Genomic DNA, 133,567 nt, shown 5'->3' with positions numbered 1-133,567 from the left:
CCCTATGGCCAAGCAGTTCCCCCCACCCGGGTATACACCCAAGAGAGTGAGAGCTTATGTCCACTAGAGGACACAGACAAAAACACACACAGTGCTGGCTCGGCCAGCAGCTGGACAGCCACTTCCCACTCTTTGACATGCGTCCGTATCTGTGTCTCTGAGAACGTTCCTAAAAAAGTACATATTACTGGTAACCCAGAAAAGAACCAAAAAGTTGTGCTTTTGTTTTGAGGTTGGCTTGTTATTTCAGGATAGCCTTGCCTCACTGACCTGTGACAGGCATAGGAGTTCCACAAACCTAAATCCTACGGATTAAGTGAAATCATGATTTTCAAATAAAATCTAAATAGGAACTGTAATTCTTAAGTTCTCATGTCTCATGACTTTTTGCGTCTCTCTGATGTTGAGCACTCAAGTCCCTTCCCAGCCCAAGCCGCACAGCGTTTTTGGTCAAGATCACACCAGGTGCCACTGTCGCCGCAGCCCTGGACACAGGACTCGCTTTTTACCTGGATGGGGGCCCTGCATGATGTGACAGGTTCCCACCGGTGGACAGCATGATGTCAACTCTGCTGCCCCAAACCTTACCCTTTCCTCGTGGGACCATAGGCTTCATCGTCGCCCTCACTGACCGAGACACCTAGACTTCTCTCTTCGGTGGCTGTGACATCAGCGTCTCGGCTTCCCTTCCCTTCTTCACTGCGAGCTCCTGCAATCTGCTGGGGGACACAGGACCACTGCCATCCTCCTCCTCACTGTTGTCAGAGCACTATGAAACGGCACAGCCAAGCCAGGCTACCAGGCTAGGAGAGTCTGTTCGTTTTCAAGTGCCTCTGTCACTGTCTCACCCCCACCTCCGAGGTACCAAGGGCCCCGTCCTAGTGCCTTCCCCGAGATCACTGAAGCGTCCTCTAGGAGAAGCCTCAGCACCATGTTCCCTGCACCCATAGCGCCCTATGGGAGCTTGCCTTCCAATAGAACTGTGGAACGCTGGGAACAGGAGAGACATTCCATAGCAGTGGGGCCATCCACCTGGGCTCACACACGCACACAGACCCACACAAATGCATACAGTACATATAAACTATATCTGTGGCATTAAATTGTCATGGGGAGTATTAGGGGAAAAAAATGTCTAAAAAGGCTCCTTGGAGGGAGATGATAATGAATAAAAGGCTGAGAAACTGCTGATGAAAGAAACCAAACTAAAAAAAGCTACATACTATGCAATTCAGTTTGACATTCAAAAAAGGCAAAACGAGAGATGGAGAACAGATGAGTGGTTTCGGAGCAGGGCGCTGGCTATGAAGGGGCAGCACCAGGGATTTTGAGGAAGATGGAACATTCTGTATCTTGACTGTGGTGCCTGTTCACAGCTCTATGTGTTGGTCAACTTAAAGAAATATACTTACACTAAAAATTGACATAATTTATATCTCAAAAAACCTAACCATGAAATAAAAAAGGACAGTTCAGTGATTCCCACTACAGTGCCAAGAACAGCTATGTGTTTAAAATCATGTTCCTTGAGGTATTTTCTCTGGAATCCTCTTCCCAAAAGATTTTGGAAAAGGAGATATTTGTGCAACATCAGAATCCTTTGGGGGGTTTGCAAAACTAGACTGCTCAACCCCTCTCCCTAGAGATCACAGTTCAGCATGCCAGGGCTGGGCAGGCATCTCCCTCCTGCTGAGGACCTGGTGGCGCTGAGCTTCATGCCCACCCACCCTTCGGGAAGCCAAGCCACCAGCTCGAGTGGCAGGCAGTGTTGCTGCTGACACAACAGGCGTTGCCCCCTCCTGCCCACCAGGAGACTGGGAAATGTGCCGAGGATGGTGCCGGTACCAGGGAGGAGCCCACGGCTCTGGAGCTTTGCAGACATCCCGTTCCTGGGCCCCTGCTGAGGTTCTGGGAGTGACATCCTCCTGGGTAGAGAGGGAGATAGGTGAGGACACAGCACCTCGCCCACCGTCTGGGCCCTGCAGGCCAGTTACCACATGACCACCTGCAACAGCTTCCATCTCAGCCTTGACCCCTCATTGCACTAGAGACAGATCATCACCTGATACGGCACCCAAGAGTCAAGGGGAGGCTACCTGAGCCCATTTGGGGGATGTTCTGTTCCGTGACCTGTGCAGGACTGAGACCCTGCCACCTGTTCACTGCTGTGTCCCCAACACTTGGCACCCTGTTTGGGGCATGGAGGTGCAGGTACTTACCCAGTGGTTCTCCACCAGGTGACAGTCCCCAGGGGACTCTGGCCGCATCTGGAGGCGTTTTTGGTTGTCATGATGGGGGAGGCCAGGGATGCGGCTCAGCCGCTACAGCAAGCGGGGTGGCCCAGCACAGAATCACCTGGCCCCAAACGTGGAGACCTCATGCCTGGTGGAGAAGCCCCACCCCAAGCAAGCAGCCAGGCTTGGGGACTGAGAAGCTCTAGGGGCCTAGGCAGCAGCAGGGCTGGTTTCCCCTAAAAGATCTTGTGTCTAGGGCTCGGCCTAGGCTGAGGATGCGTGTGCGTACCACGAGAGCAGGACTGTCGGGTGGACCTCAGGTCTGCTTCTCAGGTCCGCCTCTAGGGCCCCTCGTGGGTGTCCTGGGTGACCCGCTGCCTCCTTCCGAGTCCACTCCCCGAGAAGCACCTGTTCATCCCAGGGCAGGGCAGAGCTGCCAGCCCTCCCTCCCCCAAGTTTCCTGAAAGGCGGCCTTCCATCACTCATGGATTTTCAAGTCAAAGTGGGGGGAAAGGTCTGAAAACTTTACCCAAGTGGCGTATCTTTCTTTGTTGTTTTCACCTTGCTGGCTGGGGTCACGCAGCATGCAGTGACTCTATGTGCCCACTAGAGGTCGGGCTACAAAGGGACCCGGTCACAGGGACCCCGGACTGGAGGGGAGCTCGCTCCCCAGGGCCGCCAATGCGGCCTCCTGCCGCAGGGAAGGGCAAGCACGGTGCCTTCAGGGATGGGGGTGATGCAACGGCCCGGATGGGGGAGGGGACCTAGCCCCAACCCTTCTCAGGGCTCCAGGCCCAGCTGGATGGGAACATGAGGTACTTTTACTTCCTACATAAAATATTTGAATTTTTCACAAGAATATTACTTTTGTAAACAGGTTAATACATAAATGAGCTCCTCAGCTGTATGCCCAGCCGCTGAGCACATCCCCTGCCCTATCTATCCTGCCCTTCTGTTCTCAGAAACAGCAACTTACTTAGACTTCAGACTAAGAAAACCCACTTCGGCCCTGCCCTCAGGGCTGCCTTGCTGGGGAGGGGGACACATGTCCGCTGGGTCAAAGGGAGGGATCCAGGGACCCACGGTTGTCTGGGTTCCCCGGGGGTCACTCACCACTCCGTTCCATAACTGGGAAAATCAAAATTTTGTCAAGATCAAGTGTGAAAAGCGCAGGCCCCTGGGGAGGCCCCCCACCCATGCCCCAGTCCCCTCCCTCGGCCCGCAGCCCCCTCCCACGATCGTCCCCTGCCCACAACCATAGGCCATGTTGCTTAGGGCTCCAGCCTCCATCTGAACCACACCCCAAAAGAAACAAATTACAAAGCACACAACAAGATTTCAGAAGCTGCTTTATGGAGAAACAACCCCGCATGGTTGTCGTGTCCAGGTCACAAGCCGAGGCCCAGGCTCGCAGCAGCTGCTTCCTCGGGTCCCGGCCCTGCCTCAGCCGCACCCGGCAAGCCCGAACGGATGCCTGAGAGCGACCACAACTCCTTCCATCTCAACTGTTGTCTTTCTCACTCAGGGGGTGGGGTTTCAAGATCAAACAGGATGAATGTTTTTCTTCTCCAAGCGGGCTATATGACCTCAAACAACAACCAAAAGTACTGAATTAAGCTAAAAAAGCAAAATGTTCTGATCCCTTCATATGTTCTGGCTGGTCTCCCGGCGAGCACAGAAAGGACCCAGAAGAGGGGCTGCCTTTCTGTCCGAGCCTCAGGTGTCACTGCTGGTCACCTTGGCCCCATGGATGGCTGGCCTGCAGGCCACCGAGCTGTAAATGACACCGCTCTGAATGGTTCCCATGCACAGCATCAGGCAAACTGATGGCATTGTGGCTTTCTTCTCTCTCTAAATTGTTCTGAGAACATACAAATTACACTTCAGATCTTCTCCCAAAAGTAAAGACAGAGAAGTTAGCCTACGTTAACACTGGGATGGACCATGAATTGGGTCATCTTATCCTCAAGGCAGGTGAGGGTTATATGAGAACATTCCCGTAGGCATTCTTGAAAGTATCCAAAAGGACACGGCTACTGAGTCACAGTCAGGTGCTACAAGTCTACACTCAAGACACCGTGGTCACAAGGAACTTAGGAAATTCCCCGAATGACAAAGGGCTGAGCAGGTTTCTGATCCTCTTCAGCTCAGCTCACAAGCACTGAAGTGACCTCACAGCAGCAGCTGTGCAACCTGGGCAACCCGCAAACTGCAACCAGCCCTGAAGGTGTCGGGCAGAGAGGGCAGCTGGCTAAGGGAGGGGTCTGGCCATCTGGAAACAACACAGTAAGAAAGTCTGGCAGAATGCAGGGGACACGGGTTCGAGCCCTGGTCTGGGAAGATCCCACATGCCACGGAGCAACTAGGCCCCTGAGCCACAACTACTGAGCCTGCGCGTCTGGAGCCTGTGCTCCGCAACAAGAAAGGCCGCGATAGTGAGAGGCCCGCGCACCGCGATGAAGAGTGGCCCCCGCTCGCCGCAGCTAGAGAAAGCCCTCGCACAGAAACGAAGACCCAACACAGCCTTAAATAAATAAATAAATAATTTAAAAAAAAAAAAAAAAAGAAAGTCTGGCAGGACAACTGCACCCCTGCGCTTGTTCTGCCGGAAGCGGGAATGCAGCTAGTTAGACCGCTGTGCACTCCCCCGCCCTCCGCATTGGCCAGGGACGCAGGCACCTGGCACTGAGCAGCCTGGTGTTGGGGCAGGAGGGGGCAAGGGGCGGAGCAGGGCAGCTGTGGCCATGAGCACCAGCCACAGTGAGCTGGACTGTATTGGAGCAGGGGCCAGGCCCACGTCCCACGGCCCAAAAGTAAGGTCATTTCCCACAGCCTCACACCAAAAAACGCTCAGCCCCAACAGGGAAAATCGCCAGTGACCCGTGTTTGAAATCTCCAATCACATCATTTCCGATCGACTAGCGGAGCGTGGAGCCCGCCCAGGTACTCAGAGGTGCACCTGAGCTTCCTTCCCCAACCTCACGACAGCAAAGTGGCGGTGAAGGCGGTGCCAACCATGGGAAACATCCAAAGACCCTCCGAGATCCACCCACCACCCCCAGCTCAAGCCCCACGTGGACGCTGCCAGCCCCTAACCTGGGTCGAGTGCACCACTGGAACCTGCTTTTTCAAAAGCCTGGTTGCCTTTAGGCCTCGGACAACGACGTCAGCCTTTTTGAATCCTCGCCTACAAGTTAACCAGTTGGAAGTTCCCCTCCTGAGCCGGTTGACCATCTGCCAGGAAGGGGAGCGGCCAGTGCCGGGTTTGCACACAGAACCGCCGCTGTCCCTACACCTCACCTACTGACACCAAGAGCTGGCTGAGCACGGGTCAGACTGGGAGACCTCTGCACGACCGGCTGTGCGGATGGCAAGCCCTCACCCTTCATTGCCGCTGACCTGCCTGGCGTCACCCAGGCCACTGCCAGCTAGACAGACCCCACCCACAGGCCTGGGGGCCCCGCCTGACACCAGAGACAGAGGCCAAAGTGAACGCAGCCAAGAGAGCAGGGTTATTTTAGTCACTGTTAGTGGAAACCATGCGTAGGCCAGACACTAGAGGCAGAACAGCATTTAGTTTGAGACTGGTTTTTAATCAGAAGTGCTCATCTTCGATCTGTGTGCGCTTTACAACGCTGGGGGCCTCAGACGGAGACGGTCCCTTAGCTCTGGGTAAAATACGCATTTTCTTGATTTTATTTAAACAATGATGAAACCTAGAGAGGAACAGCCTAGCCCAGCTGTCCTCCGTTTTCACGGTCCTCAAGGCTTTGTGGCCAGTTGTCACCGCTGGAGACGGCCACGCTTGGCACGAGAGAAGAACAGCCGCGTTGTGAGAGGGAGGGAGGAGCCTCAAGCTCTAAGGCTCAGTCCTTCGAGAGACGCAGGAGCTGGGACCACATCCCCACCCAACCCCGGGTCCTGCTGGAAGGGTCTGGGAGGTCGGCCTCCGTGCCTCGGACGAGACGGCCGACAGCGCCCGGCGTGCCCAGGGCAGCCCCACGGAGCCTCCGGGGAGGCCCAGTCTGCGTTTCAAGGCCATGCCCAGAGCTTGCTGCTTCTGTGATTCTGGGAGCAAAGGAAGGCCAGAGTCGCCAAATGTGCTGAAGCGGGGGTGGTGGGGGGTTGTTATTTTAGAAAAGGGCCAGTCAGGGAGAACGCTATCACGAGACACAGGCCACGTTTCATGGGACACCTCAGGTTGGTCTCTACATGAAGGCACCACAAAGCTGCCCCTTCCCTGGGGCCCCCGCCCCCAGTGTGAGGGCTCAGCGGAGTCCAGCCGACAAGGACGAGCAACTGGGAAGGAACAGAGTCCGTGCACCCCGGGAAGCCACACGCCCTGGTAGGCAGTGCAGCCTGGATGGAGGGCTGAACAGAACTCCAGCAGGTCTGTGCACAGGCACATGGGGCTCCACTCTTCAGGAGACAGCAAGATCAGCGCTCACAGGGGTCCCCAAATGCAGGGGTCAACATGACACAGGGACAATGCCAGCAGAAGGGTCAGCGCCGAGGGTTTGCATGCTGGAGGCTCCCCAAGGGTCCTGGTCTCCAAAGTGCGTTCCCTACGTGCAGCGTCCAGAAAGCCCCCCCACCCCCCCGCAAAGGGACGTCACGCTCACCTGGCACAACCCCTTCTGCTGCTTCGCCCCTCTCAAGAGCGGCACCTGTGTAAACCAAGCAGGAGGAACAGACGCAGGTCATCTCAGAGGGTGCCCTGTCCTGGTTCTGAGACCAGCGGCTGCAGCTCAGGGTCCGACACCAGTGAGTGCGGGGCAGGGGCAGGGCGTGAACTAAGTGAATGCCTGTCTGAAGTGCTGCAGTGAAGGTCTAGGTTCTAAAGCCTGAGAGAGGCCGGGCAGGCACACGGCACCGCAGGGATCGGGGTCGGGTGGTGCTCGCAGGGCCTCCGAGCTGCTGGAAGGCCTGCAGTGGCGTTCCCTAGTGACCCGTATCATTGGCCCCATTTCACTGATTTGGAAACTGAGATCAGGGTGAAATGCCTTTGTCCAAAATCCAAGCAAGTCGGTAGAGAAGTGGGTCCCAAGCCCGACTCCCTGGAGCTCATATTCCACACACAGTGCCCCCACCCGCCCAGGGTGCGTCGAAGTCACCAAGGCCCTCTGGCTCACCTCCTGCAGAGGGGACGGTGGAGCCCACACACCTCACCCATGACCCCTTCCATCGGCTGGAGGCAACAGACTCTGTTGCGTTGTGAACCTCCCTGGAGGAGGATTTTGTTTTCCCTAGAAAATGGCCAATTTCTGCAGTTCAGTCACCTACATGCCCTGCAGCCCATCCTCTAAGTCGGTTGGTTCTGGTTCTGTTGTTTGTTTCAGACATGCTCAGCTTTCCCCTTGCTCCTGGCAGATATGTGGGCGCCCGCGGAAAGCGTCTGGGGAGGCCGCGCCGAGGCTCCTACAAGGAGGTGGGTGTTCCGGTCAGAGGCCGCGTCTCCTGAGCGCACGCCGCTGCCCTCCCAGCCCGGGCCGCCCACCGCGGGGGAGCGGGCCCTCAGGAGGCGAGGGACTGGATGTTCTTGAGCATTTCCTCGAAGGCCTGCGGGGACGGGGCGTCCGCATTCCGGAAGGCAGCCTGGACCCTGCTGTACAGGCTGAAGGACTTCAGCTCCAGCCAGATGAACCCAAAGCGATCCTCGTCGAACAGGACGAAGACCCCGGGGGTGCGCTCGGGGCTGGTGAAGCCGTGGCCGGCGATGAGGCCCGTGCCGTAGAAACTGAACAAGGACAAGAGGGAAAGCGCGGGGAGAGGGGATGAGCGGGGCCTCGAAGGCACGTGCTGGCCCAAGCCCATCACCCGTGGTCCTGGACATTCTGGAACATTCTCCCTTCCACCTCCAGGCCACTTCCACCATCTGCCAGCAGCTCTGCACAGAGGTGGGGCCCTGCGCCTTCGGGGAGGCCGGCGTTCACCCCACACAGTCGGGTTCACCCCGCCGACCACTGCTCTCTCTCTACCAGCTCACCCAACGAAAGGACGAGGGTCCCAGGCAGCCCCACCTCGTATCTCTATCCAAAAGTACATGTCTTTATGATGCCGACCCAGGTAACAGAAATCTCAATCCCTGGGACAGTTAGGTCCACGTATGAACAACTCAAATGTAATCAATAATGATTTATCGGCATGCAACTGACATTAATCAGAAGCAGAACTTTCAAATACCCATTACAGCCAAGTTTTGAGACTCAGGCTGTAATATGTTTCTTTGTTTCTTGCAAAGAACAGGTGACGAGGAGTTAGGGGCTGGCCTGAACCTCCCAATGCGCGGAATGGTGCCTGGGACGCCCACCTCCGCCCACCGTGCTGAGGCTCCGCCTGGCGGGAGGGGGACAGCAGCCCTGCGCCTGAGGGCCCGTGGCTCAGAGAGTTTCGGGAGCTGGGGGGCACCAAGCTTAGACACACAGAGACGTGTGCTGCGCAGGCACTGTGGCAGTGCCAGAGAACGCATGTGCCCCTCCTGGCCAAGCCCCTGATGTTTAGCACCGGGTGGAGGACCATCCCGTGACACAGCCAGGGGCTGGGCCAGAGCTTCCAGGCCGGCGCTGCCAGAGGGCTCTGAGCTGGCCCTGAGATGCTGAAAGTTGTCAAGCTTCCCAGGGATAACAAAGCCTTTTCCTTTATGACCTTTCAAAAATTCATACATTCACTATGTGTACATCTCCCTCCAGAAAACCCAAATTCAGCCTCTTTTATCACCACTGTATTACCATGGAGAAAATGTAATGAATTTTTTCCATCAAGTCCACGCAGATGCCTAAATTCCCTTTGGGGAGCTCGGCGTGCGCCCACCTACATGTGAAAAGCCAAGGAGACCACTGCGGGCACAAGGGAGGCAGCAGATGGCCCAGAGGTAAAGAAAGAAACCTTCACACGTAACGTGACAAAGGCAGAGACAAGTCGGCTGTAATAATCTGCAGGAGACTGACAGGTTCCTCCCTCAATGAACCCCGAGGTGACTGTCCATGAGAACTCTCTATGGCAATGGAATGTTCTAGACCTGCACTGTCCAACACACGAGTGGCTACTGAGCACTTGAAATATGACCAGTGTGACCAAGGACCTGAATTTTTCATTTTATTCTCTGTAATTAAACTAAACAGCCCTGGAGTGCAGGGGACTGGGGCAGGGCGTGCATCTCTAAGACAGGACCGTGCAAACAGCACGCCAAGCGAGGAGCTGGCAGCAGCGGGCAGGCTCTGTCCCAGACCGGGGCCCACGGCCTCTGCGGGGAGGCTGTTAGAGCCAGGGAGAAACCACATGAAGAAATGAGGAGGCGGTGAGACCCCAGGACAGGCCTTGCCTGCAAGGTCATCCAGGATGCTCCGAGCAGGCTTTCCAGGGGACGCGCGGGGAGGGACGCCACGGCCGGCTTTCAGCACCGCCCGACGTCTCACCTGTCTGCCTGTCTACCTTTGACCTTAGCGGCTGTGCGGTGAGAGGCGTTGGGGAGGAGGCCCCCTGCCTGGCAGCTGAGGCCCCCAGAGGGGTGAGGGGACAGGAGCCTCACAGTCTGCTCGGCCCGAGCTGGGACCCGGCCCAAGTAGGCAGAGCTTCCCCACCGGTGCAGGGCCCCCAACGCGGGGTCGGCCCCACCCCAGGCCACCTCCCTGCTGGCCAGGCAGAGCCCCGCTCCGGGAAGCCCCGTCCTGCCTGCCCCGCGGGATCCTTACCACATCCTGCAGGTCCGGGGATAGTCCTCGTTCCTCGAGCTCACGCCCACCGGCAGCACAAACGGCTGCCCCTGCCCCGACTGGGCGGGCGGCTCAGCCGCGGCCTCGGCCCCTCCATCCCCGGGCCCCTTGGCCTGCTCGGCAGGTGGCTCCGCGCAGGGCTGGGGGCTCTGCCGGCCGAGGCCCTCGGCGTCCTCGGGCCCACCTTCCTGCTGCTGCTCCTGGCGCACCTGCTCGCGCACCTCCAGGACGATGCGCGAGAGCTCGTTAAAGTCGCGGAGGCTCTCAATGTCGGGCAGGTGGATGCGGTGCCTGAGGTCGATCTCTACCGTCTGCTGCCCAGCAGGGATGTTGGGGTCACCCTGCGGAGCCAGCGGGCGGCGGTCAGCAGGCTCAGAGACCGCAGCCTCCAGCCCCGGTCACACCTCCGGCCGAGGGCGCTCGCTCAGCCTTCCTACTGATTTGGCGGCAACCCCTCACAAGTCAGAAGATCTCAGAAGCCCTTAGAAAGCAGCGCCCAGCGCAGGCAGCCTTCTGTGAAGGACCTCTGAGGACAGGGGACAACAGCACCCATGAGCGACCCTGGGAGGGCCCGCGGGCACATCTGCAACCAGAGACCTCAGGTGGGAGCCGGCCTGCGTGACAGCTGAAGAGGTGCACGGCCCGGAGAGGTCCATGGACCCTCCCCCGTCAGATGGGGGGCAGGCCGGAAACGCCAGCCCAGACTGTCTGCCTGGAACATGAAAGCTCCCCAGCATGAACCTGGGAGAACGCCCAGGCCCCGCGGCCTGGTCCCAGGCCCTCGTCCACAAGGAGCCCGGCCGACGGAGCTGCGAGCAGTGCCCTGTGAGGACCAGGAAGAGGCCTGCTCTGCGCCTCCGCAGAGACTCCCCCAACCCCTGCACAGCGACAGGCGAGCACGTGAATAGCAGCCCCTAGAGCGGGTGACAGAGGGCCTGTCATCCGGGACCCCCACTCAGCTCAGAAATCCTCCCAGTGCGTTCCCGAGCTGCTGAGGCCAGGACGGGCCACGGGGGCCGGAGTGCTAATGCAGAGGGTGTCCACCATGGCCGCACCTCAGGGTCACCCAGGGAGCTCCTGGAGCCCCTCACCCGGCCCACCCCCATTAAATCAGAATCTCCGGGATGGGGCCCCAGCATCAGTGTCTCCTCCGCCTCCCCAGGGATCCAGGGTGTGGCCAGGGCTGAGAGCCGTGTGGTAAGGCTGCCTTGGAAACGTCCAGAATCGCCGGGGGATCTTGTGGAAGGCAGGCCCTGGATCAGCAGGTCTGGGTGGGGCCTGCGTTCCCAGCAAGCTCCCCGGGGAAGCAGTGCCAGGTCCGGGGCCCACACTGAGCAGCCAGGGTGCGGCCCGAGTCACACTACGCCACGCCCATCTGATGGGGTCCACACGGTGCTGGGCCTGCCAGGGCAGCCCCTGGACTCACCGTGATCTTCGTGCCCCTGGCATGCTTCCCGTGGAAGCTGAGCATGACGATCTCCAGGCCGTGGCTGCCATAGGTGCCCTTGAAGAGGCCAGGCCTGATCAGGTCGTCTGGGTGGCTGGGCGGGAGGTAGATGCGGCGGTAGGTCAGGCAGTTGCTGCAGGGGGAGCGGGCAGCATGAGAGCTCGGCCACAGAGCCGCACGGGAGCAGGGGCAGGAGTACAGAGCTCATGCACCTCCGGCCATGCTGCATAGGGCGGGCTGGGCAGGGCGGCCCAGGGCAGCCAGGGTTGGCTCCCCACCAGGCCAGTGGGGAGCAGGGGCACCCCGTCGTTCCTGAGCTACGCTCCCCCCCAACTCACATGTGCACAGCACACCTCACACCTTCTCCATCACCCTGGGGCAGGGACCCCTGAGACTGCAAAGGGGCTAAACAGGGGCCATGGGACAGGGTCCGGAGGCAAGGGCATGGCAGCAAGGAGGCTAAGAGGCCCCACAGGTGGACGTGGGAAAGCAACTATGAGGCTCTAACACACAGGCCAGGCCCGTGACAGCACACGGCTGGTGGGTGATGATAGTCCAACAGACAGAAAACGGACACGGAGGTGGGCCAGGAGACAGGGAGTGTGCTCACAGTACCCTGAGAAAAGGACCATGTTCACAGCACCCACCGGGAGAGAGACCATGTTCACAGTGCCTGAGGGAAGGACCATGTTCACAGCACCCACCGGGAGAGAGACTGTGTTCACAGTGCCTGAGGGAAGGACCATGTTCACAGTACCCAGAGAGAGGGGCTGTGCACACAGCACCCACCGGGAGAGAGACCGTGTTCACAGTACCCAGAGAGAGAGGCTGTGCACACAGCACCCACCGGGAGAGAGACCATGTTCACAGTGCCTGAGGGAAGGACCATGTTCACAGTACCCAGAGAGGGGCTGTGCACACAGCACCCACCGGGAGAGAGACCATGTTCACAGTACCCAGAGAGAGAGGCTGTGCACACAGCACCCACCGGGAGAGAGACCATGTTCACAGTGCCTGAGGGAAGGACCATGTTCACAGTACCCAGAGAGGGGCTGTGCACACAGCACCCACCGGGAGAGAGACCATGTTCACAGTACCCAGAGAGAGGGGCTGTGCACACAGCACCCACCGGTAGAGAGACCATGTTCACAGTGCCTGAGGGAAGGACCATGTTCACAGTACCCAGAGAGGGGCTGTGCACACAGCACCCACCGGGAGAGAAACCGTGTTCACAGTGCCTGAGACAGAGGCTGCTCACACCCAGCGAGGGGCTGCACTTACTCGTACTGACTGGTGTAGATGAACTTCATCAGGATGAGCTCCTGCATGTGCTCGTGGAAAATGTCCTCCAGCGTCCGCCCCCATTCTTCCCTCAGCCACGTGCGGAATTCCTTCAAGAGAACACAGGTCACGAAAACCGCCACAACACTAGGGCTCAGAGAGGCTGTGATGCTGGGTGCATGGGATGAAGACAGAGGTCGGGCAGGACGGAGGGGAGCTGCTGTGTGTTTGGTCTCCCAGCTCCTGGCCTCCCTTCCTGTGGAGGCGTGGCACCAGGGGCTCTGGTCCCTGCTTTCCCCGACTTCAACAGGAAGGAAGCGCGGGGACCGTGGGGGTCCTTCGGGGAGGATGGGGCCGCAGCCCGTGTCGAGAGCGCCTAGGAGGCAGCTGTGCAAGCCTCCCTTCTGTGCCACCCAAACAGGTGGCATCTACACTGAGCCTGGTTCTCAGGTTTCTGGGGGAGTGGGCACAGCAGACCCCCATGCCGGCCGAGTCAGCAGAACTGCTTTCTGCAGCCACCAGTGAGGAACAGGATAGGGACAGGCGGGGCAGAGAGTGTAGGTGGATTTTCCTTTTTAAAACGTGCCTTCACTGGGATTGACACATACACACTACTATATATAAAATAGATAACTAATAAGGACCTACTGTATAGCACAGGGAACTCTACTCAATACTCTGTAATGACCTATATATGGGAAAAGAATTTTTAAAAGTGTGGATATATGCACATGTATAACTGATTCACTTTGTACACCACATTGTAACACCACACTGTAAATCAACTATACTTCAATAAAAAATTTTTTAAATAAAATAAAATAAAATGTGCCTTCAGAGTTATGTTCAGTAAGTATATTTATAAAAAGAAAACTTTTATAAACACCTCATTCGCACAGCCCAATAATTCATTATGGAATCGAACAATGAAGGCTATTTAGTGCTTAACAGTTTCATTCTGTACACTTAACATAACTAATCCACAGCTCTGAGATCCTAACTCAACACAGTGTTTCTAATGAATATATAGAATTAGCTCTACAAACAGAAGCAAAAGGAATTTACAAAAAAAAAGCTACAATCTGTCAATTGCTTTAATATGTTACTGCCCAATCCCTGGCAAAGAAGAGAAATTACTAGTGACTGAAATAAACAACTATTAGAACTACAAGGTCAATATATAAAATTAACTGAATTTTTGTATACTAGCAGCACAAAAGTGGAAAGTAAAAAAAAACTTAAAAATCCTTACAACAGCCTCAAAAGACATAGGACTTAGGAATAAACATTACAAAACATGCGTGATACCTCTACTCCGAAAACCACTAGATGCTGCTGAAAGGCGGGGGAAGAGGCCTACAGAGCAGAGGCACCTGCGAACTGGGAGACTCGGTATTAGGTCAGCAACTGTCTCCAAACTGATCTACAGGCTCAACATCAGGCCGATTGTAACCCCACCATGCTTTCTGTAGAAACTGACAAGCTGATTCTGGAATTCGTTTGGAACATCCAGAGCAATCTTGCAAGAGAACAAGGTTGGAGGATGTACACTAGCGTGCACTGTGACCCACTACAAGACGACAGTAACCAAGATGGTACCTGAGCAAGAGGGCAGAACTAAAGAGAGAGCCTGGAGGGAGTTCCCTGGTGGCCTAGTGGTTACGATTCCAGGCTTTTGCTGCCATGGCCTGGGTTCGATCCCTGGTCGGGGAACTGAGATGCCGCAAGCCGTGCAGCCAAAAAAGAGAGAGAGAGAGAGAGCCTGGCAACACCCACGTGTCTCAGGAGTGGACTTTCGATCACAGCGTCCAAGCCACCCCCCAGAGAAAGAACGTCTTTTACACAAATGGTGCTCGAACAACTGCACAACCACAGGGAGCAAAGGAGCCCCGATCCCCACCTCACACCACACACAGGAACCATTCAAGATGGGTCACGGACCGAAAAGTAAAGTGAAGCTACCAAACTTCTAAAAAGAAGAGAGAGAGAGAGAGAGAGAGAGAGAGACTCTCTTTGCAACTGGAGGGTAAGCAAAGTTTTTTAAGACACAGAAAACAATAACCACTAAGGAAAAAACTTGACAAATTAGACTTCACCCAAATCAAAATCTTCCACTTAAGTGGCTTAACTCATGAAGGATAGGCCCTTAAAAAAAAATCAAATAGAGAAATAACAGATAAAAATGGAAGTAAAAGAATGTAGTGATTTCAGTGTTGCCATGGTGCATAATCAGACTTGAGCTAAATACCATGAAGCTGGCCTGTGAACAGTCATAATCTTATTTACTTTGCATGAGAAGGTCAGTCATTAAGACTACCAAGCAGACCCAATTACTCAGAACAAATGTGCTTACTATGAAATTATCTTACCAGATATGTATCCACAAGGAAAAACACAGGGGCCTAGAACATATAAGACAAGAGTAAGTCCACTATGGACCCAGGGCTCGTCCACCACGGCCAACACCGCCCCATCACTGCTTCACTCTGCACAGCGGCCTAGGAGCTGGGTGCTAACATCTTCCCTGTTCTACAGAGGTTTAGGGCTTGGAAAAGTCAACAGACCTTTCCAGAGCCACCCAGCTAGCAGGTGGCAGAATTAAACCTAACCAAAGGCCACGTGCTAACCGGTCTCATCTCTGCCAGGGCCAATGCCAGGGCTGGCAGGAACGCAGTGAGGCAGGGGGCTCACGTGCCCTGGTGGGCTGTAAACGGGGACCAGCAAACTGACAGCATGTAAAGAGAATTTGGAATATCTTCAGGGCCTTTTACCCAATTCCATTTCTGTACAATCCAAAACCACAACGTTTTTGCAGAGTTCAGGCAGTGGGTCACAGTAATAATGCCCGGCATCTCTCCTGGGCGGCTCTGACCAGGCCTGGCACTAAGTCATTCACCTGCAGCGTCTTACTCAACCCTCCAGAATCACTCGGCACCGCAGGTAACCTCATGGCCCCGTTTTACAGACAAGGGCTGAGGCTCCCAGAGGCTAAGTCACTGAGGCACATGGTCAGGAGGGTAACAGGGGAATATCTGACCACAAACCCCAAGTCCAACTGCAGGACGGTCACACACCTACAGTCATTACATCGCAGCAGATGACAGATGGAACGCTGCATTAAAAATAAAGTTTGCAGGGACTTCCCTGGCGGTCCAGTGGTTAAGATTCCACACTTCCACTGCAGGGGGCACGGGTTCGATCCCTGGTCAGGGAACTAAGATCCTGCGTGCTGCGCAGCATGGCCAAAAAAAAAAAAAAAGTTTGTAAAGAATTCTAATGAGACTGGGAAATGTTTCTGGAATAACGGTTAAGCTAAAAAAAAAAGAAAAACTATCCAAATTAGATAGTTAGACTGCAATTACATCACAAAGGCTGAAGGAAACTTGAAGGGATGATGGAGGACGGGCGCGGAGGCCGCTCCTCGTGGGGCTGTGTCAGCACTCTTCTCCCTCCCGACTCTGAGGATTTCGTAGCTGACGATGACGAGGTATCATTTCAGGCGTGTGGCGAGGAAGGACAGAAGACAAAGGAAAGCAAAATGAAAGCCACTTGTGTGCAACTGGGGAGTCCAGCGCCAGAGCCTTTCCGCAGGGCCGAGCACACCGCAGGCAGGGCCAGGCAGGGCCAGGCCACACGCCCTTCCCTATCTCTGCTCCTCCTCACAGCCCCCCCCCACCCCAGATTTCCAGAAGCCTCAGGCTGCAGGGCCTGGACGGGAGGGGGCAGGGAGGGAAGATGGTGGCTCAGCCACGCCATCATCCAGGAAGAAGAGCAGGCAGCGTCTGCCGCGGGAGCCAGAGAGCAGACGCATGGCCGGGGTCCGGGCGGGCGAAGGCCTGAGCTGCTCTCAAAGGCCCAGGAGGTGAAGCTGCAGTTTGAGCAGCACAGGGAGGGCCCCCAGGAGGGGCACGTAAGGAGCAAGCAGGACACCCCGGTCCTGAGGGGCCAGATCCCGCCGCAGGACGTGGCCGTGGAAGGTGCACAAAGCTGGCAGAAGTCCCAGAACTGGGGACTGGGACGGGGAGCAGGGTGGTTGGCAAAGCCTCAGGATGCAGCTTATGCAGAGCTGGCCCTGGGTGCTGGCGAAGGGACCACAGCCAGCACGGTCTGCAGGGGCTGGGGCGGGCATCTCCACATCGCTCCACGGTACCAAGGACAGCCTTCCGCCTGGGTACGGTGACAAGCAAGGCCCGTGCACCTTCCTACCCTCCTAGGCCACCAGGAGTCCTCCGTTCCCTTGGGAAGCACCCCTGTGGCCCAGAATTTTAGTGACTATCAACCATCAGAGCACAGAGGAGCCCGGAATCCGGGGCTGAGACTTTCACCTCTTCTTCAGAGCTGTCAGGACACACGGCAGTGCCCACCTCACGGCTCCTCCTCTCTCCCTGGAGCCTGAAGCCACGCTCTGGGTCTGAAAGGCTCAGCTAGAGAGTGAAGATGTTTCAGGCTGACACAGGAATCCATGGGAGAACACGTCCCCCAGTCCCCCAGCTCCCCCCTTGGAGGGCGAGAGGGAGGGAGACAGGAGACAGAGCACAAGGAGCCAGCAAAGAGGCCCCGGGCAGCTGAGATGGACAGAGCGACCGTGCCTCAGACAGCAAGCCCCCTGCCCCCATGACTCTAGGATGGATCCCTCGGCACCTCAGGCAGCCCAGCCCCTGCTCTGCCTGCAGACGCGCGGCATCTCCCCACCCCAGCCCGGCAGGAGTCCCAAGTCCACTATTAAATGATTCCGAGGCCTAGAGAGAAAAGAAAGGCTCCCCAGTTCTAGAAGCCAGCGAAAGACTGCTCCTAAAGCCAAAGACAGCACAAAAAATGTTAGACCAAGCCCGTTCATCAATGCAGAAGTCCTAAATAAAACAGGATCAAAGAGCATCCAGGAGCAAAGAGAACTGTACCCCACGATCAAACAAGACCTCTTCTCACGGCTTCGAAGTGGTTAGAAATCTACTAACGTAAGTCATCACGTTACTAGATTAAGGGGAAAAAAATCACCTGATGGTTTCCACAGATGCTCAAAAAAACTGGTAAATTCAACATCATTTCTCAATTAAAACAAACAAAGCCCTCTTAATAAAACACGAATAAACAGCTCCATCCCTAGCATAATAATGTATATCTTGACCCCAAGGCCACCTTGCTGCCTCATGACAGGACCATGTGAACCACACCCACCACTAGACAAGGGTGTTGTCCTCACCACAAGGGGTCAAGGAAGAAGGAAATGTCGTTATTTGCAGATAATCAGTATTATCCTGGAAAACTCAAGGTAATCAACTCAAAGATGCTCATAAATGAAACAGAATTCAGTAAGATGGGTGGGTACAAAATTAATATGCAACAGCTTTTATATATAAAATCACCAGCTGAAAGATACGAGAGCCAAGAGTCCATTTACAACAGCAACAAAAGACCAGATGCTTTACAACAAACGTGCAAGATCTACCTGAAGAAAATCAAATTCAGATGGCAGCACAGGACAAAGATGGCATTTTGAATCGTAGAGAAAATCTGGATAACTCAGCACCAGTGCTGGGGTGACTGAAGGGTACCTGTACTATAGCCAAGGCGGGCTGAAGCTCACTCTACAGAATAAACCCACAGAACCAGCAATAAATGTGGGAAACAAACGCATGAAAATGAAAACACGAGCTCGTCTGTAAGTATAATTTCAAAGTGGGGAAAGGATTTTAAGATGACATCAAACTAAGAAGCTATTAAGGAAGGGGAACTCCCTGGCGGTCCAGTGGTTAGGACTCTGCACTTTCACTACCGAGAGCCCAGGTTTGATCCCTGGTCGGGGAGCTAAGATCCCGCAAGCCACACAGTGTGGCCAAAAAAAAAAAGGAAAAGACAGATACATCTGCAAATATAAAAATTAAAAACTAAATTCCACAAGTGAAAACATACCTCATATCAAACAAAGACAAAAGAATGAAGGAGGAAAAAATATTTCCTCTTATCTTGAAGGGTTCACGTCCTCCCAGGATGAAAGCTCCTACAAATCAATTAGAAACATAACACCACCAAACAGAACCAGGCAAAGGATATGAACACAGATTTCACAGAAAAGGAACCACAGGACACTAACCTTAGCCTCAGACACAAGAGAAATGCAAATTAACCACCAAAGTCAGGATTCCAACAAAGCATTTTATTCTCACCTTAACTTCTAGGTGTTTTTCTAGTTTCCACAAGGAGCATGTTATTACCCTCACAATGAGAAAAAATACCATTCCGTCTCCAAATTGGTGAGGCCACACACGGTAGTTGGCTCACAGGAACTTTCTCTGATCCCAGAGTGTGTATTTCCAGAAATCCATGACACGGCCCTTTTAAGGTCTCAACAGCTGAGGAGGTTCTATTCTTGGAAAATATGTTGTTGACGTGTTTCACTTAAACGTGGACTTGGAGCAGCCACTGATGTGTATGTGGTTGTATGTGAGACCGTGAATGACAGTGTTATTAGGGAAGGAAGCATGTCATTACCAGCATCTTCACATACCATGCGTTTGGGAAAACAAGGGCCTCGTTCACCCTCAACAGATTCCAAGCAGCACGTGTGTACTCTCCATCTGCGCTGTCTCCCCGCAGACCCCTGGCTACCAGGGACCCAGCAGACTCAGAAACGCTAAGAGATGCACCCGACAAATAAACGCAAGCTGCAACAAGCATCCTGTATTTAAAGGTCCGAGGTTTTCCTAAGAATGTTTCGAGATGGTGGTGTAACTAAAACTCAAAGGCGATGTGAGATTACTCGTGCGGAAATGAAACCCGAAGACACTCACGCAGGCTCACCCACCACTTGGCTGTGACCTGGGAACCTCTACCACGGGGTTCACGCCAATAAAGGCCTCTGGTCTCCCTGCAATTCACATCCAGGAAGAGACCCCACCGCCCACGGGCCTCTCGTCAAAGGGGCGACGGAGAACCAGGTAGAGGACTATTTCTACTCGGCCCGTTCATCCTGGCGGTGGTGGGGACTCAGAACCTGGGCCCAGCACACACGCCCACAGCACCAGCACGAGCCCGGGAGGCGGCCCTCCCTTCAAACCACCCACCCTCTCGGCTGCCCCGCAGGACAGGAGGGTCCGGCCTCACCTCCTGCCTCCCACCAGACATCCTGTGGTGGTCCGTCTGGTTGCACTTGGTGGAGAACTCGTCCTTCTTCACGACCTTGAGTGTCCACAGCAAGGAGAAAGGGTAACGAGTCAGCCCCTAACCGCCACCACAGCAGGCGTGCACCAGTCCCTCCCGCACATGCACCCCACTCGTCTACAGGAGCCCCCGAGGCCGCCAGATCGCGGTCGGTCTAAGAAGGAAGGCTGGAACCCCCCTGAGCACACGCTTCCCTCCCAGGGGGCCAGGCGTCGCTGTCCCCCGGGGCGTCCGAGAGCAGCACAAAGGGGCTGGCGCTCTCCTACTGAGACAGGGAACAGGCTTGCTCGCGGGCTGGCCACCTGCCAGGCCCACATCCGAGAGCAGAACGTCTGGTTCCAAGCTGATGCCCTTGCGAAGATGAGAAAAAGGAACAGTGAGGAACCTCGCTTGGAAGCACAACTGGTTCTAAGCAGAGGCAGAATCAGGGGAGGCTCCAGCAAGTGAGTCTCTGAGGAGCGACAGCGGCAAACAGCGCACAGAAGGGCCGCGCCAGGGCCCGCTTCCCGTTCCTGCTGACCGGCGCGGGCGCGGTGCACAGCTGGGAAGACCCTGGCAAACCGCTGGCAGCAGGCCCGGGAAGAAGTGAGGAGACCCAGCCCCTTACCTGCACACGCTGCCCCGCCTGCTCACCTGGACGTGGCCGTTGTGCGGCCCCCTGTGGCCGTACATGCACTCCACCGTGGCCGACTTCCTCTCCATCAGGTGGATTCGGAACAAGGGCTTGAACCGCATCGGGTCGTCCACATGAGGGTCGTGGGGAGGCAGGTACATCCAGCCAATGATGAACAAGCCATCCACCTGTGCAGAGGTGCACACACGGGTGAGGGGGAGGCGGAGGCTCAGCATCCGCACCCCCCAGATCACCACGAGGACCATTCCCGTCTCCACACTCCGGTCCCGCGGGGACCTTGAGGCCCCATCTAGCGCAGCAGGACGAGCACGGCCCCGCCCACCAGTGTGTGTTAATCGAAAAGTGGTTTACGCAACATGAAACATGGTGACTAAAGTTGATAACACTGCTATATCACTGAAATCTACTAAGAAATAGAACTCAGTGCTCTCCCCACCCCTCAAAAAAAAATAAAAATGTGAGGTGATGGGTACGTTAATTAAGTAGACGGGAGAATCCTTCCACTGTGTACTCGTACATCAAATCAGATCACCACAATGTACATTTTATATATCTTACAGTTTTGTCAATTATACCTAAGTAAAGCTGAAAAAGTAACTAAATATTTTAATAGAAAATATAGTGGTTAGCCCCAAATCCGAGCAAGCCTTTTAGAGAGAACTTCCAGCTATGAAGTGGGGGTGGGTAGGCGCCGGGAGAACAAGCTAAAAGACATAAGAAAGAAGCAGGAATGATCCAGAGAGTGCGACACCCAATAGGGCAACTGACCAGACGAAAACGGGGGTGCTGCTTTCCACAGAAGAGACTCAGGAGGCAAAACAAACCAGGCAGCACGAGGGCCTGGTTAGATCCTCATGTGAACAAGCCAGCTGTCGAAGGCAGTTCTGAGACGGTCAGGAAGCCTCAAGTGTGGACTGGGTCTCAGGTAATCCAGGAATTACTGCCACTGCTGTGAGGTGTGATCAGGACCTCACACGTGTGGGGACGTGGGAAACACCCACATGGTTAGAGACCCACACTGAAGTACAAACATGAACTGACACGGGCCTGGGATTTGCTTTAAAATACTGAAAAGCAAAGGCAAAGGGGCAGAGACAGACACCGTGAACCTGGCGCACTACGGCCAACCTCTGAGTCCAGGAGGTGGGCATCTGTGGGCGTTCACCCTGCCATTCCCGCTACCCTTGTATGGTTCAAAATGGCAAATGATAAAAGCGGTGATCAGGTCAAAGGAGGGGGCAGTCCCCAGGCACGTTCTCAGGGGAGGGGAGGGGGTGGCCTCTGTAGCCCAGTTGGGATGCCCCAGCAGTCGCTCCTGCCTTCCTGGGGGAGCCTGGGTCCACAGGTTTCGGCTCTAGCGACAGAGGAGAGAACTTAATCGCTAACCATCTGAGACAAGAGCCAATTGGCGGTGTTCTGTCATGGGCTCCGTTTTCCCCTAATTATCCCCTGCTTTCAGAAGCCTTTTTTTTTTTTTTTTTAACTCTATTACTCACTGCCAGTAAGACAAACAATTATTACCCTCCCCGACTAAAAGAAAGGAAAGAACCTGCCCACGCTGGGAGCTGTCTGTCTTGGCCCCTGTGAGAATGTTCTAAAAGCAAGGCTTCCCCAGTGATATTAAACATAACAAATGTCAAGCAACTTTCTTAACAGATGTTTCCACCAAATTATAAAGAATATGAAGCAATATTTATCCCTGCCCAAACCCCACCTGGTGAGCAAAATACAGAGCGACGAAGTAACCAGAGTCACCCCGTGGCCTACGTGAACCTGGCTCGGGGGAGGCCACAATGAGGCTCCCTGGGGGCCCCAACGGCCACAGCGAGGCAGACCCGCGAGCCGTGACATGAGCTGCGGCCAGTCCCCTGGACTCGGCTTCTGGCCTGCCGAGCGCATGTGCAGCGCCGGCCAAAGGGCACCTGGCTGTGTTTTCCCTGCACCATCAGCTACGGCAACATCGAGGCCAGGCCCCTGCCCAGAGCTCAGCAAGTACAATGGCCCCACTCAGGTCCTGGCTTCTGTCCCAGAGGCACCACTCGTGCCTGGCAAGAGCACCGGCGAGGGCTGCATCCTGCTAGACGCCAACACCAGTTAAACCCAAGAAAAGTCAGATCTGAGTTTCTCAAATGGACCCAAAAATGAGCAGCTATTCTTATATGCTTCTAGGCAAGTGACCAAGAAGCATATAAAAATTAAAACCAGAAGACTTTTCTCCTGGCTACGACCAAGAAGCTTGTATCAAACAGCCCCTCCTGCTGAGACCAGCTATAAAGACTGAATAAAGTAAAGTTAAAATGCTGCTTGTAGACCTCAGGGGGCAAGCCTGAAGAGAAGGGACAGACACCTGCCATGACACCAAGCCTATGCCACTTGGTCCCCGGGTGGAGCAGGCCTGGCATGGGCTTTCTGTCTAGGGCCAGCCTCTGAGGGCCCCACACAGCCTCCTTTGCTTTTAGCCTGCAGACCCCTGATTTAGGGCAACGAACTAGTGCACAAACCAACAATGGAGTGTCCCGGGGGTGTGAAGGCCGATGGCCCTCAGTGTCCAAGAGGCAGGGACCGGGGAAGTCATCCCGTCATCACAAAGTCCGTGGATGTGGCAGAAGCCAAGAGCCACTTAAAATGAATCTCTGCTTGTTTAGAAAATAAAATCTAGCCCAATGAGTCTTTGTGAACCACTGGCCTGCCCCCTGGAGGGAGGACGCAGTCCCGTCCGCAAGAACCCAGGCCCGACGCTCTGGGACTTACCACCACGTTCAGCAGTCCTCCATACGGCCCGATATCTGGCTGCCACAGTCCCAAAATGTGTCTGTATCGGTGAAGCACTACAGGGAAAGAGAGAGGACAGGACTTCATTGTAGAGCCAGGTGATCTTCACTTTACAGTCAATAATCAGAGGAAAGGGCATGAGGAAGAGGAGGAGGGACGTGTGAAGAAATCCCTCACGAAGGCTCATAACAGAGCCTTGCAAACAAATGTGGATTCAAACAAATCTTACAAGTGTCTAAATCATTCTAAGAGTAAAAATGTAACAGACAACTGGGTCATTTTGAAACTCAGCCTCTGCGTATCAGCTCCAATGACAAGGAACTGCTGCCTCGAAGGACGTGCAGCAGGCGCCCTTGTGAAGCAGTGAACCTCCCCTCCCGTCAGTCTGCACAACGGAGGAGGTGTGGGATTCTTTACCAGGGGCAGAGTCTGAAACATCATGGGGCTGTAGAGTAAGATTTAATTGGGTCATCTGTCTTTCTTTTAAACACACACACACACACACACACACACACACACACACACACACACACACACACACACACACACACACACACACACACACACACACACACACACACACACACACACACACACACATATACACACATTCCCCCGTATTTCAAAAGCAGTGCATGTATATTCATTGAGGGCAACAGGAGAAAAGGGCACCTAATGCCGACCTGAGACCCCACTGCATGGCCATGGCCAGCGCAGTAAATGCCCTGGGAAGAGTCCTTCGCTTCCATTTCCTCTGCACGTGTATTTGTTGAGTGAACAGTGAACAAATGAAAGAATGAGCAAACTGCACAAAGAAGACAACCAGCTCATGCAGGGCCCTGCCTGCCAGTTTCAGGGTCTGGGGTCTCTCTGCAGCCAGTGTGTGGTGGTAAAGTTTATATGTCAACTGGACTTGGCCATGGGGGGACCAGACATTCTTAGTCAAACATTATTCTGGTGTGTCTGTGTTCCCAGATGAGATTAACATTTAAATCTGTGGAAAGAGAAAGCAGATTGCCCTCCCTAGTGTGGTGGGCCTTGTCCAATCAGTTGAAGGCCAGAGCAGAAGAAGGCTGGTGCTCCCACCAGTAAGGAGACGCTCCTCCTGCCTGGCTGCAGGCTGGGACATCAGTCTTTTCTAACTTCGAACTCTAACTAAATCACGGGCTCTTCCTGAAGAGGACAAAAAGGCTAATCCTCCCACAAATACAGAGGAATTTTCTCCTGCCTGACTGCGTTGAGCTGGGACATTGGTCTTTTCCAGCCTCTGGATTCGAACTGAAACATGGGCTCTTGCGGGGTCTGGAGGCTGCCGGATTTCGGACTGGGACTACACCATCAGCTCCTGTGGGTCTCCAGCCTGCTGACTGGAGACCCTGGGACTTGTCAGCCTCCATAGCTGTGTGATCTAATTCCTTACAGTAATCTCTTTATATACGAAGAAATTGGTTCTGTGTCTGAAAACCCTGGCGAATACCCAGTGGGAGCCATGGACGGTCTCCAAGTGCTGGAGCTGCATCATCACAACAGACTTCAGGAAGGAAGACCAAGCAGCAGGGCCCAGAGGGGCCTGAGCCCAGACAGCAGCTCTCCAGCCACCACTTGGTCCGGGGTACAGGGAAGAGGAATGTGAGGCCAGAACCATCCCAAGCCTGCAGGGCATGCAGACGGCTGGTGGGAAACTACCAACTGTTCCCCAAGGTTTCAGCCTGAAGACACACTTCTCTAAATGAGCCTTGATGGTCTGCAGGGCACCTGCCACTCATGCCGTGTGCAATCCTCTGAGTCGGTTTACGAGACACACATTAAAGTCAGTGGTTATTTTATGGCCATACCCTGATGGGTTTTGTGTTTGTTAAACCAGCAATAATAAGCAGGGTCAGGAGCCATAAACAAATACTGAACTCAGACAGTGCAACACACACTCAGGTGTTTAGGGGTGAAATCGACTGATGGCTGCCAGTTACCTTGAAATGCATCGCAAAACAGGACGGACGGAGGGACGGGTGTATGGGAGTGAAGTGGAGCAGGGCGCTATGGAATCGGGTAAATGGGTGTTCACTGTACAGTTCTTTCTACTTTTCTGTGTGTTTTTAAAATTTCACGATAAAATAGTGGAGAAAAAATTAAATGGGCCCATACAGCATGGTCTTCTCTTGTCTCCCCTCCCCTCATCTCCCAACTTGACTGCTGGCAACATCTGGTTCTTTCCAAGATCAATCAATCTGATCTCGAAGCCCCTGGAAAGACTGTTCAAAGAATATGCCACAGACTCAGCAATTCCCAAAGGGGAGTTCCTTGTTTTGCTTTAAAAGCAGCATCTCTTTGAAATAAAAGTTCAGCCTCCCATGTGTGCTTAGAGCAGCAACTGTCTCTGGATTTTAAGCTCTGTGCCCGTTAGAAGACTCGGGTGTGCCCCTCGCTCCCGCTGACACAACGCTGGCTTGCCCAGCCTGGGCCCACCCAGGACAATCCGAGGGGAAGTCAGAGACCATTGTCGTCAGGCAGACTGTGAGGCACGCGGTTTCCTAAGGCCACGTGACACCTGTGTTTTATAACGTATTCTTTAAGAAGTCGCAGAGTTAGTCCGGCAGAAGTGACCTGAAAGACTCAACAAGTCCAGGCAGCACTCAGACAGAAGGAGTCCACTGGAGTCGCACGAAACTCTAGGTGTCAGGAGTGGGAGGGCAGCCTGTCCGCACGGCGACCTTCTGTGCCCGGGGCCTGCTGGGGAGGGCAGCTCTAAGGCGTCACCACCACAGGAGGTAAGGAGCACGATGAGCTCAGGCAGCGGCCCCTGTGCTCTCCTCTGACCCGCACCCGGACCCTGCCTAGGGCACACAAGGGGCCTGTGGGCTTAAGACAGAATCCACGGCACCTCCTGGCCCAGGCGCTGACCACACCCCAGGGCTCCTTGCCTGGAAGAAGATCCCAGCTCAACAAGCCCTCCCGACGCTGTTTCCAAACAACCACTGACCATGCAGGAGAGTAAACGGGATTAAGTCCCAATGACACCGGATCAGGTGCAGACGGCAGGCTTTGGACCTAAGACAGCAAGTGGACTGGGTCAGACCCTTCGGGTGCTTTCCTGTCAGAGGCAGGTGTGCTCAAAGGTCCCAGCTCTTAGGAGACCACAGAAGACAGGCATTCGTGGGCAAGGGGACCCAAATACCAGAGAACCACACTTAAACTCAGTCAGAATAACGACAACACTCCTGCTCTCAGCCCCACGAAGCAGGACTTGGGCCTTCCAGAATGAACACCAGCTCAGAGACTCTTCCAACCATTGATCCCCGAGGTCAGCATGGCTGTGTTCAGAAAACCATCCCTGGCTCTAACGCAACCCTCCTACTCCCCAAAATAGGAACAATAGTCCACGATGGCTAAGGGACGGCTCAGCTCAGGAGCTAACAGGAAAAGGGTCCTAGTCAGCGTTCTCATCTGCCAACAGGAAGGGTCACTTAAGAAGCCAAGTGGGAAACTCCGACACACTGGACAACACCCAACCCAAAAGACCCAACTCTCCTTGCACAGCATGCTCTGATACTGAGCAGTCGCTTCCCTGCTGTCCTACCAGCAGCTGCCACTGCCCACCACACTCGGGACAGCGGCCCACCACCCAGCAAGGCTGTAACATCATTCTTGAATCACCACATCTGTCGCTGCAGAACTGAGGTTTCTTGCCCAAAGGAAAATCATACATGCAACTAACGGTATCTCCTGCCACTTGCTAGAAGCTTTTGGTAATTAGAATAAAATCAGAGGAGGGAACACTTCCAAACTCATTCTATGAGGCCGGCATTACCCTGATACTAAAACCAGACACAGACAGCACGAGAAAAAAAAAAAATTACAGGCCAATATTCCTGATGAACATAGATGCAAAAATCCTCAACAAAATATCAGCAAACCAAAATGGATCATAAACCATGATCAAGTGGGATATTTCCCAGGGATGCAAGGATGGTGCAACATCCACAAATCAATCAATGTACTGCACCACATTTACAAAATGAAGGCTAAAAAATCACATGATCATCTCAATACATGCAGAAAAGGCTTTTGACAAAATTCAACATTCATTTATGACAAATGGGTATGGAGAGAATGTACCTCAACACAGTAAAGGCCATGTATGACAAACCCACAGCCAGTATCACACTCAAAATGAAAAGCTGAAATCTTTTGAAAGACAAGGATACCCACTCTCCCCACTTTCATTCAATGTAGGATTGGAAGTCCTAGCCAGAGCAATTAGGCAAGAAAAAGAAATAAAAGGTATTCAAATTGAAAAATAAGAAGTAAGACAGTCACTATTTGCAGATGACATGATACTATATATAGAAAATCCTAAGGACACCACCAAAAAGCTATTAGAGCTAATAAATGAATTCAGTAACATTTCAAGATACAAAATCAATACACAGAACAAAATCAGGAGGAACATTCCATAGACACGTAATCAGCAGAGGGTCTCTCCTCTCTCAGACGTACATACCGTTGGTGCCCCACTGCCCTTTCCAGGAGCACCCTTCTGTTTTATTCTTACCAATGGTCTCCTTCCTTCCTCAGTAACCATCCTGCAATGTGTTCTTGGCTCCACTTGGCAGACTGGACTTTGGAGGGGCCTTCCCCTCCAAAGACTCTACCCTGTGTTATCTGCACCTGAGGATTAAAAGTGGTCTGTCCGTCTCCTCACCAGTGGGGGGGGGGAGGGGGTTCCACCAAATTCCTCGTATCTACTCGAGCAATCTCAAGCACTGCCAAGATGCTGGGTATGAACCTCAAAACCCAGAGCCCTACAGGGACATGACGTTATTTTTAAGTTCAAAGTGCACTCGGACACTCACTAACGATTAGCACACACAGACACGTGTCAGACCCGTCGTAAAGGCAATATATCCCCTAGGACACTCCCAACGCCTTACAGACATGGATTCTCAAGACTCTCAGGAAGCTGCATACACACACCAAGAGCAGCTGATCTGGGCCACAAGGCTGTGGGGAGACATCATCTCTTGGGTCCAAGGGAACGTGGCCCAGAGGACTTCAGGGGACCAGGGGACACGAGGCCCCACGGCTCTAGGAAGAGCACAAGTGGATGAGGAACAGCCCCAGGGCCTCGTTCCTTACAAGCCAGTCGTCACAGCACACATCTCTGGAGCTTTGGTGAGTGTCAGAGGATGAATTCCGAGCTGCCCTCAGTTAGGACACACTAGGACACTGGAACACAGAACACCTGGGCGTACAGAGGTTTCAAATTCAGTTGAAACTGGTTTTTTTTTTCATGCATGTAAGTTTTTCACTGATGTTTTAGGAGACCATCCAGGTAACAGACCAGTCCACAGAGAAAGGCAACCAATGCTGACAACTGGTTATTTTCATTATGTTTTCTAGATCTTTCAAGTTTTCTACTGTATTTTTATAACTACACTCACACCTAAATGGGACAGTAGTCCCCAGTTAAAACAAGTCTGCAATACAGCTACAAGTAACTGGGGGGCATCACAGTATGTGGCTCTAGTCCAGACACTCTGGACGTGGTCTCCTAGAAGCATGGTAGAAAGTCTGGACTCAGGACTTGTCCTCATCAGCTGTAGGAAGCTTCTGCCCACCGCTTGGGGACAAAAAGAACACCCCCCAAAACAACTCTAGGTGCTTCCTAGGTCCCGGCCACCCCCAGAGGTGGGTGAGAATTCCACACTAGCCCTGTGGTATTAAGTTCCAGATGGGCTGTTGTTCCAGAAGAAGCCTGTGACAGCCGTGTGACATAATGGACCTCTAAGTGCTTGTCTGCTTGTATCGAAAAGCCCGCGGCACCCAGTTCCCGTCAGCACAGCCAGTGTCATTGATCCGCTGTTCTCATCAATACCCGCTACGTCACCGTCTCTCCCGTGGGGCTGGAGAAGGCACCGGGGCTCACTGACTGCTAAGCAGGGAGAGCAGCGCAGTCCGTGACAAAATGTTCTAGAGAGCCTACTGCCGAGATGGCAGGGAAAAGAACAGAACTCGCGTCCTCATAGCCAGCCAGCCCAGCCCCAGACTTGTGGTGATCGCTCCCACACCCATCCCCCTGGGGCCTGGGTGACACACAAGGTGGGTTTGTTAGCCCAGACACCACCCCAAAGCATGCTGCCCAACCCCGGGCAGCCCCGTCCAGACCCCAGGATAACCCCCTGAATAAAACAGGACCAGCCAGCACACGGCAGCTAGGTGGCTGGAGTCCGATGGGGGTTAGCAGAAAATCCACAAACGACTCTATTTCCTCTACTCTGAGTAGGTTTTGTTAGAAACTGTGCACTTCCTTTTTTTTTTAAAAGATCTTTTTTGATGTGGACCAGTTTTAAAGTCTTTAGTGACTTTGTTACAATATCGCTTCCGCTTTATGTTTCGGGTTTTTTGGCCGCTAGGCATGTGGGATCTTAGCTCCCTGACCAGGGATTGAACCCAAGCCCCCTGCATTGGAAGGTGAAGTCCTAACCGCTGGACCAGCAGGGAAGTCCCAAAACCGTGCACCTCTAAGACTCAGGAGCGGGTCTGCTCCATGGCGGCAACGCTGACATGAGGAGCACTCGGGGGGTGGAGTAAAGAGCAGAAGGGGTGTCCCTGTGCTTCTCAAAATGTAAAAACAGCTTGCAGGACTTCCCTGGTGGCTCAGTGGTTAAGAATCCACCTGCCAACGCCGGGGACACGGGTTTGATCCCTGGTCCGGGAAGCTCCCACATGCCACAGAGCAACTAAGCCCACGAGCCACAACTACTGAGGCCTGTGCACCCTAGAGCCCGCAGGCCGCAACTACTGAGCCCACGTGCCACAACTACTGAAGCCGCGCACCTAAAGCCCGTGCTCCACAACAAGAGAAGCCACCGCAATGAGAAGCCCGTGCACTGCAATGAAGAGTAGCCCCCGCTTGCTGCAACTAGAGAAAGCCTGCACACAGCAACGAAGACCCAACACAGCCAAAAATAAGTAAATAAAATTAATAACTTAAAGAAAAAAAAAAAGAGCTTTCAGTGCATCTCGGCTCAACCCAATAAAAGGCAGGGACAGCATTCATCACCTATGGAATGTGGCTTAGAAAATTTCCAGAGCTCAAGTAATGCCAATCGAAGGAGCAATCAGGACCTAAATAATCAACTGTTTCTACACACTTTTGTTGTGTGTGTGTATGTAAACTTTTTGAATTGACATATGCTGTGAAAACGTGATTGACTAATAAAGCCTAGATGTGAATGCTTACGTTCCATTTTGGAATAAAAAGGTTTTGAGGCTTCTACTCTGTCTCAAGAAGCGACAAATGTTAAAATGCACAGCAACGTGGTGATCTTGCTTGGTACGACCCAAAAACCCAAAGCTGCTGCAGACACCCAGCCCGTCTGTGCAGCTGCCCTGGGGTCGCCGCTCAAGAGTGACCCTGGTTGTGCCAAGCCACGGAGGACGCTGCAGCAAAGTGAGAACCAGCAAAAGCCAAGGAGGTCAGCTCGCTCTCGGCACCAAAGCTGTCTCGTGCTGTGAGTGAGAGGCCCTATCCATGCAGCTTCTCGGTCTTGCTCGCCCACAAAAGCGGAAGCCAGCAGGAGATACGTACGGCAGGTGTAAACATCTCTGTATTCCATGTGCTCGTAATCGGGAAGAATTTTCATGAAACGGCCCGACTTCACACGAGGGTTTATACCTGAACAGACACAGCAGGGAAAGGGCTGAAGATGGTTCTGCCTTCTCGACTGTAGAAACCATTTTCACAGGACTCAACACCTGTCCCTCACCGACATCACAAGCTTCCCTACATCCTCGACCCCCAGAACCTTGGGAGGCAAGCGGTTGCCAAGGAGGCCGGCCTGGCCAGAAGGAATCGTGGTGACAGGTGTTCCTGTCAGTCAGTGAGCCACACCAGGAACTCATGATGGCAGGCCCGCTCGGGACCCCCTCCGGGCTCTCTCCCCATCACCCACCACAATCAGCGGGGCTCACTGAGGTGGGAGGGCAGAGGTCGCAGCTCACAGATATTTGGGGTGACTGTGTAGGGAACCCTGTGCCCCAACTAGGATCCCCAGCTTGCCCGCTGCACATCTGGCATTGTCCTTCACCTGTTGCGTGTGTTTTGTTTTTGACAAAGGACAGTGTTTGCCAGCCTCCTAACTCAATCAGACCCCTTCACCCCTGGATTGAGGTAGCTGACTCTACCATCTAAGCAGGAACTAGGGGCGACTGTCTTCTACCACCTATTCCAGAAGCTAAGTGATTTTCTCCTGGATAAGGCCTTCAAAGCAAATTCACAAAAACACAGTTCCTGCACTGTGAAAATGAAAACTGAAGCTCGCTTTGGCCGGGGCAGATCAAACGCTCTGGGGTGCTGATAACAGATAATATGAATCAGTCTCTGGATTTGACAACCATGTTCAAGGGGTTGAGAACCAGCAGTCAAAGAAGTCTCCAGGTGTCCTCCTTTGCCTGTGACCTCGCCGTGGCCCTTGTCCCCTCTCCCTGGCCCACCTGGACCTCCCCCTCTCTCCTGCTCACCTGCCCATCCACCTATGTCCAGACGTCCCCTCCACGGGACAGATGCCCCCAAAGCCCGGGCAACCCCTCTGCCCACAGCTGAGATGAGCTCTGTGGGGGCCTTCATTCTCACACGTGTTCTCCTCTGGGTGCTTCAGCCCCCAACACCTAGCAGGTATGAGCACCTGCCTCCCTCCAGGAGTATTTTGAGGGCTTACAACTCTTAGAGAGAACTCAAGTTGCTTTGAGATGATATCATCAAATGGCCTGACAAACTCAAAAAGCAGTGAGATGATAAGGACTTCTCATATGAGATCCTCATGGAAACAGCTGACCATCCCAAAAGCCAGGAAACCTCTCGTTTCTGTGCGCTCACAGGGACTCCTGTGGGGAGTGTGCCTCTGACTTGGACACGACGCCCACAGCGAGGGCGGCCTCCTGGATTCTCTGCTCTGGGAGACTTAAGACACGGACTCTGGGGAGCAACAGTGGAGCCGAGAGTGTGGCGGGGCCCTGGGGGCACCCCCAGAATGGAGGGCGGGAGGGGAGGGAAGGGGACACAACCACCTTTCCACCCCTGGAACTCCGGGCTTTGCAGGATTCAAAGTGGCACTGTTCTCACCACTGAGACCACAAGACAGGAAGGAGTTACATTTTCACGAGACGTGACCACTCGGGCCCCAAGACCCACTTCCCCTGGAGACACGCATTCTCTTGGGTGGGTGGGACATGAAGCAGAGGCCAGAGAAGAAACCAAAGTGCAAACCTGCCAGTGAAGGAGGAGCGGGAGGCCTTACGCAGACCAGCCCTGCCCTGGGCTTCAGGACCAAGGACAGGGGCACGCGGGGGCGGGGCAGTGGGTTGGGATGGCGTCTGAGGGTGGGTGAGGATGCAGCCCGAGCCCCTCGGCAAGTGGGGAGAAGGGGATACTGGGAGGTGGCCGAAGTGGGGCTGGGACACACAGGGCTCCCAGAGAAGGTGGGAGGGGGCAACAGCCTAGAAGGCACAGCCGAGGGCCAACATCGAGAACCACACGTGCCCAGGGCGGCCGGGGAAGGTCCACGAAGAACTTAGAGCCTCCAACAGGAGATCTCCCCACTCGTGAGCAAATTCTAACCCAGGAACACTGGCCAATCCAACATCCCACATGGCCACGGGATCGAGGTGGAGAGAAGTCTGATGGGGTGAAGAAATCAGCCCAGATTCGGGGACCAACTGCGCCCCCCCGGGCTGTCTCCCCACACAGCTGATGCTCCGCAGAAGTCCACAGTCTACCTGTGTGGGGGATGCGGGACACAGGAGAGAGGCGTCTCCCAGGGGGACTCTGAGAGCAGCGAATCCATGGAAATGAGGGAACACAGCAAGCGACAGCAACGAGTGAGCCCTGGCACTGGAAGGAAGCCTCCAGCACGCTGGCTCCCAGCCAGCAGCCCGGCCCCCGGGAAGCCCCTCCATCCTGAATCACACGTTTTTCCGAGCAGGAGCCCGGTCCCCAGCCTCTGGGTGTTTAAGTAAGAAGCACCATCTGGTCTAAGTGTTCAGTGCAGAACTGGTGCAGAGTTCAAAAGAATGTGTAAGCCAAAATCTACCAAGACGGTTTTAAGATGAACACTTAAGGTCCTTTTCAGAGAGGTCAACAGGTCAACCTTAGGCCAAAGAGAAGCGGGCCGTCATGATCCTTCTTATCCCGTCCTTTACTACCAGCCCCGAGCGTTAACAACACACGCCACACCCCTCTGGGCAGGGACAGGCGGGCTGCTCCCCGCAGGACGGTGTGCCCACTGCCCCTGGGCGACGTCAGTGCCAACAGACACCCTCACAGCCTCACGCAAACGGCCCTGAGGAAGGGCCAGCAGAGAGGTGCTTGGGGCCGGGGGCTCTAGGCATCACGGAGCGTTGCTGGCGACTCTGGAAAGCAAAGGGGCGGGGACAAGAAATGGGGGCGCTGGGAGACTCAACGTGCCTGCGGGAAACAAGCCAAGGAAGGGCCGGGGCTGGTGCGGTTAGGGTGGCGAGGAGGGGCCCTGGCAGCTGCCACGGCTGCATGTCACAGTCGCTCCTGGTGTCCACGTCTCCAACCAGGCTGCAGGCCTGGGATCTAGAGACACGGGCACCTCCAAGCACACCAAAGTTGTTTCCAGGGCAGCCACGTTTCCCAGAGGATAGACACCTTCATCCACCTGCGCTGCAAAATCAGGGTCATGATTCACTCAGAAAGGGAGAAGATAGCCCCCGACCTTTTCAGTGCTGTTACTACCAGTGCTGTCTCTACAATGTCAAAACTGAATTTAAAGGGTATCTGAGAACAGACCTGTGGGCTGAGGGCCATGGACTTTTATTTTCCGTGGCTGATGTCACTGAGCACCTGCTTCTGGAACAAGTTAACAGAAGATGGTGACAGATTAACTTACACTTCGCGTAGACGTCTCGACAAGACACGCCCGTGATCTCCAGCTTCCTCAAGTTTTCACAAACGCCGTACTCTGCAACAAGAAACGTTTGCTGGAAATTACAGTCAAGAAGTCATAAAGCAGCAGAAATATTAATAGACGTGTGGGTGGGGGTGGAGCAGGCATGCTTCAGCCTTGGCCTTGTCTTCTCAGCCTGACCCTTCTTTCACTGTGGAGATTTCATGGGCCTTCTCCACATTCAGTCAACACCCTCACTCACCAATGAAGCCACTATTCTATTTTTAGGTAACACCACTCTGAATGAAATAGCAACCTGCCATGTCTATTCTGATAAGCTCTAGAAACCTAATCTCTCAAACCTACAACCAGACATCCTGGTTTATGACCACGGTGTGGCAGAAACTCAGAGTCTGGAGACGATGCGAGTTCCCATGGAAATGAGACCACCACTGGTGTCAGGGTTCCACGAAGGCCCCCCTAACCCCCTACTGATTCTGTTAAACGAAGACACAGCTGGGGCTGCCCAGGACGGCCTTGAAGCAAAACCCTGACACCCACCTCCACGGCCAGTGCTCTGCCCCACCTCGGGGAGAGAAACCCAGGCTTGGAGAGGTTGGTGACTCAGCAGTCCTTCCAGAAGGGGGACTGCAGTCTGGCCAGCAAAAGGCTGTCCACCTCATCACATCACAGACCCCACCCCGGCCCCAAGGCCTGGTCTTTTCAGCGGAATGGATGACGACACTAACCCAATGCTTCTGTCAGGATTTTGACCATATCCAAGCCAAGCTCAAGATGCAGACGGTGGAGAAACTAGTTGGGGCAAGGCGGTTAGCACCTGGCAAACCTCCCCGAGATGGGCCTGCCCGACGGTGCTGCTTTCCCTGCTTCCACTGCTGAAGAACAGACCACGGCCTTGCTCCTCACCAGACAAAAACACACGTTTTATCCTCCTGCCAGGAAGAATGTGGACTCCGCTCTGGAGTGTTATGCAAGTTACAAGAACTTGTGAGGAACTAGATAACGAAATGTGCTTGTTTGTGACCTTGGACGGGGTGACACCTGCATGTCACGTGAGTCACCAGCAACTGAGAGGCCCTGGTTTGTCAAAATCCTTGCAGACCATGCCAGGGACCAGCTGGAAGGGCCACTCCCGCCCCGGGCGGCGACCAGCTGGAGCTGGTCTACCGCTCTCTTGAGAAGAGCTCTGCTCCACGCTGAGCTGTCTTCATGATCCCCCGTCTGCTCTGGGATGTCCACAAGGCCAGGTGGCCCTCCTGATGGCCACAGCGGCTGTCACCACCTCGTGTGCCCTCCATAAACAGCGTCCTTCCCTCGCACCAACCAGGCACTCCAAAACCCTCACCGCACAAGACTGGTGCCTCGGTTTGTTTCCCGTGTGGTGTGCAAAGGACAGCTCCCCTCCCGGTTCCAGCAGTGACCAGCGCACGTGGTACACGAGGTGCGCCTCTTGCTGCCTCGTTGACGAGACAGTTTGGGAGCCGGGGTTGGGGGGGGCAGGTAGTCTTCTCTGAACCGCGCGCTTTAGTGATACATGTGGACACTCTGCCGGTGAGATGCAGGGCACAGACCCAAGGCGCATCCGAGTGTGCCCCGGCGGCCTGCAGCACACTGAAGCAGCAGTGCCGCCCCACAGCATCTGCCGAGCCAGTGGGTGATTTTCGCATCTGAGCCCAGCGATCCTCCGACCTGCTAGAGACAACGCACCACCTCCCAGCACCCGCTCAGACTTCCAAGCAAGTCTAAGGTTTTTAGCCAGGATGACCAAACTGTCAAGAATCTCTGCACATCGTGTCAAGAAAAGGTGCTGCTAATATCACACAAGAGATGAACCTGCACGAGCAGACAAACCATCCACAGAAATGTCACTAACAATCAGAAGAAAAGCAAAAGTATGATGCAGTGCTAATAAATACAGCAATGCTTAGTGGGTTTTTCTTAATGTTCCCAAAAGATAATAAAATCACCGAAGCGGAACAATGTCATTCTGACCCAACTGCTCCTTCAAGAAATGTTCAGTATTTTTCACATGATGGAAAAATCTTTTTTTTTAAACAGTGGCTCAGAACAATTCCACATCCTCTGACTGTTCCATAAACCTTCCCATAAGTCATCAGGGAAAGTGTCCTTAAAATAGCATTAAGGCCAGTGTACATGCAGCACCACAGATCCTTCCCCCTAGAAAAACTCACCAGCGTTAACGCCATCCTACCCAAGACCAGCGTTAACGCCGTCCTACCCAAGATGGTTAAAGTTAGCACAGCAAACCGTGCTGCCCACAGCTGCTTTCTAAGTGCCAAATTTGGGTTGCAGGCTGCCGATTCAAATACTTTCCTTGCTAATCTATGACATACAGTAGCTTGTGAAAGTCTGTTTTGAAAGTGTCTGCTCCAAAAATGGCAACAAGTAAAAAAAAGTTGGGAAGGGGGAGAAAAATGGGTGAGCTGGACTTGAGGAAATTTAAATTAACCATGGAATTACCATATGATACAGCTATATCCTATTTCTGGGTACATACCCAAAAGAGATGAAAGCAGAGACTCAGAGATGTTTGTACACCCATGTTTATAGCAGCACTATTCACAATAGCCAAGAAGGGGAAACAACCCAAGTGCCCATCGATGGAGGTTAGATAAGCAAAACAGGGTCCATCCATGCAATGGAATATTATTCAGCCTTAAAAAGGAAGGAGAGTCTGACACCTGCTATAGCCCGGCCGAACCTTGAGGACGTTGTGCTGAGTGAGATAAGCAGTCACAAAAGGACAATATTGTACGATTCCACTTATATGAGGTCCCTATAGAATAGTCAAATTTCACAGAGACAGAAAGTAGAATGGTGAGTGCAGGGGCTAAGGAAGGAAAAACGGGGAGTCAGTGTTTAATGGGGACTGAGTGTCAGCTGGATAAGATGGAAAAGTTCTGAAGATGATGGTGGTGACGGCGGCACAACAATGTGAACATACTTAATGCCACTAAACTGTAGCTTAAAAATGGTTAAAGTGGGGGCTTCCCTGGTGGCGCAGTGGTTGAGAATCTGCCTGCCAATGCAGGGGACACGGGTTCGAGCCCTGGTCTGGGAAGATCCCACATGCCACGGAGCAACTGGACCCGTGAGCCACAATAACTGAGCCTGCGCGTCTGGAGCCTGTGCTCCGCAACAAGAGAGGCCGTGATGGTGAGAGGCCTGCACACCGTGATGAAGAGTGGTCCCCACTTGCCGCAACTGGAGAAAGCCCTCGCACAGAAACGAAGACTCAACACAGTCATAAATAAATAAATAAATAAATAAAAGAACGTGAATTTCTTAAAAAAAAAAAAAAATGGTTAAAGTGGTAAATTTTACTTTGTGTATATGTTACCACAATAAAAAAATTAAGTTGCCACTTCAAATACTCCAATCAGAAAATTTCCAGAAAGCTATTGAACAAATGTTTTGCCAAGACGGAAAAACAGCCCAGGAATCTGGGCCAAGTCGACACTGAAGCTGCATCCTCTGGTGACCTGACTGCCAGGGGCGCACTTCCTGTCCAGTGAGGTCAGTACTGTGTGACGGGCGTTACCGAAAACCCCTGCTCCCAGAGCATGTGTCTGAATGTGCAGGAAGTCTATTCAGTCTCTGCGGGTGGGAATGGGTGAGAAGAGTTTTCTCTCTCCCTCTTTTCCACTCTCTTGCCCCTACAGGAGAACCCAAGGAACACACGCTGCTTCCTGAGGCAACTTCCCTCGAAGAGAAGACTAACGGAGATTAACGGAGGCAGTACCTGTGCCAGCCGTGGCTGAGACGTGCACACACTCTGCATCGGAATGGAAGATGACAAAGTTAACATCATAATTCTATGCACTGCACCAGCCTTGGCACCTGCAATTAGAGGGAACTTAGCCCCATGCTCCCCATAAATGCCACTTATGAGGGTCCCTGCCACGTTGGAAGGGCACAGCACTAAGACAGTCTCTGAAGCAAGCTGGTGGGCACACAAGATAAGGCTGGAAAGGGGGTGGTCTCCTGGTCCTGCCAGAGCCGGGAGTCCACAGGAAATGCAGAAGCACTGAAGAGTCTCAGGTAGAAAAGCAGCCTGGACCGGGTAACCTGTGGGTGGAGCCAGCGGAGACACACCTGGAGACGCAGGTGGGGGGGTCCCGTGAGGAGGCCACTGCACCACCAGGTAAGGCAGAGGTGGCAGGAAAGGATGGGGGGGCCCAGCTGGAACCCAGCTGTGGCCCCCGGCAGGCAGGAGAGAGTGGGAGGAGGAAGAGTGGAGGAGCGCTGCGGGCTTGTTTCCCACCTGCTGTAAACTCACACAGTTTTCCAAGTAAAGCCAAAAGGCAGTATTGATTGGAAATTTAGCGCATTTTTGTTTGCACTAAATTAGGGGATAATTATATCCCTTAATAAAATATGGTTAAAACTTTATTTCCGAGGGACTCCCCTGGTGGTCCAGTGGTAAAGAATACGCCTTCCAACGCAGGGGACTCGGGTTCGATCCCTGGTGGGGGAACTAAGATCCCACATGCCGCGGGACAACTAAGTCCGCGCGCCACAACAATTGAGCTCGCGTACCTCAATGAGAGAGCCCGCGGGCCGCAAACTAGAGAGCCCACGCGCCCTGGAGCCTGCGCACCACAACTAGAGAGAGAAAACCTGCACGCCACAACTAGAGAGAAGCCCTCGCGCCGCAAGGAAGAGCCCGCGCCAAAATGAAAGATCCCGCGTGTCGCAACTAAGACCCAACGCAGCCAGAAAATAAATAAATAAGGAAAATAAATAAATAAAAACCTTTACTTCTGAGGCTGAAAAAGGAGGCAGAGGCAGGGGTGGGAGCTGGTGGGGAGGGGGCTCCGCCAGGCTCAGGGGTGTCAGGCAACTGGCCCCCAGGCTTCCTGACACAGCTGCTCCGAGGACACCCCTGCAACAGCAGAGTGCTGGTTCCAAACCCCTGTGTGTCCCCCAGCTCGCTGCTTTCCTTAGCTATTACTATAACTGCATGAAATGCCTTTTTTTTTTTTTTTTTTTTTTAAATAATGTAGCAGATCTGGAAAAACACTGAGCAGCTAGCTCATCCTAGGATGGGAAGAATGTGAAAACCAAAACCTGGATACAGCCCATAGGCATCTCCTATTCAACACCTAGAATATTCGGAATGCTAACCAATAGTTCCCAAGGACAGCTGACAGCGCCTACATACTCAACGCGACTCCTTCCCAACCGGCTCCACCCCTGCAAAGATGAACAGTCTTGGTGCCCACAGCAGCCTCGAGAAGCCTCGCCCTGCCAGCCAGAGGACGCGGACCCTGTCCAGCTCCACGACAGGTATCCCTGGCCAAGGGAGCCCCACTCCAGCTGAGGCCCACCTGTCATGCCCAGACACTTCTTCCTGGTGCACGCACACCCTCTTGGTCTCGCCACCCACTCGTGAGACCAGGAGGTAAGCAGAGTCTGACTCTGCCATCACCTCACCCCGGACCGCTTCTCAGATTTCAGACACTTCTCGACTCCCCACTAATACTCCTCAGACAGGCTTGGCTATTCTGGGTCTCCTCCCCTGTCCATCAGCACCGGGAGGACAGTGAGGGTGTCACTGGCAAAGGATGCTGACTCATGAGTTAGAACCCAGGTCGCCTCCTGACCGGTCCTGGGTTTCTCACAGGACACCTGTTCCTCCAAAGTCCCAAAGATGCCCTTGTATTTGCACACTCTTTCCAGCCAGAAAGACAAACCAAGATCCTCAAATGCATTATGTAATCACTTTGCAAACACAGTGAAACAGTGAAAACGGCCCATCAGTTCTTCCTGGCAAGGCAACCATATCTGTCCAATTAAACATGGCCAAGGGGAAATCTTCACTCGGTGCTTTCTGGGGGCCAGGTCAACTTCCCAGCTCGCTTTTTTAAGGTTAGCAATGTCCCTCAGAGGCACCGTTTTCCTTTACTCTTTCCTACTTTGCTAACCGGAAGGATCAGGTTTCTCTGTGAAGCAGTGTATGAGATTCGACTTCCAAAAATAAAGAGACTGTAGTCCTGACAATCAGCAAAGCAGAAGAAAAGGATAAATGTTTCCCTACAATTCTGAGAGCCTGCTATATGTCCAGGAGGTGGCCTGCTTTCCTCTTCTCATGGTTGAGGCAGGTACGCTTCTACTACTTCAACACCGCCCACCCCAGCCCCAAAACAGGAAGGCTCAACAAGCAACTGCTTAACAAGAAACATAAAATATGCCCAAAGCCGACTTCAAAGCCAGCAACTTGCCCATTTCACCTCTTCCCAAGATGACCCTTCCAATTTCAGCCATGTTTAACAAAAGCCACATTTCTCACATTTCACATCAGCATATCAAACAGAATAGAAAGCGTTTTCTTCTGCATGCAAATACAATATTAAATGTTGGTTTTTAACTTCCGATTTCTGTCATAAAGCTCATACATTATGGGAAAAGGGTATTTCTAATTAGGATGGAATTTAAGCCCACTTTAGACTTACAACTGATCAAAATATTATACAAATATTATTCCAGGTGTCATTAAAACACTCACCATCAAGGGAAGAAATGGACAAATTATATATTACAAATTCAAAACCTCACTCTCTGTCTCAATATTTAAGAGTTTGGTGTAGAAGGGAAAATACACGTGTGAGCATTTCCTTTGCATTTCCTTTGCTTTTAAATGTTTCTTTTGTTATTATTTGAATGTTCTGATTTAGAACCATGGTCTGAATTTTCTAAACGCCTTAGCCTCAGGTAGACCGGCCAGCATTCCAAAATTCACCAACTAAACAGTGAAGTGTTAACCAAGAAAAGCCTCCTCTGGGTCAAAGGCAAAGAACAGACTGGGCTTCTACGCTATGTTCTCAGAAATGATGGCTTATTTATAGCCCCACATGCCAGTAACTGCAGGAGGCCTGAAGCCAAAGGAGGGATGCATCAAAACATTGCTCGGCTCCTGACCCCGCGCCCACCCTGCAAGCTGGGGTTGCTCTGGTTTGATTTCCTGTAAGAGGGAAAATAGCGCCTATTTGGTGTATTTGCCCCCAAAACAGGAGCACAGATTGGGCTTCTCAGTAGCAACTTTCTGTCACCTGCCCACAGAAATACCACCTGAAAATAGTTAATCAAATAGCTCCAACAGGCAGGGGGCTCAAAAGACCAAATTCTATAAAAACAACTGATTTATTATTGTTGACTTATTATTGCTAGGACACTGAAAATTGTGAGATTCTCACCAAGCGCTATAAAGCCTTCTCATTTTAAGTTTGTAGTGTCCCTACCCACCCCTGCCCCTGAGTCATCCTCTCATTTTACGACGAGCCACTGACACGCTCGCCCTGCCCGTGCCCTGGAAGTCCATCACGGCCCAAAACGCTCTGAAGCAATAAAACACAGGTGCGTGGCACCCTCCTCCCTGTGCCCCTTTCTGTGGCTTGTCTTCTCCTCCGGGAAACCCAATTATCAAAATACAGAAAGCAAACGTGTAAACACTGAGTAGTAAACGTGCAGACTCACTAACGTCTCACTCACCTTCCCAAGACACTAACAAATGGAAGCACCATCATGCCGTGTCAGGGCCGGACCTGGAGCTTCTGGGCCAGGAAACCTGCTGGGCTAGGACCACCCACCTCTTGCTCACCAAGGCTGGGAGCACTTTGGTTTCTGCCTCTGTGGACATGACTTTGGCCTTAACACCCACCATAACCAAATGTCTACTTCGGGATGGAAGAAGTTTGGGGTGCAGGGAAATAAGATCAGACTTGTCTCACACACGACTATTATTATACATATTCCAGTCATAATTAGACTAACCCTATGAGATGCCTATGAATGACACACAAAACTGCCAATCATCCAATGTTGGACCCAGATGAGCTGGAAATGAAAGCTACCAAAATGAACTAGTGAAACTGAAGACCTTCATAACCTCGGGACGACAATGATTACTTAAACCCAAAGTTAAAAGTGCGTAACTCTGATTAACGCTGTAACTTTTGCAAAAGTCACTTTGACTAAAGCGGTAACTTTTGCAAAAGTCACTGTAAATGAAGTTAAAAAGCAAAAGACTGGGCTTCCCTGGTGGCGCAGTGGTTGAGAATCTGCCTGCTAATGCAGGGGACACGGGTTCGAGACCTGGTCTGGGAAGATCCCACATGCCGTGGAGCAACTAGGCCCGTGAGCCACAACTACTGAGCCTGCGCGTCTGGAGCCTGTGCTCCACAACAAGAGTGGCCACGATAGTGAGAGGCCCGCGCACCGCAATAAAGAGTGGCCCCCGCTTGCCACAACTAGAGAAAGCCCTTGCACAGAAACGAAGACTCAACACAGCCAAAAATAAATAAATAACAAAAATAAATTTAAAAAAAAAAAGCAAAGGACTGTTGACTATGAGAAAATGTTCTGCGTATATTAAACAGAAATCGACCCAGATTAAATAAATAAAACCCTCAACTCAATAAGAAAAAATAACGATAGAGAAAAAGGGCAAAGATTAAGGATACGCGAGTAAGAGAAATCCAAATTGCCTATAATTTTATTTCTTAAATGTGCATCTTCACGAGTTATCAGCCATCTGCAAATTAAAATGAGATGTTGTTTCTCACCCAGATTGACACAGATTTTTAGAAATGAATCATTCAAACTAGAAAGAATTTAGAGGACATTGGATTAAATGAGATAACTTAAAGAACCCAGACCACAAAGACAGCTACTTTGTGAATAAACACAGAGCATTCCTGTCATTTTCGGTGACTTGCCTGTGCACACCCTCGTGACAGGTGTGCAAAGAGGAAAATACAACTATGTTATATTTGGAGTGAAGAATCACTCCAAAAAAATAACTGGTCAGTATCTAGTAAAACTGCAAATCTCACAGCCCACTACCCCGGCAACACCACTTCTGGATATATTCCTTAGAGAAATTTACAAATTTATCTGCATCTGAAGACACGTAAGAGCTTGTTCGCTGTAACACTGTGTACACTGTATGAAAAAAATAAAAATGAGCAAAGGAACACATGTGGCCTCTTCAAATTATGAACCACCACATAGCGTTCAAGAAGACTGAACCGACTTAAACGTATTAACATGGACAGAATTTAAAAACACAAGTTGACAGGGGGAAAAGGCAGATGCACAATACTTATGGTATGATATCTTTCTTAAAATTAAAGTACCATAAAACAATGTTATACATTGGGGATGTTACAGGAGTATGTATATACAAGTAAACTCAACCCACAATAGTGGTTGCTTCTTGGGAGTGGGAAGGAGAGGGGTGATCAGGAGGGACTTAAATGCTGGCTGAGAGGTTTTCTTTTAAAAAAGGTAGAGATTTCAAAAGCAAATATGACAGAAGACTTAACTGTTATTTATTGGGGATGACTAGGAATATGCCTGTTTTACCATGTTTGTTTTTCATTTTTTTAATTTCTCAAAGTGAAAATTCTCCTAGCTGCTAAGCCACCTTGGTGAAGAAGAGACCTTGATCCTACCATCACGGTGTCTGCTGTCCCAGGAAAGCTGAACTGAGAAGCACAGAAGCAGGAAAAGAAGGACTGAAGAGTCCTTCTCTGTCTGCCCCCCAAAGTCTGTCTACATCTTCATGAGGACTTCTTATGCTTCTACTAGCAATTCTAAGAATTTGCCCTGAGCTGTACCTCCAGTTAATTTTACTATGTGGCATACCTTTGAGTTTTCTGATTATACAGAAGTCTTCCATTACTCTCTCTTGCTACATACCTTACAGTTTCCCCAGAGACAACACCCGGAGACCACCACACAGGTTTGGCTGACTGATGGAGAAACTCCACAAAGAAACATCTGTGATGAACCTGGGTCTCACAGGTGTACAAAATGCAAAACAAAGCAAATGAAAAGGTGGAACTCTCTTTGCCTCTATTTTAAAATGTCAAAAGAAACTCACTTGCCAAATAGATGACAAAAGGTTAATACTGCTACTATTCAAAGAAAAGAGAATGAAAAGAAATGAAGACAGCCTAAGAGACCTCTGGGACAACATTAAATGCACCAAAATTTGCATGATTCGGTCCCAAAAGGAGAAGAGAGAGAGAAAGGACCTGAGAAAATATTTGAAGAGATTATAGTCGAAAACTTCCCTAACATGGGAAAGGAAATAGCCACCCAAGTCCAGGAAGCACAGAGAGTTCCAGGCAGGATAAATCCAAGGAGAAACACACCAAGACACATAGTAATCAAACTGACAAAAATTAAAGACAAAGAAAAATTATTAAAAGCAACAAGGGAAAAACGACAAATAACATACAAGGGAACTCCCATAAGGTGAACAGCTGATTTCTCAGCAGAAACTCTACAAGCCAGAAGGGAGTGGCATGATATATTAAAAGTGATGAAAGGGAAGAACCTACAACCAAGATTACTCTACCCGGCAAGCTTTACAGACAAGCAAAAGCTAAGAGAATTCAGCACCACCAAACCAGCTCTACAACAAATGCTAAAGGAACTTCTCTAAGTGGGAAACAAAAGAAGAAAAGGGACTTCCCTGGTGGCGCAGTGGTTAAGAATCCACCTGCCAATGCAGGGGACACGGGTTCGAGCCCTGGTCCGGGAAGATCCCACATGCCGTGGAGCAACTAAGCCCGTGCGCCATAACTACTGAGCCTGCGCTCTAGAGCCTGTGAGCCACAACTACTGAGCCCACATGCTACAACTACTGAAGCCCGTGCACCTAGAGCCCACGCTCTGCAACAGCAGAAGCCACCACACTGAGAAGCCCACACACCGCAACTAGAGAAAGCCCATGCGCAGCAACGAAGACCCAACGCAGCCAAAAATAAATAAATAATTTTTTTAATGTAAAAAAACGAGAGAGAAGAAAAGGACGTACAAAAACAAACCCAAAACAATTACGAAAATAGTAATAGTAACATACATACCGATAATTACCTTAAATGTGAATGGATTAAACGCTCCAACCAAAAGACACAGGCTCACTGAATGGATACAAAAACAAGACCCATATATATGCTGTCTACAAGAGACCCACTTCAGACCTAGGGACACATACAGACTGAAAGTGAGGGGATGGAAAAAGATATTCCAAGCAAATGGAAATCAAAAGAAAACTGGAGTAGCACTACTCATGTAAGATAAAATAGACTTTAAAATAAAGAATGTTACAAGAGACAAGGAAGGACACTACATTGATCAAGGGATCAATCCAAGAAGAAGATATAACAAGTATAAATATATATGCACCCAACAAAGGAGTACCTCAATACATAAGGCAAATGCTAACAGCTATAAAGAGGAAATTAACAGTAATACAATAATAGTGGGGGACTTTAACACCTCACTTACACCAATGGACAGATCATCCAGACAGAAAATTAATTAGGAAACACAAGCTTTAAATGACACGATAGATCAGATAGATTTAATTGATATTTATAGCACATTCCATCTGAAAACAGCAGATTACACTTTCTTCTCAAGTGCACACGGAACATTCTCCAGGATAGATCACATCTTGGGTCACAAATCAAGCCTCAGTGAATTTAAGAAAATTTAAATCATATCGAGCATCTTTTCCGACCACAATGCTATGAGATTAGAAATAAATTACATGGAAAAAAATGTAAAAAACACAAATACATGGAGGCTAAACAATATATTACTAAATAACCAAGAGATCACTGAAGAAATCAAAGAGGAAATCGAAAAATACCTCAAGACAAATGACAACGAAAACACGACGATCCAAAACCTATGGGATACAGCAAAAGCAGTTCTAAGAGGGAAGTTTATAGCAATACTTACCTCAAGAAACAAGAAAAATCTCAAATAAACAATCTAACCTTACAGCTAAAGGAACTAGAGAAAGAAGAACAAACAAAACCCAAAGTTAGTAGAAGGAAAGAAATCATAAAGATCAGAGCAGAAATAAATGAAATAGAAACAAAGAAAGCAACAGCAAAGGTCAATAAAACTAAAAGCTGGTTCTTTAAGAAGATAAACAAAATTGATAAACCTTTAATCAGACGCATCAAGAAAAAGAGGGAGAGGACTCAAATCAATAAAATTTGAAATGAAAAAGGAGAAGTTACAACGGACACTGCAGAAATACAAAGCATCATAAGAGACTACTACAGGCAACTCTATGCCAATAAAATGGACAACCTGGGAGAAATGGACAAATTCTTAGAAAGGTATAACCTTCCAAGACTGAACCAGGAAGAAATAGAAAATACGAACAGACCAATCACAAGTAATGAAATTGAAACTGTGATTAAAAATCTTCCAACAAACAAAAGTCCAGGACCAGATGGCTTCACAGGTGAATTCTATCAAATATTTAGAGAAGAGCTAACACCCATCCTTCTCAAACTCTTCCAAAAAATTGCAGAGGAAGGAACACTCCCAAACTCATTCTATGAGGCCACCTGATGCCAAAACCAGACAAAGATACTACAAAAAAGAAAATTACAGACCAATATCACTGATGAGTACAGATGCAAACATCCTCAACAAAATACTAGCAAACAGAATCCAACAACACATTAAAAGGATCATACACCATGATCAAGTGGGATTTATCCCAGGGATGCAAGAATTCTTCAATATACGCAAATCAATCAATGTGATACACCATATTAACAAATTGAAGAATAAAAACCATATGATCGGGCTTCCTGGGTGGCGCAGTAGTTAAGACTCCTCCTGCCAATGCAGAGGACATAGGCTCGAGCCCTGGTCTGGGAAGATCCAACATGCCGCGGAGCAACAAAGCCCACACGCCACAACTACTGAGCCTGCGCTCTAGAGCCTGCCAGCCACAACTACTGAGCCCGCATGCCACAACTACTGAAGCCCACGTGCCCTACAGCCTGTGCTCCGCTACAAGAGAAGCCACCGCAATGAGAAGCCCCCACACCACAACGAAGAGTAGCCCCCGCTCACCGCAACTAGAGGAAGCCTGCACACAGCAACAAAGACCCAAAGCAGCCCAAAATAAATGAACAAAATAAATAAATTAAAAACCAAACAAAAAACCCGTATGATCATCTCAATAGATGCAGCAAAATCTTTTGACAAAATTCAACACCCATTTATGATTAAAAACTCTCCAGTAAGTGGGGATAGAGGGAACTTACCTCAACATAAAAAAAAAAAAAATACTGCTAATATTCAAAGAGCTCTTACTAATTTTTAAGACAAAATAAACTCCCTAAGAAAAAAAGAGACCAAAAAAACCAAAACAAAACGCAAACATGGAATTCACAAGAGGTGAAATTAAAATGGCCAAGAAGCATCATAACCATTTAGGGGGTGAGGGCTTCATCTGCATCATCCCATTTAACCCTCAAAGTCACCCTATGGGAGCAGCACTTGCCAATAACACTTGGGAAGGTGAAGCAGCGTCTTCAGGATCTCAGAGCAGATAAACAGATTCAGGATCTCAGAGCAGATAAACAGATTACAAATCAGTCTTGACCACTGAGCCTTATGGCAGAAAGAAGATGACTGACTGATCCCCTGCTGGGAAGGATTTCGGGAAAGCGGCCTTCTCGTGCAGTCTTCCTGGGGGTGCAAATACCAACAGCTGGGCAATGAGTACCTAAGGTGTTATCAGCGTGCACACCCTACTGTCCCTACAACCCCACTTTGGGAAGTACACTCCAAGAAGATAATCTCAGAAGTTCTAAAAGGTACATGTAAGTCCCATGAACTCCTATAAAATGCACAAAGGCACTCTTGATAGCACTGTTTACAGCAAGAAAAAACTGCAAACTTAAAAGTCTATCAGTAAGGGACTAGTCTGTGGCATACATAGACAGTGGAACACTATGAAGATTTTTTATACTAAATTTTTCCAAAATTTTAAGAGTGGCTTATCTTTGATTGCAGGGGTCCCGGAAGATATTTTACTTTCTTCCCTTTGTTGTCCTTCACTGTTTGATTTTTTTTTCTTACCTATTGTTTTTACCAAAACATGAGAGCTTACTGAACATCAGAGATCTATCAACGTTTAAATGAACAGAGAGACTTGAACTGTGGAATAGGTAAAGCTTTCTTCCTGAGATTTGTTACAAAACTACTCACTATCCTCACTTCGGCCACCACCATCCCTGAGGGGGGCATTAGCCCCCTGCAGCACTGCCCGGCTCCACCCACCGCTCCACAGACCAGGTCCTCGCCCTCAGGAGACACTCCAAACCCTCGGGCTCCCTTAACTATTCAAGTTCACCCTCATCGTTCCCGTCAGCTCCGCCCCCAAGGACTGGGGACCAAGGACAGACGTCAGCTTGCTCCCCGGCCTAAACCCAGCCCCAGCTCGCGTCACTGCCCTCGGCGTCCTGGCCCCCGCAGCTGGGGGACCCCTCACCCCTGAGCACCCCATGCAGGCAGAACCCGGTCCGCCGCCCACCCGGAACTCCACCGCGCCCGGAACCCGCGGTCCCGGGTCTGTGGCAGGGCCCCCCGGGGTCACAGCACGCCCCGGCGGCCGGGACCCTCCCCCTGGAGCCCCGTTCCGAGGCAGGTGCCCTTCCAGAGCCCGTGGAGACCCCGCCCAGAGCTTCCCCTGGCCAAGCCCCCTCCACCAGGCCCCGCCCCGACGCACTTACCCTCCCGGCAGCGCCGCCTCCAGATGGTGTCGGTGTGCAGGATGCGCCGGAACTTGGTGCAGACCTGGGCCAGGCTGGGCAGGTCGGTGCCGGGCAGCGAAGCGAAGATCTCCACAAGCAGCTCGGGCGGCAGCTCCAGCAGCGAGCAGCGTGGGGGCGACGAGGGGCCCGCGCTCCGGCCGCCCCCCGCCCCGGCCAGCGCCGCCGCGCCCGCCTCGATGCGCTCTTCCTCGGGGTCCGTGTCCGGCTCGCTGTCGGCCGCTGCCGCCTCGGCCGGGCCCCGGCGCTGCTGGCGGCGCCGGCATCCCCGCGACGGGCCCACGCCGCAGAGGCGAGCGCACACCGCCATGCCGGCGACTGACGGCCGCCGCGCCGCCGCCGCCGGTGCGCACGCGCCGCCAGAGAGCCGAGCCCCGCCCCACCAGCAAGGGAGCCTATCCCCGCCCCGGTGAGAGTCGAACCCCGCCCCCTGGAGAGCCGAGCCCCGCCCTCCGGAGGATCCGAGCCCCTGCCCCAAGAAAGCAAGGCACGCCCCTGGGGTTCGAGCCACGCCCCTCCCTACTTTCAAGCCACGCCCCCAATGCATGGGCGACCTCGCCGTCTAGGGCTTGGCCCCGCCCACTAGGGGGGACGTGCAAAGACCTGGGCCGAACCCGAACGCCTCCCGCCTACCCCCGCCCTCCCCGTGTCATTGGGACCGTCTCCCCGCGGCCCCACGACCCCACGACCCCCGGGGGGACCGGCGCCTGGGCAGCAAATGGCGCGCTGTCGGGTGTGAGGGCCGAACTTACCACCTCCCGAGTATGGGGCTGACGCGCTCTTCCTGAGATCAGCCCCGAACACCCTACGGGGCACCTCCCCCCAACCCAGAATTCCCCAGGAAGGTCCGAAGGGCCCCCGCGGAACCCCCCAGGAAGGCCCAAAGTAGCCCCCCAAGAACCCCCCCCCAGCACCCTTCCATGAAGAATCCTCCAGGAAAGCCCGGAGGACACTGCTCCGAGGACCTCCCAGGAAGGCCTGGAGGAGCCCACCAGAACTCCCCAGAGGACCCCAAGAACTTCACGCTAGGTGTGTAGTCTGTCTGATCTTGCTGTGCCCTAGTTACCTTATTTACTGGGTTCTGCAGGCTGACTGGGGCCTAGGGCGGGGGTGGAGAATGTGCAGACCTTCTCCTGACAGTGGCTTCACCTTAAGGAGCACTGATAACAAGAAACTGACCAGAGAGTAGGGCCAAGGGTATGGATGTGATTACAAGATTACAGGATTATAGGAGTCTCCGCCTGGGTGGGCCCAACTCCTTTCTGGTCAAGACTGACTTCAATGCCCTGAAGTGCTGGAGAGCCCTAAAGGAGCCCAAAAGGAAGACTAACCAGAGCCCAAAAGGAAGTTAAGAATCCACAGACCACCCCATTCTGGTCAGTGTTTCTATTTCTACTCACATAGAAAATAGTGACCGCGCAGTTCCCTGGGCCCAGCCTCCACAAGGTCCTGGCTATTCACTACCTCCCTAAGGAGGTCTCCAAGCGGAAGAGAGGGCTGCCTACCCCAGTCCACAGAATCCCATAAACGGGGAAGTTCATCTTCTGACAGAAGTAACCATTCTGTGCTTCAAACCTTGACCATCTCAGCTCCAGGCAATTGAAAAACAACATGTAGGGACTTCCCTGGTGGCGCAGTGGTTAAGAATCTGCCTGCCAATGCAGGGGACACAGGTTCGATCCCTGGTCCGGGAAGATCCCACATGCCACGGAGCAGCTAAGCCCATGCCCCACAACTACTGAACCTGCGCTCTAGAGCCCGCGAGCCACAACTACTGAGCCCGCGTGCCACGACTACTGAAGCCCACGCGCCTATAGCCCGTGTTCCACAACAAGAGAAGCCACCCAATGAGAAGCCTGCACACCGCAACGAAGAGTAGCCCCTGCTCGCCGCAACTAGAGAAAAGCCCTCGCGCAGCAACGAAGACCCAACACAGCCAAAAATAAAAATAAATAAATTTTCAAAAGAAAAAAGACTCCGCACTCAAAAAAAAGAAAAGAAAAACATGTAACTGCCCTCCCTGTATCTCAACGGTTTTTCAAACTGTCCTCCACCCTGTTATCAGAACTCTCTTCCTACAAATAGCAACACATAAACAAAAGCATACTCATCGCTTCACTCACCTATTTAGAAATATTTAATGGCTCCACTGACTTCTTATCACATCACACAAAGTACCTCACAATCCTGTCCTAACCTCCCAGTCTGGCATCATCTCCTGTCTCCACTGAAACTCACCATGTCTGCCCCGTGTTCAAGCTGTCTCCTCTGCCAGGAGAACCCTCTCCCCAGTCTGTGCCAGTAAACAGCCGCCCCTTCTCAGAATGTCCCTTTATTACAGCACCATCATTTGTTTTATTACAAACATTTGCTTCCTTTGGTAGCAGCCTTACTAGATGTATCTCCTGTCACATGATAGACCTGCTAACACACATCATGTAACCGGCAAATGTGTACTGACTAAATGTTTGTTCAATGAAAAAGGAACAAATGATAAAGTGGCTAGAAGGCTAAAAAGTGAGGAACGTGAACCAGATTTAGAGAAGACTAGTTTATTTATCACCTGAACCATCCAAGCTAGGAAGTCTCCCAGCAAACAGAAATGCATTAACTAATGTAATAAATATTTATAGAATGCCTGACTAACCTACACGCTATGTTCTGTGTGGATCCATAGATTGTAAAGCATGAGCTTTGCTGTTATATATTTCAATCAGTTTGTTTTTTAAATCTATCTACTCCCTACTAGGTCCTATTAATAAAATACAGTATTCACCAATTAATAAAATACAGTAGTCTCCTATTAATAAAATACAGTATTCTCAGGTCCTATTAATAAAATAGTTTAGAGTACATTAAAATGTACAAAAATTTCCATCTTTAGAAGAATGGTTAACGTATGTTCATAATTTGAATAATGCATAATTCAGTGAAAAGATACCTCTAAATCTATATATTCTTGACAGCAGGAACAACAGAAGGCTGTGTACAATAACCCACAAAGGTGTGAAAGGATGGAATTTGTGCTGACCATCAGAACAGAAAGAAAAGGATAGCCGTGAGAGCTTGGGTAATCCACATCGGGGGAGAGGAACCAGAGGGGAAGAGTTAGGCTGTAGCAGAGAACTATTACACATTGAACCCTGAAAGCTTTGTGTCCTTGAAACTTTTATAGTCCCTTATATAGAACTGTATCCCTTACAAAGAACGCTAAGGAGGATACATTCATAAATGAGGAAAACCTAGATAGAAGACGCCCTTTTTTATGGAAATTTTTAAAAATTTTATACAATTTTAAGGCTTACTTTTAATTTCCAGTTATTACAAAATTTTGGCTCTATTCCCCGTGTTGTACAATACATCCTTGAGCCTGTCTGACACCCAAAAATGTGTGCCTCCCTCTCTCCCACTCCTATATTGCCCCCCCAGTGGTAACCACTAGTTTGTTCTCTGTATCTGTGAGTCTGCTTCTCTTTTGTTATGTTCACTAGTTTGTTGTATTTTTAATTTAATTATTTTTTTTCAAGAAAGCAAAGTGAGGATTTACTAAGCGAAAGTACCATCTCAGTGGGAGAGTGGGCAGACTCAGGTGAGTAGCTGCCTAGTTTGTTGTATTTTTTACTTATACCACGTGTAAGTGATATCATACAGTATTTGTCTTTGTCTGGCTTATTTCACTTAGCATAATGCCCTCCAATCCATCTATGTTGCTGCAAATGGCAAAATTTTGCTCTTTTTTATGGCTGAGTAGTATTCCATTGTGTGTGTGTGTGTGTGTGTGTGTGTGTATACATATATATATATACATATATATATACATCACATCTTTATCCGTTCATCTCTTTTTATTTATTTATTTTTTATGGCTGTGTTGGGTCTTCGTTTCTGTGCAAGGGCTTTCTCTAGTTGTGGCAAGCGGGGGCCACTCTTCATCGTGGTGCGCGGGCCTCTCACTCTCGCGGCCTCTCTTGTTGCGGAGCACAGGCTCCAGACGCGCAGGCTCAGTAATTGTGGCTCACGGGCCCAGTTGCTCCGCGGCATGTGGGATCCCCCCAGACCAGGGCTCGAACCCGTGTCCCCTGCACTGGCAGGCAGACTCCCAACCACTGCGCCACCAGGGAAGCCCATATCCGTTCATCTCTTGATGGACATTTAGGTTGCTTCCATATCTTGGCATTTGTAAATAATGCTGCTATGAACATTGGGGTGCATATATCTTTTCGAATTAGTGGGGTTTTTTCAGACATATATCCAGGAGTGGAACTGCTGGGTCATATGGTAGTTCTATTTTTAATTTTTTGAGAAACCTCCATACTGTCCTCCACAGCAGCTGCACCAAGAGATCATTTGTTTTAACACTATGTCAGGAATATAAGAATGAACTCTTTGTTAGTGAGAACTGATAACAACTAAGGAAATTAGTAGAGTACAGGACGAGGCATTTTTCAATTGGTTGCCTCAAAAGTAGTTGTTCTTTCAAGTTGCCCCTGAAAGTAGTAGTTCTTGAACTTAAGAAAACCCTGTTAACTTTCCCCATGCTGGTTCTCAGAATCCAGATGTGAAAAAATGGCATCTTGCCCACTGCTCAGAAGAAACAGTTGGGCTTCCCTGGTGGCGCAGTGGTTGAGAATCTGCCTGCCAATGCAGGGGACACGGGTTCGAGCCCTGGTCTGGGAAGATCCCACATGCCGCGGAGCAACTAGGCCTGTGAGCCACAATTACTGAGCCTGCGCGTCTGGAGCTTGTGCTCCGCAACAAGGGAGGCCGCGATAGTGAGAGGCCCGCGCACCGCGATGAAGAGTGGCCCCCACTTGCCGCAATTAGAGAAAGCCCTCGCACAGAAACGAAGACCCAACACAGCCATAAATAAATAAATAAAACTAAATTAAATTAAATTAAAAAATTTAAAAAAAAAAGTACATCAAAAAAAAAAAAAAGAGGGCTTCCCTGGTGGTGCAGTGGTTGAGAGTCTGCCTGCCAATGCAGGGGACACGGGTTCGAGCCCTGGTCTGGGAAGATCCCACATGCCGCGGAGCAACTGGGCCCATGAGCCACAACTACTGAGCCTGCGCGTCTGGAGCCTGTGCTCCGCAACAAGAGAGGCCGCGATAGTGAGAGGCCCGCGCACCGCGATGAAGAGTGGCCCCCACTTGCCGCAATTAGAGAAAGCCCTCGCACAGAAACGAAGACCCAACACAGCCATAAATAAATAAATAAAACTAAATTAAATTAAATTAAAAAAATTTTTAAAAAAGTACATCAAAAAAAAGAAACAGTCAAGGTGAATGGAAAGAAGGGAAAATATTCAAAGGCTAAACAAGAGGTTTGAGGTGCGAAAGAAGAGTCTCAATGATTACATCCTTTAGTCCCATACATGGGCAAAAAGCTGGAAAAATAGCAATCCTTCAGAATTTGTTTGGAATTAAACATGCAAAAAACTACAAAAGAGAAAAAACCCTGTGGAATGCCTGCCAGCTCCATTAGTTGTTACACACTCACTTAAGAGACAATGTTAGGTTTTAGGAGTGATTTGAGATCACTTTCCTGCATGTACCAGTGTGCTGGTTTCTGAAGTTGTACACCAGAGCCAGAGCATCCCGGGAGAGGGAGCACTCCCACATGGTGCCTTTCTCGCTTCGGACAATCCCTCCTGGACCCGGTGAAGACACTCCTAAAGACTGCAAGCTATGGAGCATCAACTGCAAAACCCCCCTGGCTGAGTCCTTTCCTAGAATAGCGGGAACACTGCTCTTGAGCAATACTTGTTTGTTTACTTTAGCTAAACAGTAGAGATGACACAAGACTGATTGGACCACCGGCCAATAGGGTCCCAGACAACAAGGAGGGTGGAATATCTTTCCCAATCAGAAAGAAGAGAGGCAGGACAGGCCGGGCAGGCCTGAAGAGCTGAACTAACTCTCAGTGTGACTTGCCCTCCATACTGAGTGTGGCAAAATAACCCTAACATGTTCTGCACTGCCGGTTAATGTTTCATGCCTTCTGTTTTGTTTTTTGTTTTGTTTTTTTTCATGCCTCGTTTAACAGATTCTTAGAAATAGCGAGACAGCACGATTTACAGCATGTTACTTCACTAATGCTGGGACATCATATTCAATTTCTAGCTGTTACCTTATAGAAAGAAATAGGGCAAGAGTTACTTAAAACTGACACTGCTTGGCTTTCTAGAATGATTATTTAATAGCTTAAAAGTACCATGAGATTTCTGGAGAAAACACTGCATAAATTCACATGACAGATGCGGTCTTTTCTACTTTATGTGGATTATTTCAAAGAAGAGTAATATTTGTTAATCGTTTAAAAATAAATCGTACTATTCTATATTAACTAGCTTAAAATAGATCATGATGATATTAATTTACCACTCTGAATATCATTTACTATGTCGAACGTATATTAAACTGCAATCTGGGGGGATTTCCCTGGTGGTCCAGTGGTTAAGACTCTGCGGTTCCACTGCAGGGGGCACGGGTTCCATCCCTGGTCAGGGAACTAAGATCCCTCCTGCCACATGGTGCAGCCAAAAATAAACAAAAACAAAACTGCAATCTGGGGGCACATGAAATTTTTCACATACACTCAAGCACACTTGTTTTCAAATTTTACACGAAGTTATGGTACTTCTTAATTGATATTTATTTGCATATGACTAAATTAGTAAACTTTAAATATAATTTATATTTTATTTCAATATGTTGTTCTTACATGCTCATGAGACACCTTTACACACCAACTGCTTTGGATGATTTTCTGAGACACCTATAGGGCAGTGTGGTTTTAAATTCAAGTAGGAAGTGAAGATAAGAGCATAGCAATCATTGTAAATGTGGACTTCAGTACTTGAAAATAACAAAGAGTAATCCTGTCCCATCTCTATCACAGCCCTTGAGGTAATCCCTGGGGCAGTGAACTCAAGGCCTGAGGTTATTTGGTAAAGCTTTATGGATGCCTAAGGGACTAGGAAAATATGAAACTCTCCTTCCCCTCCCCCCAGCTCCATATGCCTGATATCGATTTTTTTTTCAGTCCTCTTGCATTTGGAACAGTTGTCCAGCAAGGGAACAAAAAGTCCATTTCTTACAAACTAGCAATTAAGCCAAAAAAGCACTCACCAGTCAATACTCAATATCATAAAAACCCAGAAAAGAAAGCAATACACAGTCCACACTCTCATTTAAGACTTCGAAACTGATCATTTTGTGTCTGGCAGAAGGTAGGTACACTTACTGGATTTTTCTCCCCCCCCATCTTCACAGAATAAATAAAAAACAACCAAGATAGTACACTTGGAGCTTAAAACCTTCCTTTGGAACATTGGAAAGCAGACAGAATGTTTAAGTCATCTTTATTAACTGTACACTATTAGAGATTTTTCAAGGTAAGGAACTGTGACAGAAAGAGGAGAAAAAAAAAACCTGGGAAAGTGACATACACAAATGCACTTTTCTTTTGTAAATAGTGGCACAGTACAGAGCTACAACTAACATCATTGTTCTGGCAGATAATTATACAAGATACTTGGCTACTCTGTAAAGAAAGAAATTCCAGGTGCATTGGAACCCCTTTGAGAAATATATTTTAGTAGGTTTTGTATGTTTGTATAATAACTGTATATTAGCACAATCCAATTACTTTATGAAAGAGACATTATAAGAAAGGCTTAAAAAAAAAAAAAAGAAAGAAAGGCTTTTACAAACTCAAAAAGGGGAAAATACTTACAAAGTATTAAATATTAAAGAGCAAAAACAGCCGAAGAATCACGTGCTGTTCATTCAGATACATGTTTATCAGATGTTTGAGTTGGGCAATAACTGACTTGATAACTAAACGTTGCATAGTGATCTAGATTCTACCAGGCCCCTTTCATTTGCTCCTCAGAAAACACTTGGAGTTCTAAAATAGTATTGCGCTCTTACACACGAGTCGGAGACTGAGAAAAATGGTTACGTATTCAAGGTAGCTCAGCTAGTTAGTGTTTGAAAGACTGAGGGGTCTGAACACGGGTAAGACTCCGTATCTGAGACCAGCAGAGACGAATGAAAGGCAGTGAACCCTGCCAGGTGTGGGCAGGCCCGCGCCCTGTCAGCGCAGGTGATGCCCAGGCTCATTCGACCACCTGAGTTACCTGAGGCCGGATGCCGAGCCCAGGGCACGGACTTTCTCCAGGGCCGGACTCTACCGACCATAACCTGAAATAACACACTTGCGGTTCTTTTCCTAGTTGGGACAATGTGTGCCGGAAGTTACCAGTGGACAGTTTCCTTAAAAAAGAAAAGAAAACTGAGACATACTTGACGTGGAAGCCAACGGAAACAAAGACACAAAAAGCCGCCGGCGGAAAAGCACCAGCAGCTCCAAAGGAGGCAGGGACACACCACCCCTTTATTTTCAGGTGCAAACATCACCAGGCATCAGACCCGGCACCGGGAACAGGAGCGAGGCCGAGTCGCGGCAGCTCGGCCGCGGGGGCAGCACCGTGCGTGTCTGCGCGGCGCGTTTCCGCGGGTCACAGCCTGGTTCGGGGCTCGCACTCCCCACGCGGGCCGCCGGCCTCCCCCACTCCCGCCAGCCCCGACCCCGCCCCGGGCGCTGCGCTCGCCCTGCTTCCGCCACGCCCGCCATGGCGGCGGCGGCGGCCCGCTTCTGGCCCCGCCTCCCGGGACGCCGCGCCGGTCACCTGACGCGGCTGCGGGCTGAGAAAACACAAGAGCCGTCGCTGTCGCCACAGTCGGAGCCGTCTCAGCCACCGCCTGGGGCCGCCGGGACTCTGCACCTCGCCGCCCCCGCCCAGCCTGCCGCGCCATGCCATCGGAGAAGACCTTCAAACAGCGCCGAACCTTCGGTGGGTGCCGCGGGGCCGGCCGCTGACGGAGGGCCGGGAGGCTGAGGGGCCGAGGCGGCGGGGCCGGCCCTGGCGGAGGGGCTCCGGAGAGGTCGGACGGGCCGAGGTGCCGAGGGCTGAGGGGCTGAGGCGGCGGCTGCGGGAGGGCCGGGCCCGGGTGGCCGAAGGGCCGAGGCGGGGGCCTGACGGGCCGAGGGCTGCCGGGCCCAGGGGGCTGCGGGCCCGAGGGGCCGAGGGCGCACTGGCGCGGAGCTGCTGAATCACCTTTTGGCCCCGAGAGGCCGGGCGGGCTGTGGGCTCGGGGCCCGTCAGCCCTCCAGCCCTGGGGTGTTAGGTCCCCACGAAGAAACGAGCACGAGCCGCGCAGGGGGTGCCCTCCTTGTAGGGGAGGCTGGCCCGGGCGCAGGGCTGGGACAGGTTCTCCGAAGTGGTGGCCCCGGGGGTGCAAGGCAGTCGTCTTCTGGTGCGTCGTCCGGGTCACACATGGTCCCTTCACGCGTCAGGACCTCCGCGGAGAGGAGTGACTCCGAGGCCGCGCCTCCTCACGCTTGCCCCTTCCCCTGCAGCCCCGCGTGGCCGGGACGTCTTGGTCCTATTTGTGGCACAAGAGCTAGGGTGGGTGGCTCTTCTAACCGGCTTGCGACAGCATTCTTGGACAGCAGCGGCGAATCCGTTCTCTCCCAGTTCAGGCTAGAATCCCCACTGAGCTTGCTGGCATTTGGTTGAAACTGGAGGTGACACCCTCACAATATTTACTCCTCCACAAAACCGACGGGAAGGAAGTGATTGGTGCTCCCTTTAAGCAAGACGGTGCTGCAATAACAACGTGGCCTCCTTGCACATCGCTGTGTAGGGCTTGTTTATCTCAGCCCTGGAAGGCCAGGTGGGGTAGGGCGGGACCAGCGTTCCTTCCTGCCCTAATCTTTCGGCGCTTGAGCTGTATCACTTTCGTCTACTTTTGTCTAGTTTCCTGGAGTCTAGAAAGAGCCGAGCGTTCACTTGAGCTAGGATATGGTTTTGTAGATCTCGTTATTGATAATTGTTTCTTGTGCCTTGGAAGCTCCAGTAGATGAAATTCACGTTGACCTGTGGAGCATATCCTTTCAGCCTCTTGAAGCGGTTGGTTAGCAAAACTTAGACGTGTCTTTTTGGTTTTTTTTTTAAGAAATTTTCTCTTTAGTGACTTTCATGAACTCAAGTTGATACTCATGAATATTGCTTACTTTTTATGCAGCCATGAGAACAGCATTTAGAGCAGATTTGCCATTGTATCTGGCTTCTGTCCTTACAGACTCTGGCATTGAAAGCTAACTGGGGACATTTGTATGGGAAAGATGCTCATTTTCTCATGACTGATACTATAGTTACTTTCTTTTTGCTTAGAGTATTTTTAGGTTATCTAGAAAAATCGCTCAAGAAGAGTAGGTGGTAAGAGTAGGAAAGGTGAGGAATAACTAGAATAAAAGTGAGAATAAATGAGAATAAAATAGCGAATTAGAAGGAATTCCCCTGGTGCCTGTGGCCTTGAGGGTAAACCAGCAGGTATGCCTCATTTTTTTCTCCATTAGTGTATTTGTGGGCTTTCCTCTTTGTTCACCTTTACTCCCACTCCTCCTTTTTTTGTCCCTAGTCTCCTGACTCTGATTTTTTTTTTCTACTTTTATTGAGAAATGACATTCATCACTGTATAAATTTAAGGTATTCAGCATGATGGCTTGGTTTACATATATTGTAAAATGATTACCATAATAGGTTCAGCTAACATGCATCTTCTCATACATAAAATAAAAAAGGAAAATTTTCTCCTTGTGACAAGAACTCCTAGGATTACCCCCCTCCCCCCCTTTTTTTAAAAGGGCTCTTTAATAGTCATTTTGCAGGGCTTCCCCGGTGGTGCAGTGGTTAAGAATCCGCCTGCCAATGCAGGGGACACAGGTTCGACCCCTGGTCCAGGAAGATCCCACATGTCGCGGAGCAGCTAAGCCCGTGCCCCACAACTACTGAGCCTGTGCTCTAGAGCCCGCGACCCACAACTACTGAGCCTACGTGCCACAACTACTGAGGCCCGCGTGCCTAAAGCCTGTGGTCTGCAACAAGAAGCCACCACAGTGAGAAGCCTCCGCACCTCAACGAAGAGTAGCCCCTGCTCGCCGCAACTAGAGAAAGCCCACACACGGCAATGAAGACCCAACGCAGCCAACTAACTAAATAAATAAAAATAATTTTTTAAAAAACAGTCATTTTGCAGAAAAATATCACATCATTTAATGGCTACTGCCTTTCCTTGCTACTGATTATGGTAATCAGCACTGACAATTTTCAGAGATTTGTAACACAGTAAATGAGGGGAATAAGTTGTTTGGAGATATGTTTTTATAGAACCTAAGACCAGCCCCAGTTAGCTTGAGCAGTACTCTTCCCAAGTGAGTGAGTTTAGGTTAATTAAAAATTGAGTCTAGCTCTGCTGTGATATATTCTACCAGGGTTGAAAGGGTTGAGATGACTCTTAGGGCTCGCCCAAAACAACCACTTCCTTTTGTGGCCAGAGAAACTGGGTGGGGCCCTGAGAGGTGGAAATCATGGTCCACCTAGTGGCAGAGTCTGGACTTGTACCCTTCTGATAGGAATTCTTCTGTCCTCCAGTAGGTAGCCATCATTTCCAGTACATGACGTGGACCAACACTGTGAGTCAAGAGGCAATAGTGTTTCTTTACAGATGTTTTGAAGACTTTTATGAACTTCAGAAGTTGTATTTGAGCAAATATTTTCGGATTCAGTCTTCTCAAATGTCATAATCTCACTCCATTTTCTTCTAGGGTTGCCCTGGTTTGTTTAATAACACATCTGTCTCCTAGACATCATTCTGCTGAGATTCAATGTTAAACCTAGATCTTAAGCTTCACCATCAATAACAAAAGGTCTGCATGTCTCGGAAGTTCATGTGATGGTCTAGAATAAATAGCTCCAACTACGTAACAGGGAGACTGGAGAAGGAGATTTATGCCAACACCTAGGTAACACTCCCTGCTCTTAAGCTGTGTCACTCACTGATGGATGGCATTTTATGTTTTTTATTTATAGGCATATTGGGGAAAATATTTATGCTTCCACTTCAGTGAACTAAATCCTGGAAAATATATATAAGCCTTACTTTAAATGCCCTAGGGAATCTATCTCAAAGCATCTTTGCAAGTAAGACACCTTAGACTCCTAGTCTCTATTTTTGTAAGGCTTATAAGCGTTCTTAGAGACAGGAAGAGGAATCTGGGGAAGTATATCATCCATGTACATCCATGAGCCCTGGGGGAATACAGACATGACTAGAGCTGGATCCCTGACTGCCAGGGGCAGTCTGTTGAGAAAGGCAAATGATAAACAGATCATCACAGCATTAAGAAAATAATTGAGTAAAAGAAGTGCTCTCATGTGCCTTTGATCCAGTGGCGTTGGTAATGCTTTTGTTAAATATACTGTCGGCTTCTGAAAACAGCCTTCTATTCAGAGTTAGGCGTCAGCATATACCATATTTATTTAATCACTTTGGGCTCACCACTGGATTTTCATTACAACTGGCCAGGACGCTAAAGACATTCCTACAGGACTTTGGTACTACTCTTCTCACCTTAGGGAAGTCACTTGTCTTCCTCTGTTTTCCCACCTTTAATGAAAATAATCATTTTTGCCTTCCTTTTTGGACCATATTTTGGGGATAAATCAAGATAAAGAAAACTTTTGACACTATAGTTTGACTTTGAAGCCCCACGTTTAGAGACCATTTTGTTTTTTCCTGCTCCACTTACCAAAATAAACCTGTTTTCCTTGCATAAAATATTCTCTCCCCCTTATGCCTGAATGATTCCTTGGACCTTTTACATTTTTTTGGATGAGCTTTTAAATGTGAAACATTTCAGGGTATATTAAACTTATTATTTATTGGCTACAGTGAATTAATTAAATTGTGATTTCCCCTTGCTTGTGAAATCTACTCTGACAAGATGGAGGTTTTTGTTGTGAAGATGGCTGATAGCTAAGTGTAGATGGTAGAGCATCTTTTCTTGGGTAGGACCGACATAGGGACAGGTCTTAGAGCTGAGAGAAATGATGAAGTATCCATGACACCCCTAGAAATAGAGAGGGGTCTATAGGTCTCTAGGATGATAGAAAGGAAAACTCTTCCTTTGTGTCCTCTCTACTCTGCAGTACTCCATAAACACTGCGGCTCACTTCTGACACCAGACAAGCAATTCAGCTAGTTGTCATCCAGTTTAACTCAATTCTAGCACTACCTGGTGATAGCCTCAGATCCAGCAGGTTAAGGGCTCCGTCCCACCTGACAACCCCCCCCCGCCCCCCACCAAAGGCTAATTGCACGTACAGGTCGTTGCTCTGACTAGCTATAAATCAGTTTCCCAAGATCACCTTGTGTTTGATTAAATTACTAGAGTGGCTCCCAGAGCTCAGGAAAAGCCTTTAATTACTAGATTATCAGATTATTGCAAAGGATATTAAAGCATAGCGGTGCTGAGCACAGGAGCTTCTGTCTCCATGGAGTTTGGTGATTGCACTCTCCTGCCACCTGGAAGCTCTCCAGACCCTTTGTAAATAAGTTCGTTTGTATTATTTTTTAGATTTTACATGTGATACCGTATATGATATTTGTCTTTCTCTGTCTGACTTGACTTAGTATGATAATCTCTAGGTCCATCCATGTTGTTGCAAATGGCATTATTTCATTTTTTATTTAATAACAGCTAGCATTTATTAAGCATTTACTATGTGCCAGATATTTGCAAGGGGCGTACCAGCATTCTCACTGAATCTTTTTTCTTTTCCATTATGGTTTATTACAGAATATTGAATATAGTTCCCTGTGCTATAAAATAGGACCTTGTTGTTTATCCATTCTGTATATAGTAGTTTGCATCTGTTAGTCCCAGACTCCCAATCCATCACTCCCCACCCTGCTCCACCTTGGCAACCAGAAGTCTGTTCTCTACGTCTGTTAGTCTATTTCTGTTTTGTAGATAAGTTCATTTGTGTCATATTTTAGATTCCATATATAACTGATATCATATGGTATTTGTCTTTCTCTTTCTGACTTATTTTGCTTTGTATGATAATCTCTAGGTCCATGCATGTAGCTGCAAATGGCATTATTTCATTCTTCTTTTTGGCTGAGTAGTATTCCATTGTATGCATGTAACACATCTTCTTTGTCCATTCCTCTGTCGATGGACATTTAGGTTGCTTCCATGCCTTGGTTATTGTGAATAGTGCTGCTGCGAACATAGGGGTACACGTATCTTTTCAAGTTAGAGTTTTCTTCGGATATATGCCCAGGAGTGGAATTGCTGGATCATATGGTAGCTCTATTTTTAGCTTTTTGAGGAAGCTCCGTACTGTTCTCCATAGCAGTTGCACTAGCTGACATTCCCACCAACAGTGTAGGAGGGTTCCTTTTTCTCCACACCCTCTCCAGCATTTGTTATTTGTAGACTTTTTAATGATGGCCATTCTGACGGGTGTGAGATGATACCTCATTGTAGTTTTGATTTGCATTTCCCTAATAATTAGTGATGTTGAGCATCTTTTTATGTGCCTATTGGATGTCTTCGTGGATGTCTTCTATGGAAAAATGTCTATTTAGGTCTTCTGCCCATTTTTTGATTGGGTTCTTCGTTTTGTTGAGTTGTATGACCTGTTTGTATATTTTGGCAATTAAGCCCTTGTTGGTCGCATCATTTGCAAGTATTTTCTCCCATTCTATAGGTTGTCTTTTCTGGGTTTTTTTAATGTTTCCTTTGCTGTGCAAAAGCTTGTAAGTTTGATTAGGTCCCATTTGTTTATTTTTGCTTTTATTTTTATTGCCTTGGGAGACTGACCTATGAAAACATTGCAGTGATTTACGTCAAAGAATGTTTTACCTCTGCTCTCTTCTAGCTAGGAGTTTTATGGTTGTCCTCTCTTACATTTAGGCCTTTAAGCCATTTTGAGTTTATTTTTGTGCATGGTGTGAGGGTTGTGTTCTAAGTTCATTGACTTACATGCAGCTGTCCCACTTTCCCAGAACCACTTGCTGAAGAGACTGTCGTTTTTCCACTGTATATTCTTGCCTCCTGTGTTGAAGATTAATTGACCATAGATGTGTGGGTTTATTTCTGGGCTCTCTGCTCTGTTCCATTGATCTATATGTCTGTTTTTGTGCCAGTACCACACTTTTGGTTACTGTAGCTTTGTAGTATTGTCTGAAGTCTAGGAGGGTTATGCCTCCTGCTTTGCTCTTTTTCCTCAGGATTGCTTTGGCAATTCTGGGTCTTTTATGGTTCCATATAAATTTTAAGATTATTTGTTCTAGTTCTGTGAAAAATGTCATGGGTAATTTGATAGGGATCACATTAAATCTGTAGATCGCTTTGTGTAGTATGACCACTTTAACAATATTTTTCCAGGGGCTTCCCTGGCGGTCCAGTGGTTAAGACTCTGCCCTTCCAATACAGGGGGTGCGCATTCAGTCCCTGGTCGGGGAGCTAAGATCCCACATGCTGTGCAGCCAAAGGAAAAAAAAAAAAACCAATATTCTTCTAATCGAAGGGCATGGGATATCTTTCTGTTTTTTTGAATCATCTTTAATTTCTTTTATTAATGTTTTATAGTTCTCAGTGTATAAGTCTTTCACCTCCTTGGTCAGCTTTATTGCTAAGGTGTGTTTTTTTGTTTTTTATTTTCTGGCTGCGTTGGGTCTTCGTTGCGGCGCACAGGCTTTCTCTAGTTGTGGCGAGCGGGGGCTACTCTTCGTTGCAGCACGTGGGCTTATTGCGGTGGCTTCTCTTGTTGCAGAGCACGGGCTCTAGGTACGTGGGCTCGGTAGTTGCGGTGCACGGGCTTAGTTGCTCCGCGGCATGTGGGATCTTCCCGGACCAGGGCTCGAACCCATGTCTCCTGCATTGGCAGGTGGATTCTTAACCACTGAGCCACCAGGAAAGTCCCTGGTGTGATTTTAAAAGGTAGTTTTTTTACATTCCTTTTCTGATATCTCATTGTTAATGTAAAGAAATGCAACCAATTTCTGTATGTTAATCTTGTATACTAACCTTTGCCAGGTATGAAGTATTAGTGTTTGGTTTCTCTCAGTTTTAGGGAAGATGTCTTTACTGCTTTGCTCTGCCATAGCTAAGGATAGGGGGATTCAGATATGGAAGTCACCAGTAAAAATGCAGGAAAGAAGCTGCATTTTTGGCCCTTAATAATGCCTGTGTTTCTTCCTTTCCTTTGCAGAACAAAGAGTAGAAGATGTCCGACTTATCCGAGAGCAGCATCCTACCAAAATCCCGGTAGGTAGTCTCTGTTTCAGTTGTTATTAATGTATGCAGAAGAGAGCACGGCTTAAATACAACTTTAGTACAGTGCTGCTATGTGCGACTACCTGACGGGTTTCTTTTTTTAATTTATATTTATTTATTTTTTATTTATTTGTTTGATTATTTTTGGCTGTGTTGGGTCTTCGTTGCTGCACGCAGGCTTTCTCTAGTTGCGGCGGGGGGGGGGCTGCTCTTCGTTGAGGTGTGTGGGCTTCTCATGCGGTGGCTTCTCGTTGTGGCACACAGGCTCAGTAGTTGTGGCGCACGGGCTTAGTCGCTCCATGGCATGTGGGATCTTCCTGGACTGGGGATCGAACCCGTGTCCCCTGCATTGGCAGGCAGATTCTTTTTTTATTTATTTATTTATTTATTTATTTATTTATTTATTTATTTATTTATTTATTTATGGTTGGCAGGCAGATTCTATTTATTTATTTATTTATTTATTTATTTATTTATTTATTTATTTATTATTTATGGTTGTGTTGGATCTTCGTTTCTGTGCGAGGGCTTTCTCTAGTTGCGGCAAGTGGGGGCCACTCTTCATCGCGGTGCGCGGGCCTCTCACTATCGTGGCCTCTCTTGTTGCGGAGCACAGACTCCAGACGCGCAGGCTCAGCAATTGTGGCTCACGGGCCTAGTTGCTCCACGGCATGTGGGATCTTCCCAGACCAGGGCTCGAACCCGTGTCCCCAGCATTGGCAGGCAGACTCTCAACCACTGCGCCACCAGGGAAGCCCTTAATGGCTATTTTTAAATCACTTTTCTGGCTTCTTTTCTAGGTAATAATAGAACGATACAAAGGTGAGAAGCAGCTTCCAGTCCTGGATAAAACAAAGTTCCTGGTGCCTGATCATGTCAACATGAGTGAGCTCATCAAGATAATTAGGTATTTAATCATCTTTTTACTTTATTTCTTTGGGTAACTTCTCATTCTTTATCAGGCTTACAGATAAATCTTCAGTCTAGCTCTGATAAAAATCTATGCAACTTAATAAAACTGTAAGACAGTTCATTTCTGAGTTTTTCTATTTCTTACCTGCTGGATCTCAAGTCCCTTCTGATCCTTTCATCATAACATCTATGTAGATGTCTCTTAATTAGAAAAGTTTTATATAGGAAAATAAGTTAAGAGAATGTAGATGTGGTCCAATGGTAATAAATTGCATCAGCTTAGATCTTAGTTTGTAAATTATATTTTGAACTATTTTTATCACATTAGACACTGGTGGCTACTCAGATAGCATACTAGTTTTAAAACTGGCCTCAGGGCTTCCCTGGTGGCGCAGTGGTTAAGAATCCGCCTGCCAGTGCAGGGGACACGGGTTCAAGCCCTGGTCCGGGAAGATCCCACATGCCGCGGAGCAACTAAGCCCGTGCACCACCACTACTGAGCCCGCGCTCTAGAGCCCACGAGCCACAACTACTGAGCCTGTGCACCACAACTACTGAAGCCCGTGTGCCTAGAGCCCGTGCTCCGCAACAAGAGAAGCCACCGCAACGAGAAGCCCTGCACACCACAACAAAGACCCAACGCAGCCAAAAACAAATAATTAGCAAAATAAATAAAACTGGCCTCAGGAAAGTAGTAAGAATGATCTAGCAAGGATTATCGTTAATACTTACCACGCATATAGTCGTAGAAAACATCCTGTGTTTTATGAGGAGAAATATTCAAGTCATCGTCAGTGAGGCATATATTTCATTTTGCCAGAAGTAGCGTTTACAAAATCTTTATACTTTTATATTGATTCCGGGTGGGTGATATTTTTTACACATTCTCCCTAGGTATTGATGTATCACTATTTCTTCACATGTTTTCTTTCAACAGAAGGCGCTTACAGCTCAACGCTAATCAAGCCTTCTTCCTGTTAGTGAATGGACATAGCATGGTGAGTGTGTCCACGCCAATTTGTGAAGTGTATGAAAGCGAGAAGGATGAAGATGGATTCCTGTATATGGTATACGCCTCTCAGGAGACTTTTGGAATGAAATTGTCTGTGTAAGACTAAAAAAAAATGTGTGTTCTAGAATTTAAACCCTTACCAAGGAATAAAAAAAGGGATGTTACCAACTGAGATTGATCAGTTCACCTCATCACAGATCATCAAAACAGTAGTAGTGTTCCTGCCTAGGAGTTTTTAGGAAGTTGTTTTTTTGTACTCAGGCAGAAAAACTGAGCTCCACATGAGCACATTCAGCTTTGGGAAACTTCATTATTTAACCTAGGCTGTCTTGTTTTCAAATTTAGACGTTTAAAAATAAAATACTTTGCATTCTCAGTTGCCAATAAAATAGACCTTCAAGTTATTTTAATGTTTTTCCCCCAAAAGGAACTTGCAATTTGAGCATTCAGAGAGACATTCAGTCTTCTCTCTAGGTTCACAGAACCTGCCAGCTTTTTATAGAAGGGTTTCTACTCAACTAGAGAAATCTCCTTAAGAGCATCTTTAAGCCTAAATTGTCAGGCACAGCCACCCCGCACCCCCAGCCCATTTGCCGTAACAGCTGGCAGAAAGCAGGGTGGCCGGGGGTGATAGGAAATAAGCAAGCGGAGCTGCTGTCCAGGGCTCCTGATTGCTAATAGGCGTATTTCACATCAGTGCTCTTGTCACGAAGTGTTCATTTGGTTTGTTCTCTAGACAGTAATGCAGAAAAATACCACGGCTCAACAGGAGCCTTGAATAATTTATAATTTTGGTCAAGTTTCTCAAAAGACCTAGAGAAAGAGAATGACGTTTTTTTTGTTTTGACTATTCTCTTAAGAGCTCAAAATAGTGCCTGTTTTGGTAAATAAACAAGCAGTTACATGGGTTTCATTCTTTGGGACAAAGGTAGAAAGCTACAGGATACTGAAACAAAAAGCATTAAAATTCAGATACACTTCCTCAACCTTTTGGCTTAAAGCTGTAGATGATCCGTGTTTTATGTTAAGTGTGTGACTAAAATATGTTATTAAAAAGCATCTTTAAGGGTATTTCAGTTATCACTGTTAGGTCAAGCAGTCCTCAAAATGCCCCCACTCCATGTGCATGTCAGTTTTGAAAGTAGCAAAAGGAAACATGTTCTTCACAGATATTAATGTCAAATGTTAATAAGCATTTTCAAAGTCCAACTAGAATAAATAACCAGTGCTTCCTACTACCTGCATGGGGTTCACTATACACTGTTTTTGTGAGAGCTGTCACAGAAGGATCACAGACCCACTTGAGACTGTGCATGTGGCAGGCCACCATTTATTTACCCTGGTGTATTTAGATGTGTGTGGAAAACTTGTATCTGTGAGTGGCAGTTATTTATTGTAACTGAGGAAGAAAAAGCAGTATTACTGCATACGGGCCCTCAACCCCAGTCAGCATGCATCTGTCTACGTGGCTAACTTTTAATATGTATATTTTTACATTATGTAAATTCTTAATTAGCCTGTCTTGTTTAGATTGTATACATCATTATATCTGACATTCTTGTAACTACTATGTGATCGATAAGATTCCTTTAAGAAACTCTGCTTTTTAAAGACAAAGTACCACGCTGAGAGGGGTGACTTACTTATGTCCCACATTAGCGGGTGGTTACCCTATTTATAGGATCTTTAAAACAAGTACATTTTTAACGAACTAAGGTGAATAAAGGCACAATTAAAAACTGTCATCAAAGTTCAGTTTAATGGATTAGTGTTTTGAGACTTGCAGTCTACACCATCCAAAGCCAAGTGGGTAATATCCTTTCTAGTGAGGAGTGCTGAGGCTGGTTTCACTGTGCCAGGGTGGAGGGACACCCACCTCTGAAAGTCTCTGCCTTGTCATGAGCGCCTGGCTCGCATTGGTCAAGGTCCTGCCTTCAAAACACTCAATTCTCTTCCAGGTACAGACGTGCCACAAAGCATGGGGAGAAGGGGGGGCGACCTACCTGTTTTGTGGGAACAGGCCCTTGAAAACCTGCTCTAAGTGAACAAAAGCGTAACACGGGAAGTACTGAGAGTGTGTGGGGAGCCGCGTACGGTACAAACAGCAGATGCGCGCGTGCCCTCCACCCTCAGAGGCCCTGGAGGTGACCGAACAGAGGGGCTGCTAGCAGGTGCCAGGAGTGGCCAGCTGTGTCTCCTGATGCTACTCACCTGACAGGGGCCCTTACCAGTCCGAGAACCGTGGGCACGTTTTCTTCCGGGTAACCACAGGTCTGACGACAAGACCAAGAGGAAATGGGGACTCCTGCTGGGGAAAAAGCCCCAGAATTCTCCCTTTGGGGCCTGGCACTGCTCAGGATAGCACCGCAGTCCTGGGCGAGCAGAGCACCAGCCCAAGTCCAGAGAGGACGTGGCCTTAGATGGCAGGGCACACTCACCACGAGTTTGGAAACATCCAGAGGGTACTTGATCTAGTAATGCTAATAACCTTGATTGTTCACGGGTACCTGAGAGCTGGAACATCTCTAATCCAACCCCAAATCAATTCACATTTCTATTCACAGCAAGGACATTTTTTAAAAACCTAGGAAACTTGATTGATAGAAAATGGATTTAAGACCAGGTGTCCCTTTTGTAATGCTGGGAAGAAGGCGGAAAGGACGGACTCCGTAGTTTGGAGGATCGTGATTTGAAAGGATGTGTGCTTCATCCTCTATGAGACAAAGACCTAGTAAAAAGAAACTGCTCTTTTTTTTTTTAATTTTTATTTTCAGTACATTAAATTGACTCATAAAAACATTCTAAAAATGTACAATTTTTCCTTTTTAACAAAGTATAATAAAACATAAAAACCCCAAAAACAGAATACTTGACATTTACAATTCAAAATCAAATTAGCAGAATATTAAATATTTACAAAACTATATCTTTTAAAAATATTTATAAAGTTACATGCAATTTTGTAGAATTGACATAAAAGAATGGCTCAAAAATGGGAGAATTTTCCTTCATTCCTAAAAAGAAAATATGTCCAATAGAAGCTGTGAAGATTCTTGAGTGTACACGAGGTCTTCAGTTTCAGTACCAAAGCCTATCTTTGTGCATCTAAGAACTTTACGCATGTGAGGGGCTTCTTAACACCGGGGTGACCTGGCAGGCGCGCCCCTCCATCCAATAACAGTGTAGTAACATTGACCTTTGGCCTCAACCAGCACAGTACGTGGTTTGCGAGTGTTGATTAAAGATAACTCACTATGATTCAGAACCTCGGGACTTTTCAGTAATTGAGCCTCTTCAGAACCCATGGCTTTAAATGTCCCCTGCCTCATTCTTCGGGAGTCATCTGCACTTTGGAAAGGACGGCCAACCTGCTCAGGTTCCACAGGCCCATCCACTGGGACGGGTGGTCGAGCTGAGCAGGGTCACGGTTTCCCTTACAACCTTTAAGACTTAAACATGTAACGCCATCAGTTATCAGTGTGTAAAACTAGCAAGGCATCAAATAAGCCACCACGGAAGCAGGAAGAGGGACGACGACAGGGAGCGAGGAGGGTGCAACCCACTTCCTGCTCAGCAAGTGCTCGCTAGCAACACTGCAGTGAGTGGATAGATGTAAGCCTTGGTCAGCCTGTGCTCAGACAGGACCGCATTACAGCTGCATAACGTCAGGCAAAGTTACTACCCGCTATGCATCTCCATACGCAGTGTGCAGTGTAAACTAACTAGGTGGACTTCTTGCGATTAAGGACCTAGAATTCTAAATAGTGAATTAAAATACTGAACCTACTAACTACTATATTAACAAGGTGACTCGTGTAATTTTTTGGAGGTTATAAATGATGCTGGTTTTTTAAAATACCCAATCACGTGTCTGCTTTCAAGAAAATAGCTTTGTCTTTATTATTCTAAGTGCTAGCTCCCATTTTCTCAGTGCTCTTTAGCAATTAGAAGTTTTTAACATTTATACACTTTCCAATGTTCAATATTATCATAAAATAAAAATTAGAAAATAAGGTAGAAAATTGAGTGTTCTGCTTTAAAAAAAAAAAAAAAGATTAGTGTTTTATCCCAACGTTGTATTCTACTTCAATCTGTACATTCCACTTTCCCCATTCTTGGAGATAAAAAATGGGGTTAGAAACTTTAAAATACGACAGACTACACAGAGCAAAGTGGCTAGTGCCACACCTACCTGGCTGCCACAGCATGTGGAAACGGAGCCCACAATTTCAGGAAAACAGTTACGTAGTTGCAAGGGTCAGTCTGATCTGTTGTTTCTAGCTGATGAGGACGTCCTCTGAGGAAATGCCAAATGGTCTTTAGGCTCACTGACTGTGGTTGCTTCTGGAGAGAAATTTCATCAGAGAATACTGCTAGCAAATATTCCCAAGTTCAAGCATGGGATTCACTTGGGAAGAGGTCTCACGGAGCGGCAGCTGAATGCTTTGTGTCCTGGTGTCTCACATTTACGTTTTACCATTCTCAACTCGGAATGGCCTCACTGGAGACGTCACTCTGCACATGCACTTTCAAAGACAGCTGGAAGTTTCTCTAAGACCTCTGATGACTGGAACACAGCCACACAACATCTGAACTTACTTCCCTCAATTTGAATGTCATACTTCAAATTGAAGTTCGTTTTAATTTTTTGTCGTATTTAACGCTAACCTCTAATATTTATCAAAACAGTTATAAGGGTAACAACAGACACATTTTCATTCCCCAATACTGACCACTAAAACAAAAAACCTAAATATGATTTTTTTCTTTTGTTATGAGACAGGTTTCAACAATTTCACTGTGTTGAAATAGGATTTATTTAAAATAGTTCTTTGTTTAAAAAACGAAAAATTTTAAAAGTTTGGCTTTCAGCACATATCCAGGCCACTGTAACGGCCCTCAGAAATATTAAAATCGTAAACATCAATGAACACTCTAAGTCTTCCTTAAACATAATATGACAAGCTCCAGTCTAGTACTCTTTAAGGCAAAGTTGTGTCAGTTCTCGTAATTTTGACATTTTGTAGTGTTTATAATTTAAGAGATCAATGTAATAACACTCCCCCAAAATGCTGTTGTAAGCATCATCATTACTTCAAAACTGTATGTAATACTGTGTACCAGGAAGAGAGAGAAGAATACAGAGGTCTGTCAATTCTGCATTGCATAGAAATAAAACTCTACTAAAATAAAACTCTTAAAAACTCTACTAAAAGCCTTTCATAAAAAAATGTAACAACTTTCTGCTTTAGTTTCCATGAAGCAGGAAACGGATCTCAAAATTTGAAGCCTTACATCACAATGCCTCAAATTCTAGGGTATTTTTGATTTATACCAATTTTACATGAGGCTGATTGTCCCATTTTAAGAGTGGTCTGAGTATTGAGATTTTCTTTTTTTAAATAAATATTCAACTGGAAAATCCCTGGGCAAGACCTCACCAATCAATATGTTAATATTGAAGGCTTTAGCATTTAAAACAATATTGTTTGAGCAGAAAATTCCCTTTAGCCTTGAAGCTTTAAGTCCCTAACTTTCGGACCAAAGCTCTCATTGCAATGGGGTGAAATTGAGAGCTGTGTGGTGGACTTTATTTCCCACCTTGGTAAAACTAGACTTCTGCAGATCTTGTAGCTCTGTCCTGTCAGTGTATTCTCTTTCAGAGTCTTACCACTTTCTATTGTAGTTTTCCAGGTAATTTTTAACGGAACTAACTATTGATACACAGCCTAATACAAAAGTTGACAGGAGAAAATTTCAAATCGTTTGCTCAGAGATTACAGGACTGTATTATTGTTGTTGAAATGTCTGTCTCAAGTGTGAATCCATTAGCAGTGAGCCTTGGGGTCCTTGGGGTCCATGGGAGATAAAAGAACTTGCAAACTTGGCTAAGGATGTGCAGCATCCGTCAGTGCCGCTCACGAGGTGTGCTGCTATCGCGTCTCTGCCAGAGTTCCTTCGTGGTGGAAGACGACAGGACTCAAAGCTCTGAAGGGCTGGGAAGGAAGGTGTCCTCAAAGCTTTGACTACTAGGGTTTCTCTGGGACTTGGACCCTTTTAGAAATTAAGTTGTTGCAAGTAGCTATTTCTACTTAATAATGTAGTTTAAATTTATTTGCAGGAAAAAAAAAAAAAAAAAAAGACAACCCTGAAACTGCTACAAGTGCTTTTAAGGAGGGAAGGAAATACTAAAATCTCTGTTGTGTACTAAATCATGTAGCCTGCTGGTGCGGACTCTAAAAACGGATTCTCTGAGCGTCTTGCACTGACTGGTCTCAGGGAGTTTGTCTCCCAGAACTGCAGAGATTGACATCAGTTTACATTCTTCGGTAGTGCAATCCTTAAAAAGCCCAGAGATTAGTGCCTAACCACTTTAAGAACAAAACAGAACAGAACAGAACAAAACAAAGGCGACATTTTCCCTCACCAGGGGTGTCAAGAGTCCGACTGGTAGAACTCCACTTGGAGAACTCCGACCTTCAGTTCTCGAATCCAACCTCACGTAGCTGCCCTGGAATTACGTGTGAGCCTAGAAGGACCAATTACGGCAATGCTCTTCAGGAGACGGGAGGTCTCTGCATTGCAACCAAGGGTGGAGGTGGCCAATTTTCACCCACAGTGGAGATACCCACTAGGCCAGTCCTGACATCAAGCTCCCGTCTAGGATTTTGGCAATAAAACTGAGTTTGATGCATTCCTACGCTAGGTTTTCTATCCAGTCTAGTAAAGTAAAGCACCTTTGGATTAAAAATATTGAGCTCAACAGCAACTAGACTTCTCAGTTTTGTATTTAATTTTCCTTAGGTCTCCATGGCTTAATAGTGTTCTGTTGCCAGAGAAAAATATCAATCTGTGGAGTCCAGACTTTCTGCTGGAGGGGCATATTTCAACCTAAAAGTACCTAGAGAGGGGGAAAAAAAAGAGATCAAATTTGAATCACCATAGAATTACTGCCATGATCTGTCCAAAGTTATTTCCAGAGTCACTGGTCAAGATGTGGGTGCTGGAAATCTAGACCACCTGTTCTGACCACTCCCAACTCCCCTGGCTCCACCCCACAAACGACGTTATCTTAACAAGTTTATCAAATCAGAGAAGGGGTGAAAAAGACTGAAGAGTTTCCAGTCTGTTTCTTCATTCTTTGGGAGCTCAGACAGCACAGAATTGGCCCCCTTCCTTGGGACAGGGCAAGGGAGGCCTGGCGGCCACCACGGGCCTCTGGGCTCGCTGCGTCAGGAGATGCAGCACCACCTCTATCAATGCGGGGGGTGGGGGTGGGGGCGGCACAGCCCACAGTCACTCCACCTGCCACCAGACCTGATTCCAAGTTGTCTGTAAAGCTCTCCAGGTGACTAAGGGGCACAGGCAGGTCTGGAACAACCCTCAAAAGTCTCCAGAAAGCAAGTGGCTGACTATCCAAGGTCGCACCGTGAGCAGCTGCGGGCTGGGACCAGTTTTCCCAATGCCCAGCCTAATCTTTCCAAGAAAAACAGCAAGAACAAACCTGGTGTGGTAACGACAGCAGACACACACTTGACTAAAGGAGACAAGAAAGAGTAGCAAAGGGGGAAGGAAGAAGATGCAGCACAGGGAGTGAGGACACCACGTAGCCGCCACACAACACCCATGGCCACGGCCACTGCCACTCTAGACGGGGGAAGAGAAGCGGGGACAGCGAGTTCCACCTGTAGCGCCTGAACTCACATGCCACGCCCTCGGTTCTCAGTTAAACACCGGCGGTGGCACTACATCACCCAGGCTTGCTCCCCAGTCACGTGGCACAAGATAACAGACCAAGGAGCCACTGGGCCGCAGCCAGCTAGCCACACTCTAAAATGAGGCGCAGGCTGAGATCACAAAGACAGTCTCAGAACCAAAGCAGCCCTTCTGGGGGCTGCACAGCCCATCAGGAGTTTCGTGCTTTTTCAGAGAGCATTTGAAAAACCACTTCTTGCTTGCTTTAAAAAAAAAAAAAAGAAAGGAAGTTGACTATTCCTTTCAGAGAAAGGACACGCGTGCCGGGAGCCCTCCGCCTCGGGGGCCTTTACCTTGCCGGTTGGAGTCCATGGACGGCTGCTTGCAGTCCTGAGCGCGGTGACCCGTGGCCCCACAGTTGTAGCACGACAGATGCCCGCTCTTCTTGTGACCGGAGCCGTTGCTACTGCCCACCAAGCCCTGAGCCTGGTAGACACCCGCCGCCCCCATGAAGTTCTGCACGGGCGGGACGGTGAAGGCCGACTGGCCGCCCAGCACGGGCTCGGGGCCCACGCCGCTGCCGTAGGGTGAGTGCACGACCGGGAAGGCACCGCCGCCGTACTGCTGGGCACCCACGTAGCCGCTGCCGCACATGGGGCTGAAGGGCAGGAACGGGAAGGGGAAGACGGACGGCCCCGAGAACGGGTGCTGGAAGTAGTTGGCGTAGCTGACAGTTAGGCCGCTCGAGCCGCAGCTCCCACTGCAGCCGCAGGACGTGCACACGACGCAGCCGGGGGGCGGGGCAGGCGCAGGCTGCTGGGGTGCCGGCTGCTGCTGATGGTGGTGGTGGTGGTGGTGGTTCTGGGCCGAGGCGGGGAGGTTCCCGGGGGAACCGCCGCCGCCGCCACTGCTGCTGTAGAAGCTGCTTTCGGGGACCGAGGAGAGCGCGGGGCTGGAGCTGGGGGCAGGGCAGCTGGGCACGGTGGCCATGTTTGCAAAGGACGTGGCAGGGTGGCTACTGGCAGAGGCAGTGTTGCTGTTTGCGCAGAAGCTGCCCTGCAGGGGGCCCACGGGCACACTGCTCATCGCAGAGAAGGCAGCTTTGGTGTTGGCTGTGTACAGAGCAGTCCGAGGGTTTATTATGGCAGGGGGCACACTTATTTGCACGTTGCCAGAACAGGAGGTTTGCCCAGAGATGGCAGAATCCGCAGGGACAGATGAAGACACCAGAAGTTTGATGGGTGGCCGAGCCACATGGAAGACGGTGCTGGACGTCCCTGCGGCAGCAGTGCTGGTCTCCACCACCAGGGCTGGCTGCTGTGCCGGCTTCATCACCCTGTCGAGGGCGGACGCGTGGACGACTTTGGTGCGGGGACCAAAGGAGACGGTGGGCGACACAGAGCTGCTCTCGGTGAGTCCAGAAAGGACCTGCACGGGCTGATGGGGGGTGGATGCGGGTAGCACGTCCATCATGGTGCTGCCAAAGCTCTTGTCCACTTTGATGCCGCTTCTTGGTCCAGAGACTTTACTGCGCTCCTCGAGAGACAGCAGCGAGTGCACAGAGGACGAGAGGAGCTTCATGTCCGCGGCCCCCCTTTCCGCCTTGTGCACAGAGTTCAGCATCCGGATGGGCGCGATGTGCGAGGCCGCCGTCATCATCTGCGGGGGCAGCGGGTGGTGGCCCGACGGGTTGGAGCCTGCTTCGTTCTGCACGGGGAGGACCTGGGCTGTGGGCCTGGCGGAACTTGAAGTGAAGTGGTTCAGCAGCATCACAGGCTTCTCCTTGTCAGAGCCCTCCAAGTGGATCTCCACACCTAGAGGGGTGGAGACAGCGTCAGCACAGCTTCCCCAGGCCAGGGCGAGGGCAGCAGAGCGCGAGCCACGCGGGGCGTCCTTACGCCTGTCGCTCTCCTCCGCGCTGTCCGAGCTCTCCTCCCGGGCCTGCACGCCCATCGGGCTGGGCGAGGAGCTGGAGCACTCGGAGGAGCTGCCTTCCCGGGCCGTCTGGTGAGGGGGCTGCTCCACCTCCACCCGCAGCGCTGCGGACAAGCGACAGGTGACAGTCCAAAGGCGGCACCGAGGTCCACGAGCCACGGGACACCGACGGGGGCTGTGCAGCCAGCGTCGACTGCGCCCTCCTCCCCCACCCGCATGCATGCCTATCGTGCTCATCTTCACAGCCATCCCAAGGAGCCAGGTCCTATCCTGTCCCTGTTCGTACAGGGCTGAGGCTCACAAGCTCGCCAGGCGGCAGACGCACACGTGGCCGTGCTCTCAGCCTCCCCAAGCAAACGCTGCAGGACAGGAAAAGGACCCCCAAGCCACCGGGTGCTACAGCAGCCGCCCTCCACAAACAGAGACCTCCGTTTTCTGAGGCCCAGGGACCTAAGACCTTTTCAGTCAAGTAAGCACTGAAAAGATGCACTGACATTTTTTCTTCCTGGTTTACTGTCACTCTTGATGTTTCTAGTGCATGAGGAAAACAGCAGAGCAGCTGTTACCGTGGTCCTCCACCTCCTACCGAGGAGAGGATGGCAGGGAGAAGAGGAGGAAGGCTGGTGGTTCGGCATCAAGGACTTCAGGATGGACCTGCAGGGCAACGGCCTAAAGCCACCTCTCCACACCTGCCATGGTCGGGGGAGAGGTTTTCATCTATTTCGCATACTTCCTACTCTTTCCCTTTCACCAGAGCAGTTTCTGGGTCTAATGCTTTTGCCCAAACCACTTCAGGCGAGTCACCAGTCTCCAGCTTCTAACCCAAACGTCCCTTCTATTTTCCTGTCGCAGGAACTATAAAAGCTAAAATAATGAAAAGTAACTCTTAAGTACGAGAAAATGGAAACGGAAAAGTCCCAATCTGGGGACTTCCGTGGTGGCTCAGTGGTTAAGAATCCACCTGCCAGTGCAGGGGACACGGGTTCAAGCCCTGGTCAGGGAACTAAGATCCCACATGCCGCGGAGCAACTAAGCCCATGCGCCACAACTACTGAGCCCGCGAACCTAGAGCCCGTGCTCTGCAACGAGAGAAGCCACCGCAATGAGAAGCCCGCGCACCACAACGAAGAGTGGCCCCCCGCTTGCCGCAACTAGAGAAAGCCCACGCGCAGCAACGAAGACCCAACACAGCCAAAAGTTAAATAAATAAATTAATTAATTAATTAATTTAAAACTAAAATAAACTAAAATAGTGAAAAGTAACTCTAAGCACTAGAAAACAGAAAGGGAAAAGGGGCGTGACCTGTGGCCTGGCCCTCCTCCGAAGGGTCCCGGGTCCAGGCGCGCCCGGCCCCACCCACCTGCAGCATGGCTGCTTCGCACCGGCTGCACAGGCCCCACGTGGCTGGTAGGGGGAACGCGGGCCACTCCGCTGCTGCTGACTGGGGGAGGGGCCGAGGGGTTCAGGCACCGTTTCTCTGACTTCTCCCTGTGCGACAGGAAAGCACACCAACAAGCGAGCGTTCAGTTCTGCTGTAGAGCCTCTCCGTGTTTCACAGTCTCTACTTAAAAAGGGTGATTTCCGTCAAAATAATCTCCAGGGTGGAAGATAACGCATTCTGACTTGTCAGATTCACTCTAAAGGGTCCTTCCTAGCAAACCAAAGCCACATTTGTAGAATTTTAAGAGCATTAATTAAGGTTTGATAAGCAATCAGCAGTAATAAGTCCTAGCATCTGTTCCGCATGTTAGAAACTAAAATGAAGACACATTTCATAAACAATCTCACACTCACTTTTCCAGCTCCAGTTGAGTCTTGAGTTTTTTCTTTGCTCCCATGGTGAGGGATTCAAATTTATTTAGATCTTCTTCCGTAAGGCTCAGAAACTTCCACAGAAGAAACAAATTACAAAGTTTGAGAATTAATTAGGATTCTGAAAACAAAAAACTTGGAGTTTAATTTCATAAACGTATTCTACCTCTAGGATATGTAAACAGATCAAACTTAACTAGATAATAAAAGACTGGGGAACACTGTGAAACATTTACTTGCTAAATGACTTGGTGTCCAGGGTCCAAAATATAAGACGCTCATTGTGCGTCTGAGGGTCACAGGCTGTGTCCACTGAGCCTTCAGCACAGGCGTCCGAGTGACAGCTGGGTGAAGATTGGGCACCTGGAAGGTCCGTGCTATGCGGGCAGGAGACTGAGACAGTGTTCTGCGTCTCAACTGCTGCAGAGATGCAGCTGGTGGAAGTGTCTCCCCTCCCGGGGCTCTCCCTCCAACAGACAGGAGCAGTCTTCTTTAGTGGCTCTTTTTTCTTGAGATCATGGTCATTTTAGGGACAACAGCAACTTTGTTGGGTAGCCAGTGATCCAGAAAAGTAGATGCCATCCAAACTGAACGGCGACCTAACCCACTGGCCTCATACTAAGAAAAAAGATGATACTTGGTTCTCACAACGGTCCATAACATGATTTGTGATCTTAGCCTTTTCAACTCATACATTATGCTAAAACTTTTTAAACTGATCATGACCAAGGTTAGTAAAATCTGTTGTTTTTAAGACTTGTGAATCCTAAACTGAGAGTATTGAAAAGTTACTTAAAATGTGTTCTTCATTAGCAGTAAAAGCTTGATTTCTAGATTCTTCAATTGCAGATTTTTGGACAAACGAAACGTTTGCAGAGATAAAAGGCAGCAAGTCACTTCATCCAGCAGGGGGAGCTCAGAGTTCAAACATCACATTCAGGTCCAATTTACTTTTACCAGTGACACTGAAACTTAAGAAATTTCAGAATTTTTTTAACAGTGACAAAATGCTCCTTGTCAAAACTGTATTGTAAAAGATAACTGCTATGTAGGATTGCTTGAAAGACATAAAATTCATCTATTCCTTTAGCTCTAGGAGCCTACATGAAGGCAGGTAATCAGACAACCCTTTTGCACTGGGCTCTTGTAAAAGGCTATGCTGAGGGGCGTCTAAGAAAGGGGGACGCGGGGCCCACAATTCACTACCTCTACCCACTGAAGGGCTGAGGAGACACAGCCCTCAGTCACACACAGTGAGTGTCTCGTTTGGGAAGACCCCAAGCTATCTTAAGAAAGCTGTTTGTTTACAAACAACTGTGATCCAGTTTTTGCTTCAGCTGCAGGTAGCCTCCAAATTCAAATCCATGGCCCCTCCAGCTAGCTCACGGGACTTGTGGGGACGCACATCCGCAGGTGTTAAGGACCAGGTGGTATGACCTCCACGACACACATGCTGCAGAAACCCAACTCAGTTCCTCTAGGAATGAGGTCCAAAGAATGACGGGTTACCTGAGACAAGCAGCACATTCTCCCTGCCTGCTAGTAACCAACGTACCTTCTCCATCGTGAGCTGTTTAAAGACGGGGTAGTACTTGTGCAAACGCAGTTTCCGAAGCCAGTCTAAAATCCCATTTTGCTCCTGGGTCTGCGGGGCCTGCAGGCTGGAAGGCATCAAGATGGTGGGCGAGCTGTCCATCGGGGTCCGGTAGGCCAGAGCTGAGCCTGCACCCCCCGCGTGCGAGCAGTGGGGCAAGGCGGACGCACTGGCCGAGTGCTGCACGTGATGCTGGGCGCCGCCCTGAGAGGACGGGATGCCGGCCACTCCGCACACAGGCCTGCGAGGACAGCAGACAGGTAGTTTTCAAAAGACCACGGCCTCCACCGAGGACCAGCTCCTACAGCCTGGACTGCATCTGCAGCCATGTCCACTGCTGGGGCCAGAGCCACTGCCACCATCACCCTGGGGTGAACATCTGTAGGCGTGGACGTGTGCGTGCACGGACGTGTATGTACCCATCTAGATGCTGCGCTTGAGTACATGTGTACATATTATGTATATGTACACGTCTGTGTGTCACCACCAGACTTTTGGCTTTGCTGCCTAGTTTCTTTCTGTTGCTTCTATCACAGGATGATACTGATAATCATATATTAAAACTAACTCCAAAATCTTTAATATTCAAATTAATTTTTTTTTTGAAAAGTAAATTCTAGAAAGCTGGAAGGAGCAAAAGCATCACTCTCTGTCCCTGTCCCTTCCACACGAAACTGCAAACTGACATATTACATGTTTACACACTCCAGGCAGAGGGTGAAGAGAGTCGGCACCTTCAAAGACCTCGTTACCTGACTAGAGCTCACAGAACCGTGTGTGTGTGTGTGTGCACGCGCGTGTACACACCGTCTGTGATGTTAGCCCATTTTAATGTTGGCTGTCAGTCCAGATGTGCAGGCTGTCTGTCACCCGAGCACTGCCACCATCAGTGTTGGGCCCCATGCTGGCAGAGGGGCCTCTAGAGTAGCAACTCTGGCCCTTCATGGGCTTAATCACTCCCCAGGAGCTTGTAGAAATGAAGATTCTCAGAAATTTTGGTTTCCTAGAATGTGCAGGGCCCAGAAACTGGCATTTGCAATAAGGGTCTTTGGGAATTCTAATTCCAGGGGCTCAGAGAACCACTTTTTTTTTTTTTTTTTTTTTAAGAAATCAAAAAGTGGGGCTTCCCTGGTGGCACAGTGGTTAAGAATCCGCCTGCCAATGCAGGGGACACGGGTTCAATCCCTGGTCCGGGAAGATCCCACATGCCACGGAGCAACTAAGCCCCGTGCGTCACAACTACTGAGCCTGTGCTCTAGAGCCCGCGAGCCACAACTACTGAGTCCACGTGCCGCAACTACTGAAGCCTGCGCACCTAGAGCCCGTGCTCCGCAACAAGAGAAGCCACCGCAATGAGAAACCCGCGCACCACAACGAAGAGGAGCCCCCACTCACCACAACTAGAGAAAGCCCGCATGCAGCAACGAAGACCCAACACAGCCAAAAATAAATAAATAAATAAATAAATTAAAAAAAAAAAAAAAAAAGAAATCAAAAAGTGGATTATCTCTATCCAATTCTTCTCTCAATATTATTATTCAAGACTAAGGTCAAGAATGACTTAACTCTAGAAACAACTATTTACACAAAATGAAAAGTAAGCTCTGTAACAAGGCTGACTGGAAATGTGTTGGTTACATGGTAGAAGTCTCACCTTCCAGACACGCCCATCATGGTACCGACTTTAGACAGGGAAGGGTTGCCAGGACCTACAAGTTAAAATAGATATAATTTATTTACAGACCATAAAAATGCTTCTACTTTTATTGAATTACATTTTACAAACTCACTTGGACTTTGAAGCTGTTGGGTGGGAGATGAAGTGCTGAAAAATTTCTTAACATGGTCATTTTTTAATATGTGAGAAGGTAATGAAGCCAAATACCTAGAAATGAAAGAGTGGTTTTATCAGCATTAAAACGTGTTACCAAAAAGTAAATGGGAGAGAAATTGTAATTTTCAATTAAGAGATATATATATCAGAGAAAAACTAAACAGAAGTGCCTTAACCTATATTCTTCCTGCTTTATTCAGTTTCATTCTTGGTATGATTCATACTGTTTCCTGGTGCCCCTTTCCTTATTCACACTGTATTACACTGCATGAATCGAGTCTTTCAGGGCCCACCACCCGGGCCATGAGCACAGCTGGTGCTGTCACAGCTGCTGTGTGGCACTCCGACGTTGGCCCCAGTCCCCGGGGCCCTCTGTGCGCATGTACAAGACCAACGCGCCAGGACGTCATCAAGGGTCCAGAGCCACTGGGCCCAGGAGACTTTTTATTAGGTCCTCATTTTATCCTTTCAACTATAGGACAGAAGCAGATTTTATTTCATAAGACTGTCAAAATTACATTAAATGGTGGCATACACTTTGAAATTCCTTCACTTATATATTCTCAAAATCATGCCTAGATTATTAAGATGCTTCAAATTCTCCATAACTGATGAAAATCCCTAGAGGCAAACAGGAGACCCGAACCATGCAGACCACATGTCGCCTGAGGGGCCCCTCAGATGACTAGGCAGCTCACGTCTGGCCCCGCCCGGGCCCGCCCACACTGCAGAGGGCCGGCAGTTGCCGCGGCGCCGCAGGGGGGCTGCTCCCCGTGGCCTTGGGTGGGGTGAGGAGCATTAATTACCTCAGGTCCGCTTCCAGATCCATGTGGTTTCGCTCTACATAAAATGAATCTGGGCCAGCTAAGCAAGGAATGAATTTCTCCAAATTTTCTTCAGGATACAGCTGAGATAACTGAAAGACGAAAAGGCACAGGAAGTATGTCAAAATTCATCTTACAGAACCAGAACTCCTCACTGTGGGAAACACTTGGGCAGGTACTGGCTGCTGACACCTGCTGCTATGGTTCTGGGGGCCACCTGGGGTTCTGCGTCCACTTGGGACGCAGAAGGCAACAACCCACCGCAACATCAAGAAGAAGATCAACACCCCACACAGCTGTGCCTGCTCTTGAGCCCACCAGAGGGCTGAGCTGCAAGGCCACCATGTGAACCGAATTCCAAGAGGGACCTGCCCCTCTGAGGAGACAGGGCACGTGAACTGTCTCAGCCGTGGCAGAGCACGAGGGAGAGACGGCTGCCACACCAGCAGGTAGGAGAGGTCGGCTGCGATGAACACATCCCCACAGGCTAAGTGCGCGTCAGACAGCAGTCAGCCAGGAGCCCAGACACAGGGGGCCTGTGTCCTCATTCCCGAGCTCCCTTCCACAGGCGGGAGGCTGGAGAGAGTCTGCACAGGTGGCACGGTTGGGGGGGGGCAGCTGCCCCTGGGGGTGAGGCTGGAAACCCCGTGCCTTTCCCTGCAGCCTGCTCTCAATCCAAAGCAAAAAGCCCGCAACCCGCTGGGGGAGGGACCAGATTGCTCCTGCTCCCAGAGCTCAAGCAAAACCCCACGTCTCTGGGGGGTGAGGCAGAATGCCTTCATGCCTCTGCAGGAGGAGGAGAAAGTCCTCCCGGCACCCGGTCATGGGCAGATATACCCTGCTTCTCGGGGAAGATAAAAACAAAACCCCTCTGGCCCCAAGGAAGGGGCGGGAAGCCCTCCTGAGCAGAGTCAGCTGCTGCTGGGGAAGGAAGGGGCAGGGATGCTGAGAAAGGCCCCCCACGACCCTGTGGCTAGAGCTGAGGCTGCACCAGGAGGACGGGCAGCCGCCCCGACCCTCACCGTATACATCCATCACCAGGCAACAAGTAACAGCAGTCTGCCCAGGGAGGGAGGAGCCAACGGAGGAGGGAGACCCCCTCTGTGCCACAGGTGAAGCCAGACCACTCCAGGCTCCTCTCAAGGCTCAAGGGACCAGCAGGCCTCCCTGGAGGAACCTGAGGCCTGTGGTGCAACAGCAAAACCCAAACCCAGCTCTGCTCCTGATGAGATCAACCTGAAGCCCCACCGCTGATCCGACAGACTCAGCAGCAGGCCCGTTTCCAGGCTCGTTTCTAGACATGACGTCTAACGTTCAGTCAAAAATTATAAGATAAAAAAGAGGGGGGGAATCTATTGTCAAGATAATCATTGGAACCAGACTGGAAAATAACCCAGATGTTGGCACTATCAGACAAGGACTTGAAAATAACCATGCTTAACATACTAAAGGACTTAGTTTAAAAAAATGAACAACATGCATGAACGAGTGGGAAATTTCATCAGAGAGATGGAAACTTTACTAAAAGACGTATCAAACGGAAAAGCTACAGAAAACAAAAGAACAAAAAACCCCAAAACCATGGTACTAGAGATGAAGAATTCAGCTCATCAGCAACCTGGACAGAGCTGAGGAGAAACATAAGTGAACTTGAAGACAGGGTCAAGTACACGTAACTCAAGGCCCAGGAGAAGAGAGAGTGGGGCAGAAGAAATATTTGAAGAGATAATGGACAAGAATTTTCCAAAATTACTGAAAGACAGCAAGGCAGATACCAGGAAGGGCAGAGAACCCAAAGCCAGGTGAATATCAGCCACTGCAAACACCCAGACAAAAGAGTGGCAAGGTCTGCCAGCGTCAGCGGAGTCCAGAGAAGTGCTTTTTCACAAGACAAGAGGATAGGCACAAAGGAGAGGAAATTCAGTGTTCTAAGTGGTGCAGAGGAAACAGGGAACCCCCGGGGAGGATCAATAATCAATCCTAGAAAGCACGGCACTGTGGCATCCTTCAGTGTATGGCAGGCCTAAATAAGAGGCACACTCAAACAACTTCTCCCCAAGCTTCTCAAACAGGATCCATCAACTCGATTTTCTCCTACAGGATTATATCCTTAATTTTATAATCAAATTGCAAGCCACACTTTGGAGACACTTCAGCTATGTTATTCCACACAACAAAGGTGACTACTTCAGCTGCACAACTGTGGCAAAGACAGTGGTTCACTGCTCCGGCACAGGCCAGGCCAGGGGACTTTAGACACGCAGGTGTGTACGTATGTAACACGTGTACATGGGGGTAAAGAGGTAATTCTTTAGTAGTGCAGCTTGGTGTTCAAACGATATTTGTTGGATCAATTTAAAACCAAACAGGTTGTACATCATCTGTATTTCAATTTTAAAAAATAAAAGCAAACAGGAAAATTCAATATGTAAACGGAGTAAGGTGGAAAAAGGTGAAGTGTCTGCCCACTGCCATGCCACGTGAGCCCCTCCCTCAGCCTCGGCTGAGCAGTAACAAACCACCACCAGCCAAACACCCCTTGGGCACCTTCGCACTCGCATCTTTCTGTCCCATCTCGTTCTCTGCAACCGGAAGGAGCGTGGACCGTGGCCCTGAGGACCACTCGCGCTGTCGGAGCACGAATCCCCGGCACTGCACACACTGCACCCACTGAAGGCTGCAACCATGGAAATTACTTGGCAGTCCAGTGGACTGTGGGGAATGAGACCCTTTTAATTTTTGTAAGAGCCCTTAAATCACCTTACCTTTGAAATAAATTCAGTCACTTCAGAGGAAGATTTGGTTACTGATGTTATTGAAGAATCAGACCACAAGACCTTAAAAACAAATAAACAAACAAACCTTAAAAACAGACGCCACATACTTAATTCCCAACACACTTGTCCAGGGATTCGTGGCCGGTACAGGCGCGGTAGTGGGACGAGCCCTAGTGCGCCTCTTGCATGGAGCGTTCATATACCCCTCGGCTTGTTACAGAAAGAACGTTCACGGAACTCAAGTCCATTAAAGCTTAACTTCCTGTTTTGCGCAATTATTCAAAGATCAGTGTACCACTCAAGCGTGGAGCCTAAGGCTGCTCCTCTAGGCGTCAGGAAGCCCCTGACGACCCCGACTGCGAGCGTGTGTGTGAGCACGTGATCCTCACGTGGGCCTCCTCTGTTCAGGTCAGTCTACTGCGACCGTGGATGTGGAATCAAGAAATTCCCAGAAATGAGCTCGTCCAAACAGTAAGTACTCCACACGTGCTCAGTGTCAGTGCTAGGGGCGTGCTGGCGGGAGGAGGCCGGGTCCCAGCCCTCAGGAATCTGACAGAACTGGGGGGTGACACAGGCCAGGGCAGTCAGTACCAGAAGAGCGGGGGACATCCTCCATCACAGGGGGCGGGGGAAGAATTCAGGGAGAAAACATCAGAAAGGTCTTTCTGGACGTTCTACAAAGCCCGGTGTGTCTCTTTTTCCTTCCTGCACCTACGACAGCAGGCAGTTTTAGTTCACGACTCCACAGACAGACTGTAAGTTCCCCGGGGCAGAGGGCTTTCCTGCCCCGAGGAAAGTGTGAGCTGAACTCAGAAGGCGCGAGAAGGACAGAGGGGACACGACGAGACGGGAGGGAAGCCGGGCCCAGAACAAGAAGGGCTAAACCACGAACGAAGACGGTTACCCTAAAATCCAGGAGAAGCGTTGGAGGATTTCAAGTCGGGAAATAAAATGACTGAGTGTATTTTATCACCAATAGGAAAGCACTGTATGTACACTGATTTAGAGAAAACAGAGGTTGGAGACACCAAACAACTCTCACGCTCTCCTCCCACCCCGCGCTGGCCTTCATCTTCCGAGAAACAGCCCATGGCATTTGCTGACGGTCTCTGGGGCCTGAAGGGCTGGCCGCCTCTCCTCTCCGTTGAAATTCACATGAGTTCCTCTCTGTTCTGGTGGTTGTCACATCACATAACAATTACTAAGGTATGTTTTTCAAGCCCCCACAAAATACAAGCCAATCAAGGCAAGGGACCTCCTCTCTTCTTCATCTCTGAATTCCCCATGCCTCCCAGAATTTGTCACGGCAAGTGCTGGCATTTTTGAATGAATGTGCCGTGCCATCCAAGACCTACCTAAACTAAAATGAAAGTGCCTACACCATTTTTTCTGTCTGAAATAATTAAATCTTTTAACAACACTACAAAGAAGTTTGGGGGAGAGGGAGCTGCTACCCACATAAAACACCAGTAACATCCATGATTAAAGGTGAGAACTTTCTAGCATTAGATGTATGACCCAAAGTACTGCTGACATGGTGGTTTTCAAAGTAAAATATGCCGCATGTCACGTGGCATGAACGCACCCTAACCCAACTAAAGCATGAAGTCCAATACCCAAATGGTGAGCGCAGCATGGACACACCATTCTGTGCTGAAACAGACAACCTGCTTCCCCGACAATTATATATTTTAAATAGGCACAACTATTCTAGGTTGTCTGCTCCTGGTATATTTTTCTTTGACTTCCAAAAGGACTCGGTGCTCCAACCAAGGGCGAGGACTGGAAACCAGCAGGCTTCAGCAGCACTCCGCTCTGCAGGTGACGCAGGTTGGCCTGACCCGGTCCCCTGAGGCAGAGGAGAGGGCGGGCCCCTGGAGGGGCACGGACACAGGAGAGCAGCCTCGCATTGGGCCACGGGCTAGAGACACGTGATCTACCACGTCCAAGACAACATCGACCATAAGCTACCCCACTGCTGATGTACCACCAAGAAGAAACACTGCCAATCAAATGACGGCACAGTATTTTTCTACCACCCATAGTCGCTCAAAGAGCCACTGAGACCTGCTAAGATGGATTTTAATGTATCTTAAACATACACAAAAAAGCATGGGGACTTCCCTGTGGCACAGTGGTTAAGAATCCGCCTGCCAACGCAGGGGACACGGGTTCGAGTCCTGGTCTGGGAAGACCCACACGCCGCTGAGCAACTAAGTCCGTGCACCACAACTACTGAGCCTACACTCTAGAGCCCGCGAGCCACCACTACTGAGCCCGCGCGCCACAACTACTGAAGCCCACACACCTAGAGCCTGTGCTCTGCAACAAGAGAAGCCACTGCCATGAGAAGCCCGCGCACCGCAACAAAGACCCAACACAGCCAAAAAAAAAAAAAAAAAGCACGGTATGCACAGAGTTGATAAGGGTACTGAGGATTTCTTCACACTCAGAGTCTAACTCCTCTGACCCACTGTCCGTCTCAGCTCTCGCACCCTCTGGAGAAGGGGGAGTAGCGTTTTCTTCACTCACACAGGCAGCAGCTCAGGCCACAGCCCTCACGTGAGCAAGCAGCCCAGCGCCACCAGACCTGCCACCAGACCTCTGAGGAGCTCTGAAGCCGAATACAAGGACAGGCAAAGCAGTCACAAAGAACAAGGCAGCCTGGAGGTGGCACGGACCATGCACTCAAAACTTGTTTTTAAAACTAAAAACTATCAGCGATATTCTCAGTGAACTAAGGGCAGAAAGCATCGCCAAGAAGAGGACGCTGTGAACAAAGAACTGCCAGGGGACAAGAGGTCTTCGCTGTTAACAACAGGACCGCAGAAGTGAAAAATTCAATTCAAGAGATGGAAGATGAGGGAATCTTCCATAGGATAGATCAAACAAGTCCAAGGGAAAGAAAATAGAGGAAAAAAAAATAAAACAGAGGACCAGTCTTGAGGTCCAACAGGCAGACAGCAGGAGTTCCAAAACAAGAAAACTGAGAAGAACAGGACAGAGGAAACCAAAAGGAATGACTGAAGAAAAGGAACTCAAATTAATGGACTTAAGTTGAAAGGGCTGACTTGCGTCTCAGCACAGCGGATGACAACCTACACCCAAGCCTGGCTCTGAGAAATGTGCAAACGCTTGGGACCGAGAGAAGATCCTAAAACCTTTAGAAATGATAAAACAGGGCCAACACTGGATCAGGAGTCAGAACAGATCCATGCTTCTCAACAGCAACACTGCAAGACAGTAAGTACGAAGCGCTTCCGAGTTCCTAAGGAAAAATGACGCCTGGTCTAGAACTGTATTCCCAGTCACATGTCAGGTCAGACGGATGAAGACACTGCCAAACATGACAGTCAGAAACTGTACCTCCCCGGGACCCTTTCTGAGAAGCTACTAGAACAACTACTAAAACCCAGAACTAACCCAAGACAATAGATGAGCTAAGAACCGAGAACAGGGTATCAGAGCCGGGAGGGAGGAAGGGACCCCGCAGGTGATGGTACGGGGGCCCCGCCATGAGACTGCACCAGGCCAAGTCCAGGTCGGAGCAGGGCCGTAGCTCCAGAGATGAAACCTATGGAATGCCGGACGCATATGAACACAACCAGGGAAAAGTTTAGGGGTGAAGTTGTTTTCTAAGTACTTGTTCACAAGCAACAAACAAACAAAAAGAGACAATTAACTCCAGGTAGAATAAAGTTATCGGAAAGGAAAGGTACTAAGCATATACCACATGGCTTGGGTAGCAACAACCTTCACACAGTCAGGCTAATTATCATACGAGCAATGAGGTGTATCATCACAAGAAACAGTTCCCTGCTCCTCCGGATGATGTGGGCAGAATTACTGGACTCTCTGCACACACAGAGCTGATGAAAACAAAAACTAAATTAAAAAAAATAGTTGTCAAGACTCATCCTTAGCTAATAGTGATAAAATATTCAGAGCAGTTAAGATTGTTTCAAGATGGAAAACTTTTAAAGAAAAGATATAGCACTAAAATAAAATGTAATGTCTGGGTTCTTAACAAAGATTGGCATAAAGAGAATGGGTGTTTTAATTAGTACTGCTCCACAGTTCCTTTTAAGTCAACATAACTCTCCCATCTACAGGCATTGCAAGCATTTGGGTAATCTTCTGCTGTATTTTTCCCACCCTGTCCTTCGTGTGTAATAAGTTTACTTTAAAAAAGTTTTAGTTATTCAACAGTGAATTTGGGAAAGCTGGTAAAATTTGGACATTTCACATGTACATAGATATAAGATAATTTTATATTTTAAAAGATTCTGTCATCTGCTTCCTGTATTTGCTCTCCTCAGTAACTAGTAATTACAACTTCAGCAAAAACAAAACCAACTCCATGAAAAGAAAGAACAGGAAACTCAAACTCCTGCTTCTAGTCCCTTTATTACTTACGTCTTCCTATAAAAGAATAACCTTTCATTTGTATCCTGGAAAACAATGACACACAAAAACTAAAAGCAGAGATAAACAAAGCTAAGAAAAAGGGGGGGGGGGGGAAGTCGCTGACTTCTCCTTGAATAAGTGAAAGGTTTCAGAAAAAACCGCTTCTCGAGTCTTCCTATACTGTTAGCAATAGAGGGTACATCTCACCATGGTAAGGCAGACACGCCTAATAAAGTTCTTTATTGTTCTGGCCACAGTACAACAGCTATTTATATCCATGTTCAAAAGACAACCTATTTAAAGGACAATTTATCCTAATTATTTAGGGCTCTGTGGACAAAAATTAATCCTCAGGTAAATTTTTTTTTTTTTGGCTGCATTGGGTCTTCGTTGCTGTGTGCGGGCTTTTCTCTAGTTGCGGCGAACAAGGGCTACTCTTCACTGCGGTGCACAGGCTTCTCACTGTGGTGGCTTCTCTTATTGTGGAGCACGGGCTCTAGGCGCATGGGCTTCAGTAGTTGTGGCACGCGGGCTCAGTAGTTGTGGCTCGTGGGCTCTAGAGCACAGGCTCAGTAGTTGTGGTGCATGGGCTTAGCTGCTTTGCGGCACGTGGGATCTTCCCGGACCAGGGCTCGAACCCGTGTCCCCTGCATTGGCAGGCGGATTCCTAACCACTGTGCCACCAGGGAAGCCCTGGCAGGCGAATTCTTAACCGCTGCGCCACCAGGGAAGTCCCAATCCTCAGGTAATTTTTTTAAAGGTTTTATTGAGTATAACTGACAATGAAATGCACATATTTAAAGTGTACAATCTGATCAGTTTGGACATATGTATACACCCATGAAACCATTACTCCAATCAATATAATGAACACATCCATCACTCTCTCCCCAGGAAGCTATTGATCTGCTTTCTGTCACTGCAGATTATTTTGCATTTTCTAAATTTATATAAACAAACTCATACAGTGTATGCTCTTTTTTTCTGGTTTCTTTCACACAGCACAATTACGCAGTTTCCTCCATATTGCCAAGTGTATCAGTAATTCACTCCTCTATTCTGAACACTGAACTGTGTGGCTACAATACCACAGTGTATATCCAGCCTCCTGATAATGGATATTTGGGGCGTTACAAATAAAGCTGTTATAAACATTCGTGTACAAACCTTTGTATGAACATGTACTTTCATTTCCTTTGGTTATTGACCTAGAAGTGGGACTGATGAATCAGATTTTAGGGATATGTTTGACTTTTTAAAAAACTGCCAAACTGTCTTCCAAAGTAATCTCACCATTTTACACTACCATGCCAGTCCTTCCACACACCTGCCAGCAGCTGGTGTGGTCATCCTGTCAACTTCAGCCGCTGTGATGGGCGTGTAGTATTAGCTCACAGTGGTTTTTTTTTTTTTTTTTTTTTTTTATAGCTACTTTATTTATTTATTTTATTTATTTTTTTGGCTGTGTTGGGTCTTCAGTTTGTGCGAGGGCTTTCTCTAGTTGCGGCAAGTGGGGGCCACTCTTCATCGCGGTGCGGGGACCGCTCTTCATTGCGGTGCGCGGGCCTTTCACTATCGCGGCCCCTCCCGTTGCGGGGCACAGGCTCCAGACGCGCAGGCTCAGCAGTTGTGGCTCACGGGCCCAGTTGCTCCGTGGCATGTGGGATCTTCCCAGACCAGGGCTCGAACCCGTGTCCCCTGCATTAGCAGGCAGATTCTCAACCACTGCGCCACCAGGGAAGCCCCTCACAGTGGTTTTAATCGGTGTTTTCCTAATGGCTAATGATGCTGAATATCTGTTCACGTGTGCCGCTTGTCTTAATTTTCTCCACAGTGCCTGTCAAAGAGCAAGTTTTAAACTCTGATGAAGTTTAATTCATTTTGCCTTTTATGGCTCATGTTTTTGGTATCCTACCTAAGAAATCTTTGCCTGTTTAAGGCACAAACTTTTCTCCTATGCTTTCTTGTAGAAGTTTTATAGTTTTAGGTTTTACATTTAGGTCTGTGATCAGTTTTGAGTTAACTTCTATATAAAGGGTAAGGTTTGATGAAGGTTCCTTTTTTTTGCGTATGGTTATCTGCTCCTGAACCATTTGTTGAAAAGACCATCTTTTCTTCACTGAACTGCCTTTATACCTTTGTCAATAATCAGTTGACCAGGGTGGTGTGGCGTCCGGGGCCCTTAGCCCGAAGCAGAAGAGGCCCGGCCCGCGGGACAGAGCAGTCGCCACTGCCAGTCCCCGAGCCCACCCAGGGCCACCCTGCAAGGAGCCGCAGGCAGTGGGAGCCTGAGTTGCTGCCGGTGCTGGCACCAAAACTGACAAGCTGCTCCTAAAACTCACATGGAAATGCAGCATCCCCACAACAGCCAAGACAATCCTGAAAAAGAAGACCAAACCTAAGAGGACTCTCACTTCCCAACTTCAACGTCAAAGCCACAGTGCTCAAGACAGAGCAGTGCTGGCCTGACAACAACAGAGATGAATGGAACTGAGAGTCCAGAAACAACCCCTCACAATTTCGCTCAACTGATTCTCAACAATGGTGTGAAGACCCTTCAGTGGGGGAAAGAATGGTCTTTTCAACAAATGGTGCTGTCCATTAAAGATGTTAAAAAAAATTGTAAAATAAACAAACAAACAAACAAATGGTGCTGGACAACAGGACGTCCACATGCAAAAGTATGCATTCGAACCCCTACCTCACACCATACACAAGAAATTAATTCAAAATGAATCAAAGACCTAAATGTAAAAGCAAAAACAATAAAATTCTTATCAGAAAACACAGGAGTGAATCTTTGTGACCTTGGCTTAGGCAACGATTTCTTAAATATAATACCAAAAGCACAAGGAATGAAAGAAAAAGTAGGTAAACTGGACTTCATCAAAATGAAAAACTTTTGTGTGTCAAAGGACAGCATCAAGAAAATGAAGAAAATTCCCACCCAATGGAAGAAAACATCTGCAAGCCACATGGCCCAGTATAAGTCCAGTCCTAGGTGTGTATCCAAGAGAAATGAAAGCATTTGTCCACACAAAAACTTGTACATAAATGTTCATAGCAGCATTACTCATAAGAGGCAAAAAGTGGAAACAACCCAGGAGTGCATCAACTAACTGCTGAGTGGATGAACTAAATGTGGTCCATCCACACGGTGGAATATCACTCAGCCATAAAAAGGGAAGCACTAATACATGATATAACATAGAGAAGCCTTGAAAACATTATTTGCATGAAAGAAACCAATCACCAAAGATCACATATTGTATGATTCCATTTATGTGAAATATTCAGCATAGGCAAATCCACTGAGGCAGAAAGCAGGTTAGTATTTGCCAGGAACTTGGGGAGGAGAAGTGGGAATGACTGCTAATGGGTATGGGGCTTCTTCCTGGGATGATGGAAATATTAAAATTAAATCGTGGTGATGGTTACAAAATTCTGAATAAATAAAAAAAGCCACTGAACAGTTTAAATGGATGAATTTTATGGTATGTGAAATCTATCTCATCAGAGGTGTAAAGAAGAAAGTCAATTAGAAAATTTTAAAACCATCTAATCTTTAAAAATGCCATCAAGGATATTCTCCTGAAGTCTTCAGAACAACCAACTGAGAGTTTACATGTGAGTCTAGTTCGGGCCCCACTGCCCCGGGGCACGGCGTCTCCTCCCTCTCAGCAGCACCTTTAACACGAGGTGTTGAAATCAGGTACTGTGCGTCTTCCGTGTTTTCTTCGTTTCAGAATTGTTTGGACTGCTCTATAGTTTTCTCCATATAAATTTTATTTTATTTTATTTACTATTTATTTATTTACTCAGGCTGCGCTGTGAGGCTTGAGGAATCTTAACTCCCTGACCAGGGACTGAACCCGTGCCCTTGGCAGTGAAAGCGCGGAGTCCTAACCACTGGACCACCAGGGAATTCTCTCCATATAAATTTTAGAATCGTCTTGTTGATTTCTTTTCTTTTTAAAAAAAAAATTAATTAATTTATTTATTTTTGGCTGTGTTGGGTCTTCGTTTCTGTGCGAGGGCTTTCTCTAGTTGCAGCGAGCGGGGGCCACTCTTCATCGTGGTGCGAGGGCCTCTCACTGTCGCGGCCTCTCTTGTTGCGGAGCACAGGCTCCAGACGCGCAGGCTCAGTAGTTGTGGCTCACGGGCCTAGTTGTTCCGCGGCATGTGGGATCTTCCCAGACCAGGGCTCGAACCCGTGTCCCCCGCATTGGCAGGCAGATTCTCAACCACTGCGCCACCAGGGAAGCCCCTCGTCTTGTTGATTTCTAAAACAGAAAAATGCTACTGGGACTTACTTTTGCCGGGCGGTCGTGTAAGATGACAGAAAGTTTGTAAGTTTAAAGGTACATGGAGTGATGTTCTCCCGCTGTCCACAGGTTCTCCCTCTTACAGAACTGTAGTCCTGACCACAGCGAGCTAGAGCGACTGCGGTTAAACGCCCGAAGCTATGTAACCACAAGGCGCTTCACTTTTCGAGTGTGACAGGAGTCCCAAACCTAAGCACATGCACATCACACATTCGTATCCTACAAGCAGCCACTTATTTACGAGTAGGAGGTGCAACTCACCTGCAGAGAACAAGCACACAGTTTAAGCTGTGCAAATGAACAGTGTGCTTTATAAATAAGAAGATAGTTGTGTTTTTTAAAAATCTTCCTTGTATCTTTCCTTTGTGCCTCAAATTACCATCAACAAATGTAGCGTGGGCAGTAAATCCCTTAGGGCATATCAAGTTAGTATCCCAAAAGAAAATGAGTTGGACTGCTGGCTAGTGAAGGATTATCACTTCCCTAAACACCAGAATCCTTTTATCCGTTATCACATCAGAAAAAGCAAGGTTTTCCGATAACCAAAGCTTTTTAAGTACCAAAACACTTCATTCAGCTTAACCATTTGGGGTTAGAAACGTCTTAAACTGAACCCATTAACCCGTGGGACAGTTATCTCAGAGCTGCGACCGGCCTCCATGCGCCTTTTGCAGCTGTCCGCTCTGCTTTCAGAAGACTCACGGCGCGCCATCCTGCCAGCCTGCCGCCTCCCCACCCTGATCACAAGGCCCTCCTCTGGGGAAGGGCCACGAGAGGCCAAGTGTCTACCCTGACAAAGTTCATTTCTTTGCAGAGAGGCTGCGGACCGGGGCCGAGTCCAAGCCCAGTTTGATCAGACGGGCTGTGAGTGGGATCTGTGTGTGGGATCTGAAGGGCTTGACGCTCAGCAGTTCCCACACAGGCAGGCCCTGTGCAGGGGGACCACGCCCGCCACCAGCCCCTCAGGGGATATCCGCCAGCCAGAGGCCGACTGCAGAGGAGAGGAGTCAACACACCCAGCGTTTCAGGGCCTCGCTGGGCTCCCCAACTCAAGCAGGCCTTGAAGATGCTGGGGTCCTGAGGTTCTCTGATTGCTGACACTTGGGTGCTGGTCGCAAGCTCTGACAACCTCCAAAACCGAAGGGAAGCCTTTCCCATACATTTTGAAAAGACACATCTATGGAGTAACAACTGATTTGCACAATGCAGGACTTCCCAAATCAAATGAGGGTTTTATCCTTGTGGTATTAAAAGTACTTGAAGTATTCTGATGTAGCTACACTCTTTGAAAAGTTAGTAAGCTGCACAGTGTAAGTACTAGATACTAACCAGAAGCTGCTATGCCTGAGAACACTTGCCAGTAAAGCTGGAAGCAGATTTTCCTTATCAATCAGTTTCCAACGATGCATGTGGTCAAAGGAGAACCTCGCACAACGATGGGGTAGTAACAGAACCCTGGTGACACAGCCAGCCACGCACACGCAGCTAAGCGGGACCAGGAAACTAAGTCTGGCCAGTAAGACATAAGTGGAAGTGTCTAGTGGCTTTTTTTGCCACACCTCGCGGCATCTGGGATCTTAGTTCCCCGACCAGGGATTGAACCCGCGCTCCTGGCAGTGGAAGCAAGGAGCCCTAGCCACTGGACTGCCAGGGAAGTCCCTCTAGTGGCTGTTTTTAAGAATGCTCCATGAAAAAGAGGTAAAAGTAACCTTTCACGCTCCTCTTCATCCCATGTCCTGTTGCCTGGAATGAAAACGTGAGGGCTGGAGTCCTAGCTGCCATCTTGGACCGTGAGGCTAAGGGCCACCTCCCAGAGATGTCAAAGCAGTCAACTGGAGGGAACCTGGCTCCCTACGTATTTTATGGAGCACAGCTGCCATTCCAGCCCCGGGGCCGACTCCTTGTACACTCCGATGTTGTTTAAGCCACTGTTATCATAGATCTGAAATTCTAATAAACAGTATGCCTCAATTTTCACAATTCTCTACTTTAGCCAACTCTGGTGACCAGCCACCAGCAGCTGAGCATGTCAGTCTAGAGAATGCTCCCCACACACACCAAGGAGTTTCTGTCATCCAGGAGGTACAGAAGAACACCAGCTCATCTTTGCAGGCACTTACTATATCCAGACCCTGTACTGAGCGCTTTGAATGAACTGTCTCATTTAATTCTCCCCCAAACTCCATCCTGTTTGACTGAATGGAGGTGCTGGGGCACAGAGAAGTCCAGCATTGTCCTCGGTCACACGGCGAACAGGGACACAACAGGACTGCGAACTCCAGGCTGTGCCCGAGCCCAGCCCCTCCCCCTCGTGGAGCCTGCTGAGGTCCAGGGAGAGCAGCCCCCCAGGCCCAACAAGCCCACCGTGGATACGGTCCACCCACAGGGCCCAGTCCCCACTTCTATCTCCCGCAGCAGTGGCACAGTGCTTTGCAAACAACTCGTCTTTTATTTAGAGAAATAAAAGTACCACTTCATGGTAAATGTTTCCTTCCTATCCCTTAGAGGAGAAAAGGGAAAAAAAACTTAGCATCTTACCTCAAAGGAACATTCAACATTTCTTTCATTTTTTTTGTGTGATAATCCCTTCAGGTCTATCTTTTCAACACTCACTGTAAAGGTAAACAAAACAAAACAAAACAACAACAAACAAAATTATAAAAATGAAGTAAGAGCTTGAAGTACACATGATTAGTTTGCATCGATACATTAGCAACTTTTCACAGTCCGGCTCCCAACGCCCGGCCCCGTCTCCTCTGCGGTGGGTGAGCTCGCCAGGAACGAGGAGGCAGCTCGCTCGGGAATGGAGGGCGAAGTTGAAAGTGACACAGAAGAAACAGGCAAAAAATAAAAACAAATCATAGAAAAGAAAGAGATCGGAGCTTGAAAATGCCCAAGGGCACAGACCATAATTATAACTGAAGATTAGTTATGATCTGTTCTCATTTCTGAAAAACTAATGCTCAACGTTTTCCACTGAGATTGTTCGGAGACACAGCTGCCCAGAACCTCTCACTGGCATCTGCTCGTCTCCTCCTTCTAGGACAAAGCCAGGCTGGAGGTGTGAGGAGAGCAGCTGCGGAAGAGACCCTGCAGACCCCTAGCACTGCCTCTGCAAAACAGAGCAAGGATGGGCAGAGGCCGCGGCTGCGCAGCCGGACAGGGATGAGAAAGGGCCGTCGCCGCTGGAGAGTTCCAGAGCCATCCCCTCTGCGTACCTCCCTTTTCACAGGCAAGGGTGCATTTTTTTTTCTCCTCAAAAAGAAACCGATACAATTAAGCTTCTAAGCCCTTAAGCTTTAAGATGCAAATATTTGAGCACAAATATTTGTTGAAAATAAAACAGCACTTATCCAACATGATGTAGTTTCCAAACTCCCAAACCACATTAAGGTACGTATGTCCTATTTCTGATTCAAATACTAAAGTTTCTCAAGTATGGAGTTAACTGAGTCTTCAAGCTTATGAACCTTGGGCAGGCACGGGCAGTCAGCTCTGATGCAAAGACCCTGGCAAATGAGGGAGGCTTTACTTTCTGAACAGCACACACACCTTCTTGCACTATTTTTCCCCAATATTTCCAGAGGTCCCTTGGCTGTGCACCATGGGGATTTCTACAAATCTTCAAAACCTGTCTAGCATGACACACTCAACATAACTTATTAAAGCTATTAAGTTACACTTTCTGCAGACTCCCCATCTCCTGGTCAGCCACATCTTCCATAGTTTTCTCCGGGCCACCCCCAGAAAGCTTTGTGCTCAAAAGTTTGGAGGGAAAATCTGAGAAACTCCTTTTTTGTAGGCTGCCCATGTACATTAGCAGATTAAAGGCTCTGAGAAGTCCTGCAACAAATAAATCTACATTTTTAAACCATAATTTCTCAATTTCTTTAGCCACAGAACTCTCTCCTCCCCTAACATGTCTGAGCACCCCAGGGAGCAACGAGCAGCTCTGTGCACCGGGCTTCTGGGAAGGTTCTAACGCTGCACTGCCCACTGCTGCAGCCACTGACCACACGGGACCACTTAAGTTGGTATTAATTACAATTGAAGAAAATTAAAAATCTCACTCCTCGGTTGCACTAACCACATTTTAAGCGCTCCCACACGTGGCTAGCAGCTACCATACTGCAGCAGACACAGACGCCCGGTCATCCCAGGGAGCTCTACTGGGCGGCACTGTTCTAAGCGAGGGGCAGGCAGGCTGCAGGCTGCAGGCTGCCCTCGGCCTGTCTGTCTGTGTAAACGGGCTCCGGGGCACACAACCACGCTGTGGGCAGATGTACCGTCAATGGGTGCGCTCCACCCCACGACGGCAGAGCCCGGCCCCAGACTCCGCACGCTTCCCAGAGCCAGAAATACTGACTTTCTGGATCTTTGCAGAAAAAAAGGTGCCAATCCCTGCCCTAAACCAACAACTGTTCATTCACCAACTCGTCTTACAAAGCTCCTGCTGTGTCCCGGGCCATCTTCCAAGGGCTGGGCACACAGTGACCAGCGCCGTCGATGGGTTCTCGCGCTCACAGAGGTTACGGCCTGTTGGGGAAAAGACCTTTCATGCCCTGAATTTTTCTCATGAGTCTCCCTAATTTTATAAAGTTGCATCAGGGTTGATATGGATCTTGGGAGACACTAGAACCCATTTGGTTTAGAGTATTTTAAGCTTAAAATAGCATCTCACAGGAAGGAATTACTCTAAAGAAAAAAATAAGAACGTTTTCTTCCTTTCTGGCAAAACAAAGAAAACACTCCATTTAGCAGCTGTGCACTGCCCGACCTCACTCGGTGAAACTACTCACTGTTCCTGTCTGACTTCCCCAGTCAGATTGTCAGCAAATAAACAGCTCTTATGTTTTCCCAATCACTATTTTTAAAAACCTACCCACAATGACCTCACCCTAATCCAGATCCTTTACTTTTTTAAACAACAGAATATACAAAGTCAATGAAAACAGAAAAACGTTATTCGGCATTTTCCCAGGCCACAGAACACCAACGTGTACCTAAAAGTTCCAGGACTGAGTATCAGCATTTATGGGAAAAAAAGTAAAAAGAAAAAACCCCAACTGGACTGAAAGCGGGAAGTGACTCATATCTGGACAGGAAAATGTGAAAAGCAGATGAATGTTACTCAGCTGTTTTCAAATAAAAGAGGCATTTTGGACCACAGGACTGAAACGTTTGTGAGACCTCTTCGAAATCACCAGCCCACCTGACTCGGTGCTCTGTGTCCGCGCCATTGGCCCTCTGCAGGCAGCTGCAGCGGCCCCGGCACTGCCAGGATGGCTCCGGACCAGATACACGGCCGGCCGACGCCGACGAGTCCTGCTGCTTTTCTCTTGGTGCCACGCCCACTGTGTGGCCACACGGGGCTCTGAGGGTGGGAGGACGGCCTGCGGGGGCGGGGGCGGGGGCGGGGGGGGGGAGAGAACGTGCAGAGGGACTTCTGTAGCAGATGACAGTGCTGACGGGGGCTAACACAAGGGGCGGCTGGGGGTGTCGAACTGGGCTTCAAAGGTGTGTAAGCATACTCTCGATTTTGGAACTACTAAAGGCTATGTTTATAAAAATAAAAACATGGAAAAATGCTTATAATATTACCTGAAAAATTATAAACTGTATGTATAACATGATTATAGTTGTTTAAAATGTTAAAGAAAGATTGACTAAAAATAAATTACCAAAAATGATAGGGTTAATTGTGTTTGGTTGTGGAATTATGGGTAGTTTCCCTGCCAAATTTCTGTAATGTGGTTTCATAATTTTAGAGTGTTTACCTACACGCATACAAATTTGTTGACAACCCACTTAAAGTCTACTGGTAGATAATGCGGCCTCCTTCCCTCCCAACACCCTCGTGAGCCCTGTAGACTGTGTCATCTGTCACACACGAAGTCCCAGTACTTTCTGAAAAGTGCCAGCAAACTTGTGTCAACTTTAGGGGCTAGATACCAAACCATCACCTGCAGGGAGAGAACACATCCAAAGACAGGATTAGCACCGACTGGAAAGACCCCGAGCCCAAAGGGGCGTGGTGGGAAGAGCGCTAGGGGGCTGGGAAGGGCGTGAGCCTCGCTGGGGTCCAGACTGTGCAGAGGCTCAGGGCAGGGCACCCAGGGCTGGGACCCCGGGACTTGAGGCCACCAGCCTGCTCTCACGCAGAGATGCAAAGAGCAAGGTGGTGTGCTGTTTGCTTTTAACATTTCGTGTGTTCAGACCTTTCTTCTTTTCTTATTCACGATGTACACTAGGAATTCTCCTCAAATCTTACAAGTTAGAGCACACCGCCTTCACTAAGATGTGTAATTGCACTGAACTACCATTTTTATAATTGGATCAATGCCTAATTTAAAAACCAGAACACTAACGTAACTGAAAAAGGAGGGAGGGAGGGAGATGTGCGTAGAAGAGACCGCAAAAGGCCCCGTAGTAACAGCCCAGACAAGCATCCTGAAAGGCCTGAGCGGGGTCTGGCGGAGTCACAGATGACTTCCAGCAGCCACACCGCCAGGACCAGAAAACGACTCCCCGGACCTCAGCCCGGGGAGCTCCCGCTAAAACCGCCACAGCCTAAGGGCCACCTTCGCTCAGCCTAACTGCCACAGCCTAAGGGCCACCAAGGGCCTTCAAACGATCTCCAGGAGCTGATGGCCACCTCATACTGAGAGAACACGACACCTAGAGATGATGGCTTTAATATGTCCCAAGAATGCAGCACTCTTTTGGAACATTTTCCCTAAAGTCTTCTGGAAAAAACTGGGTGGTTGGTAGTTTTCTGCCAATTATGTGTTTTACTTGATTTCAAAGTATCTTTATTAAATAGCTTAATTCTGTACACTCAATAACAAGAAACCAAAAATTACCAAAACTGTGCCAAAAGAAAGCACAGTAAAGAGGGTATTATTCATGAGTAAAGGCAAAGATGAAAACAATCATGTTCCAGCACAACACCTTCTTCTCTCAAGTGCTATACAACAGAACTCAGTGTCTTCATACTTAGAGAAACTGAACCAGACTAATATTTGAGATGCCTCCAGCTTTACAATTGTTATTATTGAAAGCTAGTTTTCATCTAAAAATTGAAAACCTGTATTCTTAAAAGTCTCAGTTGAATAATGATGTTCCTAAAATATCAAGTTACTTTCTCACTTTCATTTAGTTGTCTGTGTTAATGGGAATAATTTTTTAAAACGCTGCTTCTTTTAACTGTCCTTAAAATTCGAACATTCACTACTATGCTGATTAAACTGATCCTCTTTCCTACATCTTTTCAGGTCATGTTATATTTAAGAACTCTGTAACTTATTTTTCTTTTATTTTTTATCATCTAGCTACCTTGCATTAATTTGTTAGTTCTCCAGAAATATAGAAACAAAAGCAGTACCTGATCCAGAAAACATAAAGCTGATAAAACATATTTCTAAAGTAGCAAAAATAGGAAATGAACACACACTCCATTGGAATGGTTGGTGATAACGGCACTTGAATCTAGAGGCCTGAGGAAGTCACTTGTTTATGCGTTAAGGCAAATGTTTTATTCAGCCTTAGTACGCACGAGGCACAGGAGCAGCCGTAAGTGATGGAAAAATGACACAGTTCACAGCAGTGCTGTGGGGCTACACCTCAAAGGGAAGGGCCCAGCGGGCAGAGCGGCACAGCGGTCAAGGCCCAGGTATGACAGCACCTGTGCTGGACGAAGAAGCTGTGTGGTGGCGGAGACGGGTGACAGGAGGCCAGGGCAGAGAGGACAGGCCCACAACCCACTCGGCAGGGCCAGGGAAGCCCAGGGGCTCTGCAGTCATACAGGCTGCCTGAAACGTGACACTTTCCAGCTCCGTGACCTTGGGCGCAGTTATTTAATCCCTGAACAAAACGAGCTCCGTGGGACTGCGGCATCACCTGGCGGGCTTCCACAAACTCCAAGCGGCTTCCCAAGGAAGGCTGTACCTGAAAATCTTCGCAATCAATAGTAGAGAAAAAGGTAACGCTTTCACTTCATGTGTACTTGAGTTTCCTTTTCTATTCTCTTCTAACACAAGTGTTGGGATCTCAGGGTTGGGATCCCAGCTTATCTTAGGAACGCTGCTTGTCTGTGACTCAGTTCTCCTGTCTGTGACATGGGGACTGTTGTTAGAATGAACCAGCTTATACCTGAGCCCCACAGGTTCTTAGGAAGATCAGATGAGTTAATGTATGTAACGAGCTTGGACACCACCTGACAAGAGCAGTCGGAGTCAGACTGTCCTTACTGCTGTCCCCTGAGCTTCAGAACTGAAGAAATACAAAAGTCTGACCTCTTTACAAGTTAAATTGTGTCACTGAAAACTTCTAAGAAGCAGAGACAACCCACAACAGAAGTGGGATACAGAAAAGACAGCAAGAAAACTTTAATAACGCTCAGAGTGGCTTCAGACTTTGCGAAGAGCAGTAACAGGGCACTGGGGAAAGTGCGAACAACAAAACCAGGTTTACTTGCTGGTCAATTTCTGGGCGGAGGAGACCATCATCCCCATGGCCACTGGCTGGAGAATACCGTAGATAATTAGCAAGGTCTGGCTGACTATTCTCTAAGCATTATGATGTCTGAGAGCAGACAACAGCGGTCCTACCACAGATCTGCCTTCCCGCACCCAGGCACATCGGCAAGAGAGTGACAGACACAGCCGTTCAACTGGCAATTATATTAAAAAACAGGAACGAGGGGGTCTTGATAATTGTGCCTACAGGAAAAAGCACAATGGTGAAGGAAAGGCCTTCCCCTTAAGACTGCAGGACAGGCTCCAAAGGTGCGGGGACAGGCTGGGGACAAAGGAAGCAACGCCCCATCGGGAGGCGCTCCTCCCTGGACGACACATGCAAGGAAGAAGTCCCTCTGAGCGAGTGAGTGACAACCACCCACCCGGAAACTGAGGTCCTGCTGTGTCTTCAGAAAGACTGACCCTCCAGCTGAGCCAGAAGTGAGCCGACCATGCGCTCCCAGGGCTGCTAGGAGGGCGATCTTCCCCCCACCGACACCGAGCGCGTTTCCAGGCACCCACGCCCGGCTCTAGACCAGGAGGCCCAGAGAGCCCTGTCTCTCCCCAGCGAGCCCCCCAAACCCCACACAGCTGGCCGGGGGACAGCCAGCCCGACTCTGTCTAGCATGGCTGCACAAAGCCAGACGTTCAAGAACCAGGGAGCTCGGCCTCCTCCCAGACGTGCCCTGCCATCTCCAGAGCCGCACTGTCCACGCTGAGCTAGTGCAACTGCATGAAATAAATCTAAAAGTTCAGGCCCTTACTCGCGTGAGCCACATTTTCCAGGCTTGGAAGGCACGCGTGGCTGGTGGCGACCGCGTCAGTGCAGAGAGAACATACTGTTACTGCACAGAGCGCTACAGGACGGCGCTGCCCTAGAATTCAGGACCCACTGCGGTGTTGGGCGGGGAGAGGCGCAACAACTTTCACTTTTTCCCCCTTAATAAACATCAAGATGTGAGATGTTTACAGCCGAGATCCACTCATGTGTAACTTGCAGAATTTAGAAAAATAGTACATCTTACTAAGACTAGCATCCCCAAAGATCTGAGAGCATTTAACCAAATGCCACTGCGAACGTCTCCTCCTACATCCGATGCTCCTCCCTCTGACCCTGCGGACCAAGGGCTCACCTCTGGAGTGCTTCCCTCCAGGCCTCTTGGGCAGCGACTCCTCAGTGGAATGGGCGGATGTGTGCAGGGCATTCTCCAAACTGTTACCGACACTGCTGACGGGGGTCTCCGTCCTGGGAGTGACCTCAGGGGACAAAAATAGAAACATCTTATTTTCTTCCATGTAGTTCATATGGAATGATTTCCATTTTTATTTAAAAGACATTTAAGTTTATTGTAGCTTCAAACTTTTCTATAAAATATGTATTACTAGTGCAACTATAAAGCACTCCCGGCAAAAGACAAAAATTTCACCAACCCACTCCTCATCACTGAAACTTAAAAACATCCCAAGTTTGAGCAAACGTGGAAGTCTTGTGCCAGTGGTTCACTCGCTGGATAGAAACTGTTAACCAAGCCATCAGGAATCATATACCTATATCTGAGGCACAACCTGATTTTCTATTTCTTCAAATCATAGAGTTTCCTATAATATTAATTACACAGCAGGACTTAATACAGTCCTTCTATAAATCTTGAAAAAAAATAATAAAATGCTCTTAAAAAAACCCAGTAAAGAACAGAATACAACTTGATCTATTTGGGAGTACATTTTAAAAAAGCAGATTCTAAAATTACATTACAATTCCATTTCTGGGAATTTTCATACGAAGTACTTACACGTGAGAAAGATGTGGGGCGGGACGCTCACCGCAGCGTTGGTTAATAGTACGATACTGAAAACACCTTAACAGCTACTGATAGAGACCCAATAAACAAAGGACTGCCGCCCACAGATCCCCACTCTGCACGGCAGGAAAAGCTCACCTAGACCAAGTGTCCAAAACAAGCCAGAAGGAGTGTCCCGTGCCCCCTCCCATCTCAGGGTTACAGTGAACGTGTCCATGTGTAAATAAACAGGGCTCGGAAGGATACGGCAAACTGGTAACCGTTAAGTGACTTCAAGAAATGAGAGGAGGCTTTCTTGGGCAGGGTAGGGAGGGTGCAATAACTTTCTTTTTTTCCCCTTAATAATGACGAGTATTTGAAAATTTTATAGCCAAATATATTTACTACTTGTAGGATTTAGAAGAATAAAAATGACCAATGCTTTAACGTCTTCATATTCACAATTTAATGTACATCAAAATTTCAAAGGACAGTAGAGAAAAATTAAATTTTAAAGTTTATCAAAAGAGGTGAGTTTTAAAAGGTGGAGAGGGGCTTCCCTGGTGGCGCAGTGGTTAAGAATCCGCCTGCCAATGCAGGGGACACAGGTTCGAGCCCTGGTCCGGGAAGATCCCACATGCCGCGGAGCAACTAAGCCCGTGTGCCACAACTACTGAGCCTGCGCTCTGGAGCCCACGAGCCACAACTACTGAGCCCGCGCACCACAACTACTGAAGCCCGTGCGCCTACAGCCCGCGCTCCACAACAAGAGAAGCCACCGCAATGAGAAGCCCGCGCACCGCAACAAAGAGTAGCCCCACTTGCCGCAACTAGAGAAAGCCCACGCCCAGCAACAAAGACCCAACGCAGCCAAAAATAAATAAATAAATAAATTAAAAAACAAAAAAGGTGGAGAAACACCATCCTACATACACAACAAAGGAGAAGATTTGGGAAAAAGTGGAGCATGACTTCTGGTCCCAACCCTGACCCGTATCAGGAAGCTCTCTGGCCTTCACTGTCCCTGGCCCTCCTCACTACCTGGACAGCAGGTGGGCGGCAGCACGGCCCCGTCCCCTGCTGTGTAAACCCCAGGCCCGGGGCATCAGGCAGAGGCAGAGGGAGTGGAGCAGGTGGAGGCGGCACCACTCTTGCAGGGCAGGCCTGTACCTGCCACCTCGGAGACAGGACACCCAAGCCTTCACAGACGGAGCCCGCAGGCTGCCCGCAACAAGCTCCGCCTGCTCCACCTGTCAGCCTCCGGCCAGGAAGGCGCCCTGCTGCGCACAGTGCCACGCAGGGACCCCACGCAAGGACCCCACGCAAGGACAGCAACTCACCGCACGTCTGGTGAGTCTGCAAGTTTACGTAGCTCAAGGAAAGAGCTCCTCCCCACCCAGTATTCCTCCAAAAGGTCAATTCATTTGATAACATTTACCAAGATGTTATCAAGACAGCTACATTTTTCAGTTACTTATATTTATAATTTAACTAAATTGAATTATTTCCTTTAGGTGTGGCAAAGTTTCTTTCATCATCCAATGGTCAGAGTATTCCAGAAATGAACTTCTCTCCTATTAAATAAGATAACAGCACTAATAGATACAAGTAATTACTCAAAGAGCACGATTTTAAATTCCAAACAGTAAATATTACTTTGGGAAACAACTCAGGAGGTTCCCATTTTCAGCTACACACTGAACATAATGGCAACAGACTCCCCCCATCTGACCTGACTCCTAGGAACCCCTGTGTTCTCTTAGCTGCCCTGGCAAGTAATTCTAAGTCCTGGCCCTAAGGAGAGAGAGGCTGGGCTGTCTCAACAACTGACAACGGAAACACTGGGCCTGCTGGCCAGCGAGGAACCTCCCTGCCCCAAGCAGAGACACACATGCCCCTGCCCACCCTGCAACAGCCCAAACGGCCAGAGCACAACGCCCTCCTCCAGACTCTCAGCCTGTGGGGAGGGGGGTGCAAGAGTGGACCAAGTGCCCTCCAGCCCCTCTGGTTAACACTGTGGTTGGAGAACGCAGCTTGTGAAGCAGGGGAAGCAGACCTGCACGGGGTTCTCAGCCCTGACTGCACGCGGAACCCCGGGGTGCTAAAAGAATGCAGGCCAACACCCCGCCAAGCCAACCAGGACTTCTGGACTGCGGCCGGGACGCTGGTGTGTTTCTTTTGTTTTGTGCGTGAAGCTCCCAGGGCCCCACGTCCAGATGTCTGACTGTCTCCAGAGGAGAACAGCGAGCTCCTTCCCTGGATTCACAGGAGAAGCTACAGGGTGTAGGTCAATGTGCCGTGGCTACAAACAGAAAGGGAGAATCTGTGAGTTCCCCATCAAAATGTATGCACTGCATCTGACATAAATACATGAAAGAAAACTCTTTAAAACTGTGACTACTGGAAAAATAATATTTGTTTTCCTCGGTACTTTTTCCCCAAAGCATTTCTTCCTAGTCTTCCAAATGTTCACTTTTTCCAACCAAGCCTTTATCTTTACTTTGCTCCTTTGTTTACACTGAAAGCTGTCTTCACTTGCGTTTCCCAGAAATGCTGTTTGGGGTTATTTTTGGTCAAGTTAATTTGCCCCACGTGACCTACGCAGTTCAGCTCAAGTGCTCTCTGACTCAGGCTCACAAGCAGGGCCAGTCAGCAGCTTGGTGGACGCGAGAATAAAGACCCGCTCCATTCCCAGTGTCGCCTTCCACTGCTGCGGGGAAGGCGCTGAGAAGATGCTCTCCAATGACAGAGCCCAGCTCAACCTTGACGGATGTTTCCCATTAGGCTCAAAGTCCCTTTTCCTGCAAGCAGCCGGCTCTGTTTCTAAATGACGCCGGACGTGCTTGCCGGCCGGGAAGGTGAACCTCCCGTTTCACCTTCACGGCGGGCCTCTCCTACGGCCCACGGGGTCTGGCTCCTGTCACCGCCGTGACATCCCCCTCGGCTCCCCTCCGCTCCATCCACTGCGGCCACCGGGGGCGGGACCGACGGCCGGGAGGCCTGTGCCCCAGCTGTGGCCTCAGCCGGGAGCCCCTCGACCCCATCTCGTGCACGGCTCCGGCTCCACAGCCGCGGCCGCAGCCCGCTGACCATGCCACCACGGCCAAAACTCCGTCTGGCAAACGTTCAGCTTCCTCCACTGCACCTAGTTCGTAGGGTTTTTGTGAGAATTAAATGAAAAGCATTTAAAGTAGTTAGTGTGCTGGAAAAACAGCCAGGACTCAGTGAGATGTTAGCGGCTGCTATGACCATTGCACATGTCAGCCAGCCATGAAGGCCATTACACAGCCTCAAGTGCCAACACGCGGCGCTGTGAGGACACGTGGAGGGGGCACATGCCCACGAGGTCCCGCAGGGAAGCTCCCCTGGGCGGCCTCGAATCCGGGGGCAGGGTCTGTGCTCAACCCCACTGTCCACACCCCAAGTGCAGCACGCAAAGCTGCCCTGCTGACTACGCCCAGGGGCCAGGTCCAGGCAGCCCCACGGTTTCCACATCCCCGTCCCTGGAATCTGGGGGCTGCCTCCCCCTCTAAATAGACACTCCACCTACAGGTGGACTCTTCCGTGACAAGCGATCAGCACACTGCAACTACAGGTAGACAAATGCCCTTACGAGCAAGGCTCACATGTCACAGGCGAGCAATCTCACCCCCAACCAGCAAGTGTCTCAACAGCAATTAGGTGTATGTAACAAACTTTTATTACATCTGTACCTTTGGACCCACTAATCCCGCTGGGAGGAATCTATCCTAAGAATATAGCCAGCGATACAAAGGTTTGTGGGCAAGAAGGTTCATCTTAGCTTTAAAAAGACAAAAACAGGGAATTCCCTGGCAGTCCAGGGGTTAGGACTTCGAGCTTTCACCGCTGAGGGCATGGGTTCAATCCCTGGTCAACAAAGATCCTGCAAGCCATGCAGCACGGCCGAAAAAAAAAAAAAATGACATAAATATCCAGCAAGATTAATATTTAAGTACGTAAATAAACTTACATCCAGGGGCTTCCCTGGTGGCGCAGTGGTTGAGAATCTGCCTGCCAATGCAGGGGACACGGGTTTGAGCCCTGGTCCGGGAAGATCCTACATGCCGTGGAGCAACTAAGCCCGCGAGCCACAGCTACTAAGCCTGCGCTCTAGAGCCCGCGAACCACAACTACTGAGCCTGAGCTCTAAAGCCCACGAGCCACAACTACAGAAGCCCTCACACATAGAGACCGTGCTCCGCAACAAGAGAAGCCACCACAATGAGAAGCCCACGCACCGCAACGAAGAGTAGCCCCCCCTCACAACTAGAGAAAGCCCGCACGCAGCAACGAAGACCCAACGCAGCCAAATAAATAAATAAATAAATAAATTTACATCCATATGATTAAATATTATGCAGCCTTTAAAAAATAATTTCAGAAAATGAAAGGCATGGAGAACACTCACACTTAGATATGTGAATTTCGTAATATATAAATCGTATAGATACATATATTACAGGCATTGAAAAAAGAAGAAAACATGCCACAATTTTAATAGTATTTACTATCTGAGTGATTAAAATATACTTTTCTGTTTTTCAATTTTTCTGGAAGGAACAATCACTATTAGAATTAAGGAAAAAGTTAAAGATAGTACGTCTAAATGAGAGCACCTTCCTACAAGACGCAAACAGCACGAAAAAGTCCAACAAAAGCAAGTTCTAAAACCGCAACTGCTCATCCCTTGCACGGCTGTCCTGTCTCCCCCGGGGCCTGGCGCGTCTGGGAGCTGTCGGAGGTGCTGAGCGACACCGGCAGGACAGGAAACCCTGCGGTCCAGGGAGGACAGCGGAGCTGAGGCCTCGTGGGACCAGGAGTCAGCCAAGCAAACACCTGCAGCAAGGGCTTCCAGGAGCAGGGACAGATGGGTAGGGGCCCCGAGTCTCCAAGAGCTGGGCAGGAAGGCCTCCTTGGCTGAAGCTCATGAACGCCAGGGACCTCCAAGCACAAGCATGAACTCCAGCATCTACAAACACAGTCCCTGATTTTCAACATGTTTTCCAAGTACCACCTCTATACCGGAAAGAACAACATGTTAAATATTTCTAAGTCAATGGGAAAAAAATACATAAAATCAAAAAGAAAAGTGATTTGTAAGCATTTTACTAAAATAGTGATTATGTGTCTCTAAAACCCAGAACAAGAAAATAGATAGTTTAATAGTGAAAGCTATTTGCTGACTTAGGACAAGCGGAAGCCAGAGCTAACCAAAAACCGTTTTCCACATAAAAACACTGCTTTTAATATTTCTTACCCTAGGGCTCTGCTCATTAAAAAAGAGAAAAGGAGGGAGAAAAAAACGATTACTGCTCAAAAATCTCAGCACAAGGTACCAAGTACGTAACCAGATGAGTTCCAGCAAAGCGGCTCGAAAGCCATGCTCTTCCCAAGCAGCCTTCAGGGCGGTACAGCCCCACTGCACACCCAGCCTCTCTGTGCACGCCGGGAAGCTCAGAAATTCAACTCCAGGCCACCCTGCAGCTGGCAGCCGGCGGTTAAACCAGAGCCCGGCGGTGGGGGAAGGCGCCCGGAGCCTGTCACCTAGCAGGGGCCACCATCGTCCAGCTGGTGACGTGGCCGAGGCGCAGGGTGTAGCAGGACAGGCTTCGTCTGAACAGCCGCACTGCCAGCCTCTCATTCAGAGGTTTATCTTAAACAATGGCAACAGCTTAGGTGTATTCTCCTAAAACTGAGCAGACAACAGGCAGCAAATTTAAGGCGGGGGCGGGGGAGCATTAAAAACAGTGGTGTCGAGAGAAAGGTGCAATGTTAGTGGTGAGGACCACGAATGACGCAAGGGGTCACGCAGGGTCACGCAGGAGTATTATTAAACCCAGAACTTCAAAAGGCACAGCCACGTGGGATCTCAATAAACTCTGAAGACAACACTGAATGTAAAATACATTCAGGAAGGCAGCCCCTCCCCCTTTAGGAAAAACGTAAGGCATGTGACCGGTGTACTCGTGGAAACCACTTCAAATGCAGGGCTGCGGTCCTCTGCACGGCAACGTCAATTTCAGGTAGAGTTTCTTCTCGTGGACATCACAGCCAAAGTCGGTCCTTTTTACCCTCAGGACTTTTTTTTTTTTTTTTTTTTTTTTTAAAGGATTTTCTTATTTATTTATTTATTTATTTATTTTTGGCTGTGTTGGGTCTTCGGTTCGTGCGAGGGCTTTCTCCAGTTGCGGCAAGCGGGGGCCACTCTTCATCGCGGTGCGGGGACCGCTCTTCATCGCGGTGCGCGGGCCTTTCTCTATCGCGGCCCCTCCCGTCGCGGGGCACAGGCTCCAGACACGCAGGCTCAGCAATTGTGGCTCACGGGCCCAGCTGCTCCGTGGCATGTGGGATATTCCCAGACCAGGGCTCGAACCCGTGTCCCCTGCATTAGCAGGCAGATTCTCAACCACTGCGCCACCAGGGAAGACCTACCCTCAGGACTTTTGACATTAAGTGCATACTACACACCATATTGTTAGCGTGCACATTTTGGCCAGAAGTGTGCTTAAATATTGGGGTTTTCTTTGCAAACATGACTCAAAAGTCTAGTCATAATGAGTAAACTGGGCTCTAATGACCATTTTGGTTCTTGACGTAATATTCAAGCACCAGAGATGAACCTCGCAGAGCAGCACATGTTCCAGTGGTTGCTGTACGATCCCCCGGGGTGCGAGCCACGATACGGGTTCAGTCCAGAACCCTGGGGCATCCAGGATGGGGGACAACAGGCACCCAGAGCAGCTGGAAATGAGCAGGAGCCACCCAGCTGAAGACAAGGATGTAGCAAAGGTCCAGAAAGTATGAGTAAAAGAGGCCCTGGGGATTTCTTTCTATAGGAGCCACTTGAGCAGACGCTTGTTACGAGCACGGCCGAGCTGCTCAGAGTTCCTCAGGGCCAGGGAGCCGTTCAGGGAAAGATCAGGCCGGAAAGGGCCCAACGCGTGATCAGAGAAGACACTCAGGTCAAGGAATTCAAGATGCACCTCCAGCTGCAGATGTCAGCAGACCCTGCACGTGAGAGGTACACGGGTATGGGCGCTGAGCCTGCCCTTTCACACACCAGACCCTCCTCAGCACCCTGAGTGCCAGAACATTTCAACAAGCATCTTATGTGCAGTCTCCAAAGGACACGCTAATCTCAAGGCACCGGGCCAGCCCATTTCTCCGCCTCTGCCCAGAGCTTCACCTTTACAGTGACGCGAGTCACAGCAAGCAGGAAGCACTCCTTCACAGCTGTACTTCCTTGGGGAGCATTACTCCTTCTTGGACACGTGGTCTACACTGACCACAACACTTGGATTACAAAACACAGGTGGTTCTCCATCAATAATGGCTGAGTAGTCAGAGCAATATTTTGTAGATAACCATAAGCTCTGGACAAAGCATATAAAACAACGAACCGACACAACCAAACACAGGAGAAACCAGGGGGAGGTCTCAGCTTGGAAGTGAGACGTGCACGGGTGAGCTCATGTCCAGCAGGCCCAGGCCTCGCCAGAGAGGAGAGCAGCTGAAGCTCAGGGAGGGCCCCCAAGCCTCACCAACTCGGAAAGCCAGAGATCGGAACGCTGGTGGACTCCAGCCGCTGGAAAGTGAGAGGGAAACCCCGAAAGGAGAGCGCCCGGAAGGGGAACAGCAAATTCTGCACGTGACTCCTGCCCACACTCAGCGTGAGCCCTGAGCCAGGCGCCAAGGGCAGGCTCCTGGCGGTCACCCCAAGACCAATCAGCAGCACAGACCGCAGCAGCTGGCGGACACCGGAGAGGGGCCTGGAAGGAGCCCACCCAGGTCCACTACACCAAACAAGCACAACTGGGTGCCAACACCCTTCAGGAGGACAGAACAAAATCCAGAGTTTCTACAATGCCTCACACACAATGTCCAAGAAGCGATCCGTAATTACTAGACACATAAAGAAACGAAAATGAGACCCACACAGAGAGAAAAGGAGGGCAGGCACAAGATGAGCCGTAGCTGGGGCCCGAGGCAAGGGGTGATAAGCGGCTGCTGTAACGAGGCTCCAAGACGGGAGGGAAAATATGCCCATGGTATACGAACCAAGAAGAGATCTCAGTAGAGAAACAGAAATTGTTTCTAAAAATGGAAATTCAGGAAGCAACCAATGTCCTTCAGTAAGTGAATGGATAAATAAACTGTGAACTTCCATACAATGAACTATGACCCAGCTCTGTAGAGAAATGAGCTCTCCAGCCATGAAAAGACGTGGGGGAAGCTTAAATCCATGTTCCTAAGTGAAGAAGACCATCTGATCCCAACCATGTGACATTTGGAAAAGGCAAAACTATGCAGACAGTCAAAAGATCAGTGGTGGCCAGGGGTTGCGGGGGGGGGGGGCGGTGAATGGGTAGAGCACAGAGGATTTTAATGACAGTGAAAATACTCTGTAATACTGTAACAGTGGATATATGTCATTACACATTTGTCCAGACCTATAAAATATACAACACCAAGAGTGAGCCCTAATGTAAACTATGGACTTTGGGTGATTATGATCAATTTTTCTGGGAACCTAAAAGTGCTCTAAAAACCTGTCCTAAAATAACAAAACAAGTTTTAATGGAAATTCTAAAACAAAAAATGCTATTTCTGAAATAAAAAATCCACTGGGTGGCCTTAACAGCAGTTTGGAATTAATAGAAGAGTCAGTGAATTTCAAGACAGATCAGCAGAAAGCGTCCAATCCAAAACACAGAGAGAGAGAAATATTTTGGGGAAAGATAAAAAAGAAGAACAAAGCTTCCAGGACCTGTGGAATAATATCAAAAGGTTTAACATACCTGCAGCTAGAGTTCCAGAAGGAAAGAGAGATGGAGACAGGAAAAACCATGGAGAAATTATGGCTGAAAATCTCCCCAATTTAGTAAAAGACATAAAAAAATTTACAGATCCAGTAAGTTCAAAGAACAGCAAACAAGATAAATTCAAGAAAACAACACAGTCAAGCTGTTCCAATACCAAAGCCAGAGATGATCTTGAAACCAGCCAGAGGAAAACAGCACTTTGGATACAGAACCATAAAATGAATGATGGCCAGAAGACATGTCTCAACTCTTTTAAAAGCTAGAAGAAAAAGAACAGTCAACAAAGAATCCTACATCCAGTGAAAACACCCTTTAACAATACAGGGCAAAACAAAGCATTTTTGGATAAAAGAAAACAGAGAATTTCTTGCCATCAGCCCTGCACTCCAAAACATGCTGAAGAAAAGATTTCCATCCAGACTGAAGGGATACGGTAACAAACTGGTTCTTCTGTAAGAAACGGCAAATACATGAGTAAACATAAAAGACTATATTTTATTTTAACTTTAAAAAAATATATTCCTATTAAAGCAAAAAACATATTGTAGGACTAAACAGCATATATAGAAGCAATACATATTTAAGCACAGCATGAAGGACAGAGAAACCTTATGGGTACAATACCATTGCAAGATTCTCACACTCCACATGAACTCAGGAAGGCAGACTGTGAAACTTCAGTAACCCCTAGACCAGCCACTAAAAATAGTGCAACGAAGCAAGCCCATAGCTCAAATGGAGTCTGTGAGTCCCCTTAAATGAAGTTCCAGAAAAGGTGGAACTAATCAATGGTGAGGGAAAAGTAGAAGAGAAAAAAAAGAAAAAAGGCAGGAGGGGGCTTCCCTGGTGGCGCAGTGGTTGAGAGTCTGCCTGCTAGTGCAGGGGACGCGGGTTCGAGCCCTGGTCTGGGAAGATCCCACATGCCACGGAGCAGCTGGGCCCGTGAGCCACAACTACTGAGCCTGCGCGTCTGGAGCCTGTGCCCCGCGACGGGAGGGGCCGCGATAGAGAAAGGCCCGCGCACCGCGATAGAGAAAGGCCCGCGCACCGCGATGAAGAGCGGTCCCCGCACCGCAATGAAGAGTGGCCCCCGCTTGCCGCAACTGGAGAAAGCCCTCGCACGAACCGAAGACCCAACACAGCCAAAAATAGATAAATAAATAAATAAATAAATAAATAAATAAATAAATAAATAAAAAGAAAAAAAAATCCTTTTTAAAAAAAAAAAAGGCAGGAGGTAGGAGAGAGCAGGGTTTGGTGGCGGTAAAGGTGGGAACTGACCCAAAACAGAATGAGGAAATTTTCTGGGGTGATAGTAATGTTCTGTATCTTGGTAGGGGTTCATTCATTTACCAAAACTCAAGTGGTGAAAAACACTCACTCACTCACATGATACACTTAAAATGTGTGCATTTTGTGATACACCACATTAACAAACTGAAGAATAAAAACCATATTATCGGGGGCTTCCCTGGTGGCGCAGTGGTTGAGAATCTGCCTGCTAATGCAGGGGACACGGGTTCGAGCCCTGGTCTGGGAAGATCCCACATGCCGCGGAGCAACTAGGCCCGTGAGCCACAACTACTGAGCCTGCGCCGTCTGGAGCCTGTGCTCCGCAACAAGAGAGGCCACGATAGTGAGAGACCCACGCACCGCGATGAAGAGTGGCCCCCACTTGCCGCAGTTAGAGGAAGCCCTCGCACAGAAACGAAGACCCAACACAGCCAAATAAATAATAATTAAAGGTGCTAATAATTTTAAAAAAAAACCATATTATCATCTCAATAGATGCAGAAAAAGTTTTTGATAAAGTTCAACATCCATTTATGATAAAAACTCTTCAGAAAGTGGGCAAAGAAGGAATATACCTCAACATAATAAAGACAATAGATGACAAACCCACAGCCAACATCATTCTCAACAGGGAAAAGCTGAAAGCGTTTCCTCTAAGATCGGGAGTTAAGACAAGGATGCCCACTCTCGCCACTTTTATTCAATGTAGTTTTGGAAGTCCCAGCCACGGCAATCAGAGACGAAAAAGAAATAAAAGGAATCCAAATTGAAAAAGAAGTAAAGCTGTCACTGTTTGCAGATGACATGATACTATACATAGAGAATCCTAAAGATGCTACCAGGAAACTGCTAGAGCTTATGAATGAATTTGGTAAAGTTGCTGGATACAAAATTAATACACAGAAATCTGTTGCATTTCTATACACTAACAATGAAATATCAGAAAGAGAAATTAAGGAAACGATCCCATCTACCATCTCATCACAAAGAATAGAATACCTAGGAATAAACCTACCAAAGGAGGCAAAAGACCTGTACTCTGAAAATTACAAGATGAAAGAAACTGAAGTCAACACAAACAGGTGGAAACATATACCATGTTCTTAGATTGGAAGGATTAACATTGTTAAAATGACCACACTACCCAAGGCAATCTATAGATTCAATGCAATCCCTATCAAATTACCAATGGCATTTTTCACAGAAATAGAACAAAACACTTTTTAATTTGCATGGAAGCAAAAAAGACCCTCAATAGCCAAAACAACCTTGAGAAAGAAGAATGCAGCTGGAGGAATCACGCTCCCTGACTTCAGAGTATACTACAAAACTACAGTAATCAAAACACTAATGGTATTAGCACAAAAATAGAAATACAGATCAATGGAACAGAACAGAAAGCCCAGAAATAAACCCACACACTTATAGTCAGGAGGCAAGAATATACAATGGAGAAAAGACAGTCTCTTAAATAAGTGGTGCTGGGAAAACTGGACAACTACATGTAAAAGAATGAAATTAGAACATTCTCTAACACCATATACAAAAATAAACTCAAAATAGATTAAAGACCTAAATGTAAGACTGGATACTATAAAACTCCTAGAGGAAAACACAGGCAAAACACTCTTTCACATAAATTGTAGCAGTATTTTTTTTTGATCTGTCTCCTAGAATAATGGAAATAAAAACAAAAATAAACAAATGGGACTTAATTAAACTTAAAAGCTTTTTACACAGCACAGAAAACCATAAACAAAAAGAAAAGACAACCTATGGAATGGAAGAAAATATCTGCAAACAATGCGACCAATAAGGGATGAATTTCCAAAATATACAAACAGCTCATGTGGCTTAATATCCAAAAAGCAAACAACCCAATCAAAAAAATGGGCAGAAGGACTCCCCTGGTGGCGCAGTGGTTAAGAATCCACCCACCAATGCAGGGGACACAGGTTCGAGCCCTGGTCCGGGAAGATCCCACATGCTGCCGAGCAACTAAGCCCGCGTGCCACAACTACTGAAGCCCGTGCACCTGAGAGCCTGTGCTCCGCAACAAGAGAAGCCACTGCAATGAGAAGCCCGCACACTGCAACGAAGAGTAGCCCCTGCTCGCCACAGCTCAGAGAAAGCCCGCGTGAAGCAACGAAGACCCAACACAGCCAAAAATAAATAAAATAAATAAATTTTTTTTTAAATGGGCAGAAAACCTAAATAAGCATTTCTCCAAAGAAGATATACAGATGGCCAACGGGCACATGAAAAGATGCTCCACATCACTAATTATTAGAGAAATGCAAAACAAAACTACAATGAGGTATCATCTCACACCCATCAGAATGGTCATCATCAAAAAGTCTACAAATAACAAATGCTGGAGAGGGTGTGGAGAAAAGGGAACCCTCCTACACTGTTGGTGGGAATGTAAATTGGTGCAGCCACTATGCAGAACAGTATGGAGGTTCCTTAAGAACTAAAAACAGAGCTACCATATGATCCAGCAATCCCACTCCTGGGCATATATCCAGAAAAGATGAAAACTCTAATTCAAAAAGATACATGCACCACAATGTTCATAGCAGCACTATTTACAATACCCAAGACATGGAATTTCCATCAACAGATGAATGGGTAAAGAAGATATGGTATATACACACAATGGAGTATTATTCAGCCATAAAAAAGAATGAAATAATGCCACGTGCAGCAACATGGATGGACCTAGAGATTATCACACTAAGTGAAGTCAGACAAAGAAAGACAAACATCATACGATATCACTTATATGTGGAATCTAAAAAATGGTACAAATGAACTTACTTACAAAACAGAAATAGACTTATGATTACTAAAGGGGATAGCGGGGCGGGGGGGCAGGGGGATGGTATAGATAAAGTAGGAGGTTGGGATTAACATACACACACTACTATATATAAAACAGGTAAACAACAAGGGCCTACTGTATAGCACAGGGAACTATATTCAGTATCTTGCAATAATCTATAATGGAAAAGAATCTGAAAAAGAATATATATATGTATGTATAAGTGAATCGCTATGCTGTACACCTGAAACTAACAAAACATTGTCCATTAACTATACTCCAATTTTAAAAAATCGTTAACAAATGTAAAATAGCTAGCTAGTGGGAAGCAGCCGCATAGCACAGGGAGATCAGCTCGGTGCTTTGTGACGACCTAGAGGAATGGGATAGGGAGGGTGGCAGGGAGACGCAAGAGGGAGGGGATATGGGGATATATGTATGCGTATAGCTGATCCACTTTGTTATACAGCAGAAACTAACACAGCATTGTAAAGCAACTATACTCCAGTAAAGATGATAAAAAATAAATTAAATTAAATTAAAAAATGGTTAAAACAAAAAAAAAGTGTGCAAGTCACAGAATGTAAGTTTTACCTTTAAACTAAACTATACATACACTGAGCTGTAATACTGAGGATATCAACGAAAGGTTACTGAAAAAATAAAAATGAATGAGTAGGGGTGGGGTGGCTGGGAGAGGAACCACGCCACTACGACAAAAGGTTCCGAGGAACAATCAGAGCCGCCCAGAGGTGGCTGGGCGCCCGCAGCTCACACAACTGCCAGTGCCTCCCACTTCCTACTCCACGAGCCACAGAGCTTAGCCTACTTTGTCTTCTCATTCCATATTTGTCAGGGTTTTCCTCTCACTTTTAATGATGAAGTAAAAAAACAAAAAAAACCACCACTTTTAACATAATTTTGGTGTCACATAATACACACAGCCCCTTACTCATGTCACCTCTGAAGTTCCTCATCCTTAAGCCCTGTGTCTGTCTCCCTGCTGCCAGAATGGGGACAGGACGGGATGGGACGGAACCTCCCTCACAGGCTCACCGGGAAGACGGCGCACACACGTCAGAAGCACCCGGCAGAGCACCCGGCGCAGGGCACGGACCCCTCTTGTGTGCGTGCTATACCTGTCCTCTACTCATCTCTTCACTAACAATTCTGAAAGAAAAAGCATCCTTGTGATTGCTCAATCAGCCTCCCCAGCACGAATATGAACAGCACACTGGTTCACGAGCTTCATACCTAGTCTTTAAAGTACAGGAAAACACCCACACAAAATAAGTGTTTTCAGAAAAATCCCACCCTGCAAAGTACCCGTACCAGAAACATACTCTGTCGGGAAGCTGGCGACAGGAGGATCACCCTCCCACAGGGAGGAGCGGAGTTCCGAAGAGTATTTTAATACTTGATCGCGTCCAGGCGGAGTACACGCACCGCGCAGTGCCTCCCACGCAGCCCCAACACCCAGTACGTTCAAAGTATCTCATTAATTTAACTGACTTTGTTATAGCTAGGTCGTTACCATTATTCCCAAGCTTTTAATTTTTATTAAAATGCCCAAATGTGATGGGAGAAGGGACTGTTTTTCTTCCCCACAAATTAATTCTCCTCCTTCTTCAAAGTTATTTTTTCTAGTCTAGACTATAATATTTCTAGAAGTAGTTCCTACATATACATGTTTTAATTAGATTCACTGTGAATCAGTAAGAAAATTGAGGATACGATTTCTTTCTAGTAATTCTACTGAAGTTCTTATGTCAAAGTCCCAAATAACTACGAAATGATGCTATAATGCTCCCTTCTTATAATGAATCTGATGTCAATGTTTAAAGTATAAAAGACATATAAACTAACAACTGGGGTGATAACAGTCGCTCGGTTTACTGCCGTTCTACAGCACGTTAAAACATCTAGGCTTACCATGATTTACAATTCTGCAAACACTAAAGGAATATAGTGAAAGAGTCTTATGTTTAGAGATACAAGCTCTAAGCTACCTCTCCAAGACGACCTGATCCACGTGCATGGCCCCACAGGTGACCAGCCCACCAGAGCACCGGAAGACCACACGCCCTGGCCCCAGCTCTCACCTCCTCCCCAGCTCTGGGTGTACTTGTCCATAAACTTGGTTTTGTCACAGCGTAATATAAAGCCAAACCATCCTATTCAGAGAGTTTCTCCCAACAGAAGCTTCTGCAGGCCGGCTTTTGAAAAATAAGTAAGTAGGATACAGATGTTAAAATTCACTAGAATCTACGGCTGTGTAATGCGTAAGAGAAACAGCCATTGGATAAAGGCTATGGAGAGTGTGAGTTGGTAACAGATATTACTAATAGGGCCATAGAGAAGAAAAGCACTAAGGAAGAAAAGGTTTTCACTGAGGGGGCCTTTCATAAACACCAACATGTCCCTTCCACTGGGTTTTCACAGACGCTCAGGACACAGCCCCTACTAGGTGGCAGGGACCGCTGGCCTCTGGGATTGAAAGACAGAGACACAGTCTCTGCCCTCCAATAAGGCAAAGTTTGGTGATGAAAACTTAAAGAACCCTACTACAGTAGGGTAAGGGCTAGGACAGAAGGAGCCAGAAGAAGTCTTATTTAATATGTGTGCACCAGGAAGTAGGGGTTGGGATGCCCCAGGCAGCAGGTGTCCCATCTGAGAGAACAGCATCTGCAAAGGCTCAGGGCAACGTGGCAACACAGTGAACAGGAGCAATATAAAAGCTGAATATAGCCGGGCAAGGGGCAGATCACAAACGACGCAGCACACCATGCTAAGAACTGCATGCCAGAGAATAACCCTCCTACGGGCATCTTACCAGGACCGTTTCTGTGCCACCCTGAGAACTGCTGTTAGAGGCTAAGAGGGGCCCAGGGAGACTACGGGGTGTTACAGTACACAGACCCAGGCCAGGGAGACGAGTAGGTGTGGTACTAGACTACAACCAGGTTAAAGTCGTCACCTGAACATGTCACTGTTATTTCTAAAAGGAGTTAAGGTACCGAAATTTCTGTTTTAAATTTAATCAAAAAACAAAAGAGAGAAGTTATAAAGTTGCCTCTTGTAGACTTAAAACAATGGCATCAGTTAATTCTACAAAGAGGTCGTCACTCACATTCCAGTCTGCTTCTTGACTTGCGATGAGGCAGGGCCGCGCGGGGCTAGGGCTGTGCTTGTCCCCAGAAGACAGCTTTAATCTGTGCCCTGAATCCCTGATAAACTACCCCAAATCCACCTACTAAGGAGTGTCCCGCAGATGTAACCATCATGCCAAGTGTGTTAGGGAGAGGTGAGGGGGGAGAGAGCGAGGGACAGACAGACAGACAGAACCAACGCTGAACCGGGCTGCGGCAGTGCCGATGGAGAACAGTAAGTCTATGGAGATGCTTGGGACCTGAGAACAAGCTGGTTGAAAATGACAAAGCAGGCGTGGGCTCCTGGCTGGGGATCAGGACAAGGGCGCAGCAATAAAGGATGGGAAGAGAGGACCTTGCCTCTGTACACACTGAGCTCCCTGGGACATCCAGCTGTAGCTCAGTCCCAGTTAGTTAGAGATTTGGGGGTAACCAGAGAGAGCGGCAAAATCACAGCTGAAGGTGTCATGAATTATAAAGTAACAAGAGAAGAGAAAGGAGGAGAGAAGCCTGAGGAATACCATCATCAAAAGGGCAGGAAAGCAGGAGAGAAACGGAAAACAAACGCTCATAGAAGCAGGAGGAAGTCAGCGGTGCCAGAGAAGTAAGGGAGGGGGCCCGGCTCCCAGGCAGCGGGTGACCAGGCCCCGCCCCGACCCTTTAACCCAGCATCTCAGCGGCCCCATTTGTTTAAAAAAAAAATCAATAACACCATCCCCCGCGGAATTTCACTGCCCAGGGAACCCACAGAACAAATGAGAGATGAGAAGGATAAGGGCTGAAAAGTAGCCAGAGAATCTGGCAAATAAGAGGTCATCAAGATAAAGACATCAGTGAGACCCAATGGAGAGTCTAGAAGTAAACCGAAACATACTTGGGAAATACGCCATACCGTAACAGACAGCACTTTAAATCTGAGAGGGAAAGGATGCATTATTCAACAAATGGCACTGGGACAACTAGGTGGTCATCTGGAAAATATAAAACCAGCTTTGTACCTTATACCAAATAAATTCCAGATGGATCTGCTAAATGTAAAATGAGAAACCACACAAGTTTTGTAAGAAGACACCACAGGGAATGGTTATCATGTATAATGCATGATGTGTATATGAGCACAATCTATGCATATGTATAGTAATATGTACGATGCATAATGTATACTGCATTTCTAATTGTGACACAACACCCAGAAGCCAAACGAGACTGATAAGAATGACATTAAAACAAACAAACAAACAAAAACTGCATGGTAAAGTCTCTTGGAAAAAATCCAAACCTGGAAAACAAATACCTACAACTTCCACTAAAGACAAAAGGATAATTTCCTTGAAACTTAAAGAGCTCCTAAAAAACAATAAAGAAAAGATCAACAACCCAACAGAAAGGGGCAAAGGATACGGAGAGCTCAACAAAAATAAATAAAATGGATCACCTGCAAACATGTCCCTGCACTGAGCAGCATTCCTTGCCTAAGTGCCCGGCAGCAGCCAGCGGTGCGCTGACGCCCAGCGGGAGGGGAGGGACGCAGACAGGCGCTCACACACGCTGTGGAGGTCCCACAAGGTGCAGCTCGGCGACACCCCAAATAGTTACATAAGCGCAGACCATGTGACCTGCCACCAACCCCACGTCCAGGCTTCGTCTCTGGAGACACACTTACCAACACGTGAAAGGCCATATGCAGGTGACGTGTACATGACATGGAAGTGACGGACATTGTCTGCAACAGTAAGATGGGAACAGTGCTCATCAACAGAGACACACAGGGCAGCCACAAAATAGAATGAAGCCGCTCTGTGCACTGACATGAACGCTCATCAAGAAAGACGCCAAGAGGGCTTCCCTGGTGGCGCGGTGGTTGAGAGTCCGCCTGCCAATGCAGGGGACGTGGGTTCGAGCCCTGGTCTGGGAGGATCCCACATGCCGCGGAGCAGCTGGGCCCGTGAGCCGCAACTGCTGAGCCTGCGTGTCTGGAGCCCGTGCTCCGCAACAAGAGAGGCCACGATAGTGAGAGGTCCGCGCACCGCGATGAAGAGTGGCCTCTGCTTGCCGCAGCTAGAGGAAGCCCTCACACAGAAACGAAGACCCAACACAGCCAAATAAATAAATAAATAAATAAATAAATAAATAAAAAGAAAGAAAGACACCAAGAGAAGCAAACAAGGGACAGACCTGCACGTGCAGCAAGACACCAGTTACCTATTTGTAAAGACAGAGAGTCTTTCTGGAAGGTTCTACAAGGAACAAAGAGGGGAACGGAACTGCATGGGTTCCTGGGTAAAAAAAACCAAAAAAACAAAAACTTGTTTTTTTAATATGAAATAAAAGGTATCAACCAGCAGGTAAAGGAAAGGAACCTTGAAACGTCCTGTGTGTCCTTCCCTGATTGCATGGGGGATGGGGGAGGGGAAAGAAAGGGATGTTTCATTGAATATTCTTTTGTAGCTTTTCAATTTTTTTTTTACGTCTCATTATCTATTAAAATATTTTTAATTTAAAAGATTTATTGGGTTCCCTTTAATAAAAACTGTTCTAGTTGAAGAGGCTGGGGGCAGAAGCCAGGTTCCAGGAGGCTGGCTGTATTCTGTATCACTGGGTTTGGGTTTGGGGGTGTGTGTGTGTGTGTGTGTGTGTGTGTCTGTGTGTGTGCGTGCGCACGCACGCACACGCGGGCAGAATAGCATGTATGGGAGATCCTATTTGTATTTAATTATGCATATATGATGTTTTCAAAGAATACATAAGTATGTATTTATATAGGCATTAGAACCTCAGAAGGATTCACACCAAACTGTTAAAAATGGGCTCTCCCTGGAGAGCAGGCCTGCTGGCTGCTCTGGGGCAGGACTTGGTCACAAAGGAACCAAGACGTGAGTGGATGACTGAGGGGACACGTGGAAGGAAGGGTCTTGCTGCTTCCACGAAAGTGCTGATGCTCCAAGTGGGAAAACAGTGGAGGTCAAAGGTTGGTGTGGGGAGGTGGGGAGGTCAGGAAATAGCAAAGCGCAGCACGTGACCTAACAATGTCCCTGAGGAAACAGGCAGATGTGACCAGAACAGAGACAGAGGGACTGCCTGGGACAGAAAGGCAACCTCTGCCCTGAAACGAGAGACTAAGGACAGGACGGGTACAGATAACCTGCAAAACACCCACCCCAAGTTCCAACCCCCCAGAGGCGAGTCCGCTGGCCCTGCCTCTGAGGTCCTGGCCGTATACTGTGTCAAAGAGATTATGTGAAATTAGCTATTATTTGAAAGACAGTCTGTCTTGCCTTTGTCTTCTCTTCACTCTAAATAACTTCAGGCCTTCTAACCCAAAACAAAACAAACTGCTTAAGAATTAACCAAATATTTCATTAGTTCTCGATAATTGCTTTTCACTTTTGACAGGAAACGTTGCTATAATATGTTAGGTCTCACAGGGCAGCCATAAAATAGAGTGGCTATTATAAATAGGGAGGCTCCTACAAAACCGCTGCCTGGTTGAAACTGATTTCTAGACTGTGTATTTCAAGGGTAAAGTCAAAAATCAGAAACCCTTCAATAATCTGTAAACCAGTTAGTGAACTTGGGGCAACAGTTCCTACTCAAACTAATGAGAGAAGCAGTGTTCTGAGGCGGGTTCTCAAAAAAAAAAAAAAAACCCAAAAGATCTTTTTTTCTAAACTCCAATCCATCTAAGGCAGGAAAAAGTAAAAAGAATACTGAAGTAGAGACTATTTTTCCTAGATGTGATAAAATTTTTCCTTTGATTTACTAACAGTCTCTAAGGAGGTCAGCAGTCAACAATTTAGCAAACAGAAAGGATGTACCAGCTCGGGTCCCTCCTCCTAGCTTCCTTTCAAGTTGTAAAACTCATAAGTGAATTTGTTGGGAAAATATGTATATTAATCCAAAATGTCCTCAATCCAAAAGGAAGGTAAATAAAGTATACAGGACTGAGAAGAAAAATGGGTAAAATAAAGCCTAAGTAAACAATGAACTTCAAAAACTGCAGAAACAAGGCTAATGTTGATGTTTATCTGCAATTACGTTCTAACTTGTATCAGTAATGCTACCCCATCGCTCATCACACCCTAATATGACATGAAACTTCCAGCTTCTACAACTATACTCCAGAACACATGTGGAATAGGAACTCAAAAATGTTTGTTGAGTTAAATAAAGCAAATGCGAACTAGCTCATGTCAAAGTAAATAGCCTTAAATTAACCTGAGGGAAAAAGACAGTAATTAAAGTGCCACATAATCTGAGCCATTATACAGGAGAAAAACAGCAGGACTGAGACTCCAAGGAGACGTGAGGGGTTTTCATTTTCAACGAATATACCAGCAGCAGAAAAGCAATTAAAACCGTACCCCAGGATGTCTCAATTCCTTATCATGTACTTCACTACAAAAAGAGGATACTCTTTGGGACCTATAAAAGCTGGCCAAAAAAAAAAAAAATCCAATCTATCTCAGGACACCCTCTCCTGCAGTGTGACGAAGGAAGCCAGACTTGCTTGGAGACTGGTGACCTTGGACCTCAGCTGCCTGGAACAAGTGTGATCAGGGAGCCGCACTGGCCTTCCAGGCACAGCTCTTCCTTTAACCTGAGCGGGAAAACAGCAGCTCCAGGCAAAGTCCCTTCCTGTGGTTTCAGACTACTTTCAGCTCCAACAGTCCAGGGTTTAGGGTTAAAGGAGAACCCAGAGGAAGCCATTTCTACTGCACATGACAAACTACCAGGTGTCTCACCTCTGAACTGCAATGATTTCCAACAGCTTACGAAAAGCAACGAGACAAAGCAAGCTCTTGCTTGCCTTGGGCAAGAGATTATTAGCAGGTTTGTTCACCGTATCTGCGTGCACCCCAAGTTTCTCGGGCACTCAGCCCACAGAGGAGGACTCCGGAGCTGTACCACAGGACACACACCCAGAGGAGGGCCGCCACCCACCACGCTCCTGCACTAAGCACTTTACAAGCAGTTTCGACACCCTCTCGAAGTGGGTCAGTGAGGATCCTCATCACGAGGATTCCGGAACGCGAGGGCAGGAGGGGCTCACAGCTCCCCGGCTCACAGCATGACCACGGAGCTGATCGGCAGCCCTGAGAGCAGAGTGGCCTCTGCCACCTCTCACCGCAGTTCCGCTGGGAGCCCAGGGACAGACCTGCCGGGCGCTGCGCCGACGCCCAGCAACCCGCCAGGTGCGCTCTTACCGTTGAGAGCCGGGTCCCTCCGGACGGCCGTGTGCGGGCGACACTCCGGAGACGACTGAGCAAGTGTTAGGTGGAAGGGATTAAGACACGAGCCTACTAGCCGTGAATGAGAAAGTCTAGAAGCAAGCACCAGAGACAACTCACAAACCCATCAACTGATGGATGGGCAAACAAAACGGGGTAGAGCCACATAACAGAAATTATTCAACCTGAAAGGAGTGAAGTGCTGACACAGGCTACACAGAACATGAGTGAACCTTGAGAACAGTACGCTGAGTGAAAGCAGCCAACCACAAAAGGCCACCTAGTGTGTGATCCCATTTACATGAAATGCCCACAACAGGCAAATCCACAGACAGAAAGTAGATTAGTGGTTGTCACGGCTGGGGGAGGGTGAATGGGAAGTGACTGCAAATAGGTACAGGTTTCTTTTAGGGGTGATGAAAATGTTCTGGAATCAGACAGTGGTGATGGCTGCACAACTCTGTGAATATAGTAGAAACCACTGAATTATACACTTTAGAGGAGTGAATTTCATGACATACGAATTAAATCTCAATAAATAAATAAGCATATGCCACAGCACTTTATCACTCATACAGAGAAAAGACGGCAAAAGATAAATTTAAACTTTTCCCAAAACTATGGCTTTATAATTAAATAAAATGGAAAGACAGTTTTTCGCACTGCACACCTACAGTGCCTAGCTACTGAGCACAGTGAAGCCACCCCACTCTCCCTCCAGCCTACGAACACCTTCCTTTCTGAAAGTAAAAACGTCTATTTTACATTCTTCACACTTTTCAACTTCTTCTACAAGTCCTTGGAGCAAGAAGAATTTTAAAATAACCCAGTGAGACTTTAGAGAAGGAATTGCAAATACTGACTATATCAGAAAATTTAGTTACAAGAAGTATGTCCCTTTAAATAGGATAAAGAATTAAAAAACAATTAACGTCTTTATCTCTAAAAGATAAACACAAAGTCTCTAAGCTCAAAGAGTTCAAAACAAAACACAACATCTTACAAAAGAAATGCAAACAGAGCTTTAAGGGGCTGCTTTTTCAGGACTGCACTAAATATTAGATTTAGGGATACTAACAAGGCAAAAGGCTTACTTGTTAGATTTCATAGGACTTGTGTATCAGTGTCAGGCATGAATTTGAAAGCAGCAAAGGAACAGAAAGTTAAGTGAATATGAGTGAAGTTAAGTTCAGCAGTGACACAGGGGATGTACTAGGTAAAACTAGACACCATGATTGCTTCTGAAACATGGAAGCAATGGCCCCAAGGTTACTCATTATAACCTCATTATTAAATGTCAGGCAAAATTCTCCAATTTCCCACAGATGAACAGAACAACAACAACAACAACAAAGCCAGCTCCAAGTAACTACATATTCAAAAATCAACTTAGAAAACACCAAAACTCCAAAACATAAATATTTCACTCCCTGACAACGTGCCTTGTTTAAGTTAGTACTCCTAGGGAATTCCCTGGCAGTCCAGTGGTTAGGACTTGGCGTTCTCACTGTCAGGGGTCGGGGTTCCATCCCTGGTCGGGGAACTAAGATCCCACAAGCCCAGCACTGCAGCCAAAAAAAGTTAGCGCTCCTCTATGGAAAGCCAGAGAGGACAAGGCCAAGAGAGCTCTCACAGAACATCTCCTGGGCGCTTCACATGGGACCTCATGGAACCCTCCAAATGAGCCCATGAGACAGGTAACCTGCTTTCCACCCCCAAAGGGAAAACCAGGACGAGAGAGGATTCTGGCCAAGGTCACACAGCTGGTCAATTCCGAGCCCCTGCATCTCATCAAAGGGGTTTCTGGCTTGACAAAAAGTCTCTCTTATAAAAGGTATTTTTGTTCTAGCTTTAGCTCGCTGCCCCGCCAAAATAATCGCCATCTTCTGCTCTTATAAAGTGATGCATCTGTACACACAAAAGAATCCCCTTCAAGAGGTGAATATGACTGGTGTAACAGCCACAGACACTACCAGTGTTTACTAACACGAACAGAGGACTGAGAGCTCATGAAACTGGCCACCAGGGACTGAAGGCCCATGAACACCAGCACCCCAGAGCCTACTGAGTGCCCTATGGACAACCACATTTTATAGGACCCTGCTTTCCCTTTGTTGTAGCTGGAAAAACATTTTTAGGATGGGATTTGAACACACGCTTAAAAAAGGAAACCAAAGTCTCAGAGGTGGTTCATATCTCAAAAAAGATACGACAAGATAAAAACCAATGTAGGGGGGCTTCCCTGGTGGCACAGTGTTTAAGAATCTGCCTGCCAATGCAGGGGATACGGATTCGAGCCCTGGTCCGGGAAGATCCCACATGCCGTGGAGCAACTAAGCCCGTGCGCCACAACTACTGAGCCTGCAGTCTAGAGCCTGAGAGCCACAACTACTGAGCCTGCATGCCACAACTACTGAAGCCCGTGCGCCTAGAGCCTGTGCTCCACAAGACACCCCAATGAGAAGCCCACGCACCACAAGGAAGAGTAGCCCCTGCTTGCGGAAACTAGAGAAAGACTGTGCGCAGCAACGAAGACCCAATGCAGCTAAAAAAAAAAAAACAACCAATGTAGGTATCACAACCACGTCTCAAAGGAAATCATTAAAAGCCACAATCCACAGTTGAAAGAGCTTAAAAACCACCACTAGCAAACCAGAGAAACAAAGTTTTAGTTTCGGACAGCGCAGACACTATCAAAAAGCACTCAGACTACTAGTATGACTGCAATCTTTTACTTCCCAAAGAAAGTCAGTTTTAATCCCAAAACACACAACACACGTGGTCAAAAATAAATCCTTTTGCTTGGAGCACAATTCTGGCACAGGGTCCCAGGGGGCTGTTAAAAAGACGTTTGAGCCCCAAATGCTTTGTGTTTACATAGTTTTTAAACATTTAGACAAAAGTTCACATTTCTAACTGAACGACCACTCTGCCCTTCCTGTTTAATTTGGAGACAGGAGATCTTTTAACTAATCCTAGTTGGACTCTCAATCAGCCTGGGATTTGTTTCTAAAAAGGAAGGCGGGTCACGGAGAAATAACTGTTTCACATGCGTTGAAGGCTCCAAACCTGCTTTTCCGTCTGTTACAACAACCCGGTTCTTACACACAGTATAAATACAGACACACGTACACATTCAGAAATACACATATACACTCTATACACATATATACGTGCGCACACACTCACGTATACACACAATGCACATACACTCAAGCAGACGTGTACTCACGTACACGCACACACTGACACACGTGCACACGGCGGCCTGCGGCCCATGGCGGCCTGCGGCCCACGCCGACCCTAACCTCCTCGGGGCGACGCCGACCCCACCACTCCCGGGAAATGGACACCTAAGCCGTGGGAGCCCCAGCACAGCACCCCGCGAACGTCTCCTATCGTTCCAGCGCCTTCTAATCTCCACCTCACTAGCGGCTTCCTTTTCTGATAATAAACACCAGATTTGGAGAAACCAAGAGGACACAATGTGTAACGGTTATCTGTCGCCCAACAGCCCGATGAAGGGGACAAAGGCCTTATCTCGGTTCCAGCTTCCCGCGGAAGACGTGTACCGAAGGCCCGGCGGGCCGCGAACTCTGCCCGGGGCGTCCTTCCCCAGTCCCGGAGCCCCCTCCCCCGGGCCCCGAGTAAGGCGGGTGCGATGGGCCCCAGGGGGCGTGGGGTGCCGGGCGGGGTCTAGGGATGCGGGTTTGGAGTGCAAGGAGGGAATAGGGGGTTGAGGTGAGGGTGGGGTCTGAAGTGCAGGAGGGAGGCGTGGGACACGGAGTGAAGTGCGGAGTGGAAGCTTGGGGTGGCGAGGAGTCGGTGGGTCGGAAGCCTGGGGTGCGCGCAGGGGTTTGCGGTGATGTGGGGTGCCAGTGGGGGCTTGGGGAGCTAAGTGTGAGGTTTGGGGTTCCGGCGGGGGCTTGGGGCCCGGGGTGAGAGCTTGGGGCGCGGGCACGCACCTTGTGGCAGGCCGGGCATGTGGGCAGCGCGCTCTTGCCCCCGGGGCCCCCGCCGCCGCCGCCGCCGCCGCCGCTCAGGCTGCTCTGGATCTGCGTGAGCTCCTGGCGCAGCACCTGCTTCTGGTGGAAGCTGAAGGCCGGGTGGTTGGAGGCCATGGTGAAAAGCAGCAGGAACTCATCGCCCGTGCGGCCCTCGTTGAGCTGCAGCCCGTAGTTGTGGATGATGGAGTCGATGTGCGTGAGCGTGCGGTAGAGCACGCCCGCCGCCTCGCGCTGCTCCGAGCCCAGCAGCGCCAGCGACACGAGCAGTTTGCTGCGCACCACCTCGTCTGTCAGGTTGGTGAGGCTGCCCAGGTCGGCCGGGTTGTTGGCCTTGATCTCCGAGTCGCGCAGCGAGTGGTAGTCCTTGCGGGCCAGGTCCTCGAGGCACGAGCCGAGGAAGCGCAGCTCGAGCGGGATGCACAGGTCCAGCAGGCCGCACAGGAACTCCACGCGCTGCGGCGACGGCAGCTCCGAGAACCAGCGGTACACGCCGTCCCTCTGCAGCGGGCAGCGCTTCTCCACCATGCTGCCGCCCGCGCCGCGCCGCCACGCGGGGCCGGGGGCCGCCGCCCGGGGCCGAGGCCGGGGCCGGGGGCGCGGGCGGGCGCGGGCGGGGGCGCGGCCGGGGCCGGGCGAGGGCGAGGGCGGCCGGGCGCCGAGGGCCGCGCCGGGGCCGGGGGCGCGCGGCGCGGGCGAGACCCCCGCCAGGGGCCGGCGGGCGGGCGCGCGCGGGGCGCCGGGGGGGCCCGGGGCGGCCGGGGCGGCCGGGGGCGGCGATCGGCCTCGGGCCCCCCGCTCACGGGCGGGCTCCTGGCCCGCGCCCGTCCCCGGCGGCGGCCGGTGCGCGGCGGCGGCGGCGGCTGCTCCTCGTCGTCGTCGTCGTCGCCCGGGAGGCGGCCGCCCCCATCTCCCCCCGCGCCGCAGGGTCTGTCACTGCGGGCCGCCCCCCGACGGAGCCGCCCGGGCCATGCCGCCGCGCCGCCGCGCTGGGCCGACGGCCGTTACCCGGGACGGAGGCCGCGGCGGCTCGGAAGCGGCGCTCGGAGCGAACTCGGGAGCGGGCGGCGGAGGGATCTGCGCCGGCACTTGCCACGGCCTCGCGCCTTTGCTTCCAGCGCCGCGGACGGATCCGGGCCGAGCGCCGCGTTCGCAGCTGACGGGCGCCGGGACGAGGCGCAAGTGGGCGGGGAGGCCGCCTCTCACGACAGCCAGGCGGCCGGGCCCGCCCCCCGAGCTGATTGGCTCGGGCTGCGCCTTCTCGGCCCATGATTGTTCCGGGTCCCCAATCCGATTCGCCCCTGCCGCGGCCACGCCTCCCCGGGGCTGTCGATCACGTTGGAACCGCCCCGGCCCGCCCCGCGGCGGCCGGCGGAGTCAATTGGCCGGCGGGCCGGGCGGGCCGAAAACCCGAGGCGGATTTCTGGTTGCTTTTGTTCACACAGATCTGCGTGGAGCATTGTTTTAGGTGAAAGCGGGCGTGCGGGCTTCCCGTTTTATTCCTGAGCGTCACAATAGGAAGGTAGCGAGTGTCTTCGAAAAGCCGCTGGAGCGGGGCTCGAGAGACCCGCGTCCCCATTCCCCCTCTGTCTCTGCGAAGCTGTGTGACCTTGGGCCAGTGGCTTGGCCTCTCTGAGCCCTGGGCGCCACCCCCGAAAATGAGGGTGATGATAACCGCCCCCGGGGCCCGTGAGAAGGTCGTGAGTTCACAGAGGCCGGGCGCCCGCACCTCTGAGGCGGCTGGCCTGCCTTGAGATGTGACGGGAACAAGCTCTGTGCGAAAACCTCGTCCAAATGGAGCCATTAAGTCGGCCTCCTTTCAGCGGGTTATTTCCTCAGCTCCGGGAACCGCGAGGATGCAAGCACACCGGCCAGGGTCAGGGAGCATTTGCATTGGCACGGATTGTGGGTTGGGGACAGGCAGGGGAGAAGCTGGTGGCCCAGCCACGTATATAACCCTACAACTGCAGGCAGCGGTCCGCCATCTCCAGATAAGGAAACCGAGGCCTGGGAGCAAGAAATTCATTCTTCCCTGCCCTTTCAGTAGAACCTTTCTTCTGACGTCCTGTGGTCTAGGACGGGGCCTGTTCCTGCATTTGTTCAGCAGCTCAACGGCGGCCTGGTGGACGCCAGGTTCTGAACCCTGGGGGGCCCCTTGCGAACAAAGCCTGCCCTCCCGCCTTTGGAGCTGACAACCTGGTCCTGGGCAGTACACAATAGAGACTGATTGAATAAATGAGTGCATTTCTTCAGAACATGGTCCAAGGTACTATAAACTTCCTAACGACGTTCTGCAACCTCTGGACTTCAAAGTTGAACAGACACTGCAGAGCCATACTTGGGGTGGGGGGAGAAGATTTGCTTCCCAATCCCCCACCCCCTCCACTTCTGGGGCAAATCTTTCCTGAACCACCTGGTGTTTTTGGCCAGTGTGGGAAGGAGCAGGCATCCAGGTGAAGGTCAGCATAGCTTCCCAAGTGTATTTGGTCCTCATAGGCAACAGGGGCAAGGCTGGGTCCAGCTGGGTCTCCGCACCTTACTTCCCCAGTACAGACTAATTTCTACGAATAATTTAATTAATCCTGTTCTCTTTGACCTCACTTTCTCAAGTGATTCCAGGGAAGTAGCGGCATTCCAAAATCTATGGCATGAGGAAGTGAAGGAACATGAAAACCAAAACAGTTCACCTTTGCTTTCTTTTGATAAAGTAAGTTCCTTGGAGTGGAAAGATCTTGGGACCTTATCGGTGCTGGGGGTTTCCTCAAACCCAGCCCTTCCTGGCTGTGAAATCCCTAAGCTCCAGTGCTAGTTGACCTGGATTCTACTCCCAGCTCTAGCCGGCTGTGTGGCCTTGCCCGTACATTCAACCCCTCCGAGCCTCAGTTTCCTCATTTGTAAAAGGCAGCCGGGAACCCCGCCTCCCAGCTGGCAGTGGAGGTCAGAGATGCTAATGGGAACCCTTGACAGCTGGGACAACTGAGCCACAAGTAACTGGATCAAGGTCTCCCAGCTCCCAGCCGCCTTCTTGTCACTTCTGCCTGTGCTATTTGCTATTTAATGTATGCACTGGGGTGAAGAGTGTCCCGCAAAATGTCCTGTTCACCCAGAACCTCAGACTGTGACTTTATTTGGAAATAGGGTCTTTGTAATTATAATTCAGATGAGAATCAAGATGAGATCATGGACTAGAGTGGGCCCCAAAGGAGAGTGTCCTTGTAAGAGACAGAAAAAAAACAGACTCGGGAAGAAAAAGCCACGCAAAGACAGAGGCAGAGCTTTGGAGCCAAGGGACACCTGGAGACACCAGGAGCTGGAAGAGGCAGGAAGGACCCTCCCCCTGGAGCCTTCAGAGGGAGCATGGCCCTGCCGACACCTTGACTTTGAACTTCTGGCCTCCAGAACTGTAAAATAATACATTTCTGTTGTGTTAAGCCACCAAGTATGTGGTTGTTTGTTACAGCAGCCCCAGGAAACTCATACAGTGTTGTTTCCCCCTCAACTTCAGTCTAGCTCAATTTAATTCAACAGATATTAAATCCCTGCTCTGCTGGACCAGACCCCACTAGGGGTTTGGGGCTTCTAAGGAGAATTGAGACCCAGGCCCCCCGACTCTAAGGAACTGACGGCCTGGACTCCCTGCTGTGAAGCAGATGGGCGCCAGTCCACGAGGGAGCTTTCCCTTCCGCACACTGTTCCCTTCCCCAGGGGCCTCCGGGGAGGGGAGAGGGTGGGCACTGACTCCCTGCCAGCCCTGAGGCTGCAGTTTTCTCTGTTTTCTCTGCTCTCCTTGCTCTCCCTGCCACCCAGG

The 133,567-nt window shown here is 49.1% G+C and overlaps 3 protein-coding genes across 6 annotated transcripts; 1 reads left to right on the top strand and 2 right to left on the bottom strand.

Annotated features, from left to right (window-relative positions):
- Nucleotides 1–5,806: 5,806 nt before the first annotated feature.
- FBXO31 (F-box protein 31) lies at nt 5,807–49,133 on the bottom strand. Of its 3 annotated transcripts, none has more exons than XR_009006145.1 (10): nt 48,755–49,133; nt 34,149–34,220; nt 30,827–30,913; nt 23,218–23,294; nt 20,466–20,633; nt 19,776–19,850; nt 12,675–12,784; nt 11,373–11,526; nt 6,857–7,971; nt 5,807–6,302 (listed from the first exon to the last, which is right to left on the bottom strand). XR_009006145.1 is itself a non-coding variant. In XM_057534635.1 (10 exons), the coding sequence occupies exons 1-10, from the start codon at nt 49,101–49,103 to the stop codon at nt 7,749–7,751; spliced, it is 1,677 nt and encodes a 558-aa protein (XP_057390618.1). In that variant the 5' UTR covers nt 49,104–49,133; the 3' UTR covers nt 7,611–7,748. The 3 variants fall into 3 exon arrangements, 2 of the variants coding, with proteins under 2 accessions (XP_057390618.1, XP_057390619.1); XM_057534635.1 differs by lacking the exon at nt 5,807–6,302 and adding an exon at nt 9,926–10,287 and having other exon boundaries at nt 7,611–7,971; XM_057534636.1 differs by lacking the exons at nt 5,807–6,302; nt 30,827–30,913 and adding an exon at nt 9,926–10,287 and having other exon boundaries at nt 7,611–7,971.
- An 8,364-nt stretch (nt 49,134–57,497) lies between these two features.
- MAP1LC3B (microtubule associated protein 1 light chain 3 beta) lies at nt 57,498–68,680 on the top strand. The gene is made up of 4 exons (XM_057533957.1): nt 57,498–57,653; nt 64,929–64,984; nt 65,794–65,900; nt 66,843–68,680. Exons 1-4 carry the CDS (start codon nt 57,614–57,616, stop codon nt 67,015–67,017), a joined length of 378 nt encoding a protein of 125 aa, XP_057389940.1. The 5' UTR covers nt 57,498–57,613; the 3' UTR covers nt 67,018–68,680.
- A 994-nt stretch (nt 68,681–69,674) lies between these two features.
- ZCCHC14 (zinc finger CCHC-type containing 14) lies at nt 69,675–130,363 on the bottom strand. Of its 2 annotated transcripts, XM_057533953.1 has the most exons (13): nt 129,721–130,363; nt 103,771–103,894; nt 96,660–96,733; nt 85,378–85,449; nt 82,595–82,704; nt 81,745–81,839; nt 81,609–81,663; nt 79,916–80,195; nt 78,343–78,434; nt 77,909–78,036; nt 76,511–76,651; nt 74,966–76,426; nt 69,675–73,818 (listed from the first exon to the last, which is right to left on the bottom strand). In XM_057533953.1, exons 1-13 carry the CDS (start codon nt 130,285–130,287, stop codon nt 73,763–73,765), a joined length of 3,255 nt encoding a protein of 1,084 aa, XP_057389936.1. In that variant the 5' UTR covers nt 130,288–130,363; the 3' UTR covers nt 69,675–73,762. The 2 variants fall into 2 exon arrangements, with proteins under 2 accessions (XP_057389936.1, XP_057389937.1); XM_057533954.1 differs by lacking the exon at nt 76,511–76,651.
- Between the last annotated feature and the right edge of the window lie 3,204 nt (nt 130,364–133,567).

Source organism: Balaenoptera acutorostrata, chromosome 19 (genome assembly GCF_949987535.1).
Source record: "Balaenoptera acutorostrata chromosome 19, mBalAcu1.1, whole genome shotgun sequence".
NCBI lineage: Eukaryota > Metazoa > Chordata > Mammalia > Artiodactyla > Balaenopteridae > Balaenoptera > Balaenoptera acutorostrata.
This window is presented reverse-complemented; position numbering and strand designations above follow the sequence as displayed.

What these genes read in the sequence shown, in the direction of transcription:
- ZCCHC14 (XM_057533953.1), bottom strand. Translation starts at nt 130,287, where the DNA reads ATGGTGGAGAAGCGCTGCCCGCTGCAGAGGGACGGCGTGTACCGCTGG. An exon ending in ATGATGGGCGTGTCTGGAAG is followed by an intron (nt 80,196 to 81,608) that starts GTGAGACTTCTA and finishes CTGTCCTCGCAG; the next exon opens with GCCTGTGTGCGGAGTGGCCG. An exon ending in CGCGGAGGAGAGCGACAGGC is followed by an intron (nt 76,427 to 76,510) that starts GTAAGGACGCCC and finishes CCACCCCTCTAG; the next exon opens with GTGTGGAGATCCACTTGGAG.
- MAP1LC3B (XM_057533957.1), top strand. Translation starts at nt 57,614, where the DNA reads ATGCCATCGGAGAAGACCTTCAAACAGCGCCGAACCTTCG. An exon ending in AGCATCCTACCAAAATCCCG is followed by an intron (nt 64,985 to 65,793) that starts GTAGGTAGTCTC and finishes CTTCTTTTCTAG; the next exon opens with GTAATAATAGAACGATACAA. An exon ending in GAGCTCATCAAGATAATTAG is followed by an intron (nt 65,901 to 66,842) that starts GTATTTAATCAT and finishes TTCTTTCAACAG; the next exon opens with AAGGCGCTTACAGCTCAACG.
- FBXO31 (XM_057534635.1), bottom strand. Translation starts at nt 49,103, where the DNA reads ATGGCGGTGTGCGCTCGCCTCTGCGGCGTGGGCCCGTCGCGGGGATGC. An exon ending in CAGAGATGTTTACACCTGCC is followed by an intron (nt 23,295 to 30,826) that starts GTACGTATCTCC and finishes CTTTCCCTGTAG; the next exon opens with TGCTTCACCGATACAGACAC. An exon ending in TGTCTGGTGGGAGGCAGGAG is followed by an intron (nt 12,785 to 19,775) that starts GTGAGGCCGGAC and finishes GTTCTCTTGAAG; the next exon opens with GAATTCCGCACGTGGCTGAG.